The sequence below is a fragment of the Fundulus heteroclitus genome, chromosome 20 (assembly GCF_011125445.2).
Source record: "Fundulus heteroclitus isolate FHET01 chromosome 20, MU-UCD_Fhet_4.1, whole genome shotgun sequence".
NCBI lineage: Eukaryota > Metazoa > Chordata > Actinopteri > Cyprinodontiformes > Fundulidae > Fundulus > Fundulus heteroclitus.
In genome coordinates, this window is record NC_046380.1 from 5,225,291 (window position 1) to 5,369,469 (window position 144,179).

At 40.8% G+C, this 144,179-nt stretch overlaps 6 protein-coding genes across 12 annotated transcripts in view; 1 reads left to right on the forward strand and 5 right to left on the reverse strand.

The window, feature by feature from the left end:
* Positions 1 to 13,913: 13,913 nt before the first annotated feature.
* On the reverse strand, positions 13,914 to 15,953 carry LOC118567175 (tripartite motif-containing protein 35-like). Its single transcript, XM_036151632.1, has 2 exons — positions 15,864 to 15,953; positions 13,914 to 15,767 (listed from the first exon to the last, which is right to left on the reverse strand). The coding sequence occupies exon 2, from the start codon at positions 15,748 to 15,750 to the stop codon at positions 14,365 to 14,367; it is 1,386 nt and encodes a 461-aa protein (XP_036007525.1). The 5' UTR covers positions 15,751 to 15,767; positions 15,864 to 15,953; the 3' UTR covers positions 13,914 to 14,364.
* Positions 15,954 to 17,621: 1,668 nt separating this feature from the next.
* Positions 17,622 to 46,742, reverse strand: LOC105920804 (coiled-coil domain-containing protein 66). 2 transcript variants are annotated; one of them, XM_036151601.1, is made up of 21 exons: positions 46,570 to 46,742; positions 44,832 to 44,890; positions 44,256 to 44,281; positions 43,895 to 44,134; positions 42,010 to 42,259; positions 41,820 to 41,931; positions 39,832 to 39,926; positions 36,790 to 36,839; positions 34,627 to 34,707; positions 34,382 to 34,516; positions 34,076 to 34,296; positions 32,085 to 32,169; positions 31,812 to 31,970; positions 30,078 to 30,138; positions 28,398 to 28,475; positions 28,068 to 28,305; positions 24,375 to 24,579; positions 24,236 to 24,291; positions 21,645 to 21,811; positions 19,545 to 19,672; positions 17,622 to 18,127 (listed from the first exon to the last, which is right to left on the reverse strand). In XM_036151601.1, exons 1-21 carry the CDS (start codon positions 46,578 to 46,580, stop codon positions 18,026 to 18,028), a joined length of 2,559 nt encoding a protein of 852 aa, XP_036007494.1. In that variant the 5' UTR covers positions 46,581 to 46,742; the 3' UTR covers positions 17,622 to 18,025. The 2 variants fall into 2 exon arrangements, with proteins under 2 accessions (XP_036007494.1, XP_036007493.1); XM_036151600.1 differs by having other exon boundaries at positions 43,895 to 44,137.
* Positions 46,743 to 47,300: 558 nt separating this feature from the next.
* LOC105920805 (inositol hexakisphosphate kinase 1) lies at positions 47,301 to 80,469 on the forward strand. 2 transcript variants are annotated; one of them, XM_036151525.1, is made up of 9 exons: positions 47,301 to 47,690; positions 60,965 to 61,208; positions 61,388 to 61,533; positions 61,643 to 61,769; positions 70,005 to 70,245; positions 71,859 to 72,040; positions 73,105 to 73,280; positions 73,658 to 73,891; positions 77,870 to 80,469. In XM_036151525.1, the coding sequence occupies exons 3-9, from the start codon at positions 61,417 to 61,419 to the stop codon at positions 78,350 to 78,352; spliced, it is 1,560 nt and encodes a 519-aa protein (XP_036007418.1). In that variant the 5' UTR covers positions 47,301 to 47,690; positions 60,965 to 61,208; positions 61,388 to 61,416; the 3' UTR covers positions 78,353 to 80,469. The 2 variants fall into 2 exon arrangements, with proteins under 2 accessions (XP_036007418.1, XP_036007419.1); XM_036151526.1 differs by having other exon boundaries at positions 47,301 to 47,482.
* Positions 80,470 to 85,551: 5,082 nt separating this feature from the next.
* On the reverse strand, positions 85,552 to 105,076 carry osgn1 (oxidative stress induced growth inhibitor 1). 2 transcript variants are annotated; one of them, XM_021312852.2, is made up of 8 exons: positions 104,919 to 105,076; positions 95,169 to 95,228; positions 92,933 to 93,069; positions 92,669 to 92,860; positions 92,495 to 92,586; positions 88,956 to 89,155; positions 88,523 to 88,866; positions 85,552 to 86,318 (listed from the first exon to the last, which is right to left on the reverse strand). In XM_021312852.2, exons 2-8 carry the CDS (start codon positions 95,224 to 95,226, stop codon positions 85,788 to 85,790), a joined length of 1,554 nt encoding a protein of 517 aa, XP_021168527.2. In that variant the 5' UTR covers positions 95,227 to 95,228; positions 104,919 to 105,076; the 3' UTR covers positions 85,552 to 85,787. The 2 variants fall into 2 exon arrangements, with proteins under 2 accessions (XP_021168527.2, XP_012711893.2); XM_012856439.3 differs by having other exon boundaries at positions 95,169 to 95,231.
* Positions 105,077 to 132,776: 27,700 nt separating this feature from the next.
* On the reverse strand, positions 132,777 to 134,554 carry LOC105920806 (nuclear factor 7, ovary-like). The gene is made up of 3 exons (XM_036151927.1): positions 134,439 to 134,554; positions 133,783 to 134,344; positions 132,777 to 133,712 (listed from the first exon to the last, which is right to left on the reverse strand). The coding sequence occupies exons 1-3, from the start codon at positions 134,552 to 134,554 to the stop codon at positions 133,107 to 133,109; spliced, it is 1,284 nt and encodes a 427-aa protein (XP_036007820.1). The 3' UTR covers positions 132,777 to 133,106.
* A 5,358-nt stretch (positions 134,555 to 139,912) lies between these two features.
* The window catches only part of lmcd1 (LIM and cysteine-rich domains 1), a 19,145-nt gene continuing 14,878 nt past the window's right edge, over positions 139,913 to 144,179 (reverse strand). For all 4 annotated transcript variants that reach the window (XM_036152201.1, XM_036152204.1, XM_036152203.1 and 1 more), the window contains exons 5-7: positions 143,920 to 144,150; positions 141,853 to 142,071; positions 139,913 to 140,606 (exon numbers count right to left, since the gene is read on the reverse strand). In XM_036152201.1, coding sequence (XP_036008094.1) covers positions 140,496 to 140,606; positions 141,853 to 142,071; positions 143,920 to 144,150 — 561 coding nt within the window. In that variant the 3' untranslated portion in view covers positions 139,913 to 140,495. The remainder of the gene's footprint in view (positions 140,607 to 141,852; positions 142,072 to 143,919; positions 144,151 to 144,179) is intronic.

The following is a 144,179-nucleotide window of genomic DNA, read 5'->3' on the forward strand; positions in this document are numbered from 1 at the left end:
CCATGGAGTTTTATTGCTGAGGTGGTGGGTCAGAAAGAGAATTCCTTTGTTCAAAACAGATTTCCCCCTCCTCCTAAAAACATGGGATGTCTCACCCTTAAAAAAATTGTGTTCAGACTTTTCAAAGTTAGACAGACTTCTCCACCGCGCGGGAAAACATCTTGATTGGTAATGTAAGACTATGTCTCCATATTTAATTTCTATGAATAAATATGCATATTACCTGTTCTACTCTACTACTACCTCTTGATAAATTTCCTCATTTATAGCCAAATCCGAACTGGGAAAGATGGTTTTTTAATTAGACATGTAACAGCAGCCCGGTAAAACCCAATCTTATCACAACCCACCCATTACAGATGAACTCATGACCAGACTACTTCGGTCCCCATGCTTCTCATGTCGACTGAATTTAAAGCAAAATGTTCAAAGCGTGCCTGATTTAACAGAGCACTTCTGATTTAACAGAGCACTTCGCTCTTAGACTGCAGGTCTGCTGGTGGTTCCTAGAGTCTCTAAAAGTAGAATGGGAGGCAGATCCATTAGCTATCAGGCTCCTCTCCTGTGGAACCAACTCCCAGTTTTGGTCCGTGAGGCAGACACCCCGTCTACTTTTTAGACTAAGCTTACACTGCAAAAACTGACCTAAAAATAAGTAAAATGTTCTTAAAATGTGTTCTTGTCCTAGGTTTGAGAAGGTAAATAAGATTATCTGCCAATAGAATGAGTATTTTGACCCCTAAAATAAGACAGACATCCTGCACTTGAAGTAAGATGATGGAGATGGATTGTTCCTGTTTTAAGTGCAAAAATCTTATTCCATTGGCAGATAATCTTATTTACCCGCTCAAATCAAGGACAAATACACTCATAAGAAAATGTTACTTAGTTTTAGTTCCGTTTTTGCAGCGTAAAACTTTCCTTTTCGGCAAAGCTTCTAGTTAAAGTGGCTCATGTTACCCTGGGCTACATCTATAGTTATGCTGCTATAGGCTTAGGCTACTGGAGGACATCTGAGCTCCCTTTCAGCAAAAATCTACACTGTACACTGAGTAGAAAAGCTGCTACTCTGAGTAGTTCTACATCACTCTGTCATATTCAGCGTTTCTGGTTTCAGAACAGATGATATAAGTCAGTAACTAAAACAGCGTCTGATCAACCATGACTTGAACGTGAGCATGAAAAAACGCCCGATCACTGGAACGCAAATAACGTGATTCACCATGGCAACGACAGAAAAAAAGCTTGGAAGTGTGCATATCCTGCGAGTAAAATTAGAAATCTTTAAAGAGGCATATGGATGATATTAAACGATAAGAAACAACGCCGTTGGTGCTGAAAACCTCAAGAGAGAATTGTTGAAAAGTTAATGCATGCGCAATATGAACGTTATGTGATAGAGAATTAAAGCCGTTTTCTCACACTTCACTCGTTCAACACTAAAGGGGGAGTATGTGGGGGCGGGGGGGGGGGGGCATTGATTACTAAAAACATTGAAATGACATGGCAGCAAATCATGATGAAGTACAGCTTAACCAGGTAAGGTTAAGTTAAAAGTTTCCTTATGTTTAACGGTATTCAACTAAAGCATTAATTGGCTATATTCAACACATGCAATTAACGACGGGATGGTGTGTGTTATTTTAATAACTGATATGGTCATCTTTTTGCCATTGTTCACCAATCCTTCTAACAATGAGTTGACACTGATTATCTTGTAGGTGTTTAATTTGTGCCAACCTCACTTTATATTAACCACATAGACTATATAGAATGGAAAACTAGAGCTGGAAGGGCCAAAATGTGATACAGAATAAATTATTGCTTTCATTCTGGAACACCTTTAAACTATAACTGAGTAACATTTCTGACAGCGCAACATACAGTGGCCTCTGAAAAAATTTCTGCATCTCCTACGTTATTAAAAAGCTGCCGTTGGCATAAAAATGAAGAGCAGCACAAAGAAATTGTTCAGAACTGAGAGCGTTCCATCGTTTGTGTAGAAAAGCGATGTGCGGCTGAGAATATTGAAATAAATTATCTGACGACCCCAAATGAGCCCCAGCCAGGACCATCTTCACAAAAGCTGTCTGCCCCTACTTCAGGCATGTTATTGGACAGTTTGTTGTTTATAAATCATGTACTAAAATGACAATTTGTTCTTTTTACATAACATTTGGCAACATCTTAAACATCGAAGGTGGGCAGGCAGACCCAAAGTGCCACAGCTGATGCCATCCAGGAGGTGCATAGGATACTTAGCAGAGGTCCCAGGATCCTATGATAGACTGGAAAAACCAAAAGACAGTCTGTCCAACCTCTTCTGCTTTTCATACACAATTTCTCTGGCACTCCAGCGTCATCTGGTGTGAGCGCTGTTTTCTACAGCTGGAGAGTGATATCAAAAAAGCGTAACAGACTTGATATCAAAACTTTGAAACCACTTATTTTTTTAAATAAAAATTTGTAAAAAAAAAAAAAAATGCCAGTTCCACAAGCATCCTCATTCACAACATGTTTACTCAGAGGTTGTTTACGTTATGATACAGGTTCACATTATTTATTGACTGTATCTAAAAAAAAAATCAAAGATATTTTAAATTCAAATGAAACTATAAAATAAAACAATGCAACAATGACTTAAGTTGTATTATTCTGTATACTACGTCATCAAATCAGTGTCAGTTAACTGTCAACTAGGTTGCCTGTAGGGATTTTTAACGTCCAGCAGGTGTCAGTATTTAGTGACACAGTATCGATGCAGTTTGGCAACGTGTCGAAACGCTTCATAAAGCCTCATCGACCATCACTACTCCAGAGTTTTGGGATAAGCGTCCAGATAGTTCAGTTTGTTTATTTATTAGGGCTGGGCAAGTTAATGCGTTAATTTCGCGTTAACTCATTAGACTATTAACGGCGATATTTCTTTAACGCGCGTTAACGCATGTTGCTCACATGCTTTTATTTTGTGAAGGTCTGTTGCTGCGGTGTAGGGGTTTGAATCAGAACAGTAGGTGGCGATAATGCGCCAATAACCTCGCTGTCAGCCAAGCACTTTCTCAATCAGAGAGAGAAAAGTGCTGCCCGGAAAAAAACAAAGCCAACATGGGGAAGGCGGTGTTTCCCGCAGGAAATTTGCTTAGGCGAGGGCGGTGAGTTGGCGGCCGGAACAAGTTTTGTGTGGAGCGGGGGGGGTCTGCATAGACGCCGTCGGTGAAGTCGCTTCTCGTTTCAAAGTATCCATGTGTTTTTGCCTGTTTTCCCTGCCATTCACTATATGCACGCGAGAAAGCAACAACAAAAAAAACGCGTGTTAATGTCAAATAAACGCAAGCAACGCAAGCTATCTAGTTAGCAAGCATTTCAGTTTAAAGTTCTTCGAGCAACGAATATGACAGAAACAAGTTAGTTGTAACCACTGCCAAGTTAAACTTTGGTATTGAACATAAAATGGTAATGCTGCTCCCTGCTGTTACCCCTGCCAGTGTTACGATCAGAAATTGCCTGTTTTTGGTAGATTTTTTCCCCCTAAAGAGAATTCCCTGTCAGTGGCAATAAGCTTTGATTTATTATTATTGCTATTTTTTGTTTACATGTTAAGTTGAGCTTTACACTAAATATGTGTTACTGATAAGTGCTACAAATGTTACAACACTTTTGTTCATATGGCAGCAGAACATTAAAATAAAAGTGCTCTTACACTACTTTTGAATTCATTCTTGGAGTTTGTAAATACAATGCGATTAATCGCGATTAATCAGGGGCGATTAATCGCAATTAATATTTTAATCGTTGCCCAGCCCTATTATTTATATATAGATATGTGTGTGTGTGGTGTGTTAGTGAATATAAGGATCAATTTGTTAAATCTAAACATTGTGGTCTTCATCATTTCATAAAACCGTGTCACATGTGAAATTTTAGGAACAGACTTTTTGGGGGAGTATGAAAGGGGTAAAATTATTAATATGAGAAAAAAAGACCTAGGACAATAAAGTAAAAAAAACAACAACACGAAAGTGGTAATGTTATGAGAAAAACGTCATATTATGAGCATTAAGAGGGAACATTTCCAGAATAGTCACAGTCTGCAGAATTATTTCACTCCTGGAGTAATTATTTTTAATCTTTTACGAGAATAAATTCAGGAGAATGATACGAAAATAAACTTATAATATTACAAAAATAATAATATTACGAATACAAAGTATATTCTAAGATTTAACATGGCGGACGCTCTGACGCATTGCAGCATAGGCAGAACCCGCCCAATGACGCGTCTACTCTTATATTATGTCTATGGTTTTAATGGTTTTACCTAGTTAGGTTTGAACCCTTTAAACCCTTTGAGTTGTTCTGCTGCTAGGAAACTATTGCTGCTATGCCCACATGCACTTATGTTGCAATTTTTGCACTTGCACTTGCATTTTGGATTATTTTTGGAGAAAATAAAGGAAAAAGGAGATTGAGGACCTCATAGCTAACTGGGTTCAATCATTTTTTTTCGGTACACCATGTTATTCCTACCGCTCGTTGCCTACCTGTCCACATTTAAAAAAAAATTAAACACATTCCTTTGTAGCTGCAGGTAGACCCTGGACAACAGCTCCTCCTCCTAATGCTGAGATTCTTTTATGGAGCATTGAAGTAGGTCTGACTCTGGGTGGCATCTTTTGTGGGGCAACATTTCTCTTCAGTCTCTGCAGAACTGGTGAGAATGCAATGATTACATTTATTTCTTCACCAGTTTTTTTTATCTTATATCGTGCTATAATCACACCATTGTGGTTGAAAATATTTAAGGACTAATTAACTCATGACAACTTTCTAATGCAAGCAAGCTTGTTTAATGTTACTTCTGCTCTTCTTATTTTTTTTAAGGGAAAAGGCATTCTAGGTGGTAAGAAATTAGTTTTTTTTATTCAAAATGTGAAGATAGTGAAGATTTTCGGTCTGCTGTTTGCCTGCTTTACATTTACTTTATTAAAGATTATTTTCATCCTATTACTAAACATATTTTAAAAAGACATTCAGTATAGGCAGAACCCGCCTAACGACGCGTCTACATATATAATGTCTATGAACGGGCCAATCAGCGGCAGCCGCATCAATTTCTTCAACAGCAGCGTTAACGGAGCAAATGAAGAGATGTGACTGTAGTAATATTTTGCAAATATGTAATATTTGGTCATCGGCGTGACTAGAAACAAATTAATATTGTAAACAGACAAGATATAAACTTTATTATTTTCTGAATTAAGTTTCATATGGTAAATAACTCAATTTACTTTAAATGATAGGAGAAGGTGGACTTTTGGTTCTAATTAAGCTGAATAAAAACAGTAAAACTCTTCTTTTATGTGTGTGGGCCATTAGTTTGTTTAGTCTCAGTTGATTTGCAAAAAATGTCTTAAAGTCGGCCACGAAGGAGTTTCTGGATCACTCAAGGAAAACAAACCTGGTAGTTATTTTTATTTTTCTAACAGAATAAAGTTCAAATACTGAGGAAACAAATCTTAATGTTGAGGAAATGCATCAAAATAACAGAAGGCGATCCTGATGCATATCAAGTGTGCGTCCACAGGATGTTTAAATGCTAATAGATTTTCTTTGTTATTGATTATTATTCCAAAGTATAAAGCTACTTGCTCATTTACACGAGACATGGCTTTGCACCAGTCGTTCCATTTTAATAATAAAATTTATACATTTTTTCTTATTAATTTGACTTTTAGTATAAAAACTATTCAGCTTCACATCCAGCGTCCTGCAGAAGAGTTCATCCCCCTTTAACTTTTCCACGTTTTGCAGCATTAAAAACATAAATGTCAATAAATCTGCTGAGATTTTATTAAGTGGAGCAAAATAAAAATGTAAAAACAAATACCAGAAAAGTGTGGCATGCATTTACATTCAGGACTCTTCCCTCTAAATCCCCTAAATAAAATCCAGTGCATTTTATTAAACATTTCAATAATTATTAACCTACAATAAATCTGGTTAATAACCCAAAATATAAAGTATCCCAAGAACTAAATTTAAATTCAAAGTAATTCAGAATAAAAAAGCTCCAAGATTCTGTTTAAAATCACTGAGTTTCAATCAGATCATCAAGGTTTCATCTGGAATTTGTGTTCTTCATGCTGAGAACATCAGAGCTGCTGTTTGCTCACTGAGATCTTCAACGGTAGGATTTTTACTTTACCCACAATGTAGAAGTAGGGAAACATCTTGTCAGTGAAGGTGTGTGTGAAGGTGTGTATGTGTGAGTTAGTGTCCAGATCAGAGAAGGACAGCTTTCCTCTGTCCCAGTCCAGATTCACTCTGATCCTCTGGAGCTTCTTCTGGACTGAGAGAACCATGGGAGATGAAGGAGACACTGCTGAGTATTTACCTCTAGAGAACCCTAGAACCAACCATCCAGACTCTATGAATCTCTTCCTCTGGACAGACTCTGCTAACACACCAAGCATCCAGGCTTCACTGTCTCCAACATCAACATCCCGCTGTGGTTCCCTGAGTTGAAGCCCTCAGACACTCAGGACAGAACGCCAAAATAACCCAAACCTCTCTGGATTATCAGGAAGCTGCTTTATCTCTCCTTTAGTCAAACTGGTCAGATCTTCAGACAGGATGAGTCGTGGATTAGCAGTGTTTGGGGTCCAGGATGAGAGGAGTGTAGGAGACCATGTTCTCCATGTTGCTCCAGATGTTGAAGGCCAGGTTGCCCAGATGTTTGGCCTGGTCTATCAGAGCTCCTGAGGGCAGCTGTGGATCCTCCAGCAGGGGGCAGCGCTGGACTCTTTCCACTGCAGCCTTGTAGTTGTGCAGGAATGAGACGTCTTCAGCTCTCAGCTCCTCCTCTGTGGCTCTGACTGTGTCTGAAAGAGCTGCTATCTCTCTGCTCAGAGCCTCCATCTTCTCCTTCATCATTCCACTCTTCTGCTCCTCTTCCTCCCTCAGTGCAGCCAGCCTGGCCTCCTCTTCCTCTGCTAGAAACTGATGAAGCTTCTTAAACTGCTCCTTAATCAGCCTCTCTGTGTGTCGGGCCTGGACCTTCATGTGTTCTGCTGTCTGATCAAATTCCTCTAGAACTTTCTTCCTGAGTTTCAGGTTCTCCTTTAAAAGGTTCCAGAGTTTCCTGAAGGTTCTTCTTGTGATCTTCAGCAGCTTCATCGATGGGGTCGGAATCTGTGGTTGATGTGTTTTTAGAATCTTTGCAGACGAGACACACTGGCTGCTGATGGTCCAGACAGAAGAGTTTGAGTTTCTCAGAGTGCAGACTGCAGAGATCCTCTGAAGCTCTCTGGTCTCTCTGCTGTAGGAAGGTCTCACACAGGTTCTTCAGAACCAGGTTACAGGGTGGATCTTTGGTCAAGGATCTTCTCTTACAAACTGGACACTCTTGTGCTGCTTTCTCTCTCCACCAGGTCTTCAGACACTCCTTACAGAAGCTGTGGCTACATGACAGAATAACCGGATCCTTAAAGACGTCTTTACAGACCGGACAGCAGAGATCCTCCTCTAATCTGGAAGCCATTTAGTCTCTGAGTGAAGCTAAAAACACAGAAGGTCCAGTCAGTCATGGTTCCCCTCCCTCCTCTACTAACGTTCCTCAAAGTGACTCTGAGTGATGTTCTGGGTCCAACTCACCTTCAGGGTTGGAGGTCTCCTCTTTTCTCTCCTGGACTCAGACGAAGCTGCTGGTTTGTCTCTATGACAGAAATGAAAACTGGTTCCAGGCTGTTTCAGGTGTGTTAGGTGAGAGGCGGAGCTTAAACCTGTTTTTTTTCTACCAAGGTTTCATTTTAACTTTGCTTGCAGCTGAACAGGTTCTCCTTCATTTACAGACATCAGATAAAAACAACCTTTTTGGTATTTCTTTTTAAGGTTTTTGTCCAAGTGACAGCAGATATTTTCTTTTTATAAATCCTAAAAACTAAACCAGCCTGAGAATACTGAAGGAAAATACATTTTTAAAAGAAACTTAATAATGTTGCAAATGTAGATAATAGTGATATAGAATGGGAAGAAGCCGCCATAGCTCCTACAGATCTGCAAAAGGAGGCAAACCTCCAGAGGAGCGATGGGTGTTCAACCCTAGGAAGGGGAGCAAGCACTCCCAGAAGAACCTCCCCAACTGAGCTGCAGAAATGAAAATATAAACAGAAGATTTAGATGCAGCAGTTTAAAGATGTGTAACAATAGAGGTCCAAAGATCCGTCAGTCGAGCATGAAGCAACCATCAGCATCACAATGTGCAGCTTTACAACCTGAGAGGAGCTAGGCCTGGAGGAACCCACAGAACCTTTGGGTCCAGGAGTCTCTCCAGTCAACCAGTCAGAGAGAAGAATGATCTGGTGGCCTCAAGCTTTCAGAAGAGTGGAATGGCAGGAGTTTGATGTTATTGTTTTTCTTTAAGAAACAAACGCTTCTTAAAGTTTGTTAGAGTTATTTTTATTATTCTCTACATGTTTATTGCATGTAGGGGAGACCGGGTATGGTTGTAACATAGGGAGAGTTGTAACACCACCAGTTCCACCAATCAGGGATAAGATAGGAGTCACATGATCATTTCAGTGTTTACCCGCTTCCTCCCCAATCCCATATTGTGATTGTCAAGGCTGGAAACATGCACATGCAGATACTAAGGAGAAAAAACGGATTTTGAGGTAAGAAAGTAAATTTTTTGACCATGACTATATTTTGTTTAGTACTTATACTGTTGCAGATAAAAGCATGTTACTTACATTAGATGAAAATGTAATTTCTCAAGACAAAATGTGATGCATTTTCCCCGTGCTAATTTCAAACCGCTATGCTACTACAGCTAGCTAAACATGGCTGACAGGGTTGGGGTGGGTTGTAACACATCTTTAAAAAGTGTTACAACCATTCCCTTACATACAACTAAGAACATTTTGATTTGGATAATTTTACAGAATGCCTAGGCAGTGGATACGAAAGACTGATAGAGGTGTGCCTGCAGATGTTTTAAAAAAAAGGCATCTGATGAGGTCACAAAGAAGAGCAAGTCAGTCAGATCAGTTGCGAAGGCGCATGGGCTCTGCCATGTAACACTGAGCAGATACTGCAAATCACTGCAGAAGCTGAGAGAACAGGGGTCCAGTGATCTTCCCAGTGTAGGTTATTGGAGCAGCAACAAAATCTTCTCTGAGGTGCAGGAGGAAGTGTTGGCTGACTATTTGACTCAGACAGCAGACCTGTATTATGGACTGACTCCACGTGAGGTAAGCATATTACAGGTTAGTCACTGGAGACAAGAGAAGAATTGAATACCAGCGTAGGTGTTAGACAAATTGAAAAAACCTTTTGTGTCTATGTACTCTGATTTTCTATTTCTCTTTCTTTTAGGTCAGAAAGTTTGCATATCAACTGGCAGTAACATATAACATCAAACGCCCACAAACATGGGATGAGAAGCAGATGGCAGGGCCTGACTGGCTCACATGATTTATGAAGCGGAACCCTACCCTTTCAATAAGGAGTCCTGAGGCACCAGCCTTACACGGGCCACAAGTTTTAACCGGCAAAACGTGGAACGTTTCTTCAACAGCCTTGGACAGGTCATTGAGAGATACAACTTTGACGGGAGCGATATATGGAATGTAGATGAAACTGGTGTAACAACAGTCCAATCACCAGACCGTGTTGTTGCTCGTCGTGGGGTCAAGCAGGTGAGTGCGATGACATCAGGTGAGAGAGGTGTGCTCGTGTCAGTAGCATGCGCTGTGCAAGCGCCGGGAGATGCAGTTCCTCCCTTCTTTGTATTCTCCCGTAAACGTTACAAGGAACTCTTCATTCAGAGTGGGCCAACAGGGCGTGCAAGAAGTGGCAACGTCTCAGGATAGATGTTATTCCTTGCTCTTTATGCAAAACACACAAAGGTCAGCCCAGAGAAGAAGGTTTTACTTTTGCTGGATAATCACTGTTCACATATATATGTTAAAGCTATTGATTTCTGCTAAAAGGGAATAGTGCCACCCCCCCACTGTAGCCATAAACTTCAGCCACTGGATCGCAGTGTCTACGGCCCATTTAAGAAAATGGTGAACACTGCAAGTGATGCCCGGATGAAGATGAATCCTGCCAAGAGACCATGTCTATCTTTTTTTAAGAGGCAAAAAAATTATATCGGCATGGTATTTATTTACAAATTTTTTTACACATTGTGTAAACATCAGGGCGTCATGATTAGTCATTTAGCCATTATAGTCCAGAGTTTAACATTTGTCACTAGGATGTTTTCATTCCAATTCTCAAAAGTGCTTGAAAAATAACAAAATAAAAATATTTTTTGTACAAGCATTTATTTTATTAGTGTCATTTATTGCAAAATTGCATATTAAAATGCCCAAACAGGCTATTAAACTTTCATAAATAAAAGGATAAAACATACAATTAATTTGCAAATAATCTCAAGTTACATATCGACATTATGTGATTAATCGAGGAAATTATCCCCCCCTCTGTTTTTTTTTTTGCAAATCGCACACTGGCAAGACGATGACGATATATGATATTTCAGGTATTGTGAAGACTGCTCTGCCTGCAGCTACAACACCGAAAAACATTCAAGCCGGTTTCCAGTCCACAGGTATTTGGCCCTTCAATCCTGACATTTTTGAGGAGTGTGACTATGCACCCTCACAAGTCACTGACCGCCCCGACCCAGGTACATCACTGACATCTGGAGCTTTCCAAAAGCAGGGCCAAGGAAAACAACTGGCAGGATCAGGAAGAAAAGGAAATGTGAAATACTCACTGACACACCGGTGAAACAAGCACTGATGGAAGAAGAACAGAGAAGAGGAAGCAAAAATGTAAGGAAGAGTTTCTTTGCAAAGAATAAAGGCAAGCAAAAGAAGAAGAGAAAGCCTGCCAAGAAAATGTTAAAAGCCAATGCTGAGGATTCTGAGACCTCAGACAATGAATATTTTTGTGTTGTCTGTATGGAGCCATTTGGTAACTCAAAGCCACAAGAAGTGTGAGTAAAATGTGCCCTATGCAGTCTCTGGGCCCACCAAGCCTGCACTCCTGGGCTACCATCATTCATTTGTCACCACTGTGACTCTGATTAAGGATACACACACATAGACACAAACACAAGCACACACACACATTGACATTGGTTTTTGTTAGACCTACATGTTTGTTCAGTGTTCATTAGCATACATACATACATAAGCATACATTATACGTGTTAAGGAAGTTTGTTTTAGTAGAATAATTTACACACATGCACACACACAGAGTATATTTGAGTTATGGTCAGTCACAGAGAGAGAGAGACATTGTTCTTGTATTGTTCTTTTAATTCAGTAAACCTCTTTTTGAAGCATATCACATGGTGTGGCCTCTATTTTTGCTTCTTTTGTCTAATTGTTACAACTTACCCCAGCAGATGTTACAACCTACCCCCGGTAGTGGGGTAGGTTGTTGCCTTGAGATGACATGTTTCTTGAATTGGCGCTATATAAATAAAATTGAATTGGAAACTCCCCTTTAACAGGGAGGAGAACCTCCAGCAGAACCAGAACCAGGCTCAGTGTGAACGCTCATCTGCCTCCACCCACTGGGGCTTAGAGAAGACAGAGCAGAGACACAGAAAGCACAGAAGCTCACATTGACCCAGGAGTACTTTCTATGTTAGAGAAGACAGAGCAGAGACACAGAAAGCACAGAAGCTCACATTGACCCAGGAGTACTTTCTATGTTAGATGGTAATAGAGGATGATCTCATACTCAGCGTTTCTGATTTCAGAACAGATGATATAAGTCAGGTAACTAAACACAACAGCGTCCGATCAACCATGCCTTGAACGTGAGCATGAAAAAAACGCCCGATCACTGGAACGCAATTAACGTGATTCACCATGGCAACGACTGGAAATAAGCTTGGAAGTGTGCATGTCCTGCGAGTAGAATTAGAAATCTTTAAAGAAGGCATTTGGACGATATTAAACCATAAGAAACAACATTGTTGCTGCTGAAAACCGCAAGAGAAAATTGTTGAAAAAGTCAATGCATGCGCAATATGAAAGTTATGTGATGGAGAATTAAAGCTGTTTTCTCACACTTCACTCGTTCAACACTAAAGGGGGAGTATGTGTGTGTGTGTGTGGGGGGGGGCATTGATTACTAAAAGCATTGAAATGACATGGCAGCAAATCATGATGAAGTACAGCTTAACCAGGTAAGGTTAAGTTAAAAGTTTCCTTATGTTTAACGGTACTCAACTAAAGAATTAATTGACTATATTCAACACATGGAATTAATGATGGGATAGTGTGTGTTATTAAAATAACTCATATGCTCTTCTTTTTGCCATTGTTCACCAATCCTTCTAAAAATAAGTTGACATTGATTGTCTTGTAGGTGTTTAATTTGTGCCAACCTCACTTTATATTAACTACATAGGCTATATAGAATGGAAAATTAGAGCTGGAAGTGCCAAAATGTAATACAGAATAAATTATTGCTTTCATTCTGGAACACCTTTAAACTATAACTGAGTAACATTTCTGACATACAGTTGCCTCTGAAAGATTTTCTGCATTTCCTACGTTATTAAAAAGCTGCTGTTGGCATAAAAATGAAGAGCAGAAAGAAATTGTTCAGAACTGAGAGCGTTCCTTCGTTATTTTAGAAAAGCGATGTGTGGCTGAGAATATTGAAATAAATTATCTGACGACCCCAAATGAGCCCCAGCCAGCTGTCTGCCCCTACTTCAGGCATGTTATTGAGCAGTTTGTTGTTTATAAATCATGTACTAAAATGCTAATTTGTTCTTAGTCAGAGGTTATTACGTTATGATACAGGTTCACATTATTTATTGGCTGTATCTAAAAAAAATCTAAGATATTTCAAATTCAAATGAAAATATAAAATAATACAATGCAACAATGACTTAAGTTCTGTTATTGTGTATACTAGGTGATCAATCAGTGTCAGTTAAGTATGTCAACTAGGTTACCTGTAGGGATTTTTAACGTCCAGCAGGTGTCAGTATTTAGTGACACAGTATCAATACAGTTTGGCAACGTGTCTAAACGCTTCATGACGCCTCATCGACCATCACTACTCCTGAGTTTTGGGATAAGCGTCCAGATACTTCAGTTTGTTTAACGTCTCCATCGCGTCCAGCAGAAAATCCCCCCGAACACCGAAGAACCTGGTCGGACTAGTCCTCCACTCCACAAACGCATCGGTAACTTCACTTCCGGGTCACCTGATGCGTGGACGGGCCAATCTGTGGCAGCCGCATCAATTTCTTCTCCATATCTTTGAACCAAACTTTATTGAACAACAGCAGCGTTAACGGAGCAAATGAAGAGATGTGACTGTAGTAATATTTTGCAAATATATAATATTTGGTCCTCAGCGTGACTAGAAACAAATTAATATTGTAAACAGACAAGATATAAACGTTATTATTTTCTGAACAAAGTTTCATATGGTAAATAACTCAATTTACTTTAAATGATAGGAGAAGGTGGACTTTTTGGTTCTAAATAAGCTGAATAAAAAGAGTAAAACTCTTCTTTTATGTGTGTGGGCCATTAGTTTGTTTAGTTTCAGTTGATTTGCAAAAATTTTATTAAAATCGGCCACAAAGGAGTTTCTGGATCACTCAAGGAAAACAAACCTGGTAGTTATTTTTATTTTTCTAACAGAATAAAGTTCAAATACTAAGGAAAAAAATCTAAATGTTGAGGAAATGCATCAAAATAACAGAAGGCGATCCTGATGCATATCAAGTCTGCGTCAACAGGATGTTTAAATGCTAATAGATTTTCTTCGTTATTGATTATTATTCCAAAGTATAAAGCTACTTGCTCATTTACACGAGACATGGCGTTGCACCAGAGTCATTCCATTTTATTAATAAAATGTGTACATTTTTTCTCAATAATTTGACATTTACTATAAAAACTATTCAGCTTCACATCCAGCGTCCTGCAGAAGAGTTCATCCCCCTTTAACTTTTCCACATTGTGCAGCATTGAAAACATAAATGTCAATAAATCTGCTGAGATTTTATTAAGTGAAGCAAAATGAAAATGTAAAACAAATATCTGAAAAGTGTGGCATGCATTTACATTCAGGATTCTTCCCTTTAAATCCCCTAAATAAAATCCAGTACATTTTATTAAACATTTCAATAATAATTAACCTACAAATAAATCTGGTTAATAACCCAAAATATAACGTAACCCAAGAACTAACTTTAAATTCAAAGTAATTCAGAATAAAAAGCTCCAAGATTCTGTTTAAAATCACTGAGTTTCAATCAGATCATCAAGGTTTCATCTGGACTTTGTGATCTTCATGCTGAGAACATCAGAGCTGCTGTTTGCTCACTGAGATCTTCATCGGTAGGATCTTTACTTTATCCAGAGTCCTGAAGAATGGAAACATCTTGTCAGTGAAGGTGTGTGTGAAGGTGTGTATGTGTGAGTTAGTGTCCAGATCAGAGAAGGACAGCTTTCCTCTGTCCCAGTCCAGATTCACTCTGATCCTCTGGAGCTTCTTCTGGACTGAGAGATCCATGTCATCAGATGAAGGAGACTCTACTGAGTATTTACCTTCATAGAACTCTAGAATCAGCCTTCCAGAATCTATGTCTCCCTTCTTCTGGACAGACTCTGCTATCACACCGACCTCCCAGAATTCACTGTCTCCAACATCAACATCCCAGCTGTGGTTCCCTGAGTTGAAGCCCTCAGAACTCAGGACAGAAAACTCTGACCCAAACCTCTCTGGATTAACAGGACGCTGCTGTTTCTCTCCTAAAGTCAAACTGGTCAGATCTTCAGACAGGATGAGTACTGGATGAGCGGTGTTTGGGTCCAGGATGAGAGGAGTGTAGGAGACCATGTTCTCCATGTTGCTCCAGATGTTGAAGGCCAGGTTGCCCAGATGTTTGGCCTGGTCTATCAGAGCTCCTGAGGGCAGCTGTGGATCCTCCAGCAGGGGGCAGCGCTGGACTCTTTCCACTGCAGCCTTGTAGTTGTGCAGGAATGAGACGTCTTCAGCTCTCAGCTCCTCCTCTGTGGCTCTGACTGTGTCTGAAAGAGCTGCTATCTCTCTGCTCAGAGCCTCCATCTTCTCATTCATCATCCCACTCTTCTGCTCCTCTTCCTCCCTCAGTGCAGCCAGCCTGGCCTCCTCTTCCTCTGCTAGAAACTGACGAAGCTTCTTAAACTGCTCCTTAATCAGCCTCTCTGTGTGTCGGGCCTGGACCTTCATGTGTTCTGCTGTCTGATCAAACTTCTTTAGAACTTTCTTCCTGAGCTGCAGGTTCTTCTTTAAAGGTTTCAGAGTTTTCTGAAGGTTCTTCTTGTGATCCTCAGCAGCTTCATCGATGGGTCTGAATCTGTGCTTGGTGTGTTTTTTTGAATCTTTGCAGACGAGACACACTGGCTGCTGATGGTCCAGACAGAAGAGTTTGAGTTTCTCAGAGTGCAGACTGCAGAGATCCTCTGAAGCTCTCTGGTCTCTCTGCTGTAGGAAGGTCTCACACAGGTTCTTCAGAACCAGATTTAAAGGTGGTTCATTCCTTGAAGATCTTTTCCTACAAACTGGACACTCTTGTGCTGCTTTCTCTCTCCACCAGGTCTTCAGACACTCCTTACAGAAGCTGTGGCTACATGACAGAACAACCGGATCCTTAAAGACGTCTTTACAGACCGGACAGCAGAGATCCTCCTCTAATCTGGAAGCCATTTAGTCTCTCAGTGAAGCTAAAAACACAGAAGGTCCAGTCAGTCTTGGTTCTCCTCCTTCCTCTACTAACGTTCCTCAAAGTGACTCTGAATGATGTTCTGGATCCAACTCACCTTCAGGGTTGGAGGTTTCCTCTTTTTTCTCCTGGACTCAGACGAAGCTGCTGGTTTGTCTCTGTGACAGGAATGAAAACTGGTTCCAGGCGGTTTTAGGTGTGTTAGGTGAGAGGCGGAGCTTAAACCTGTTAGGTCTGTTGCTTTCTGGGGAGTTTTTTTTTTTTTTTTTTTTTTAACCAAGGTTTCATTTTAACTTTGCTTGCAACATGTTCTCCTTCATTTTCAGACATTAGATAAAAACAACCTTTTTGGTATTTCTTTTTGAGGTTTTTGTCCAGCCTGAGAATACTGAAGGAAAATACATTTTTAAAAGACACTGAATAAAATGTTGCAAATGTAGATTATAGTGATAGAAGGTACAGCTGGTCTGGCGTTCTGTTATTTGTGACATTATCAGGGGAGGCAGATTATTCACTATTACCATCTAACATAGAAAGTACTCCTGGGTCAATGTGAGCTTCTGTGCTTTCTGTGTCTCTGCTCTGTCTTCTCTAACATAGAAAGTACTCCTGGGTCAATGTGAGCTTCTGTGCTTTCTGTGTCTCTGCTCTGTCTTCTCTAAGCCCCAGTGGGTGGAGGCAGATGAGCGTTCACACTGAGCCTGGTTCTGGTTCTGCTGGAGGTTCTCCTCCCTGTTAAAGGGGAGTTTTCCTCTCCACTGTCGCTTCATGCATGCTCAGTATGAGGGATTGCTGCAAAGCCATCAACAATGCAGACGACTGTCCACTGTGGCTCTACGCTCTTTCAGGAGGAGTGAATGCTGCTTGGAGAGACTTGATGCAACCTGCTGGGTTTCCTTAGAGAGGAAACTTTCTCACCAACCTGGAGGATCTGATGGAGTCTGACTTTGGAAAGAGCCTTGAGATGACATGTTTCATGAATTGGAGCTATATAAATAAAATTTAATTAAAAACTCCCCTTTAACAAGGAGGAGAACCTCCAGCAGAACCAGAACCAGGCTCAGTGTGAACGCTCATCTGCCTCGACCCACTGGGGCTCAGAGAAGACAGAGCAGAGACACAGAAAGCACAGAAGCTCACATTGACCCAGGAGTACTTTCTATGTTAGATGGTAATAGTGGATTATCTGCCTCCCCTGATGATGTCACAGCTAACAGAACGCCAGACCAGGTGTACCTTCTATGAAGAGAAAAATGGCAGAGAACATAAAGTTAAAATAACAACAACCAATGCAGATTGGAGAGCAGTAGGAGAACTCAGCAGAGAGAGAGAAATAGACCCTGATGTCCTCCAGCAGCCTAAGCCTATAGCAGCATAACTATAGAGGTAGCTCAGGGTAACATGAGCCACTCTGACTAGAAGCTTTGTCACAAAGGAAAGTTTTAAGATTAGTCTTAAAAGTAGACGGGGTGTCTGCCTCACGGACCAAAACTTGAGTACGAACTTTAGCTACTCTACCCACCTCTGTTTAGGTCATGGTGGTTCCTGATCATCCTAAATCCATTTCCTGGCAAAGTAGTAAAGCTTTACGCTGAGCCACTCTGTCCTATTCAGGTAAAAATCACAGGACCTTTACCTTCAGAACCACCTGGCTCCTCCAGCAGAACCGGTGAACTTTTTTGGGTTGAGTTCAGAGGTTTCTTGTTTCCCAGATGATTTGTGTTCAGATTTTATTAACGCCTGAAAACGAGACAAACACCAAACTCTCTCTTTCATAATAATCACAGCTGGTCGGGTCCATTTACTAAAAGACCTACAAACTGTTACATAAAAAAAGAAATAAAATGATGTGAGAAAAAAAAGAAAAACAACTTTAATTTAATCAGGCATCAACAAACCACATAATTTATTACATTTCCAATAAATAAAATCTAAACTGCACATTTAGGAACTTGGCGCTGGTCGTTCAGCAGGAACCAAACCGGTCCAGCAGAAGTTCTGGTGCCGGCGGGTTAAGAGAAACATGAGCTGGAGCCGTTCTGGAGACGGGTCGGTGTCTGATGGAGGAAGCTCCCGAGTCTCGTCTACGCACCCATGATCCGAAAAGCGGTGAAGTTCTGATTCTGATTGTTAATTCAAAACGCTGCTTTGCTTTTACCTTCACGAAAGACTGCAAACAGGCAGGAAGCTGATTTAAAAACTGCATTCAGGTTCTGTTCGTTAGCGCCTCCACGCCTCCTGGGCGGGTCACCGGCGCCGTCATGTGCGGCGAGCCGCAGGGGCGCCGCGCTGCTCGTTGTCGTGGCGACTCCTGAGAGGATTCAGGTCCGTCTCCAGCTCCCTCTGCTTCCGTAACAGACCCTGGAAACAGACAGCGGCCGGTGTTTGAGCGGTTCTGATCCGGTTTTAATGATCCTGTTCACGCTCTGCTGCAGTCCAGACAGTAAAATCATCATTATAGCAGCTGTTTAGAGTCATTTACATAGAAATACGCTTCATTATTATTTATTTCTCCTTGGGGTGGGGGTTCAGATGAACCAGCAGAAAAGTTGAAGCAGATTCACACAAAAGGTGGAAATAAAATGAAAAGGACCAATTTACAACATAAGGAACAAAACTAGTTGTTAAAAATAGCGTACTCAGATTAAAGTGATTTAATTAAATATAAGGAACATTAAAGCATATTTATGCATTAAAACCTACAGGCTATTTAAAGTAATGGAAAATAAACATTTTGCTGGGAGCAGTGATGCTGGGGGGGAAGGATCTGTGATGGCGCTCCCTGGAGCACCTTGGATGCCGCAGCTTCCTGCTGATAGGGGATGATATTTATGTCCTCTAATGTTTTGCAGTAAAACAACAAACAATAATAAAGACAGAAAGATGAGAAGGTTAGGAGTTTATGTCACTAAATATCTCAGCAATAACATCACTTTTTTTACCGTATGACAGAGAAACGTGAGGAAATTAGCTGCTTTTAAAAATGTTCAAAACAGTATAACAAAAAAAACATATCAATAAAAATCTTATTGATCGATATCGATAATTTCAACAAATTAAAAATATATATTTGAAGCGCAGCCCAGGCCATTTTGTGCTGTTGCTTAGCAACCTATTTTTAGATAAAGACACAAACACTGAATCCAAACTGAACCCTTTATTCAACTAACTTTTTAACAAAAATGCAAATTTTTTTTTGGAGGTTTTTACGGCAATAGTGCCTCGTGTTTTTTACAGTGGGCTGACAGGAAAGGACCACAGTTTGGAGTCGAACCCGGGTCGGCCGCGTCGAGGACTGAGGCCTCCGTATGTGGGTCCTGCGCGCTAACCACTGCGCCACCGAAGCACGCCCTGAAGGGGGCGGAGCTTCCTGGGTCTGCGTTGTGATTGGTTGGGAGGATGTAATGATAGAAAAAAAACTGCATAATCTGATTGAATTTGACTTTAGAAAGAGCTTTGAGATGACGTTTCATGAATTGGCGCTATATAAATAAACTGAATTGAATTAATGATGATATTAACCTACATGGCTAGAATGCAAAAGGAAGGAAAACTGTTATTCTACTGAACGTTTTATTTACCCTTTTTTTTTTCTATCGATTGCTTTATATTGTTATTGTATTATCGTCCAGCCCCACCTTTAAACTCTAACTTGTGTTGTGAGTTGAGCGTTTCAGCCTCAATCAGATCCTGATGACACCGCGGCCCAACCACTAGCCACAGGGTTAGCGGTTAGCCAGATCGTTCCGTTTTAAAAGCGTAACCAGGTGTGTCTTACCTGCCGAAGCTGAGCCAGGCCCCTCAGGATGTCCTGCTGCCGCTGGGAGCTGCGCATCATCTCCGGGTGGAGGAGCGGGTCTCGGTGCGAGGGGACAGGAGGAGGCGCCGAACCGTCAGGAGGAGGACCTGGCCAGGAGAAAGGCAGCGTGACCTCTCTGAACCGGACCGGCTCTGACGGCACCACATTCGGTCTGAGTATAAAGTTTTTCCTGCATTAACGTCGTGAAAAAAGATGTTTCTGGCAAAATGCAACCAGTACCGTTTCTATCGGATATTAAATCGAGCCAAAAACAGAACCGGACTTCTGAACTGAGCTTATAGAACATTTCCTCCTCCTGACACAGCGCCTGTTGTCTAGAATAATTTAGGTTCTGTTGAGCCGGCTCACACTGAGGCGGCCCATCTTTGGTGAACGCGTCTCATGGGATGCAGATCTGGATTAAACATGCGTATTAATATAAGATGCATGTGTGTTAATATCCTAAAACTGTTTAAAGTCCTGAAAGTACGTTGACCGGTTCTGTTCATGTAGCTGAAAAGGTAATAAAATGTTAAAAATAACTTAACAGCAAGTGAGGTAGAAGTGGCCCGTCTGTTTTCATCCTGCAGGAATATTAGTCGCTGCACTGAGTGCATTCTAAAAGTAGAATGGGAGGCAGATCCTTTAGCTATCAGGCTCCTCTCCTGTGGAACCAACTCCCAGTTTTGGTCTGTGAGGCAGACACCCCGTCTACTTTTAAGACTAATCTTAAAACTTTCCTTTTTGACAAAGCTTATAGTTAGAGTGGCTCATGTTACCCTGAGCTACCTCTATAGTTATGCTGCTATAGGCTTAGGCTGCTGGAGGACATCAGGGTCTATTTCTCTCACTCTGCTGAGTTCTCCTACTGCTCTCCAATCTGCATTGTTTGTTGTTATTTCAACCTTTTAACTTTTAGTTCTCTGTCATTTTTCTCTTCATAGAAGGCAAGGCAAGGCAAGGCAAGGCAAATTTATTTATATAGCACAATTCAGTACAAGACAATACAAAGTGCTTTACATGATTAAGATATACCAAAATAATAAAATGTAGATAGAAAATAGAATAAAAGCAAGTAGGGATAGAATGTAGTAACAAAAAAGAACATTAAAAACAGTAAAACTGTTTAACTAGAACAGTCAAAGGCAATTTTAAACAGATGTGTTTTTAATCTTGATTTAAAAGAACTCAGGCTTTCAGCACTTTTACAGTTTTCTGGAAGTTTGTTCCAGATAAACGGAGCATAGGAACTAAATGCTGCTTCTCCATGTTTAGTTCTGGTTCTAGGTATGTGGAGTAGACTGGAGCCAGAAGACCTTAGTGGTCTGGAGGGTTGATACACTGATAACAAGTCTGTGATGTATTTAGGTGCTAAGCCATTTAAGGATTTATAGACTAACAGAAGTATTTTAAAGTCTATTCTCTGAGATACAGGGAGCCAGTGTAAGGACTTTAGAACTGGGGTTATGTGCTCTACTTTCTTAGTCTTAGTGCAGAAAGTAGAGCACATAAGTGTGCACCCAGAAGGTACACCTGGTCTGGCGTTCTGTTACCTGTGACATCAGGGGAGGCAGATCATCCTCTATTACCATCTAACATAGAAAGTACTCCTGGGTCAATGTGAGCTTCTGTGCTTTCTGTGTCTCTGCTCTGTCTTCTCTAAGCCCCAGTGGGTCGAGGCAGATGAGCGTTCACACTGAGCCTGGTTCTGGTTCTGCTGGAGGTTCTCCTCCCTGTTAAAGGGGAGTTTTCCTCTCCACTGTCGCTTCATGCTTGCTCAGTATGAGGGGTTGCTGCAAAGCCATCAACAATGCAGACGACTGTCCACTGTGGCTCTACGCTCTTTCAGGAGGAGTGAATGCTGCTTGGAGAGACTTGATGCAACCTGCTGGGTTTCCTTAGAGAGGAAACTTTCTCACCAACCTGGAGGATCTGATGGAAGCTGACTTTGGAAAGAACCTTGAGATGACATGATGTGGATCGGTGCTATATAAATAAAATTTAATAGAGCTGCTGTTACAGCCGATAAACCGAAAAGCGTCTTAAAAGAGGACCTTTTCTAATTTTCATCTGTCTAACCTGAGTGTGTCTTGGGTGGCGGCGTGGCGGCGGGCTCCAGGGGGTCCAGGCTGAAGACCTCGTCGGTCCGAAGGTAAGGAATGAACTCCAGCGCAGGAGGAGGGGAACTGGAAGCCTGCTGAGTTCGGACTGCAGGTCTGATGGCAGGGGCAGGAGGAGAGCGCCCCCTGGAGGATGAGACAACCTGAATTAAACCTCATTAGCATCTCATGAGATCTCTGCAGGATCGGGTTTTTGCTTTGATCTTTACAGGAGCTATCTCTGCTGTTTCAAAATGTCCAGCTTCGATAAAACTGCTTTATCTATGCCTTTTCTAACGTCTACGGTGGTGCAGGCCAGAGCTAGTCTAATTATTATGTGCGTTAAGCTCCAGGCGTCTTATTTAGAAAATGATGCACCGAAACTGTGATGACAGGATCAAATCAGGTGTTCATCAACGCCCAAAGAGAAAAGGTTAAAATTATTTAAAGGAGCTATAAGCAACACTGACACCTTGTGGCGCAAATGGGTACAACAGCTTGCCAGTCACAACAATGTAATAGGCCGTTTTTAAACAGCGTATTAGATTGTTGTGAGTCTTTATTTCCACAGAGGACAGGTCTATGAGGCTGTATTCTGTTCTGGTTCTGGTCCGCTTTCTTTTTACTCGATTCCATATTTGCAGGCTGCTGCTATTTCACCAAAATAAAATACCAAATGCTGCGCTCTGTGTTGTGAATACTGGGAATTCTCATCTGAATGGCTCAGGAACCAGGAAGTAAACACAGGCTACACTCTGAGTTCTGGACCGTACCTCTAGGTTTGAACGTAGAAAAAACGTGACTAAGACATTTATGTTGGAGAGGACCGATTGTTTCTCGAGAATGTTACTAACATCCTGGATGAAAAATTAAATTTAGGTTGATTTTACAGTAAATATCTGACTTTTAGCTCCTTCAAACTGCAGTTTGTAGAAGGAGGATCAGATCATTATAGTCTGAACTCCAGCACATTGCTAAGTTATGAAGAAATAAAGTAGTAATTTTAGTGATGCACGCTATAAAAATTTCAACCGATATCGATAACCGACCATTTTCTGCTTTTCATGGCCGATACCGATTCCGATAAGTTTATATTCAATATAGTTTTTTGCATAATCTGCAGCTTGTGCTGGATGCAGCTATGAAAAACAAATTATTTATTAGCTCTGGCTTATCTATAAGAGCAAACAAAAGGTTTTCGCTCTTTAAATGTTTATTTTTTTATGCCATCACACAAAAAAGTTGTAATTTGCTTTAAATAACAGAAGACACAAATCAATTCAGAATACAAAGAGCATCCTCAAACATGAAATTATATGTACTAACATATGCAGGTCACCTCCGTTCCAAAAATTCAATAAAAGCGCATCCACAAAAATGAGATGGCACAATGAAGATTTTTTAGGTGAGCTATTAGGTTTGTTGTGTTAAAACCCGAAGCCTTCTTTCCTCCTCTCGAAATTGTTGCTGAACAGGTTTAGCAAACTGCAATGCTGTTGTCATCTTCTAATACCGAGAAAAACGACAACATTGGGGAAGACATGCATGTTTATTTATAGTCCAGCAATAACGGAGCCAGGCCTGGGTCCTGATAGTAAGGAACGCAAAATCCACAGGTCTTGTCCCGCTTTGGGGCTACTCTGCCTGAATAACATTCAGGGTTCCCACAACTTGGTGAACATCAAATTCAAGAACCTTTCAAGGACTTTCCAGGACCAATTTCCTCAAATTCAAGGACCACACGTGGCGGCATTTACCTACTGTGACCACTAAATAGGTTATCATATTTTAATACAATGCAAATTCAATAAAAGACTAAACGGCATAGAAGTTGTTGGGTCAGAAGCAATGCAAGAAAGTGGACTTAATTTATAGCCTACATTGATATTGATCATATTCATAGCCTACATTTATATCCACAGTACATGGCTATGCCATACTACATTACATATAAGATGTACATTAGCCTACCGTTTCATGGAATTTTATGGAAAAAATGCAGCATTGAAATGTTCAGAATTATATCAATTTGTTTCACTTACTTTCATCTTTGATTAGTCTAGTTTTTGACTTTGACTCTGAAAAGTCGCTAAATATAGCAACAAAGTTGCTGAGTTGGCAACATTGCGTAAATGTAACCTATTGGACGCATGTAGGCCTAAACCGTAGCCTAGCAACTAACGAAGAAGAGCAAACGTACTTTTGCAAATTAAAAGTCTGCGGAATCAACATAATTTTAAAAGATTGTGTGGCAGTAAAATAATGACATCGTCATCCGTGTGAACTTTCAACCCCACAAAAAAATTCAAGGACTTTCATGGACCTTGAATTTATTTTTTCAGATTCACAAACTTTCAAGGATTTCAAGGACCCGTGGGAACCCTGAAAATTCCACATTTAATTAATTTATCGGTAAAATTTACTCATCGTGCTGATAAAAAATTCCACCAAATCGGACGACATTTTATCGGTCCGATAATTATCGTGCATCCCTAAGTAATTTGTGTTTAATTCATCTTTTCGCGTCTCAAACGCTCGGCGGAGAGAAGAACGTTGGTCAGAGCTGCTCACCGGTCGGCGCTGTTGGCCGTCTGGTGGTCGCTGCGTCCTCTGGACCCTGATTCCTCCTGAAACATCAGCGCTCATCAGCATCAGACAGACAGATAGCACCGACATTTCATTCAAATCTAGTCCCAGAGCAGTTCAATGCCTTCTTAACGGGGCTGGTGCTCCTCTGCTGGCCGTCGGGGCAGAGACGCGTCTCCTGGAGCTGCGGGGGAGGTTCTGTTCTGGGCAGACGGGTCCTCTCCTGCAGAGCCAGGAGCTCAGCCTGCCTCCTCAGCCGGCTCTCCTGTCGGTTCTTCTGCAGGGCGACCGGGTAGCGCTCCGAGGCGGGGACGAACCGCCGGCTGGGCCTGGAGACCACAGGAAATACAGAAAAAACAGTTTGGGCTTTTAACCAGCCAGTAAAGCTGACTTCATCCATTAACCCAAATATCAGAGACACGTCTAAAGGCCCATTCATTCCCTACGTTTGGCCTACACGTCCGTATTTCTGTCCGTACGTTCTATCCGTTGACTCCTTCATACCTCCGTCCGTTGAGGTGCGCAATAACCAATATGTCCTCTAGGTGGCAGTGCTGGGCGCCAATGATTCGTCACTGATCAAACACGGCGACGGTCCAAGACGTGATTTTGTTGTATTTGCTCCGTAGGTAAACTTTTTGTTTGTCCCTGTGCCCCGGACACGACACATCATATATATGTGTGGGTAGTTGCAGACAAGCTCCGAAAGTCGTTCCTCGAATCCCGCCATTGTTTAAAGCCCAGAATTCTAACCTTCTTCGTGATTTTGTTGACATTTTGTACCACAAACTCAATAGCGCCCCCACCTTTTCCGGTAGTATTGCTCCGTATTGATCCGTTTCGCCCGTAATCGTAAGCTCCCAATTTTCGTCTCAAAGTACGGACGAAATCGACGGTTAGAGCGTATGAAACACTCCACACGTATCCGTCTTTTACGTGAGGTATGAATGGGCCTTAAATGTGTGAATGACATAAACCGAGCTTGAATTAAACTTCCTCCATCCGAATGAAAACAAACTGAAGTCATCTCTTTTAGGTGCGTTCACACCGAAGACGATTCCTTTTGCCGGCTGTTTCTCGCCTGACATATCGGCAGCAATCCCCACAGCAATCCCCACAGCGGACCACAAGCCAGAGACACAGCAGTCCAATGGCGCCACCTAGTGACGCTAACTGCCACTGCAGTCTCCTCACTCTTGTCCAGGCTTGGTCCGTCCTGGATTTGTCTCGGTAGAAATAATTGATTCTGTCATAAAACTCTTTTCTTTCACGCTGAATGGACACAGCTTCGTCTCTGACATCACAGCCACATCCACTTCCTGTTTGGTTGTCGCAACAAGACACAAACGTTCAGCTTTAAAGAGCTTTTAAACTTTTCAAACTGTCGGTTTGCACGCGTCGCAGGTATCGTGCCACTGTGTTGCAGGGATAACCTGAAATCGGTCGGTCGGACCACCACATTCGCCTTCGGTGTGAACGCACCTTTAAGGAGGAAATACGGCGGGAGCGTAAAGTAAGCGGCGCGGTTTACGGGCACGTTTTTAAAAGTGTAAATTCACACCATACGCTCCACAGCTGCGTGTTTCTGCTCTGGAAAAAAACATCGGCATATGGAAAGTGCACCAAGTAGATGCCGTGGCTTGGCCTTCCTCTGGTCGACAAACTGTTGCGAGGGAAACGGCAGAGAGCTCAGCAAGGTGCGTCCCATCAATCAGCAGCGTCAACAAGGCGACTTCTACCAACTTTGACACAGGATGTTGTTTTTCCATTTATTCCCTGCCAAACAGGAGCGTATAGAGCAGGGGTGTCAAACTCGTTTTCCCGCATTCAGCTTACTCTGATCGCAGGAGGCCCACACGAGTAAACTCATTGCAAGATTAAATAGAACTAACAATGGACTTTTTGTTTATTTTTATATTAAATTATTTTCACTTTTACACAATATATTGTGAATAACCTCAGCGTTTTTTAAGAAAAGTATGTGCAATTTCAAAAATACTTTTACTCAGTTAAACATTTACTCCTGCATTATGCATAAGAACTGATCACAGTGATTATACAATGTTGAAAAACATTTATTCACATTTTTTGGAACTTAAAATCACTGTCCTGCCTGACAAAATACATCAAACAGATAAAAATTAAGAAATTATTTAAATTTTTCCACACCTGAAGCTTAATCTGCTAATTAAAACACAGCGCCCCTCGTGGACAATATAGGAACTGCATATTTTCAATTAAACGAAGTACATGTTTTTTTCAATAATTGTTTTATCATTCTCTTCCTTTTATCTCCTCTTTCTTTCACCTTTTGTTTTTTTTCTTCTTGTTCTTCCTTTCCTCTCCTACTTTCCCATTGTAGTGTCCATATGATTTGAGATATTCCCCGCATGAATCATAATAAAACTATTCACATTCATAAATCTGCGGAGCACTATGGCAAAAGCAGTTCTGCTCCACTTGTGAAAGTAAAATCTGATGAGCTCTTTTGCCACATTGCCACATTGCCAGACAGGACACTGGAGAAAAAAAAAATAAATATATATCTATATATCTATATATATATTTTTTTTAAATAATGATAATGCATTTAGCCACTTAGCTGACCTAATGTTTGACACCCCTGGTATAGACTCTGAAATTAGAACATCAATCTAATTTAGGCGTCGCGTAGCATAAATATGTGCCTATTCTGCTTCTAGTGTACATTTACTGACTGATTAAAATGAAAAGCACAGCTAAGCACGTACGTACGCTGCTTTGCGCGCCACAACACGTCCGCTGTGTTTCCTTCATTACTCTCTGTACCACGACTCAGTGATCCGCCCCTCTCCAGCTGTAACTGGCTAGCATGCTGCCTTCCGTTGTTGATTTGAATGGTTCAGTTGTAGAATTGACAAATAGAGATAGGACTCATAGAAAGTTGGCCACTCCGAGGTAAAAAAAAAAAAAAAACAACACCGCCGGGTCTGCGACCAAAGACGCTGATAGAGGATTCCTGCTTTCAGCGTCTCTCGTGTGGACTGTTGTAATTCCTCGTATGTGGGATCAGATCATCAGAAAGGGACATCGGGAGATCCCTATGCTAAAAAAGCTGTGATAACCATACCTGCTTCAAATCCAGCAGTAAAGTGGAAGCTTGCAGATCAATAGCCTACATGGGTAAAAATTATAAAAACGGAAAGAATTATATTGTTACAATATAATTATATTATATTGTTTTGTGAAAAATCCGACTTTTTTCCAATAAACAACCACTTCTTGTATTATTTTAAAGAGTAGCTGTAATAATCTCCAATTATTCTCACTGGGATTCTCTAAATCACGTGTCAAACTCACGGCCCATCAAGGCAATTTATCCGGCCCTCAAGAGCCATAAAAAGGCACATCATGTCATAAAGTAGAGGGATATCTCCTTTTAAATTGTATAAAATAGCTGAAACTGTGCCTCCTGTGGAGAATGTTGTTGTTTTTTAACTGTAGTAACAGCATCCTACCACTAGATGTCGGTTTTTCCACAACACATTAAATAACCCAGAAATGTCCAAAAAGGGGAAAAGTGATGCAGAATGGTGAATTTAAAGTTTAACTCACCCCAATAACTTTTTTTTTTGCAGATAAACTGTTCAAATGGGCCTAAGGGCGCTATTTTTATGTTACTATGATAGTTTCTACATTTTTATCTGAATTGAAATTATGAAATCAAAAGTATCATCCATACAGGAACAACCGGCCCTTTTAATGACTTCATGATGCCAAAGTGGCCAAACATAGAAATGAGTTTGACTCCCCTGCTCCAAATGTTGTGCATTTCTACCTTTGCGTGTTCCACTCGGGCCTCCTCTTGGTCTTCGTCCTGGCGAACGGCTCATATGGGTCCTCTCCCGTCGGCAGACAGATGTTCTCCTTGCCTGCTCTGGCCGCGCGTCTCCTGCCGTTAGGAGGCTCAGCAGATCCAGGGGGAGGCGGGTGGCTCTGCGCGGAGACGTCAGCGGTCTGAAGTCTCTCTGCTGTGGGTGGGCAGGCAGGAGGAGGAGGAGGAGGAGGGGTGTCCTCTGCTCAGGGAGAGAAGCAGAAACTGTAATCTGACCAATCTGGACCAGGAGGGGGCGCACATGAGCAGCGGCTGCGGCGTTTTAGCCGTTACCTGTCTGAACAAACGTGTCTTTATATAAGGAAGACAAGCTGCTGCCGTTCTCCAGACATCTGGTCCGCCTGGTAACTGCTGAGCGCACAAACACAAACGCAAAAACTAACGTTTAGAAAAAGGTTTCCCTTCTGGTTCAGTTTGGAAACACCTGGGAAAAAACACACATAAATCCATGGAGTTTTAACCCAATCCTGGCTGGTGACTACATCAGTTTTCTAATCTCTGTATCCTACACAGGCCTACTTCATGTAGCTCAGTTCACATCTCCTTAGGAAATCAGAATGTCTCAACCAAAACTTTGAACGTCTCTACTAATTTCACTTGTTTCTACAGTAAATACTAAAAACATCAACCCTAAAAGCATCTAAAAAGCTCCTTTTCCCCAACAAGCCCCAGGAATTAAAGGCCCAGACTTTGGTTTCCTGGGGTAAAACAAAGTCTGGAACTTTTAGGTCTGCTGTGTTTCCATTAGCTAGCGGCTATTTACGTAAAACAACTTGACGATGTTTGGGGGAAAGTTGTGAGGAAAAGCTGCAGTACCATTCCGGTCCAGCAGGTGGCGGCAAATAGACAAACATAGAGAAGCTTTAACCATGTCGTGCAGCTCATCCAGACTCTGGAGGGTGGACCAGGGTTTCCCTACATCAGGGACTCCCAAAGCGTGGTGCAATAACGACGTGTAAATAAATTAAAAATTAAAATCAAAAACTGTAAATTTAATAAATAATTAAAAATGTACTCACACGAAAATCTATTTATTTAGAAGAAATCTACGCTTAATTTTAAGATGAAATATATAAGATATGTTCTACGCATCGTGTCATATATGTACACCTAGCTTGTGGCCTCTCCTTCAATCATTCATCGCACATATGCTGAAATCAGGGAAACATGTGAGACATCTAAAGTCAAAGTTAGTGGTGAAAGCCCCAGGAAAGTAAAGCTCCAGGAAAGTGAAAATAGCCGGGTAAATGTGTATGGAAACTAGGGCTGTGCATAAAAATCGATACAAAGATCAATATCGATCTTCGATATCGATATTCTGGCTTTCAATATTGATATACCTCCCAACCACTAGGGGGCGTTATTACAGTGCAACCATTACTGTTCACAGCGAGGAAGAGGAAAAGGCCGACAGGATTTTAGAAGCTCCTTCATCCCTAAAATCAGACGTTTGGCACATTTTTGGTTTCTGTGAAACGATAAATGCATTGAACCAAATGCGCTTTATGTTCCTGTTTAATATATCAGTGTTCAATAAATTTAACATAAGTGTAATATTTGGGTGGCTTTGGTGATTGAATGACTTTGAGCATTAATTTGAAAGTAATAAATATCGATATTGGAGTCAAATCAAATAAAGCTGAGCTATGTATCGAGAATCGTATCGGCTCATCCTAGATGACACCCAGCCGTAATGGAAACGCTATCCGGGATTTGAAAAGCCCCGGGCTTTTGAGCGGTGATGGAAAAGGGGTTTTTATTTGCTCCCTTTTATCCCTACAGGGAAGATTTTCTGGCAAACAATAGAAGAGAAATTGTCTCCCACAAATGTAGATTTACTTTTTGACATAAAATTAAAACGGCATGAAATCAGACCATGACGGTAACTGAGAATCAGTTTAGTTTGGGTTGTTTGGGTCGGATGCGGCGATATTACTGCAGCGCTTTACTCACTTATGGACTCGGGTGTCTCCTCTGGCTCGCCGTCACCGATGCCTTCCTCTGGCGGCTCCACCTGAAGGGGACACAGTCAGATCTGTCAACAAAGACCCAAAGAGGAGGACACGCATGCTTTCCTGTGTGTTGGAATTGGGCGGATGCCCAGGGCGGCGTTAGGAAGGGGGGGCGTCCAAGCACTCTATAAGAAGATGAGACTTCTATATTGATGGGATTTTTGTCCAGTTTCGAAAAGCTTTGGTCCAAATTTAACCTTCAACCTTCTGACCTAGTTGGATATTTTCATCTCAGCATTCCCTGCCTCTCCTCTACCCTCTGGCATCGATCTTCTGCACCCACCTACAAAAAAAGTCACATTTTATTTTTATAAAAGTTTATTGGAACCGGGTTCTTCTCCTGGGGCTTAGAGCAGCTTGGGAGTTCCTCTAAGTGAAAACTGGTGGCGTGCTGCACTGGGAAGCATAACCTCCTGTTTATCTGGGGGAAAATTTCAGCTGATATTATTCAAAGTGGTTCACAGAGCATTAACTGTAGTAAAGCTAAGCTGGCAAAGATATATCCAAATACCCGGGATTGGTGCGACAGACGTGTCCACTGCCCTCTTATTGCTATATTTGGCGTACTCTGAAAATATCATCTAAACCAGGGACCTGCAACGTTTACGGTCTAAAGGGCCGTTTTTCCTACAGTCCACTTGAATTAAAGTCGTTCAGAGCTGCAAATGTTGCCTGGACTTCAAGTTATAACTTATGATAAAGATCTGCTGTAGGAAATATTGTGATCGTTAAAGAAACGCCCTTTTATGTCTATTTTGAGGTTTTAAAAAAAGAGGATGGACGGGATGTTGATATTTGTGGATAATGATGTAAAAAAAATAAATCACAGTTTCCAACATAATGAAAAAATATTGATTTAATATTAAATATTACTAGAATTTTTAGCATCATTCTGTTGTAAAAAATAAAAGCAATTATTCCAAGAAAAAAACTGCTAAAACCCAAATTTATTATCATTATTACATTTAGATACCATAATAAAAATATAATTTGTAGCCAAAGTTATTAAGAGCCACTGTGGAAGGTCCAAAGAGCCACAGGTTGCAGATGTTATTTTTATTTTTATAAAAATAACATCTGGTGTAGTCAAAGACATGTCCTTTCCATTACTTCGCAAGAAGTTTTACCAACAATGGAAACCCCTAAATGCAATATTTCAGAACTTTAACTTCCTTCTCTGCTGAGGAACAAATTGGTTAATTAAAAGTTTTGTCCTTTACTTTTTAATTTGTATGTATGTTTTGAATAATGTTTTCACTTTTGATATGTGTGTAGTGATACTTGATTGTATTTACTGTGCATTTCTGTTCTATATTTGTAAGTGAGACTCATATTGTGGCACATCTACGCACTCTATGGAGGGGGGGGGGGGGGGGGGGGGTGTTGTTTGATTGTAAATTTGTGAAATGTAAAAATGTGCTGACATAAAAAAAGAAGAAATAGGTTTGTTTATCTGCCAGCTGAACCCTAAAGGAGCTTAATATTGCTTTTAAGCATCAACTGGGAGTTTGGCGCCACCGTGTGTTGACAGAGGGGAAAGCAGGCTGTGTTTATCGCTGCGCTCTGAGTCAGGCTTTTTTCTGGGAAATTTGAATAAAAGATATTTAATACAAGCTGGTCTGTGTTGAGGGTTGTAGTTTGGGGGGGTAGAAGCTTGACATGCGTTGATCCTCACCTTCTCCTTCCTCTTCAGCAGCTCCAGCTCGTACTGCTGCTGCAGCTTCTCCCTCTCTTGTGCAACCCTCTTCTCTTCCTCTTCTTCCTCCCGTCTCCTTTTTGCCTCCTCCTCCTCCTTCTGCTTCTTGCGTTCCTCCATCTGGGCCTCAATGGCTCTCTAGCGAGACAACAAGGAGGTCCAAAAAAACTTTAAAAGAAGCAAAAGGAGTAGAAACTTAGGAGCATTCTCCCTCCGTCTTTGGGCTTCTAAGCCCTGCTGGCACCTCCTCACCTGCTGCTCCAGCTGTTTCAGCCTCCTCCTCTCTCTCTCCTCTATCTGTGCAGGGTCCAGCAGGGACGTCATGGTCCTCAGATAGCTGGAGGAATCAAAGAACAAGATGCCGAATTCACTTGAGCTCAGATTTAACAGTCTTCTCAGCGGAATTTTAAGCTTTTGAAATTTGTTTTTTATTAATGGGCAGTGCTGCCAGCTTTGGGGCGTAAAACCATCAGAAATGCACAGAAAATAAGATTTTTTTTAAAGGGAAAATAAAATAATGGTGTGAAACACTCGACATATCTTGCAGTTTGAGGCCAAAAACATCTAAAAGCTGAAGCAGCGCGCTGTAATAGACCACAGCCTCCGCCCTGGGCTCAGAAACCAGGAAGGTTCAGACATATTTCTGGAGTTTTCTGGCATTTTTAAAAAGGTTTCGGACATTAAGTACAACCAATTTACCAAGTTAGGCTTCAATTATTCACCAAACACCACTTCTGACTCCGCCGTGAGATTTAGGCTTACTTAACTTTCTTTGGCAAGCCGACAAACTTTGATCCTCGTTAAAACTTGACTCTGAACTCTGGGCTGGATTGTTTTACATTGGATACAGATTCTTTAGATCACAGTTTATGATCATTTTGTTTGTAGAAGCTCAGAAAACAGACAGACCGAGGCTTTGTGTGACATCCAAACCCGACCCCCATTAAGAACCACAGGTCCAGTTTGAAAAACCCGACGAGCGACGGTTTACAGGCCACAGAAGCAGTGAAATTGTGCAATTTTTTTGTGCATTCTGGCGGTAAGACAAAACACAAATCCATGAACAAGTTTGGACAAAAACCCAAGTTTTGATCTGGCCATAAGTATAAAAAATCCATATGAAAGCATTTTTTTCTCACTTATTTATGATTTTATGTTTCAGATAAAACATATCGGCTCTTTTTGGTCATGAATGCGAGAACAATTAGGGCTGGACGATATTGATCGATATCGATAATAATCAACAAATTCAAAACATATATTTTAAGGGCAGCCCTGATCATTTTATGCAATTACATCACAGATATTATATTTATTACCAAAACTACAAGTTTTTAAAAAAGAAAAAAGAAGGCGTGCTCTCCGAACTCTTTGAAGGGGGCGGAGCTTAGTTCATGGGTCTGCGTTGTGATTGGTTGGGAGGATGTAATGAATGGAATATTAACCTACATGGCTAGAATGCATAAGGAAGGAAAAAATCTTTTTAGAAATTATTATTGACCTTTTTTTTCTATCATGGATATACGTCTATCAATCGATAAATATTGTTATTTAATTATCGTCCAGCCCTAAGACCAATCAAGGAATAATTGTTACATTAGGTATAATGGTGGTTAGGTGTGCATAGAAAACAAAGACAAAAAAAAACCCATAAAGATCCAAAAGTATATAAAAATAACATCAGTAAACTGAAACCTATTTCATGTTACACTTTTTATTTTATTTTATTCTTTTATTTCCTGCTAGAGTCGTCCAGAATCTCAGCGAATCAGAAAGACGACTTTAAGGATCGATGATGCTCCTTATCAGGTCAGACAGTGTTTATCTGATGAAGTCTCTTTCTTTTTAACCAAAAAAGGTTAAAAGAAAATCATCAGAATCAAAATCAGACATATTTTAATACTCCCAGAGGAAAATTGTTGAATCATGTGTGCAGATTCAACTTTTCAACATGAAGAAAAACCCAAGCTTCCTGCTGGCTGGGAACTTCTTGACAGGGCTTAGACATCCATGCATGTCAAACAGCTTCATCTTTAGCATTTTTCTGTATTATATATTTATATATTATACATATTTTTACATTTGAGCAGGCAGTTTCTCATCTAATTTTCTAAAGATGAACTGAAGTAGTTTGGTTTGTGGTTGAGATACTCTACGTTTGCTCATTTGGAACCAAAAGAGTTTTGTTGTTTCAGTAAGTCGGGGCAGAACGCCGCCGCTGCCTCCCAGGTTTTCGTTGCTACCTGGTTCTGGCGGTATGTCCTCTCGTGGAGTCCACGCTGGCTCCGAGGACACTCTCCGCTCCGCAGCTGCTGGCCGCCTCCCAGGCCAGCGACAGGCTGGACGACGGCTCCCAGTCCTCTCGCTCCGAGCCGCTGAGCCGACCCGGAGGCGGCGCTGATGGAGCCGGAGCCCTGCGCTGGAGCGAGTCGAAGTGCGCCGCCCAGAGCTCGTGGTCCTCCGTCTGCAGAGAGGAGGCGACATGTTACCCTGAGAGGAGCGAACCGGGCCCGTGGCAGCGTGGCGCTCCCTCTGCGTCTCTACGGCACCTGTCGCCGCAGCGCTTTCTCCCGTTTCCGTCGCTCGGCCGTCTCTTCCCTCTGACGGTCCAGCTCCTCCAGCCAGCGCCTCCTCTGCTGCTCTTTCCTCTCGGCGCCCAACGCCTCCTCCATCGGTGCGACCTCCTACAGGGGGGGGAGGAGGGGGACACGACCCACCAGTTCTGTGTGAAACACTTCAGGCTTTTACCGCGACTCCTCTTGCTGCGGCGGAAACGTGCAGAGCTCAGATTTACCCCGAGTCTGAGGCTGGAGCGGATGGCGGCGGGCGGCTCTCTGTGGCCGACGGATGAGGTGCTCTCTGCGTATTCCTCACCCTGAAACACAGAAGAGCATGACGTTCAGGCGCATTTGCTGCAGGATCAGACTTAGACAACTTTATTTGTCATTTTGTATGCACAGAGTGCGTACAGAACGAAATTTCGTTGCACACAGCTTGTAAATTGCAGTAAAATTTAATTACAGTATAAGGTGCACAAGTGATTTAAAAGTAAATTATTTAAATTTAGAAAATGCAGGTCACAGTGTACAGGTGAGTATTTTTAAAAAACATTTGTATGTACAGAATTTGTACAATCAGCGTGTTTTTATTCAAATGCAACCTTTTCTGCTCTTTAAGATAAGATAAGATAAGATAAGATAGTCTTTATTGATCTCACAATGGAGAAATTCCCTTGTCACATCAGCTCATACAAGAAGGTGCAGAGTAGGGAAGGTGCATTCAGTTATATATATTCAGTTATATTAAAAAATACAAAAAAAAAATACAAAAAGAAATAGGAATGGGCATATGATGTCTTATTTACATTCATAGTGGTCTATATATATATGTATATATATATATATATATATATATATATATATATATATATATATATATATATATACACACATATATATACTTATATATATACATATACCTATACGCCTACATACATACGTACCTACACGTATATATGTGCATATATGCACATATATGTAATAAATGCCAAGAAAATCTGTTTGTTTGTTTGGGTTTTTGGGCTTGAGATTTGTAAGACTGACATGTCTGTCTGTTGACGGCGTTCTGCTGCCACAAGTTACCCAACTCTAACATCTAAGAGCTTTAGGCTTAAAGTAATCTTAATTTTAACGTTTCTTTTAACCTGCAGTGATCTGAACGTTTAGGAGCAGCTTTATCTTCTGTGAAGAGGTTTTTTTTCAATCAAATTAAGGAGCTGCTCAGTCAAACAGGAGGAATATTCTCAAATTAAAAGTTTTTTTATATTTCTTTGAGCAACAATACAAGCAAGATTTACATTGAGATGTTAAGACATGTTAGTAGCACGCAAAAGGAGTAGGTAGAAGTTCAAGAACTTATAAGAACCTCCCCCCAAATACAATATTCACGTCACGTTTAACATATAAGGTCTTTTGATAAAAGGAGGCGTTACAAATCAAAGCACATTTACACGAATACAGTGTCTTATTTTGAAGGCAACTGTACAGAAAGAAGAAGATATCTAGTACTACCTATCGAAAATGTAAGTTATCATGTTTAAATGTTTGGATTATGTTGTGGAAAATATCATCAGTTGTTATATTAATTAGGCATTTTTAAGGAAAATAATAAGAGGTACTTTTCTGGTCTCTAAACTGTGTCTCCCCTCTGAGGCAGAAAACACACAGCTCACAGCATGTTTGCTTTAAGGTCTGAAAGCTATGTAATGGTTCTTGAGGTCATCTGGCATGACCCCTGATAGGACATTTTGGGTACTAAATCAGCCGTACTGCATGAAAACCTTGAGAGAATATACTCCTTGTTTTGAGAACAGATAGAACCTGGAGACACAGTATCTGGGCCCAAAACCCCCAAACTAATCTGGAGGGGCTAGTTACTATGATGAAACGATGGGTGTGCGAATAAGACGTTAGACAAAGAAGCTGCAATGCTTTGAGAGAAGGACATACTGAATTAAGCATGTAAGTTCTCTTTGTCTCTTGGAATTCCATATGAAATAAATATGCATATTTTAAATGTTTGCCCCTGATAATCTGTTTCTCCTTTACTGTCAAATCTTAAACCGGGGTATTAAGACATATTAATTTCAACGGTTACCTGCATATTTTTTTAAAGACAACATATTTATACATGCTTTAAATTGTCTCAGTGTGGTACTCCTTTTTATTTCTATATCTAACCCATTCCACTACATGACTCCTGCTTGGCTGAGCCCCGGACGTTTAAGTGTGGTGCGAACGCCACATCTTCTCGACACAAATTTCCTTCTTTAGGGGCAAGAAGACAGACTGACAGCTCACTCTGGCTTTTCTTGTGAAATAACTCCTGCAAAGCCCGGATGACTCCTGTAACTCTTATTCGGGGAAAGACGATTAATAAATAAATGAAAGTGAAATACCTGCAGTCTGCTGGGGGCTGAATGCTGCTGCTTCAGGGCAACTTGCTCATCTAAAAATAAAACAAACGGGTTTATTTCAAGTGTCTTGAACGAAATGCCCACTGCACAATTTACTGAAGGTTTCCCGTTTTTTTTTTTTTAATGCTTAATCTGTTAATAGAAGTGGGTCGAGCGACTTGCGTCACTGTCTTGTAGACAGAAAGTACTCCTGGACCAGCGCTTCTGTCTTTTCAAAGCCCGGTCCGTCCTGGCTGGGTCTGGTTCTGCTGCACTGCAAAGAGAGAACTAAAGGTAGGTAAAATTTTCTTGAAATTAGTGTATTTGCACTTGATTTGAGCAGGTAAAATAAGACGATCTGCCAATGGAATAAGATTTTTGCACTTAAAATAGGAACAACTCATCTCCATCATCTTATTTCAAGTGAATATATCTAATGATCTTAAAAATAAAATAGTAAATTCCATTGGCAGATAATCTTGTTTAATTGCTCAAATCAAGGACAAAACACTAATTTCAAGAGAATTTAACTTACTTTTAGTTGCCTTTTTGCAGTGTGGAGGCGTCTTCCTGTTTCAAGGAGTTTTTCCTTTCCACTGTCGCCACATGCATTATCAGCGTGAGGGATTGCTGCAAAGTTAGAGGCTCTTTACGAAGGTCAGCTGTGTGTTTTTTTTTTTTTACTTTTTATCTTCTGTAGACAAATTTGAGTGATTCTTATCATTCAACGAGTAGCTGTGACTAATTAATGCTTTTATGTTTATTTTGCAGTTTCATCATCAATGATTATGACATGTTTTCAAATGAATGCCCTGCTTCGTATAATGATTATGAATTTTAAGATGAAAATGTCAAGTTTTCATATTCAACATATTTTAAAGCTTGTTTTGATGCTACAGGGACTTTAGAGCAGGGTTTCCCAAAGTAGGGGTCGTTAGATGAGATGTTATTGAATATAGTTTTAATATAGCAAACGTTTAATCAGCGGAAATTACAATTTTCTTTCTCTAATATTTATGACTTTTTGACATTGGAGAATATCCAAGTTCTAATTTCACACACAAAAGTGTTTTTGGTGGAAATTTGCTCCTCCGTGGCCAACAATTAATTTATTTTTAACCTACGTTGACCCTATCACCATTTTTATTTCTGTGGAGAAATTATGAGAATAAAGTCATAATATTAGGTGTACAGGAATGAACAACATTGCAAAAGTAAAGTCAGAATATTAGGAGAATAAAGTCACACAATTGTTTGCACAATCGTTTTAAAGTCTGATACTGATAATAATTTGAAGCTGATGTGCTGAAATTATTTAGTATTTTTTTCATTTGTAAAACCAATAACAAAACAGAACTTTCCAAGATGCTCAGAAATTCCCTAATTTAACTCAGGAGGACGACTGAGCTTAGTTGGAAAAATTAAAATTATTCCAAACTGTTATTTGGCTGAAAAGTGTGGGAACCCTGCCTCAGAGGACCGTCTCAGGCCCTTAATGAGGATCACCTCATTGTTAAAGTGAAGGTCGTCACTCCGGGGGTTAATTTGACTTTTGCCAAAACTTCTCCTCCACGAACAGGAAGATCCGGCAGCGAGGGGTTTTCAAAGCTGGCCGCCGCCACGTCATGTGAGAGGAGCAGTCGAAGCTTCGCTCTCATCGTGACATTTTGTGTTGGTGGCTTGAACTCCAGGCCCTTCTTGGACCAGACGGCGATCAGATTAGGTAGAGACCTAAACACGGATTCATGAACGTCCGATGAAGTCCACCGCCTGCATCGGGGTGTTTGTAGGGAACACATCTGCAGAGTTGGGTAAGTTACTTTAAAAATGTAATCCGTTACAGTTACAAGTTACTTTGTTTAAAATGTAATTGTAGTGTAACTTTTTCGATTACTTTTAAAAAGTAATGTAACTAATTACTTTTGATTACTTTTCGATTACTTTAAGGTTTTAATGAGTATTGACCCATGTTCAACATTTAATTTGTGAGAACTGAATGTGAACTTTAAAAAAGCGGAATTGACACTTGTATGACTCTATTCCTGTATATCCATCAGTAGTTAAAGGACAAGAGTCAGCAAATGCAAATTCTGCCCTGTAAAACAATGACAGCACAATTGTTGCTGTATGATCTGAAGCCCCATTTGGAGCTTTTAAACAGGCTTTGAAAAACTTTGATAATCTGCTGCTGTAATATTATAGATTTTTGTTTTATAAAAAGCTAGCAGATGTGCATAATCAAAAAAAACAGAAATACAATTATAGAGCATTCAGTATTGTAAGAAAGCCCACACTGTTTCTGGATAAATACATTATTGTATGAGTTAAGTTCTGTTCCGTTTTCTGCCTTTTTCATTGTAAAACTGAAATGTCCCATGCTCCTGAATGCACCATAGCTTTCCTACGCTCACGAACGCAACACTGTGAACGCTGAGCTGTGTAGACGCGCGTTTAATTTTCCGCTTAAGACAAAGTTTTGCAGTTTCACAACACACGTCGGCTCTCACGGTTTATTGATGTGTGTGAATAACAAGAGGTGGCTGTCAACAAGCTTGAAGGCTGTCATTTTTGATGCGCTGCTTGAGCTGAAATAAAACCGTGAAAGGTCCGCTCGCTTGCTGTTCTTTCAGAAGGCTCCACCAGCACAGGATGGATCATCAGAGTGATAGAGACAAGGAGCCGTAGCGGGAAACGGCGATACGGGGCGCGAAGCAATAAAAATATCATTACATATTTCGCAAAGGTTTTTCTTTATATTTTAAAAAAAATTAACTAAATTTTGTAATTCTTAATATTTTCGGAAGTAACTGTAACTGAATTACATATTTTCTCATTGTAACTGTAACAAATTACAGTTACTCCTTTTTTGTAATAAAATTACGTAACGTCGTTACATGTAATCCATTACTCCCCAACACTGCACATCCGGCAATGCAGGGTTAAGGAAAGCTAGTTTCCACACACACACAAAAATAAAATAAAAAGGAAAATAGCAACCCTGAAAATAAAAGGGTGAAGACTGTGGTTGAACCTCTTGGTTCGTACCAAGTTCTCGTTTCCACTGAGCCTTCTTAGCGTTGAGGGCGGCTCTGCTGTCTGACTGAAGCTCCTGGAGCCACGTGAACGAAGATCGAGGGAATCTGGAAACAAACAAACGTCAGAACATTCAGGGCGGAGCTCGGTGAGCACAAGGATGACCGTTACGATCCACGCCTCCGTGGGACACTTCAGTCACACTTTCAACCTGTTATCTAGAGCTGGCGATATGGCTTAAAAATAAAATATTTTACTATACCGAATCCGATTAATCGATTTATTTTCCTCGTTTTTGTTTCGCAAAAAGAAATTATTCTAAAAACTTGCATTTATGTCAAGCATTTTGTCTGAGAGTTGACCTGCACTGCAACAATAGAACTAAAAATAAGATTTTTTTTCTTGAAATTTGTGTATTTTTCCTTGATTTGAGCAGCTAAATAACATATTTGCACTTAAAATAGGAACAATTCATCTCTATCATCTTATTTCAAGTGCAGGATATCTAATTATCTTATTTTAGGGGTAATAATACTCATTCCATTGGCAAATAATCTTATTTACCTGCTCAGATCAAGGACAAATACATTCATTTCAAGTAAGTTTTACTTATTTTTACTTCTCTTTTTGCAGTGTGAAGTCAAAATGCAACTAATTACAAGCTGTGAAACATGCTGGTAAAACAAGATGGCCGCCCTGCCGTTATAAACATTTAGTTTATAAACAACTAAATGCTGGTGGTTTTACACAATGAGCTGACAACAGGCTTTCCTTCACTGTAGTAACTTAAAACTAACATAAAAAGTAAATGAATTAAAGTGCCTCGTATTATGGTGAAAAAAAAAAGTTTCCTCTTTACAATATATTGACAATATATTTTAATAAACATATGTGCAGCATTGCTGCTGTTCTCTTCATGGAAGCCCAATGAGAGCATTAGCAAAATAAAATCCAGATTTTCCAAAAAGTAAATCTTAATAAATTGTTAAATTTAATTAAATTGATTAAAGTGATTTACCGTGCAGCCCTACTGCAATCTAGTCAGTATTGTTTTTATTTTGTGATTTGCTGCTGATCTAATGCATCTTAAAATTAAAATCTTAAAATAAAAATATAATTTTCACCACACATGGATTTTACAGCCATTAGGGGGATTTTAACTCTTTCTGCAATTCCTCTATTAAATTCCCCAGAATTTGCTTATTTAAAAAACACATTTCTGAGTTATTTTATGAAATAAATATAACTTTTTGCTTGAAAATAGGTTGGAGCGTTGATGAGTCCTACTGTTTTTTTTTTGCCATCATTGTTAGTTTTGATTTATCACTTGTGCTCTTTAAAATTAAAAAAATTAAAAATCACGTCTGTCTTAATGTTAATAAAGTCCTGATTGGTCGGCCGTCATCCGCAGGTTTCCCAGAATAGTTTTAAGTTTATCAGAGGAGGCGACCCAAAGAAATTAGTTTGAAATAGGGCTGGACGATAATTCAATAACTATATATATCGATGACAGAAAAAAGGCTCAATAAAAAGTTCAATAGAATAAAAGTTTTCCTTCCTTATGCATTCTATCATGTAGGTTAATATTGCAGTCATTACATCCTCCCAGCCAATCACAACGCAGACCCAGGAACCAAGCTCCGCCCCCTTTCAAAGAGTTCAGAGAGCAAAATTTATTTAATTTTTAAAAACTTGCAGTTCTGGTAAAAAGTTGGTTGAATTAAGAGTTTAGTTTGAATTCAGTGTTTGTGTCAGTTTGAATTCAGTGTTTGTGTCTGTATCTAAAAATAGTTGCTAAGCTACAGCGTAAAATGGCCGGGGCTGCACTAAAAAGATATGTTTTGAATTAGTCGATAATTATCTATAATCGATCAATATGATTTCTATTTTATCGATGATTATTTTCCATATGGTCCAGCCCTAGTTTGACCTGAGTCTAAACATTGTGTTTTAGTTTTTGGTAGGAACTGCGCTGTTACAGCAGAAGGATGGGAGCTTACCTGCCACATGCATCATCAGCTCTTCCTTCCGCTTCCCCTTTATCATCCTCCTTTACTTTTCTTTCTTCTCCTCCGTTCACAGAGGAGACCGGGTTGGTGTCGGGTTGGCCTCCTAACGGATGAACCGAGTCAGTTGGTGACACGCAGCAGGATGCATTCAGCAGACCGGGACTTGTTTTAACAACACCACCTTGTGCCGCCTGCTCCTCTGGACCCGGCTGGCCGTGTCCGGCCGTCTGGATCGAGCTGAGGATCTGTCGCAGCTGTTCCCTCGTTAGGCACACCACGCCGTCCTTCAGGCCTGCATCCACACCGGTCAGCACAAGCTTCTGCCCTGCCCTCCTCCCTCCTCCATCCTCAGGGTTTGGAGGCGGTCCTGCTCTCCCAGAGCCGCCCTGAGGTCCGACGCCGGTGCTGAGCTTGTGTTTGTTTGTCTTCACCTTGAAAGGAAACACACAACGGCACACAGAGAGTTGCAAAAGATAAATTATTTTACTGCTCCAGAAAGCACAAACCTCTGACATTTGTTACCTTCCTAATTCAATTAAATTTTATTTATATAGCTCTAATTCAAAACACATCATCTCAAGGCTCTTTTCAAAGTCAGACTCCATCAGATCCTCCAGGTTGGTGAGAAAGTTTCCTCTCTAAGGAAACCCAGCAGGTTGCATCAAGTCTCTCCAAGCAGCATTCACTCCTCCTGAAAGAGCGTAGAGCCACAGTGGACAGTCGTCTGCATTGTTGATGGCTTTGCAGCAATCCCTCATACTGAGCATGCATGAAGCGACAGTGGAGAGGAAAACTCCCCTTTAACAGGGAGGAGAACCTCCAGCAGAACCAGAACCAGGCTCAGTGTGAACGCTCATCTGCCTCCACCCACTGGGGCTTAGAGAAGACAGAGCAGAGACACAGAAAGCACAGAAGCTCACATTGACCCAGGAGTACTTTCTATGTTAGAAAAGACAGAGCAGAGACACAGAAAGCACAGAAGCTCACATTGACCCAGGAGTACTTTCTATGTTAGATGGTAATAGAGGATGATCTGCCTCTCCTGATGATGTCACAGCTAACAGAACACCAGACCAGGTGTACCTTCTATGAAGAGAAAAATGACAGAGAACAAAAAGTTAAAAGCTGAAATAACAACAAACAATGCAGAATGGAGAGCAGTAGGAGAACTCAGCAGAGTGAGAGAAATAGACCCTGATGTCCTCCAGCAGCCTAAGCCTATAGCAGCATAACTATAGAGGTAGCTCAGGGTAACATTAACCACTCTCACTAGAAGCTTTTTCACAACAGACCAGCGGCCTAAAGTTAGAAATGAACCTGGGTTTGAAGTTCTGACGATTTGGATCACTTCATATCCTGGTTTTACAGCAACACATTTACCAACTCGTTCCTTCCTTCCTTCACTGCAAAAACGGATCTAAAACATGTAAAATGTTCTTAAAGTTAGTCTATTCGTCGTTGATTTGAGGCAGTAAATAAGATTATTTGCCAATGGAATGAGTATCTTTGTCCCTAAAATAAGATAATTAGACATCCTGCACTTGAAATAAGATGATGGAGATGAATTGTTCCTATTTTAAGTGGAAAAATCTTATTCCATTGGCAGATCATCTTATTTACCTGCTTAAATCAAGGACAGATACACTCATTTAAAGAAAGTTTTACTTATTTTTAGTTCCGTTTTTGCAGTGAACTATTGGCCTTCGGCTTCATTTTTGTTACAGTGAAGACCGTTTCTTATAAATCCTTCAGTCTCAATAGCTACTTAAATTCTGTATTTAGCTTTGCATTTAACTCTATGTCTATTAATTTTGGTTCTGATCCGACTGACTTGAGCTGCTGGTAAACAATATTTACTGGAGTTCATTTAACAGCATCTGACTACAGCTGACCGTGAGTAGATTATCCAAAAAATAACTTTAGTTTTGTCGTCAACAAGAGATCCTGTGGTAGATGGAACCCGTTTGTATCTGAAACAGTCGTTTACCAAACGACCAGCCCTAAAAATGTAGAACATGGCATCAACACTTATCCAAACATGACTGTCAGGGCTACTCCCGGCTAACCTTAGCCGCGGCTCTGCTGCCTCGCTCTGTGTGATGGCCCTGAGCCTTGGATGAGGGCAGGACGGTGGCTCTGCCATCACTGGTGGTGACGCTGGAGCTGCAGGACAGAGCTGCCCGTCCTGCTTTGAGCCGGGCCTCCCTCTGACTGCGCTGAGGCGGACGCTCCTTCCGCTGCACCTCCTCCACGCAGGACGGCTGCTTGGCGCTGAGGATGTTAGCGGCTCTGTGCTTGCTGGGCAGCTTCTGGGAACACGACACAAGCCGTTCACTTCAACTAAAACCTTTAAGGTTAACACCGGATTCCATTTAACCAGAGCTGCACGCCAATATGTGGACACCATATTTTAATGGCGATTCCTACCTTTGATGGATTTTTCCCAACACCGGCTGTGGGGAAAAAAAAGAAGAAGGCAAAACCGTGAATGTTACGCCATAAAAACAGGCAACAAAAATAAATTAAAAATAAACTAATTAATCCCATCAAATTTAGACACATTGCCTAGGCTAAAACTTTAATCACTGATTTGTACATGAAAATGTCTTTAAGGTTAAATGTAGAAAAGATTTAAAACCTTTTTCGGCAAAAAAAAACATTGCTGTCCTCTGAGATAGCAATATTGATCAAAATTGTCTGAAAACAAATTCATTTATTTTAAAATTATCTGTGAAAATAATAATAGTAATAATAAAATGAAGGTTGAAAGTGATAGAATAAAATCAAACTGAATTATTTGCTATTGTTTCACACAATAATATATATATATATATATATATATATATATATATATATGTATATATGTACATACATATATATATGTACATACATATATATATATATATATATATATATATATATATGTGTGTATATATATATATGTGTGTCTGTGTATGGATAGATAGATAGACAGATAGAAATGAATAATCAGGAAGGCCTTACCATGCGCCAGTAAGATCAATCTGGGTTTTCCATTTTCAAGTTCAAACAGCAAACCATCTCTGTTCAGGAATAAGAGACATCAGAGCCGAAAGGCGAGAAAAATAAATCAACATTCTAAAAAATATCAGGAATAAAGAAATCAGACAGAAATTCAACAATCTGTTTAGGCAACCTGCAAGTAAAAAGTATTGAAAAGAAAGTTAAAATATGTTCTCCATTTACTTTTATCTGATTAAAATTAGAATAACTACAAAGAATCTCAGCATTTTTCTGAAGCCGATTCAGAAACAGTTCAGACTAGTTTTATTTGTTCGACCTTCACTCTTTATACTGCAGCCTGATGCTGAAATAATTACGTTTTCGTCAGCTGACTGCACCCAGGATCCCGTAGAGACAAAGTGAATATTTTATATGGATCTAATAATTCATTTTATTTAAATATTGCATTTAAATTAGTACTGAGACCCTTTAATTACTGATTAGTTGAAATATCTCTGGTAAAACAACATTTTACTACTTTGAGTCTTTTTGAGTCTGATACAACAAGACTTTTTCAAAGATATTCATCCTTCATTTATGCATTTAAAAATGACAAACACAAACCACCCAACTGACCAAATACATTATGGATACACAGAGTCTGAATTAATGCATATATTAAACCAAAAACATTTTTGTAAACACAGATACTACAATTAGGATTACGATTCAACATTTCTCCAGAGCCGGTTCAATGTAAAGCGAACTAAGCCGCTGCTTAGGGTCCCTCGAAATCATCGGGGGCCTTCCAGAAATGCTTGAATTTAAACACAGACTTTACGTCTGACGTTTTTATACTTGCTTAGTGAGTAGGAGAATACTGCTAGGTTTCGTTTGACAGCTATAGCATCGATAAAAGCCTTTCAATTTTTTATAAGAATTGGCAAGTTCACTTTGTAGATTCTGAATCTGATGCTGCGGGTTTAAGCTTTTCTTTGTGTTTGAGCTCGGCTTGTTCACAAATACATGTCAGCATAAATAATAATCTATGATTAATTCCCACCAGATTCCACCAAATCAGTATTGAAACCCAGTTAGTGGTGGTGACGGTCTTTACAGGAAGACGGGGGGGGGGGCAAATCTAATCTGCTCAAGGCCCCAGATTGCCTTGGGCCAGCCCTGTGTTACTGTCAGTCAGGATGTTTTTCATAGAGCCACCTCTCCTTATGAGCTGCCTAAATTCTAAAACATTATGTGTTATTGATATTTTTATTTTTAATATTTTTTCTAGCAAATGAATTTTAGATGCATTTTGAATCGGGCTGAAACATCATAGACGAACACACAGTGTGAATACAGTGAAATATTCTTACAGATAAATAAGAATACACCTAAACTTTGTATAAAGAGCAGCTAATGTATACTACTGGACACTCATTAAAAATATTATCCTTTACATTTTGTCGAAATGGGCTACTCCACAATATATTTCAAGCAAAAAACGGTGAATAGTTGTGAGTGTGACTTGAAATCAGATTAATATTTCTAGTTTTATAACATTTTCGCTACATCTCTCGTCGAGACGAAATTAAAATCGGGCCAACTCTGATTGAGCTACTGATGCTTATAGTTTCTGTAGGAAATTTTTTACTGTAAATTGGTTTGGTTGCAAATAAAAGCTTTAATTTCTGTTATTTTTCTCTGCGACGGCTAAGCTCCCCGTGTTTTAGCTTAGCTAGCTGTTAGCCTGCAGACTCACCCAAGGTTCATGTCGAGGACAAATATACACCGAGAGAGCAGTAGAGTTACGGACAAACTTTAAATAATATAAAACCAGCAACCAACAGATGAGTTTTCATTGTTAATGGAGCAGACACAGCTAGCGAGCTAATTTCTGGGGGAAACGGTTCGTTGCTACCCCTTGGACAACAACCGTGTTGCTGATTGGCTAATCGTTGTTGTGTTTAAAATTACTGACCAATCAAACGTCTTCGTTTATGGACGTTTAAATTTGATCACGTTGCGTTGGCGGACACTCGGACTTTATCCTGAAGCTGAATCTAAATGTGTTATAATGATTACATAGACTACGTAGGATTATCATATGGAGGTGCGTTTAAAAGACAAAAAAAAAAAAAAAAAAAAAAAAAAAAAAGTTACATGCAATGCAATATGTACGAGAAACAAATTTATTAAATCGAAACTTTCAAATTAAAAATGCTTCAGTCATTATTTAAGAGCTAAAGTAATAATTTTACTTTTGAAAATCGTGGTTATGGCCTTGAAAGTCAAATATATTGCTGTGAAAATAAAGAGTTTGATTCATATATATTTTTTTAGGACATACCACGTATCGATATCTATCTTTCAAGTGGTGGATATTGGAGGGTCTCGTATGAAGTTGCATAAATTCCTTAATTTCAGTGAAGGGACGGAATATTTGGGTTTTGGTGTGCTGCAGCACCTCCCACAAACTGTAGGTGGCGCCAAAACGCCAGAGTCGCCTTAATGAACTGTAAAATCTAAACAGTCTCCGTTAACCCTAACTGTAAATGACGGTCGTTAAGGGGTTTGAGCACCGAGGATCAAGATCGATGCGCTTCCCCGGCCCGCCTCGCCCGTCCTCGGTGACTTTCCCGGGAACGTCCAGCGTGCTCTCGGTGATCCCGAAGGTGTGTTGTTATTGTGACAGCTTGGTGCAATCTAACCGGAGAGGCTGCGTAACGTCAAGCCGTGATGCTAGCCGAGCCCCGCTAGCATGCGATGCTACTTAACGGCAAGCAGCGTCTGTGCAGCGGCAGTGTTTTTCCGGGCGAGCCAGAGGATCAGAGCTGCGCTTAACGGGAGGTGGAGATACGAGCGACGACGGTTTAAAACGAGGTGATGTTTTATTTTGAACCTGCGCTCTTTGTAAAGTAGTCGACTTGTTTCCCTCGCTGGCTGTCAGGCTAAGGTCAAGAAGCTGGCCAGTTCGGCAGCTAACGGCTAACGGATACCTGTCTCTATAAACGTGTAATGTGACAGCAAGCTTAGCGGTGTAATGGCCGAGCGTCTCGGTCACGTTGATCCACATTCAGGATGTTATTGTTGTTGTTTTTGTAAAAGTGGGTTTCTGAAAGTTTAGCTGGGAGCTAGCTCTGTAAATAGGATTTTTTTAACGATAGGACCAGAGGCGTTGGCAGAACGTTTTATCACCCGGGAGGGGGGGCTCTGCCCAGAGATGTTTATTTGATATTTCATAGATTGCAGTAATAGATTTATCAGTATTTTATTTGATATCTTCGTTTTTGGTCTGATATTTGAACTTTTTTTAATCAGTTAATTTTAGTAATCAATAGCTGTCCCTAATATGTAAACACAATGTGCAGATAGCTTAAATAGGCTGTCTCTGATCCTCTAATTGAATTTTGTTCTTTTATTCTCCTTTTAAGTTTAGTTTACAGCTGTCTATCCTACATAACTATAAATATTTCTGAAAGTTTGGGTGTTCAGCTACGTAAATTGCTTTTTAAAGTATTTTTTTCCAGCTGTAATTTTGCTAAATGAAACAAACAAGTTAACAGAAAAATTAGCTATCTGGTGTACAGGAGCTCAGAAGCAAAAAGACTGTCCATGTTAGGAATTTAGAGACAGTTCTACCAGCATAAAATCCAAAACTGTTTTATGTTTTATTTGTATTTAATTTCAGGTTATTTAGTTTTGAACTGGTACCTGGAAATCGATACCGGTACTCAACTGTACATATTTTTGTTACTGTGTTTATATGGTCGGAAATGTTCATTAGTTGAAATGAAATCTCAAGATTCTTCAATTTAACTGATTTATTTCTCGATTTATAAACTTGTTTGGATCGACAAATGAACTTTATGAAATCATTTATGAATTTTAATACATTGCTTTAATCCACACACCATATAAGATACATGTTTACCAAAAAGACAGTGACTGAAGCTGTGTGTTACTCACGATAATTCAGGGAATTATTTTAGTGCAACAGTTTCAGAGAGGAGAAAAAGGCTACATCATAATTTTATCCTGCTTTGTCATTCAGGGCAGGATACATATTCAGTGTGGAAACGGAGAGGCTCTCCTCTCTGCTCTGATTGCAGGCAGGTTTCAGGACAAGGCTGCTCACAGCAGCACTATTTGCTGCCTCAAGACAATAGCTGCAGAACGATTGGTGCTTTCACAAATAACACAGAAGAAAGGCCGCTACAGGGGTCTGAAAAGTCGCTAAATATGGCGAGAAATTCAGCAAATTGGCAGCAGTGACCAGATGTTTCCTCAGAATACAAGTATTCCCACCGCTTTTGTTCTTGAATTTGATTTTACGTGAATTGGCACTCGGAGGTACCGACGGGATTCGGTCGGTGCCTATAAAATTACCGAATTCGGTACCCATCCCTGATTTAGTGTGTTTATATGTTGTATGACAAGAAGTTCCCCAGAATTTATTGTTGCTAGCACTCTGACAGATTTTTTTTCTTGTGTATTTGGATTACTTCAGATTTTCAGCATAATTTAGTTCTTTTTACTTTCTGACATGTCATGAAGGTTTGCATTTTATTCATGTTTTATTTGTTAGATATCCTGCTGTTGTTTTTATTTGCAGTCACATATTTAATGCAGTGCTGCCTTATCTTTACAAAACATCTGATTTGAACAGACTCTGACAGTCATCAGGTAGAAATCTGCCACACAGGGAGTGTCTGGAAGCTTTAGACAGGATGCAGTGGTTTTTGTGGCTCCAGCACTCTGCCAGATAATCTATTTAAATAAACTCCTCCCTTTCAAAGGGCTTGTTTTGATTATTTAAGACTGGATTACAGCGTGAGCAGGAGAGGAAAATGACTGTTTGCTTACCCCAAGGATTTCACTGTGGAAGTACAGAGAAAACATCAAAGTCACATTTTTGTATTTTGGAAAATTAATTTTGTGCAAGAAAGATTTTTTTGTGGTAGCAACAGAGTTAATATTTTATCTATCTATCTATCTATCTATCTATCTATCTATCTATCTATCTATCTATCTATCTATCTATCTATCTATCAGTTATTTGGTTTCGGCCATTTAGTTATATTTTAACACATCTGTATCAGTTTTATACGTAAAACTGGCCTGATATTAATATTCAATAACTTTGTTTACATGCACAAAATTCATTACTCAGATTAAAATGTGTTCAGTTTGAAAAAGAAAATCTGAATACAATGTTTATATGGGCACAAAATGAATTAATCCAACTGTAACACAGGTTTACATACAGCAGGCTTTATTCATAATAAAAGCACTCTGACATGTGGAGAGTCACCACAGAAGGACTTGTGCTTTCATTTGGGCTGAAAAAAAAAGTGTGTTATTTTGTTCAGCTTTTATTGAACCATCATATACAGATGGTGAAAGTTTACAATAAATACAGATACAAACAAACGTGGAAGTGTGTCAGTGCGCTCAGAAAGGACCCGCGGCCGGTTCTAAGAGACGACGACTAACTCCTACAGGCTCAGCGACGCTGCTGTTGGTCAAGATGAGACTCACGGGCAGTCAGAGCAGGTTGCCCCAATCCCCACGGCATGAAAGGAGTGAGTGTTTAGATGGATAGGCATAAACTACCCGCCTCATTCAGAATACCATTTCATTCCCATTGAGCTTAATCTGATCACAAAATTCTGATTGTTGTGTTTATGTGGTATAGTTTTATTTATTATCTTTATTCCAGTTGTTTTGTTTCCGTTTTGCTGTAATTTGTGTTTTTGGAGGGAGAGTTAAGGGGGTTAGCTATGAGGTATTCATTTGGTCATGTGATGCAGCAAAGGATTGTGGGGTGTTTTAAAAGGAGCAATAAGCGATTTTCACCACTAGATGGAGCTTGAGCACTGTCTGTAGACCAAAAGAAGATGTGTAGAAAATGTTTTTTTTATATATATCTATATCAGTTATTGGCCGTAACAGCAATACTTGTATCAGGTATCGATATTGGTGGAAATATTCATACCGATGAATTCCGATAGTAAACAATGGCAGTCTGGGCAAATTGATTAAACAAACAAGAGTTGGACAGACGTTCCGAAACATTATCTCCTCACCGCTGATTTGTGTCCCAAAAAAGGAAAATCAAGGAAATTATCATAAGAAAACCAACATTTTTTAATTTTGTTAAAATTGTTACTGAAGGATTTAAAGCATAACAGCGTTGACATGAGTTATAATAGCTTCAGATGTGTAGTTGCTTTTTATTATAATAAAGTATACTGTATTAATATAATATTATAATAAAATATAACAATATATTATAATAAAATATAGATGCTCAGATTTGAGCCAAATTGTTTCTGCTCAGAACATTTTTTATTTGCCGTTGCCCATTGATGAGCATCTCAGAGGCAACACAGGTTTGCTCTTACTGGAGGGTAGACGTGTTGTCAGTATTTGTCCCTTTTAAAGAGGAACGTTATTGTCTGAAACTCTGGTTGCATTCGAGCCGCTAAAGTGGAAAATGTAGGAAATAATGACTCAAACTCCTGTACGGGTGGTTTCCATGTGTCCTTTTAGTTTTTTATACACTCACCACAAACGTCCTCTTGCTGTACGTTTGGTTTGTATTTGTTACATTATCTTAAAATGTTTATTTCAGCGTTTAAAGTGCTGGTTGGAGTCTGCAGCAGTGGCGGTCCGTCTGTGCTATGGTTTCAAAACAAACACGCCGGACGATGCGTCTGATCACTGCCAAGTGATCCGCACTGCAACCTTTCTCTAGAGGATGAAGTAGTTCATGGGAAACGGGAGAATTTACATTTGGGGGGCGATAAACTGAAGTTTGGATGATTTGTGAGGATTCTTCAGAAGCTTAATGCTTGCGGCTGAGGAGACGACACCCAGAGGCATCTGATGACGCAGAAACACAGAAGCTGCTGGAAGTTTGTTTTATTCAAATCCCCTGAAGGCGCTGCATCCGTCTGCTTCCTGATCCGCGTGTTTGATCGGTTCAAGCTGTGCCCGCGTGTTGACGTGCAGACTTCATTGTGGTTTTAATTAAATGTAACTGTGTAGATAACGCTAATTTCTAAAGGATGTGGATTAAAACCAAACCTCCATCCATCTATAGATATGGTGGCTGTCTGCAGCAGTCTGTGGGTGAGAGGCGGTGTCCACCCTGGACACACAGGGCAACGCAGAGACACACAGGACAAACAACCACACCTAACAGGGTCCTCACCGGGTTTTTATTTCAGCGTAACGGTGGAAAGCCGGCCGGCGGGGATGTGGGCGCCGCTGGTGTGTCGTTTCGCTGCTTCTCTGGATGCATTCCCTCTAGGGCTGTGCATAAAAACTATACAAAGATTAATATCGATGTTTTTAAAAACGATTTATTATCGATATTCTGGCTTTCAATATGGGTATACCTCCCACCCCTAGGGGGCGTTATCACAGCGCGTCATTACTGTTCACAGCGAGACGAATTTGCTGAACGACTGACAGGATTTTAGAAGCTCCTTCGTCCCTAAAATCAGACGTTTGGAAACATTTTTGGTTTCTGTGAAACGTTAAATGCATTGAACCAAATACTCTTTATTCTCCTGTTAATATATTAGTGTTCAATAAATTGAACATAAATATAATATTTGGCAGGTATTGTTGATTGAATGACTTTGAGCATTAATTTGAAAGTAATAAATATCGATATTGGGGTCAAATCAAATCGAGCTGAGCTACGTATCGAGAATCGTATCGAATCGGCTCCTCCTAGATGACACCCAGCCCTAATTGCTGCAGCGGAGCGTTTGCGCAGTGCAGCTCGAAGAAGGCTGTTTGTCCAGTTAATAAAAGCTTAATAATAACTTATGTTGTCCTGGAGGTTTATAGCTGCACTGACGTGCGTTCAAGAGCTTTACTGACTCTTCTGTGTTGCTCTCAAACACGTTACGCTAATTTCAGCGTAACGGTCCTTTGCCGTTACGCTGAAAGTAATTTGGAGCAGCAGCGCATGTTTTTGGACCGGGGCGAGGAAGCCGGAGTACCGGGAAAGAACACCACGTGCACAGGGAGAACATGCAAGCTCCACGCAGAAAGACCTCGAACCCAGGACCTTCTTTAAACCAAGCGTTTTATAAATACAGGTAATTTTAAAGTTAAAAACTTCATTATTACTTTTTAAAGTCATTAGCAGCAGCTGTAATTACGATATCAGTTCCAGTAAATCCACATTTTCTGTTTCTCATCTGTGTTTCTGGGGCTCCCCGACCTCTCTGTGACCTTCAGCATCCTGGACCAACCTTCAAAGAGGTGTTTTTTTAATTTTTTTTATTTTTGCAGCCAGAAGAAGATTGAGATGCTCAGAGAGAGACTGGAGCGAACCAGCAGGCCGTGTATACCAAAGCCATGAGATCCGATACGTGATGCGAATGTTTGTGACTTAAAAGGAGAGAGGCGGAGCTGCGGGGCGCTGTGGCCGCTGGCTCAGAGGAGGCCGGCCACATGGTAGCCGCGTGTTTTTAGCCCATGTGGGCCGCCTCCCCTGCCAGGCGAAGGTTGACGGGACACATTGTTCTCCTGGGTCTCTGTGTATGTGTCACTCAGCAGCTGCTGGGGCGTCGGGGGACACGGCAGCAGCTGTGTTTGTCGTATACTTATTTATTTATTTATTTTTTTTTAGGACTTGGGTTGCATGACACCTACAAAAAACATTTTTTTTATTCTTAAACTGTTTTGCAAAACCTCTATTTATTATTTAGATTCTCGTTTTTTTTTCTGCCCGTTTCTTTCTTCCCCTCGTTGTCTTTAGATTATTTATTTATTTTTTGGTTCCCATTCATTCTGTGGACAGATGTTTGGGAAGATCACTGCCTGACTGAGCATCCGTCACATTTAACCTGGGATCTCCGATCTGTGCAATTCCCAGGGTGGTCGTCTGTGACCCTAATTTTGCTCCTTTTAGCCACATAATGTCGCTCTACACAAGCACAGCTGCTCAGCAGGAAAAAGTCATAACTGAGGAGGTTAGAGACTTTGATGAGGGGCTTTAAGCCTTCAGCCTTTTCTGAAACATATTTGTTAGTGGAGGATATTATAAAAGCAAAACTTTATTTGTTCTTAGTTGTCATCTCATACATATGTTTGACGTCATACTGTGAAATTAAAAGTTTAAACTTCGCAACAATCCAAGTACAAATCACAAATTTAGGAGTACGAATCTACAACCGCCGATGAAACCGTTGTACTCCTAATGAGACGTTTCATCTGTAAGCATAAGTTCTGTTTTCTGTCTTCTTCTCATTTAATGGTGGTTGGTGAACAACTTTCAGGTGCATTACTGCCACCAGCTGGAAGGTGTGTAAAAGTAAAAATTTGTGATTTTTACTTGTATGTGTAGTTGCAAATTTGTAACTTCTAAGCTTGAATTCTCACAGATGAAACATCTGGTGAAACATCTGGTGTCACATGTATGATTGGACAAGCAACAGATTCAAATTTTAAATGTATTCACGTTCATTTACTTGTATTTAAAAATTAAGACATACCCGTATACGTTTATATTGACAGCTAACTTACCCCATATAGTCACTTCTTAAATAAAAGAAAGTATAGATATTTATCTCTATATAGATATAGAGATAGGAGGTAGGAAAATTGATGTGTGTATATATATATATATATATATATATATATATATATATATATATATATATATATATATATATATATATATATATATATATATATATATAATTAATTGGTTTGGTGCGTAAAGGCAGCACATTTATCTTGGAACGTGCGCGTTACCTTTTATTTATTTATTTATTTATATATATATATATATATATATATATATATATATATATATATAATGTTTGCTTTTGTTTTTATGCCAGTAATCGATAAAATCCTAAATCCACTCCACCCACCCCTTAGTGAACCAATATGTCCAATAAATCCTGGGCTTTCTAGAAGTGGAAGTAGAAACGTTCCTTTTGCCAAAGCAACATTTCGTGCAGCTCTGCTGATGAAGCGTCTCTCAGCACTGATGCTGTGTCTAAAGGAAACTTGCATTGTTATGTGCGGGCAGTTGACCTCGTACAGATTATAATCTGATCCCCTCAGTGGATTCTAATGCAGGCATAACAAGTGCCTCTGTTGATTAACTCATCACAATCTTAATCGGGTCACTTCTCTCCTATTTCTCGTTCTTTGCAGGCTGCGGTTCTCTAGGAGCGACGTAAAGAAGAAACGTTTAGTTGGACTCCAGACAGAAACCTTCTGTCCTGAGTGATAACGCTGCTCCCTACGCTATTCCTGCTCTTTGTCATTTACTGAACACTGACGTACAAACCTGTCCTCCTTTTAACCCAAGAATGAGTTCAAGGAGGGGGAAAGTTTTTATTTTATTTTTATTTTTTTGTTGGATGTGCTGTACGTCCGACTAGCAGCAGAACACCTGCAACTCCTCACTGAACCACTTCACTGAGTCAGTCTGACTAAAATAGAAAACGTCCTCTGCAGCAGTTTCTCTACTCCTGGGGAAAGTGGATGAAACCGTACAGGAGATAATTCACTCACTTCATGGTGATCCTGATACAAAACAACATATTTGAGTAGATACACATTAATAGCTTCTTATGTCAGCTTCAGAAACACACAGACGCTCAATTTACCCTCAGTCTGCACAGACGATCACTCAATAGTGGAAACTTTATTGTAAAAATTGAGGGATAAATGTGCTGCAACCATTCAATTTAACAAACCTGATAAAATTGTTTACTTCCAGCCTTGGTTATTCCTGGAAGTCCCCCCCCCCCCCCCCAACACACACACCCATCTGTGGTGAGTCAGGTTGAAATAGCTGCTTAATCAGTCCGTCAGCGTAGTGGCTGAGCTGAAATGGGCCCGCGGCTTTGTCCCCATGATTGCTGATGATGTAACGTATGCTCACACAGCTCCTCTGAGCTGATTGGCTGTCTGCTCAGGTTGATCAGCGCACCAGGAAGGACATGAGGGCAGATTGGATATGCCGTTGTTTTGTCCGAATGTTGTGCAGAGTACTGAGGGTTGTCCTTCAAGATGACGTTATTAAGCTAACCGGGTTTTGTTAAGCCTAAAAGTCTTTTTTTTTGTTCCTACCACAGTTGAACCACTGGTCCCATTTTTTTAATTTAGCTGAAATAAACAAACATTCGTGTTTAATGATACCTCGGTGAATGCGTACAAAATATTGTAAATTATTGGTAAGATATGGTAGAAATTGATGCGTCATGGGGCTGCAGTTTGTGAAAACGAAACAAAGCGGTAATATTTTTCCAGGGGAGTGAAGTGAAAAGTTTTTCCTATCAAACTACATTTTTATTTCAATTAATAAACAGTTAATAATAAACAGTTTTTATTATTTAACCAACAGTATTTTTATATTTAGGTTTAATGCATTTTCTTCAATTGGACATTTGATTTTTGTAGCAAATAGCATCAAAATGATGAAAAAGCGACGTATTGACAAAAAGATACTTCATTTATCTATAGTAAAATATTCTATACACCATTAGTTTTTTTTCTGGAAATGTTATTCATATATTGCAGAACTAAATGCATACTAAAGCTAGCAATTTGAAATTACCTTTACATTTAGAAACAATGAACCAGACCAGGAAATTTAAATTACTCTGGTAAAAATTTATTAAAACACACAGAGAGCTTTCAAAATCTTTGTTAATGGCAGAAAGTCGCCACAGTGGACAAGAGGCTTCCCATATATTTCAACAAAGTTCTTCATGTTACTCTGAGAAAGGGGGGAGGGGGGGTGCAATATAGTTGCCATTGTTACCGATAGTTCCGCCCAAGGAACAATTTGTGATATAAAACGGCAATAATTGCTTTTTCTTTTTCCACCCTCCATCTAGTGTGAAATGTCGCTTGTCCCTAAATATCTGGATGGGAATCTTTGAATATTCTCTTAGCTGTGAACAGAAACTTTGGTGGAGGAGAGAATAAAATATTTTTTTGTGGAAAATATTAGAATGAAGTTTACAGAAGTTGGATAAATCTGTATTTCATCACACTTGGCTCCTGACATGTTCAAGTGCAGTTGGATTTCTGAAACAGTCCAGCGTGTTCTGGGTTAACGGACGTCTCTCCAGCGGGCCTGTACTCGGTTCTCCGCCTGTTGGACTCACACCTGCTGTCTCCATCAATTCACTGGAGAGGCATAAGTCCATAAACGCCGAGGGGCTCAGCACACAGATACACACAGATAATAAATTAGCCCTGCCTGCTGAATCAGGCGGTACATTCTTCCTTTAAGCAGTCAGGACACAGAGCAGCCACACGATTCATCACGTCTTCTTATTTTTACCGGCGGTCATGACTCTGTTTATACTTCATATGCCAAGTTCAGTTTGGAAAAACCATAAAACCCATAAATGTCAATTTGGCAGATAATGTGAACGAGGACACTTTACCTGGTAGTCTTGCCTCTCACTGTCTTTGGCTCAGTGCATCAGCCAGTTGGTCACATTCACCATCATACAGGATTAATTGTCTGGTTAATTGATTGTGGTTAATTATGGTTATATGCCAAAAAAAGTTAAAAAGAATAAACCGTGGTGTTCCTTGGCGGCATAAATCAAAAATAGATCTATGTTTTGCACTGGAACCAATTCGCCAGTTTCCGCCTATTATTACTGTAATATCACTGTGTGCAATTATTACTGTTATGCTATAAGAATAACGTCTTTACCCAGACGGGCAGGTTTCTTTTAAAGGCGCAGGGACGATTATTTCTGGGTTACAAAATGACAAAGCTAGCTTTAATTTTCTTGGTTAGGGCAAAACCAACAAGTTCAATCAATTAAGAATCTTTATTGTCGTTATGAGACCATGATAAAGTTTTGTTGATAATTCGACCCTCGTTTACAGAAATATATATTTGCCACTTCCTTGTTTAGTAAAACAGTAGACAGGCTAACAGTGATAATATAATTTTATTGAAAGGAAGCACCTTTGATTCAGTCGTGCAGTTATTTTATTATGATTGCTTAGTGTGCCACTGTTTGCTGCAATAAAGATTTATTGCAGTGGGACAAATAAAGAATCCTTCTAGACTAAAACAATGTTTTTCTGAACAAACATGGATCTGGCGAATGTTTCCACGAAACATATTCCGCCCCGTTAAATTTCTGCCTTTCTTTTTATGCTGCTTTAAACAGCCGGTGCCACCAGATACGGTCCTCTGATAGTCAGCTAACATTTACTGCAGTCTGGGTAGTTCTTTGTGATATGATATATTACTATAAATTGGCACTATATTGTGCACTGCAAAAACTAATCTAAAAATAAATAAAATGTTCTTAGAGTTAGTGTATTTGTCCTTGATTAGAGCAGGTAAATAAGATTATCTGCCAATGGAAGAAGTATTTTTTTAACCCTAAAATAAGATAATTAGATAAACTGCAGTTGAAATAAAATTATGGAGATGAATTGTTCCTGTTTTAAGTGCAAAAATCTTATTCCATTGGCAAATCATCTTATTTACCTGCTCAAATCAAGGACAAATACACTAATTTAAGAACATTTTACTTATTTTTAGTTCCGTTTCTGCAGTGTGCAGACCTGCTCCTGATGTTCTGCTGTTTATTTTTATATGAAACCTAAGAATTTGAGGAGACTTTGCTTTTTAACGTGAATCAAAAGTTAAGCATCTTTTTCATTAAGGTATTAGTAATTATAAACTAGTCCCGGTTTGTCCAGCTATCGCATTCCTTATACACTGCAAAAACAGACCTAAAAATAAGTAAAATGTTCTTAAAATTAGTGTTTTTGACCTAGATTTGAGTAGTTAAATAAGACTATCTGCCAATGGAATGAGTATTTTTACCCCTAAAATAAGATAATTAGACATCCTGCACTTGAAATAAGATGATGGAGATGAGTTGTTCCTATTTTAGGTGCAAAAATCTTATTCCATTGGCAAATCATCTTGTTTACCTGCTCAAATCAAGGACAGATACACTAATTTTAAGAAAATATTACTTATTTTTAGTTCTGTTTTTGCAGTGTAGATGAATAAACGCGGGTTCCTTGAAGGACACGCGTGCTGGAACAGCGTCTGTGAATCGTCTTGGAGGTTCGGCTCATCCCAGAGCAGATGTGACCCGATGTTTACAGCTTGTGAGCTGAAATCCATTACTCATGGGAAAACTGCGTGCGTGCGTCTGGACACACCGCCTGCGTCTGAGGTTCGGTCAAGGTTAGATTGTGGCTTGAGATCTGGCAGAAGTTTGTTTTTTTCCGCTGCGGTTCCATTTCTGAGCCGTGCGTCGCGTTGCAGCATTTCTTACCATGACGGCGTCCCATCTTCCACAGGGCGGAGGTTCTGATGGGTTTTACCTCCTGACCGCACAACACGTCGAATAGAGCTGAGAGTTGAGATCAGTATCTGTTTATGGTTGTACAGACCTGCACAATAAATCAGAATACTATTAAAAATGTCCTCTAAGTGAAGCACAATATAGATTAATTACACACAGACTGGTATTTCTGTTAATTATGGGGATTTTCTGGTAACTGCTGATGAAAAATATAACATTTAAAGTTTGAAAATCACATTAGATCAATAAAAAAAAAATCAATGTTTAATACTTTTATTCTGATAGGCGAGTCTCATTGGAAGCATAATCTAGTTTTATTGAATGTTTTGGGTCAAAACTGCAGCTACGTTTAAGAGCGAAGTCCGCTGTTGAAAACAAGCAGGTTTAAGGTTTGTTTGCTGATAAAGTAGAAGTAGAATCACACACAGAGACGTTGGGAGCAGCTGCTAGGAGGAAGGATCTGCGCTGATGCTGCTTTGTGCACCAAGGATGCAGCAGCTCCTCCAGTGACGGAGGATGCCGGTCCTGTATGGAGTGAATTTTGTTCCATTATCGTTGCAAATAAACAACACGCTTTGTAAATTGACAGAATTTACAGAAATTAAACTTGGAAAGCCTTCTTATTCCAAAAAGGCTTTGACAGTAACTGCTGTTTTTTTTGTTTCATATTTTCACATTTTATTAAAAAAAACATACTTTCTGTGTGCTGTGATCTGTAAAACGCAATATGAAAAGAATGCAATTCATGAAATTCAGTCTGAAAAAGAGAAATTTGAGGAAATGAAATATAAGAAAGCAGCAAAATTTCTCTCAAACCTTTTTTTTTTTTTTTTTTTTTTTTTGGATTATAAAGTTTTTCAACGTTTAATTTCTGTATTGCATTCCTTTCTGATTTCCATTTACAAACGTGTTGTTTGCTTTCAAGTATAATGATCACTTCCCTGGCTGCCCAGCCGTGTGGGCGCCTGAGGAAACCCACATCCAGCCTCTTGCACTGCAAAAACAGAACTAAAAGTAAGTAAAATGTTCTTAAAATTTGTGTATTTGTCCTTGATTTGAGCAGGTAAATAATATTATCTGCCAATGGAATGAGAGTTTTGCACCTAAAATAGAAACAACTGATCACCAACATCTTATTTCAAGAGCAGTATATCTAATTATCTTATTTTAGGGGTCAAAATACTCATTCCATTGGCAGATAATCTTATTTACCTGCTCAAATCAAGGACAAAACCACTAGTTTTTAAGAACATTTTAGCTATTTTTAGACCGGGTTTTTGCAGTGTGGCTTTTTTCACTGCGTTGATCAAGGGAGGAAGCTGTGTGCAGTCTACCTCTTTGATATGCTAATTCCTCTAAAATCTGCATTTTCATTCACCTGTGTTGCTATTTTGTCTGAACGTACTAATAGATTTGCACCGAGGTTTTAGGACTGAAATGTTACCCGGCAACAGAGACGTCTATTCTGCTGCTAATTGGTGAAAACATCGTCCCTGATTCTCTGAGGAGGCGTAATCAGTCCAGCCGCCGCGTCGGCACACACAACGAAACCCGGGAAATGTTGGCGAAGCGTCCGAGTCGCCTGAGCTCTCCTGGAGGTTTCTATTCTGAAGCAGGTGACCTCTGCCTGCAGGCGGCGGTTTAAAGCTGGGTTCTGTGTGCAGACGCCAATGTTTCACACTCTGTGTTTAATTAGAGCTTAATTGGTTCTGCGGCTCCTCCTGCTCCGACGGGACGTCACTTAAACCTTAGGCGACAAAAATCACTGAAACTCTGCTCTCTGTCCTTTCCTCCCCCCCGCAGTGAGCCGTGACCCGACTGACCGACACCCTGCGTCTCCTGCCGCTCCCCCGCTTCCGCTGCCCCACCCCCCGACCTCACCACGTCCCGGTTCTGTCGGCGGTGGATTGGACTCTCGTTGGACGCTTTGTTAGGTGGTTGTTCGGTCTGGCGCCGCCTCCCCCTGGGGCCGGCGTGCGCTCCCAGCAGCCCGTGGTGCCCTGCGCCCCCCCCTCCCCGTCACTCCACACCAGAGCCCATGTCCAGGGTAAGACCGGGACCTCGCCGGCCCGTTTACAGGACTTCCTCATTGTTTTTAATCCTGCTTTAAAACGCAAGGCGGCACAAAATAGGGCCGAAAACCAACCAGTAGTTTCAATACTTCTTCTTCATCATCAAAAACGGTCTTCGTCACCACCTCTTGGATGAATCTTGTTCTCCTGGCAGGAGGAAGTGCGGTGCGTCCGCCAGGAGCCATGTGCCTCCCTCAAACCAACAACATGGACAGCAAGCAACAGGCGGCGGGGACCGGGGGAGGGGCTGTACCTAAACCACGAGATGGAGGCGTTTCTCTGGAGCCCTTCATACACCAGGTGGGCGCCGGCAGAGCGACTCTGTGTTGATTTCAAAGAGCCGGGCGGCGTTTCATGTTGACCTGTGTGTGTGTGTGTGTGTGTGTGTGTGTGTGTGTGGGCTTTGCAGGTGGGGGGTCACACCAGCATGATGCGCTACGATGACCACACCGTGTGCAAACCTCTGATCAGCAGGGAGCAGCGCTTCTACGAGTCTCTGCCCCCCGAGATGAAGGAGTTCACTCCCGAGTATAAAGGTCAGTGGCAGCGCTCTGATGTTCCGGATCAGAACCGGATCCCGGTTGGGCTTTACACGGTCCCACAGCACAGCATCACAAGACCTCACACAATTCAAAACAAGTCTCATTATCGGTAAATTTTTACTTCGTCTTGAATCGGATGCTCATAGCTGGGTTTGTTATTGTCAAACTTTACTGTGATAATTATTCAATTCAATTCAATTTTATTTATATAGCACCAATTCATTAACATGTCATCATCAAGTCTCTTTCTAAAGTCAGACTCCATCAGATCCTCCAGGTTGGTCAGAAAGTTAAAGGAGCAATAAGCAAAATGTCATTATTTTAAATAGAAACAACTAAAGGTAATATTTCAGATGACCTATGGTCTGGCGCCACACCGCAGCTCTCTGCGTCGTTCTGCAGCCGGGCCGGACCGTACGTGTACGCGAACAGCTGCCACACAGGGCTTAGCCCCTCCCCGCCTTAAAATACCGGCGTCAGAGCAACATGGCGGCGAGCACTGACACGTCCATCTGGACTCGCTGCTACTGGGAGGGATTTCAACACCACATAAATTAGACAAGCCAATCAATTCAATTAAATTTTATTTATATAACACCAATTCACAACATATCGTCTCAAGTCTCTTTCCAAAGTCAGACTCCATCAGGTCCTCCAGGTTGGTGAGAAAGTTTCCTCTCTAAGGAAACCCAGCAGGTTGCATCAAGTCTCTCCAAGCAGCATTCACTCCTCCTGAAAGAGCGTAGAGCCACAGTGGACAGTCGTCTGCATTGTTGATGGCTTTGCAGCAATCCCTCATACTGAGCATGCATGGAGCGACAGTGGAGAGGAAAACTCCCCTTTAACAGGGAGGAGAACCTCCAGCAGAACCAGAACCAGGCTCAGTGTGAACGCTCATCTGCCTCCACCCACTGGGGCTTAGAGAAGACAGAGCAGAGACACAGAAAGCTCAGAAGCTCACATTGACCCAGGAGTACTTTCTATGGTAGATGGTAATAGTGGATGATCTGTCTTCCCTGATGATGTCACAGCTAACAGAACGCCAGACCAGGTGTACCTTCTATGAAGAGAAAAAAGACAGAGAACAAAAAGTTAAAAGCATCAAAAAAACTGGAGAGCAGTAGGAGAACTCAGCAGAGTGAGAGAAATAGACACTGATGTCCTCCAGCAGCCTAAGCCTATAGCAGCATAACTACAGAGGTAGCACAGGGTAACTTAAGACACTATAATTATGTCTGCTTCCTGTGCCGACTGTTAGTGACGGTAAATTAATGGCTGACCTCACCTGCTGTTTTCCTCTTTATAGTGAAACACCCATAAAACTAATTCATCCACACCTCCGATTCTGGGTTTCTTCATGGATTTGGTCAATTTATTAGATTTTTATTTCAAATAAATTTGAAATAAAATTTCAAATTTAGGGAGGAAGATGTGGCTTTATCTGATATTTAACTAGCAAATTTCATCACAATATGACTTCCTCACTGCAAAGACGGATCTAAAAATAAGTAAAATGTTCTTAAAATATGTGTCTTTGTCCTAGATTTGAGCAGGTGAATAATCTTATCTGCCAATGGAATGAGCATTTTGACCCCTGAAATAAGACAATTAGACATTCTGCACTTGAAATGAAACGATGGAGATGAGTTGTTCCGATTTTAAGCACAAAACTCTTATTCCATTGGCAGATGATCTTATTTACCTGCTCAAATCAAGGACAGATACACTCATTTTAAGAAAATATTACTTATTTTTAGTTACGTATTTGCAGTGCTAATATCGTCCAAAGAGTCTGCAGCTCAAAGTTTTTTTAAGTATTTTTACCCCTAAAATAAGATAATCAGATATCAGGCACTTGGAATAAGATGATGGAGATGAAATATTCTTATTTCAAGTGCAAAACTCTTATTCCATCAGCCAATAGTCTTATTTAGGTGCTAAGATTAATCAAAAATACACAAATTTAAAGAAAAATTTTACCTACGTTTAGTTCCATTTTTGCAGTCTGGTCTTTTGTTGCAGAAACGAGGCGAGAATATAAAACATTTTGAGTCACTCTGGTAAATATATACACATGAATTAATCCGGCGTGAAGGCAGCATCATTAAACTGCTGGATATGTTTGGGGGAACCTTCACAAAACGGCAGAATTTAATCAACTTTCATGGATTTTGAAACAACGCTGGTGTCCTGGAAGGAGGTTCGTCCCTCTGTGGTCCAGTAACCTGAGCCCAGAACGATTCCCCATTAAGTGGATGGTGTGGCGGCTGGATGGGGAAAAGAAAGGAAGCGCGGATGTTTAATGGTAGAGGAGCGATGCGGCAGCTCTGCTCTCCATCAGCAGCCGCTGCTGGATGTGTCTGACAGCCTGATGATGTCACAGCGATGATGTCACAGCGGAGCCAAACAAACGCTGACAGCCGCTTCAACACGTCTGTCCACCACTTGTCCTTTCCGGCATGTTCAGAAATAAACACTTCACAGTTGATGGAGCAGGTGTCTGCTTAAAGAGTAAATGCTCTTTTTTTACTTTTCCCTTTGGTAATTTGAAGACTGCAGTTTTTTTTTTACTCATATATGCTTTTTATTCCGTCTCTACAGGAAAACCGCAGAGACAAAATAAAACAGAATCAACAAGAAAACACATTTAGAAGATTATATCAGGACTGCAGGCAGCAGAATTGATCTAGACCAGCAACCTGTGGCTCTTAATAACTTTGACTACAAATTATATTTTTATTATGGTATTTAAATGTAATAATGATAATAAATGGAATCATTGCTTTTAAGTTTCACAACAGAATGATGCTAAAAGTGCCAGTAATATTTAATTTTAAATCAATATTTTTCATTATGTTGGAAACTGATTTTTTTTTTACATCATTATCCATAACTATCAAAATCCCATCCATCCTCTTTTTTTTTTTTTTTTAAACCTCAAAATAGACGTAAAAGGGCGTTTCTTTAACGATGACCACATATTTCCTACAGCAGATCTTTATCAAAAATTATAACTTGTCTTTTTTCGCTCAAAAATGTTCTAAACTCTGGCAGATACAGATTTAAAGAGATTTTCATTCAGTGAAGAAGTAGGAAGGAAGAGAGGCGGGTAGCCTTCAACATGTAACCATGTATAAATTTACACGATGGAGACAGAAAAAATAACATAAATAAATAAACGTAAATAACATAAACATAAGAGATCAGCTCTAAGACAGACAGAAGGAGATCCTTGATGTGAGTATAGTTTAGGCGGGCTGCCTTGCATGAATGCATTTCTAGTTTAGACATTACAGTCAGGCAGTCTGGTAGAAAGCTCAGGGGTCCTATCAGGTAGTGACACAGTGTACCGTAATGCTCCTAGTATCCATTGAGAGGAGTCGTATTTAAACATTTTAACAAATTTTTCAGCGCATTGTACCACATATTCCTCTTTTTTTTTGAGAAGATTTGAGGATTTTAAGTGCTCCTTATAGTCTTAAATATATGGTAGCTTTACATCCCAGAATGGTGCCTGGTTCCTTAAACCCGCTGACGATCTCTACCACTTCACCATTAATGATTGTGGTTTCAATCATAGGCTGAGTTATTCAAAAATGAATCGGCATCTCGTTTGTTTTTGAGGCATTTAGCTGCAACCATGAGTTGTTGCAGCATTGAATGAATTGGTCTAAAAGTTAACGACAATCCCCCTTTTTTGTCCTCCAGTAGGCTAACGATTACAGAGTCGTCTGCGAAGGTAAAGATAAACATTGACTGAGGCTCATTAGTGTGGAGCACAAACAGCGGGGGCGATAGCACACACCCCTGAGGAGCGCATCAGTGGCTTATTTAAAGGCTTGTTGCTCGCTGTGACGTCTCTGTCAAGAATCCAGCAGCCAACAAATGATGTCAAAGTCAAAGATGGAGAGACCAGTGAGGATGTGGGGCTGCAGATAAGTCCACAGAAAACAGACATTCACGTGTTTTCATGCCGTCCACATGTCCAACAGCATCTGGACGGCATTTCTTCAGGTGAGAAAAGCGGTTCTCACCTGAAGCAAATTAAAAGGCGTCATTTTTGCTCCGCACCATCTGCAATAGTTTCCTCCTCTCTGTCCGACTTCATCGCTAAGGATGTGATCTGATAATTATTCAGGCCTTTAGGTGGATTTAATGTGGGCTGCTTGTGTGAAAACACATTCCAACCATAAGGCAAGGCAAATTTATCTGTGCAGCACTTTTCAGTACAAAGACCATGCAAGGTGCTTTACATGATTAAAATATAGGAAAATAAAACAGTAAAAGCAAGTTGGAATAAAATGTAGAGACAAAATAAAACCTGGGAGAATAGAAACTAAAAGCAAATATTAAAAACAGTTGAATTAATTATGTTTCAGTAAAACAGTTTAACTTGAACAGTCGAAGGCAATCCTAAACAAATGTGTTTTTAATGTTGATTTAAAGAAACTCATAATACGGGGACTTTTTTTCAGCTACAATTAATTTAAAGGTGCCACACAACAAAGAACACATTGTTTAAAATTACCGGATCCACGACTTTTCCTGATATTTAACTGTGTTGAAAAGGCAAAAATAGAAGTAACCTGCAAGGGGGGCAAATAATGAGCTTGTTTTTGGCTGAGGCCATTAAAATGAGCAGTGCAGCGTTTGACTTTTTACTGATAAACAAGTAAAAATGCCAACCTGCCAGCATGTTGTGACAGCGAGCCAGAAGCCGAAGAGCCCAGACTGTCAGCCGCACACGTCGGCCCGCAGGTCCACAGCTGTACATCAGCCCTCAACCTGACAGGAATTACTGATTTCTCTGTGATTAGTGATATTTTCAGCTTTAATACGCAGTTTAAACAAACATTGATGTAAAGGATTTAAGTGGCAGGATGGCGTCTTTTAGCAGGAACATGTGCAGCTTAAAGGAAAAACAGCCTTTGGTTTGTTGTTAATGCGGTGATCTTCACACGTGTTGGAAGCGAGGGGCATTTGTTGTATCGTCTAACGTTATCTCGAGAAATTTCTCATAACAATTCAGATTTATGGTGACAATGAATTCCAATTAATGATCTCTGAAAATGAAAAGTATTGTCCTGATTGTTACATTTACTATTTCCTCCACTGTTAGGAAGCATCAGTAAATATTTGATTAAATGCAGTTTCTTTGTGCAATTCAGTGACAAAAAAATTCCTTTTATTTGTGTAACCTTAAAGAAATACTTTAGTGCCTTGAAGTAAGTCTGTTTCAGCATGGGATCTTTTTTTTTTTTTTTTTTTTTAGTCGTTATCACAAAAAATACGACAAAATATTCTGATGAAATTTTAAATCCATTTTGTCTATCCCTGCATTTTAGTCCAGATCACCCATTATAGGAATCTCTTCACCTCCTCACCTGAAAAAGAGAGAAAAATATAATTAACATAAACATTATTTATATGAATGCTCAATATTTTTCTGATTGTCTATTCTAAATAAATAAGCAATAAAGTAAAAACCATCTCTATCAGCTGTAATAAACTAAAATGTCAAAATAAAACTAAATGTTGAACCATTTTTTTTAAGTCATGGAAAGAATTCAAATAATTTATAAAACTCAACATTTTGTAATGTTTATTGTTAATATTATAGTTTTACTGTTTTTGTTTTACATTCTTCATCACCCGATCACAACATGCTGTCTTTTAATGTGGAAATAAGTTCAGGTTGCAGCTTCAGCTCCAGTGCAAACAATACTAGCATAGCATGAATGCCCTCCGCCATGTTGGAGCAGGACAACTCCAGGATGATGTTTAAAGCGTGAATCACTTTTCCTAAATTTGTAAGTTTTTAGATATAACAGACATGCAAAAATCCAAACGACAGAAAATGCCTTGAATAATGTTTTAAAAACTGTTTGTAAAACAAAAATTAAACATTGCGCTGATCTCTAATTTTACAATTTCATAGACATTTTACGCAGCACGAATTGCTTCCTGTTGTTATTATAACAAAGTAAAGTATCTACTTTACTTCTAACGTCTTATTCTTTATATGTTGGGAGAGTATAGAAAAATAAAATGGGAGTATGGAGGAGGGGTGGGGCGGGGGGGCTATACATGCATACAAAAAAGGGCAAAACCCAGACTGCCGCTTTCTGCACACGTGTATTGGGCTGAAAAAGGGACTTCAGGCGAACGCTAAAAGGTGCTCTCTGCTGCTCTGCTGTCAGCTGACGGCTGCAGGGGAGCTGGATATTTGTTGGCCTTTCCCCGGTGGGTCTGCATTCCCACCGGTCCGCCCCGCTGTTGACGACGCCACAGCCGGTCTATATTTAGCCCTGGATCTGTGCCTGCTGCCATTGTCCTGCTGATTAAATAACAGCAGACAGACAGCTGCCCAGGAAGAACTTTTCAAAGGCCTCAAGGTTGTTTTGCCCGCATATTTTCTGACACCGTCTGATAAAGTCTCTCCTTGTTTCGGTGGGTTTCAGAGATGGTGGCGCTTCTGCTGATGGGGAAATTTGATTAATTGGCTGGAAGAGAAGCTGAGCTAACGTTGTTGTGACCAGATAAATAAAATTATATGCAGCTGCACATTACAGCTCGGCTTTTTATCCTGAGTTTCTTCCCTTTGTCTCTGAAAATTTAAAGTGGAAAATCTGATTCTAAACAAACAGAATGAGACTTGGATGTCTTTATTTTGTAGGAGACAAATGTGTAATTGGTTTAATTTATTTATCCTTGGTTCTGTGTTCATGGAAGACAGAGGTTAAAAGCCATAGTGGGCTTTGGTTTTAAACACACAGCATTTATCACTGAAACCTGGTCGGTGCGTCGTTATGGTTTAATTCCTGGGAAACAATCAAAATATTCTCCTCAGCTCATTAAATGCGGAGCATAAATACGTTTTGTTGTGTATTTCTCGAGTTAACACATATTTTTTTTAAGCTATAATGATATTAAACATGAGATGGTTGATAGAAGTGGACATAATTTGTGCCAACAGCCTGATTTGTACCCAGCGGTTAAAACTATAATAAGGGGATCAAAGGCTGGAGGTGGTTAACTTTTTGGAAACCAATAAAACTTTCCCGCAGACGGGATCTGTTTGTCGCGGCTGAAACGTGAATATAAAGCGTTTACTACGTCTGCGGGGAACATCTGCACATACCAGATATCACACGTGAAAATTTTTAAATTAATTATAAACATTTAAGCCGCAGTTCTGTAATTAGACGGATATTTTAGTACTAATGATCAAACGGAGCCTTTTCATTTTTCCCCGGACACAGAAAACACATTTCCCTAAGACTTTTAATCTAAACCAAAGTTGGTGGACTGTGAACTATTTAACTATTTCCAAGCCATGAAAATCAATAAATAAAAAATAAAAGACACTCCAGATTTCTAGACGCAGACGGACAGAATGTGTTTAATTCAGATCCACAGATTCAGGAAGACTTTCTCTCATTTTACGCGCTCTGAAAGTTTTTTTCTGCACAGCGCGTATTTACTAGGAAAAAAAACATGCAGATAAAATATAAATCATATTGATCGATATCGATAATTATCAACAAATTCAAAACATATATTTTAGGTGCAGCCCTGGACATTTTATGATGTTGACTAGCAAACTATTTTTAGATAAAGACACAAACACTGAATTCAAACTCAACCCTTTATTCAACAAACTTTTTACCAAAACTACAAGTTTTTAAAAAAGAAAAAAGAACGTGTGAATCCACTTTATACATTTTACTAACATTTTTTTAAAAAGAAAAAAGAATGCGCGCTCTGTGAACTCTTTGAAGGGGGCGGAGCTTGGTTCCTGGGTCTGCGTTGTGATTGGTTGGCAGGATGTAATGACTGTAACATTAACCTCCATGGCTAGAATGCAAAAGGAAGGAAAACTTTAATTTAACTTTTTATTGACCCTCGCTATACGTCTATTGATCGATATATATTGTTATTGAACAAAAGTCTGCGATACACTTAAAAATCCTCATCCTCGCCGTGGCTGAGGCATAAATTTACCCATAAAGCTCTAAATTTAAACTCCACGAGGCAAACTTTGGAGCAGACAGGTCCCGGTCTCCCCTCTCCGCTTCTCTTTGGTAACATCCAGTCCTCTGATGGCCTTTTAATTTCTTTCACACTCATTAATAATATAAAGGTGTGCTGCTTTTATACTATTACTGATTATTATTATTATTATTATATTAATATATACTGAATATTGGTTTCTGATCGTCCCATCAGGCGTGGTTCTGGTGTGCTTCGAAGGCGACTCGGACGGCTACATCAACCTGGTGGCGTACCCCTATGTGGACAACATGGAGGCCGTGACGGGGGAGCACGAGGAGCGGGACCCCCAGGAGAGGGAGCAGCCCAGGCGGAAGCACTCCCGCCGCAGCCTGCATCGCTCCTCGTCCTCCGCCACCGAAAACAAGGAGGAGCGAGTGGACAGGAGGGAGGCGCACGACACCGACTCTTCTGACAAGTGAGAAAAACGGAAGGGTGCAGCTGTAGACATGATTGTTTTCTCTGTCCAGGTGTTGGTTGGGCCAGGTGGGGACGCTCAGAAATATTAAGGAAAAGTTCACAAGAGTAAAAGTTTCTCCTGCTTTTGCTTTAGATCTTTCTGTGAAAATGTTTATTCTGCATAAAATCTACTTGATACGTTCTTTTAGAAAACCTTAAAGGAGCAATAAGCAAAATGTCATTATTTTAAATAGAAACAACTAAAGGTAATATTTCAGATGACCTATGGTCTGACACCACACCGCAGCTCTCTGCGTCGTTCTGCAGCTGGGCCGGACCGTACGTGTACGTGGACAGCTGCCACTCAGGGCTCCGCCCCTCCCTGCTCTAAAACACTGCCGTCAGAGCAACATAGCGGCGAGCGCTGACACGACTCTCACCAGATGGGTGTTGCTCCGCTGAGCTCCACACGTCCATCTGGACTCGCTGCCATTGGGGGGGATTTCAACACCACATAAATTACACAAGCCAATCAATTCAATTCAATGTTAGTTATATAGCGCAAATTTATGGAACGTGTCATCTCAACGTGAGACTCCATCAGACCCTCCAGGTTGGTGAGAAAGTTTCCTCTCTAAGGAAACCCAGCAGGTTGCATCAAGTCTCTCCAAGCAGCATTCACTCCTCCTGAAAGAGCGTAGAGCCACAGTGGACAGTCGTCTGCATTGTTGATGGCTTTGCAGCAATCCCTCATACTGAGCATGCATGAAGCGACAGTGGAGAGGAAAACTCCCCTTTAACAGGGAGGAGAACCTCCAGCAGAACCAGAACCAGGCTCAGTGTGAACGCTCATCTGCCTCCACCCACTGGGGCTTAGAGAAGACAGAGCAGAGACACAGAAAGCACAGAAGCTCACATTGACCCAGGAGTACTTTCTATGTTAGATGGTAATATCAGGATCAGTCATGATCCCAGATGTGTTGTATCAGAGAAGCCACAACAATGGCGGCTCGTAGCGAGGAAGCAGTTATTGCCATTTCATCAGTTTTGTCTAATCTACCGAATATTAATTCTCTTAAAGGACACCAGAGAACGGCTTTGAAGGCTTTCGTTGGTAGAAACGATGTTTTCTGTTTCGACGTGAGTGGGTGAAGTAGCGCGTTAGTAAAGATGACCGACAGGTGGTTTATCCAATCATATGCGAGGATTTTTGATGAGGCCCCGCCTCCTGAAACACATCTCCATCGGAGCGATCCAAAAGTTTAGGAGATAAAAATGTTCTCCTGCTAACAGCTTTATAAAGTTATGAGTTACTTCTTCACAGGACATGTTCCTCTGAGAGGCCATGCTGTATTTCTGTGTTTCTGTCCTTTACAAATGTCAGGTGAGACGGGGAAGGGGGGGCCGGGTTTTTGTTGTGGTCTACAGACGGCGCTCAAGCTCCACCTAGTGGTGAAATGACGCTTATTGCTCCTTTAAATTAGAAATTAGAAGTGTTTTACGCTGCTACAGGTTTTGTAGGCGATCCATCACAGCATGGGGTCAGAAACAGGCGTAGCGGGTCGTCCGGCAGGGAAACGGGAATAACTTCAGCACTTCCTGCACTCACAGTAACAATCTGCTCTCCTGTAGTGTCACAGAGCTGAAAAGTCCCAGGCTCGACCCAAAGATCCTCTCCGACGTTCCCTTCCAGATGCTGGACTGGAACAGCGGTCTGGCCTCGGAGAAGATCAGCCAGAACCCCTGGGGCCTGGTGTGCCACAAGCAGCACCTCAGCCGCATGAGATCCGAATCCAAGGACCGCAAACTCTTCAGTATCCTTCCTCAGTACCTCTGTTTCCTGAGCCCACTTTATTAGAGACGCCTGGTTAACTTAGAGCAGGGGTGTCAAACATACGGCCCGCGGGCCGGATCCGGCCCGCCGAACAATTTAGTCCAGCCCGCTGGCTAAATGCATTATCATTATAAAAAAAAAAAAAAAAAAAAAAAAAAAAAAAATTTTCCCAGTGTCCTTTCTGGCAATGTGGCAATAACAGTTGTTGTCTTAATGCCAAAAAGAGCTAATCAGATTTTACTTTCACAAGTGGAGCAGTACTGCTTTTGCCATAGTGCTTAATTTATGAATGTGAATAGTTTTATTATGATTCATGCGGGGAATATCTCAAATGATATGGACACTACAATGGGAAAGTAGGAGAGGAAAGGAAGAACAATAAGAAAGAAGAGAAGGTGAAAGAAAGAGGAGATAAAAAGAAGAGAATGATAAAACAATTATATATAAAAAAACATGTACTTCGTTTAATTAAAAATATGCAGTTCCTATATTGTCCACGAGGGGCGCTGTGTTTTAATTAGCAGATTAAGCATCAGGTGTGGAAAAATTTAAATCATTTCTTAATTTTTATCTGTTTGATGTATTTTGTCATGCAGGACAGTGTTTTTAAGTTCCAAAATATGTGAATAAATGTTTTTCAACATTGTATAATCACTGTGATCAGTTCTTATGCATAATGCACAAGTAAATGTTTAACTGAGTAAAAGTATTGTTGAAATTGTACATACTTTTTTTTTTAAAAACGCTGAGGTTATTCATAATATATTGTGTAAAAGTGAAATGAATTTAATATAAAAATCAACAACAAGTCCACTTTTATTAGTTCTATTTAATCTTGCAATGAGTTAACTCGTGTGGCCCTCTTGAGATCAGATTAAGCTGTAAACCAAAATGAGTTTGACACCCCTGCCTTAGAGGTTCAGAACCAGGTAGAAAGGCGGTTCAGGTGATTTCACATGTGACGCGTCGGCTTCTTCTGTGTTTGGTGAGACTCTCCCGATCCGGGGAAACGTTTTTGGTCCATAACTGCTGCGTCTCCACCAGAGTTCCTGTTGCTGGAGAACGTCGTCCACCACTTCTCCTATCCCTGCATCCTGGACCTGAAGATGGGCACCAGGCAGCACGGCGACGACGCCTCGGAGGAGAAGGCGGCCCGGCAGATGAAGAAGTGCGAACAGAGCACGTCGGCCACGCTGGGAGTCAGAGTGTGTGGCATGCAGGTAAAGTCCGCGCCGCACCTGAACGCATCGTGACGCTCAGGCGGGCTTTCATCGGCTCGGTGCTGCGCTCCTCTGGGCTGCAGAGGAGCTTTAAGAGCAGGCTTCCTCCTGCTCACCTCAGACGTTACATTGAATCTTTATTCATTTTGTAAAGATTTTTCAGCCTTCGCAGGCGTAATGCATCACATCACTCCTGCGTAAACGGCCGACCTTTGTCCAATCTGCTCTGCTTAACTTCATTTCCTCCGGCTTTAAAACGACTCAGAGCAATACACGTGTGAATAAGCTGCAAACTTTGCAGACGCTAAATGATCTGGTGATGCGTTATTTCAGCGTGAACAGAAACAGCCACCTCTCCTCGCCTCTCCTCTCTGCAGGTGTACCAGCTGAGCACCGGTCACTACCTCTGCAGGAACAAGTACTACGGCCGCGGCCTGTCCAGCGACGGCTTCCGCCAGGCCCTCCACCAGTACCTGCACAACGGGAAGGGCCTGAGGCGGGACCTCTTCGAGCCCATCCTGAACAAGCTGCGCAGCCTGAAGGTGGTCCTGGAGCGTCAGGCGTCCTACCGCTTCTACTCCTCCTCGCTGCTCATCATCTACGAGGGAAAGGTGAGGCCGGCCCTGACAGCTCCCATGACGGCTCAGGTAACGGGCGGGAAGAGATAAAAAAAACACGTTTCCTGTGAAACGGCTTTACCTCCTGAAGCCCGAGGGTCTGATGCATACTCACGCTTTATTGGGCCTTTTTCTCAACTTGTACTACGCCTACACTGCAAAAACTGAACTAAAAATAAGTAACATTTTCTTAAAATGAGTGTATCTGTCCTTGATTAGAGCAGGTAAATAAGATCATCTGCCAATGGAATAAGATTTCTGCACTTAAAATAGGAACAATTCATCTCCATCATCTTATTTCAAGTACAGGATGTCTAATTATCTTATTTTAGGGGTCAAAATACTCATTCTATTGGCAGATAATCTTATTTACCTGCCAAAATCTAGGCCAGAAACACAAATGTTAAATCTTTTGTTTAGATCCGTTTTTGCAGTGTAAACCCATAATGTTGTTATTAAGTAGCTTAAAGGTCCTGGAGGACGATGTTGATGTGAACATTTGAGAGTAAATTATTCTGGGCCTGAGTAAATGAGATTTAAATGGCCAAAAAATAAATTTTCCATACAAACTGCTTTAATAAATAAAATGCAACCACAACATGTTGGTTACATCTTTAGTAAGTTTGGTGTCCACACAACAAACAATTGAGAAGGTAAATATGTTTAGATTGGAAAAAATAAATAATAATCCAGGTGGATCCCTTTTGTTTTTGTGCCACTTTGGCTCAATTATTTGAAATTTGAAATGTATTCTTGAAATAGAAAACGTGGGATGATTTTATATATTTGGTCTCAGATGAAGATCTGGTCGTATGATAAGTGCCTGTCGGTCTCAGTTAGTCTGCTACATGCGCGTTATTGTTGCTAAAGAGCTCAGGCCCCGTTGAAATGGAGTTTAAGGGGTTAAAGGAGCAATAAGTAAGATATTTACTGTAAAATCATCCTAAATCATTCTTATTTCTGATCTGGGAGGGAAGTAACATTCCCTATAAACAATCGGTCCTCTCCATCAACAACATCTTTATCTTGTTTTTCTGCTTTCAAACCTAGAGGTACGGTCTGGAAATACTTCAGAGCAGAGTGTAGCCCGTATTTACTTCCTGGTTCCTGAGCCAATCACATGAGAGCTCCCAAAACAGAGCGCAGAATTTGGTATTTTATTTTGGTAAAAGAGCAGCAGCCTGCAAACATGGAAGCCAGTAAGAGAAGAGAGAATAAAACAGAATAAAACATCATAAACCTGTCCTGGGTTAGTAAAAGTTAGCGGGGTGTACGTGTAGTTCCCATTTTAAACACTAGGTGTCATTATTACCTATTGCTCCTTTAACTTCACTTTGACTTTATTCAGATTCTAAAAACTTTGCTGAACATTTCTCAAAAAAGAAAAACTTTAAAATGGAAAAACAGTAAAGATTTCTGCAGCATTTCTACTAAAATTATTAACAATTGTCTTTTTTATCAAACATACAGTGATGAATTTCACTGAAGCATTAAATCCCAGTTTTTTTTTCGTCATGCAGAATTTTTTTTTTTCAGTTTTGGAGAAGGTAAAAAACTCACTCAGATGCTCTGTAACGTCGTCCCGGTCCCAAATCTGGACCTGATTGATTATTCAGATGTGAGTCCCAGATTAATGTCTAAATGTAAAACTACGGGTTTAGTGTTTTCTATTTTTGGTCCGTAACTCCTGAGGGAAACGAGCTTCAGGCTTTAAACGAGACGTCGAGATTTGCGAGGCAGAACCCTAACCGTCTAAATTAGGAAACTCAGCAGAACTGAACAGAACCGCAGCTCAGATGGTTCCCTGTAGATTTACTGCTGAGCAATAAGCCACTTATATTCTTTTACATAGAAGTCTAGCTCACGTAACGGGAGAGCGTCTCTCCAAAGCTTCGACACGATTCATGGAAAGCAGCAATAAATCAAATGTTCAGAGGTTTAAAATGTGTCTGAGGGGTAAATTTATCTTTGTCCAGGAGCCTAAATTACGAACATCATGAAAAGAAAGAGGAAAATGTTCTGAAAACCTGTTTATTGTCAAAGTGGCTGATAATGTTTCATCTAGAATCAACAATTAAACTAATAGTAATCACACTAATATCATGTTTCATTCATTCTTTGACACGACATGCGGCCGCAAGATAATTACACTGATTTATTTTTTCTGCCCCGATCTTCCTCCAATCGTACGGACGCCCCGATTATCAATGAGATGTTCCTGCTGTGAGTTCAGAGCGATCCGGTCGGGACAGGGCTGGACGATGTAGAGAAAAAAACATGTCGATAAAATAGAAATCACATCCATCGATATCGATAATTATCAACTAATTGAAAACATATATTCTAAGTGCAGCCCTGGCCATTTTATGCTGTTGCCTAGCAACCTATTTTTAAATAAAGAGACACAAACACTGAATTCAAACTCAACCCTTTATTCAACCAACTGCAAGTTTTTATAGAAGAATAAACAAAGGTGTGCTCTGTGAACTCATTGAAGGGGGCGGGGCTTGATTCCTGGGTCTGCGTTGTGATTGGTTGGGAGGATGTAACGTAATATTAATCTACATGATAGGCTAGAATGCAAAAGGAAGGAAAACTGTTATTTTATTGAACTGTTATTGACTTGAATCGATTGATTTATATTGTTATTGAATTATCGTCCAGCTGTACGTCGGGAACGCTCCAACCTCAAATCGGCACATTCAGCACGGCGGATCGTCTCGTCCAGATATCCTAGCGTGTTCCACGAGGACAAACGCAGCACGCCGCCTGCTGGATGTGACGTGTAGCCAATCAGAACGCACGGCGGGAGAAAACCCCGCCTCCACATCACGGTGCAGCGAACGTGGAGCTTCGTCTCCACTCCTTTAACCAACACCTTTTCTTTTCGTGACGTTCTTCTCTGTTAAAATTAGTCGACAAACACAAACGTTCCTTCTGTTGTCGAAGCGGCCGCGGCGCTGTAGGACCAAGGGCTGAACGATTTTGGAAAATAATCTAATTGCGATTTTTTTTTCTTAATATTGCGATTTAATGCGATTTTTTTATTTTTTTTTTCCCCCCCTGTTTAATTTATCATGTCTTTTTAAACATACAAACAACAAATCAAATTGTTTCCTCACCGTGCAGATTAGTTGCTAAAAGACCCGCAGCATCTAAACTCAGAGCAGAAATAATTGCGTTCTGCCTACAATATATTTCAACCAAAATTGCAATTTTGACTTTTCTCTGCATTAACCACAAGCAACAAAAATGGCCTCTAAATAAAGATGTTTGTAAACAAGGACTATTTAAAACAAGAACTTTTAATGTTTCTATTAATCAGAATATTATTCAAGAGAACAGCTTTTAATTGATTTGGACATAAATCCTTGTTGGACATAAAGTCCAACCAACAAACAAGTCTATGTATTAAACTGATTGACCTGTACTTAATGCTATGTATGATTATATAAACTCTAAAACAAGTAATAAAATTAGATTTTCTCACTGCTGCAACTGTCTCTCCTTCCATGTGGAGGCAAACCCACTTTAAACATTTTACCAACACCTAATGGACGTGTCTAATTCCCTAATTGTTACATAGCCAAAAATTGCAGACTCTGTGATTTGGAAATTGTGTTTTTTTAAATCGCGATTATATTGAAAATGCGATTAATTGTTCAGCCCTAGTGGGACCAAACCCGTTAAGACGCGGCCCTCAGCAACACGGAGCCGTGTGGATCCGCATCAGAGCTTTGTTGGTTTGGAGGAGTTCGTTAAAAAATGTATTTCTTTGAATTACTTTTTTTTAATAGTAATTAAATTATGTTTTAATCATATCTATGAGCGGTTCTCACATTCTGGTCTGTGGTGTCGCCACTGGACCCGTTTTAAATATTTATTCTGGTTAATTTCTGTTAATCACTCAGAATCTGGAGCCTTTTCGGCTCGTGTGGTCAAACCTGACGGTTCTGCTCGTTTGTTCTGCAGGAGCCTGAAGGCCCTTCGGCCCCCGGCCCTGGGCAGAGTGCAGCCAGGCCACAGAAGACCGCCGGGGCCCCCGCAGACCTCCACCCTCCTCCTCCTCCTCCTCCCCCCGATGCTTCCAGCCAGAGCCCGGTTCTGGGCTCGCTGTCCTCTCAGGGACCTGAACGCACGGCCCCGGCTCCCCCCGCTCCTCAGACGCCGCCCACCAAGTCAGACTGCCGCTCCTCGGCCCCCCGTCCTCCGTCGCCTCGCAGGCGTCCAGAATGTCCCCCCCCGGCCCCCGCTTTGAGCGCGCTCCCCGCGGCCCCGCCGGCGCCGCGGCGGCCCCCCCTGGTGGACGTGCGCATGATTGACTTTGCCCACTCCACCTTCAAGGGCTTCCGTGGCGACACGGCGGTGCACGACGGCCCCGACCGGGGCTACGTGTTCGGACTGGAGAGCCTGATCCAGATTCTGGAGAGTCTTCGAGACGAGAACCTGTCCTAGCTCCGGGGAGCGCGCACGCACCCGGGGTCCCGGGAGATTCTGCGGCCCCAAACCGGACCCGGTTCTGTTTTAAAAAAAAGAAAAACTGCTCCCACTCTGAAAACCGGTCGGTCTTTACACACACACACCTCTTACTGTGAGTCAGTTCAGGTCTCCAGAACCGAGGCGGTATCCGCAGCTCGGGTCTCTGCCGTCACGAGGACCTCGGTGGTTATGAAGCATTCCCTAAACGCCACCGTCACTCATCGATGCCTAACCACGGAGCGCCTCCCCTTCCAGGAGGCGTTTTACCCACTGTGACGTCAGCGCCGGCTTCACTCAACACAGAGCAGCTTCTTTCCTTCAGTCTGAGCAGAAACCGAGGAGTCCTGTTTCTGAGAACCTATAAAAGAGTCTAAAAAGTGTTAGAAATGCCATTTTGCTGTCATTACTAGGAGCCCGGGCTGTGAGGGGAACCACGAGGCTAAAGAAGGGAACCTAGTCCAGTAAGGGGGGGGCTTTTCTACGTTAAAGAAACTCACAGAAACTTTCCAGCTTCTACAGATAAAAACGCCCGTCCTGCACCTCCTGCAGCGTGAAGCTCAAAGAGCAGAGAAACTACACGGGACGAGCTTCAGAAGACGACCACGCGGCCGTGGGCGGGGCCTCTCCGACCCGGCCAATCAGCTCGATCCTCTCCTTCGCCTCCTCACAGCAGCCGGTGGTTCTTACTTTAGGAGATGTGCAGCGGAGACGGGAGTTGAATCATTTTTGTTTTAAAGGTTTGGGGGTTAATCAGAAGAACGTACCTGTGGCCTGTTGTCCTGTGAAGGTCATTTGTAACTTTTAGACGCATAAATGTCACTTTAAAGTCTGGTTCAGTGGTGTCCAGATGATGGTTCTGTTGTTAGCGGATCTCACGAGAGGAGCCCGACGCGTTTTAGCCCCTGATGCACTAAACCAGCTCGGTGTAGATTTGCTCAGATATAAAATAAATAAATAAAAATAGGGAGGTTTTCAGTCTTTGTCTGAACTCCACACAGGAGAGGTTTCCATCTCTGCTCTCTGAGCTGAGGATCCGTCAGCAGCACCAGAACCAGGAGCGTTACAGGAACTCTGGTTGTTTCTTGGCTCATATGTTGCCTTTTTATGGGATTTGTTAACAGCGCCGATTTAAAAACAACAGTAACACCACCCTCAGCTTTCAGGGCAGACAGAATAACTTTAGAGTCATATTTTTCTGATAGATATTATAAATATAGTGATTAAAAAAATCACAATAATGGGAAATGAGACCAAAAAAGAAAGAATGAAATTCCTTTTGACTACGTTTTGCTGGTGTTGAATTATCACCTAGCCCTGCCTCAAAATGTATAAAAAAAGTATATATTTATATAGAAATCCTGTACTTGTCAGCAGTAGTGGCAATAAGGTGTCTGTGTCGTTAGCCAATCAGATTGGTCCATCCGAGCTTCCTGTCCCTGAGGCTGAGGCGGTGCTGCCCCCTGCTGGACGGCACCAGCAACTCAGCCCCAGGGCCGGGAACCAAACAGAGCAAATATTCTATTTTATTTTTGGTTTATCAAGGTGATAATTTATTTTTTTATTGTACCTTTGCCCACAGAGACGGGTCAGCGTTTGATCTTTGATCTTTAACAACCCCCCAGCCGCCGTTAAAACGTGTAAAAAATGTAAAGATGTTGGCAGAAGCAGTGTTGTTGGCCCTAACTCAGGTGTGTTGGTTCTGCTGCCTCAGCTCCAGATTCCAGACGTCAGTCAGCTCACAGAGCTCTGGTCCTGGAGGGAAAACTGTTCTACGTTTCTCCGTCTGTCTGTGTGTGCGTGTGTGTGTGTGTTAGAAAAAGACACCGACGCCATCTCTGATTGTTGGTTTGTTTCACTCTGACATCAACTAAAACAACAACCTGCATGCTCATGGAGAGTTTCTCCTGTTTAAGACCGATTTCCTCGCCACCTCTAAACGCCCTCGTTACAGATCCTCATGGTTGTTGGCTTCAGAGATTGATGGGACTTTATTTTATTTTATTTTTTTTGTTTGTTTTTTTTTGCATCTGATATCATCCTGGCTGTTTGTTAGAACAGTGAAAATAAATGAAATTAAATCTTTCCAGAAGTTATTTTATTTTGTTTTTGTAATTCCTGACTGGATTTGACGCTTCCAGGGTTCATTAATAACTGATGGCAAGGCAAATTTATTTGTATAGCACAATTCAGTACAAAGACAATGCAAAGTGCTTTACATGATTAAAATATAGCAAAATAAAACAGAATAAAAGTAGGAATAAAATGTAGATAGAAAAAAAAGAACAAAAAAGTGGTGATTCAGTTAACTAGAACAGTTGAAGGCAATCTTAAACAAATGTGTTTTTAATCTTGATTTAAAGGAACTCCTAGGCAAACTGATAAGCATTTTGTTTTTGTTTCATCGTTCAAACGCAGAATAACTTCAAAAGCTTTGCAGGAAAAAAACGAAGATAAAAAATAAACAGTAAATACCAGTTAAACACAAACTATCGTAAAAGCATTGAAACCATGGAGCATAATTAAAATAAGTGATAAAACTACACATTTAAGCAAATAAAAATATGTGTAATCCATTCTTTGGCTTCTTTAGCTAAGCTGCAGTTAAACACGTTTTCAGTCCATTTAAAGGAGCCAACAGTTTGTGCACATCTCAGGTTTTCAGGCGGTTAGTTTAGGAGCTGCGGAGGATGAAGGCTTTGGTTCTGGTCCCGGGAACTCATGGAGCAGCGGGTGTTTGAGTCCACCAGGAACTTTAAATGACCATAAACCCACCAACCTCTGCAGGGATTGAAGGACTCCTGTATGTGATCCATGGTTCTGGTGACGGTCAGGTTTCCAGATGTGGAAAAACTGTCAAATTTCTCTCCAGGGGTGCAACAATATAAATAAGAATACTGTTTTTTTAATTCTTTTTACATTTTATGAAAAACTTTGATGCATAAAAAGAAACAATCAACTGAAAAAGCTTTATAGGCCTAACCCTGGAGCAGCTTTTTTGGATCTTTCCTCCTGAGCTCCAGGCCTCCTTACCATCACCCTAATCTTTAGCTCCCTCTGCAGGTTTTCCATCAAAGTCAGGACAAGTTGGGTCAAGTTACTGCCCTGTGATTGGCTGATTCACAGTTTGGGGGCGATGGACCAAGATCTGTCCATCAGTCTTTTTTTTATAACACTTTAGAAAGTAATCAGAAACCAGCTTTCTTTGCAAAGACTGAACACACGAACAAGGAAATTCACCTCGGTAGCTTCAAGTTATCACAGCATATATGTGTAAAGTTTAGAAAAAAACATGTAAATATTAATATAGGTTCAAGGTTACTTTGTTTTTGCCAGTGTTTAAGACGCATACATGCCCGCGCACACTATGCAAAAACATGTAAAGCCATTTGCATCAAGGCTTGCTCAACATATAGCAGGACACATAAAAGGGTCTATAAAACTAAATAAAAGGCAAGGCAAGTTTATTAGCACAGCATATTTTAGTACAAAGACAACACAAAGTGCTTTACACGAATAAAATAAAAACAGAATAAAAGCAAGTTGGAATAAAATGTAGAAACAAAATAAAACCTGGGAGAATAGAAACAAAGCAAATATTCAAAACAGATGGACTACAAAGTTGAACTAATGATGTTTCAGTAAAACAGTTTAACTAGAACAATCAAAGATAATCCTAAACAAATGTGTTTTTAATCTTGATTTAAAGGAACTCAGGCTTTCAGCACTTTTACAGTTTTCTGGGACTTTGTTCCAGATCAGTGGAGCATAGGAACTAAATGCTGCTTCTCCATGTCTGGTTCTGGTTCTGGTTCTGCAGAGCAGGCTGGAGCCAGAAGACCTGAGTGGTCAAATGAAAACATCCTATTAACATACTGGGCTGTGATCAATGATAGTCTAATAAAATCTATAATAATATGTATGTGTGTGTAGAAGTACAGGTTATAGGCAGGTTAGAATAGTACAAGTATATTTATTTTGTTTCATAATAAATTAGCTGACTGTGATCATCAGAGACAGCCCTGGGGAAGAATCTTCATTTTGATTCTCACCACCCACTGGAGCACAAACTTTCTGTCATGAGAACCGTGGAGCCGGACATGTCCCCACCAGGACAGAAGGGAAGAACGAGGAACAGAAACATGTCCAAGATGCTCTCCAAACCTGCGGGTACCATAACTTACAACACAGCAGTAGGTTTAATTCCTGCCAAGTTTCCCCCTGAATTCACACACTGCACAAAAGGGAACTAAAAGTAAGCATAATTTTCTTAAAATATGTATATTTTTACTTGATTTGAGCAGCTACATAAGAATATCTGCCAATGGAATGAGAATTTCTACCTTTTTAAAATAAGATAACTAGACATACAGCACTTGAAATAAGATGGAGATGAATTGTTCTTATTTTAAGTGCAAAAATCTTATTCAACTGGCAAATAGCCGTATTTACCTGCTCTAATCAATGAAAAAGACACTAATTTCAAGAGGATTTTACCTACTTTTAGTTCCCTTTTTGCAGTGCACCTCCATGCATGTGACCACAGCATTCCTCCTGGGAGCCAGGCTAACGAGGAGCCTAACGACCCTCCATTGTTGGGGAGATCAGTTCCAGGTGAATCAGATCTAAGCTCTAACGAGGCAGGTCTATAACACTGGAACTCCTCACTACTCCAGACATTTTGAACTGAGAAAACTTCCTGAATGGGAAGTGAAATGACTTAAACTCCAGAATAAAAGTCCAGTTCATTTGTTTTTATTTTTTTTATTTTTTTTGTATCAGTTTAAAGGAGCATAGTCCAACTTCCAGAGTCTTTGCTCAAGGCTGCCCCCTCTGGCGACACGTTGAAATGACACCAATGTTGTGCACCTGCATGTATGAAGAGGAAACGCGTCTGCCGCTGCGACTATACAGGTCTTTTGTGAGGCGTGATGTCGTCTGAGGTAAGAAAAATATAAATATTGAAGTTAGCCCGAGTTCTCTCGCTAATGCACCGATTACAGCAGAGACTCAACAAATTAGCTAATTTGTTGCCTCCATAGACTAATCCAGCCTATGGAGGCAATAACTCGTTTTAAACGTCGGGTAATTTTAAGGGCACGTATGGGAAAGAAAATAAATATTGAACTTCAAAACCTTCTCAGCCATGAAGACCGGTACTATGAGGTTCTCTAGGTTCTGTTCTGAAGTTGGAGGTCTTTAGCGATGGCAGTGTTGTAGTACTCGAGTCCGAGACTCGAACCCGAGTCCGAGTCATTAGCTAAATTTAGACTCGTGACTTGACTTGGACTCCTACATTCAGATCATTCTGACTCAGAAATTGAGAAAAAGACTCAACTTTTTTTTATATCATTAGACTATAATTTTAATATGTTATTAGAATATTATTTGGTGTATGATTTTAATATCTAAATTATTAGTGCAATGTGGTGGAGTGTGGATTTTTTTTTTTGTTTAAAAACATGTAGGCTATGCTTACTTTAGTGCGGAACTTGGACTCGACTCGGATGAGTAGTGGACTCGACTCGGACTTGACTCTGATTTTTTTTTTAATGACTCGGACTTGAACACTGGAGACTCAAACCTGGACTCGGACTCGAGGCATAGTGACTTGACTACAACACTGAGCGATGGACTCTGCAGAAAGGCGGCGACTTCTGGGCGCCTCAGCAGCAGCTCCATCAGTTTATAAACCGACCAGAACCTGACGGAGCTGCTGCCGTTCCCGGTTCTCTTCCACTTTGTTCTAAAACCACCGACAGCAGACGGGGGGGAACATTTAGGAGCGACGGGAACTTTCCATCTGGACCTGCTGCCCAGGTGGCATCCTGTCACAGAACCAGGCTGGAGTTCTGCTCCTGAGAGCGACCCGTTCTTTCACAGATGTCTGTGGAACCTGCTGCTGGATTTTAGACGCCTGTAGCCGTGGAGGCGATCGGAGCGCCTGGTTTCCACTATTTAGACGGGCGAGCGAATACTTCTTTATTATAATGCATTTTAATGATTATAAACTCTTAAAAAAATTGTACTTTAAAGCAAACTAAAAAGAAATCTGCAGTCTGATGAACAACTACCATATTTAGATTATTTTTGCATGACGTGGAAAAAAAGTGTTAAAAGTAAAAAATAGGGTTCTTTAAAAAAAAAAAAATGTGCTTGTATATTATGTCCCAGGTAGCAGAAACCAGAATAAAGATCCCAGATGGAAATAATATCTACATTTTAAATGATTAAAATTACAGTATTTGATCAGCAGAAAAACATTTTAATGGGTTCAGATGTAAATATATGTGCAGAAGGACCTTATAATTAGCATACAGAGGTGTAAACATCACTGATTTATATGTTAAAGATGTGAAAATAATCTGTATGAAATTAAAGATTCAGTTTAAAAATGTTTGCTGTGAGGATCTTAATGGTTGTAGTTTATGAAAAGTAACAGTTTTTATCTCACAACCTTGGAGGCACTTAAAGAAAAAGAAACAGAGAAATTAGAGATGTCTTTTTTTTTTTTTTTTTTACTCGCTTTAGTTTAGTAAATCAATAAATAGAAACCAGCTTTATGAAGATGTAAAATAAGGACAGTAAAATACAAAGATGAAAAAAATTATATACAAACAGATTAGTGGTTTAAAAAGGTCAAAATAAACAAACTGGGAACCCGGAGCCGGTCCAGTCGGGCCGGCTGGTCGAAACAGTGCAGCAATAGAAACTGATGAGGTTCCAGCAACCGATCCGATACTTTAAATAATCTGCTAACAGTAAAAACTGGTGATTCTCATTTAAAAGCTCAAGATCCGTTGAGAAATGTGGAACATTTACGTAGTACAGGAAAATGTTCCGATATTTGTTCAAGTGCTGTCAGGCCCAAACGGAGACCTTTGGAGGGTGGGGGGAGTGCACTGCAAAAACGGATCTAAAAATAAGTAAAATGTTCTTAAAATGAGTATTTGTCCTTGATTTGAGCAGGTAAATAAGATTATTTGCCAATGGAATGAGTATGTCGACCCCTAAAATAAGATAATTAGACATTCTGCACTTGAAAAGAGGCGATGGAGATCAATTGTTCTTATTTTAAGTGCAAAAATCTTGTTCCATTGGCAAATCATCTTATTTTCCTGCTCAAATCAAGGACAAATACACTAATTTTAAGAACATTTTAATTATTTTAAGTCCCGTTTTTGCAGGGTGGGGGGTTCTGTTTGGGCCCCATCATTCCTCCACAGCTGATCAGGACCCTCAGACGTGCTCCTATCTGGGGGGCGCCATCGTACCGGACCGCTCAAAGTCCGTTTTAAGATCTCGTGTCGCTGCTTTGATTCCCCAGAAGCGCTTCGGCAGGGACTCAGATCGCCCGTTTGAGCTCGGAGATCCCCGATAAGGTCCGTTTCCCCTTAAACCTCCGGGCTTCTGGCTACGAGTCCAGAACTTCCGCAGGAACGACGTCCTCTCCGCTCCCCCAGCGCCGTCGCTTGGAGAGGTCACCGGCGATGGCCAGCGCGCCTCCTTTGAGGAACCGGACAAAGTTCTCGCCCACCAGCGGGCCCATGGCGTACATTCCCGGCCCGTCCGCCGCCAGCACCCTGTTGGTGAAGGGGTCCACGTCTATCGGGTTTCTCCGGCAGGAGATGGGCTCGCCCGGGCTGACTCCCAACGGGCGGCCGTTATTGTGGAGGAAGGAGAGATTAGGGTGGGCGCCGATCAGCACCAGCGCCTTGGAGACCTGGACCACCGCCTGCTCGCCGGAGTCTGACTCCAGGACGCACTTCCGGTCGGGGTGGAAAGCGGCGACCCGGTGGCACGGAAAGCTCAGGTAGCCGGGGTAGGAGGAAGAGGAGGACGGAGGGGGGTGCGAAGAGGAGGAAGGCGTGGAGTGAAGGTTCTGGGCCTGTTCTGGTGGGGACAGGGTGGACTGATGCTGCTGCTGGGTCATCATCTGATGAACCTGGGGGGGGGGGGGGGGGCCACAGAGATTAGATCTATGTTAGGATACAATCAAGAAAAAATCCACATTTCTTTATTCACTGCAAAAACAAAACTAAAAATAAGGGAAAAATTTTTTACTTATACATTTTTTTACTAATTAATTTCTTGAAATTAGTGTATTTGTCCTTAATTTGAGCAGGTAAATAACGCGATTTGCCTATGGAATGAGATTTTTACACTTAAAATAGGAACAATTCATCTCCATCATCTCATTTAGAGTGCAATATATCTAATTATCTTATTTTAAAGGTCAAAATACTCATTCCATTGGCAGATCATCTTATTTATGTGCTCAAATCAAGGACAAATGCACTAATTTCAAGATGATTTTACTTATTTTTAGTTTCCGTTTTTGCAGTGTTGTCAAGTTGGAGTACTCGCTGCAAAAAGGGAACTAAATGTGAGTACAATTTTCTTGAAATTAGGGTATTTTCCCTTGATTTGAGAAAATAAATAAGATTATTTGCCAATGGTATGAGTATTTTTACCCCTAGAATAAGATCATTAGATATCCTGCACTTGAAATATGATGGAGATGAATGCTCAAATTAAGCAAAAATACACCCATTTCAAGAACATTTTACTCACTCTTAGTTCCCTTATTGCAGTGCTCCATACTTGGACCTCTTTTTATTTTCATTATCAATGATTTACCGAATGTCTGCAAAGACCTTAATATGATGTTATATGCAGATGATGTTGTAATTTTTACAAATGCTCAGTCTGACATTGAAGTCTCAAAAAATACTAACATCAGCAGTCACATGTAGCGATGAGCGGCTTTTCAAATCACGTCTTTGACTAAATCCTCAAACAAAAGTCTGTGTGTTATTTATTTGAACCAGTTGATTGCATCATATAGGAAATTTTTTACCAATCTGTATAATATGATTGAATTTGACTTTGGAAAGTGCCTTGAGATGACATGTTTCATGAATTGCCGCTATATAAATAAAATGGAATTGAATTGAATTTTCAAAACGTCCATCTGCAAAAGTCTTGTCTGCATCCTTGTTGAACAGAGAGGAGCTCCAGTTTGTACATACATATAAATATCTTGGAAATTACTTTGGACTCCACTTTATCTTTTAAAAAAGCAACATGTAAAATATATAATTTTCTAGAATTGTTAATTTTAATATTCATAATTTCAGACAAATCAGGTTATCATTGCCAGAAAATGCTGCTAAAATGTTTTTTCAACCTTAAAAATGATAGCATCACTATTCAAAAAGGCTTTAAAAATATTCTATAGAATTCTCTTATATAGAACCTATGTCCTTTCGTCATTGTCCAATTCTCCAAAAATACAGGATTGTTAGTTTTGAAAATTTTAAAACTGCCTGTTCAAAGTTTAAGGTTTTAAATGGACTTGCTCCAAAACCTCTGGGAGAGTTTATGTAGCTATAAAATCCAGCCCTAGTGGAAAGGTAACAGGAGCGTCTGCTAGAAGTGACTGTCTTACCTCACAGACGCTCATTTAGTCAACAGATGTTTTCAAAAATTTGGAACAGCATCCCAGCTGTTAGAAGAGAATCTACTACATTCAGTTAATTTAAAACCAAAAAATGGCTCAAAGGAAGCAGATCTGTGATCACTAACGTCAGATTATTCTAATCATGGTCAGCGTTGTTATTGTTCCCCTATCTTTTATCCTATTGATTGACTGGTGTCTAGTGTTTTTTCTTATTGACTTGCCAGGAACTACAGATGTAAAGTAGCCTTCAGGCTAATTTTGGCATATTTTAATTTAAATGTCCCTTCTTAAAGATAAGGACACTGCAAAAACGGAACTAAAAATAAGTAAAATATTCTTAAAATTTGTGTATTTTTCCTTGATTTGAGCAGGTAAATAAGATCATCTGCCAATTGAATAAGATTTTTGCACATAAAATAGGAATAATTCATCTACATCATCTTATTTCAAGTGCAGTATATCTAATTATCTTATTTTAGGGGCCAAAATACTCATTCCATTGGCAGATCATCTTATTTACCTGCTCAAATCTAGGACAAAAACACAAATTTTAAGAACATTTTACTTATTTTTAGATCCGTTTTTGCAGTGGAGAAAAAAAAGCACAAAGCTGCAAACACCCCGCTGCAGCATCAGATCGAGGCTACCCCACATGCGCCTCGGCTCTGGAGTCGGCGCCTCCTCACCTTGTGGTACTCGGGGTAGAGCAGCTTGGGCAGCTGGTTGAAGATGAGCCCGGGGTCGGTGACCGGGCGCCTGAAGACGTGGTACACCGACGTGTTGAGATGGTGAGCGGCGAGCACCGCGTCGGCCGCCGTAAGCCCCGCCCCCACCACCAGCACGGGGTCCGAGGACCGGTCGAGCTCGCCGCGAGAGATGGCCGCCTCCAGCTCCCAGAAGGAGTGGCAGACGAAGGGCAGCGACTCTCCCTCCACGCCGAGCCGAGCCGGGACGTCGTGTGTTCCCGTCGCCAGCACCACGTTGTGGGCCAGCAGGGAGAAAGGCACCTCCTCTGCGACCGAGCAACCATCTGTGGGCAGGAGAAACCCACCGTCAACACTCCTTCCATCTTATAGCCAGTAACGGTGAAAATGTGTTTTTTTTTTTCCCTAACTGTACCTCCTAGAATTTCGCCCTCTCGCCGCTGCAGTCCCGACACTCTCCAGCAGGGGGGAGACCCGTCCTGCTCACCAGGCTCCCGGGACACCGAGGTGACGGTGGTGCCGCAGGCAAAGTTCTCCTCCAGGGACATCTGGGAGATGTAGTGCTGGTAGTAGGAGGCGATTTCTGCAGGCGTGGCGCGGTCATTCCTCACATTCCTGCAACAGGAACGACGTAAAATGAGCGTTTAACTAGGGCTGGGCGATATGGATTAAAAAAATAAATCTCCGATTTTATCATACCAAATCCGATTAATCAATTTTTTTCCTCCTTTTTGTTTCATAAAAAGAAATTAAAGAAATTATTTTAAAACCTTGCTTTTTATGTCAAGCATTTCGTCAGGGAGTTGACCTGAATTCAAAGTGCAACTAAAAACAAGCTGTGAAACATGCTTGTAAAACAAGATGGCAGCCGTGCCATTATAAACAATGAAAATATAACAAAACATTTGCTGCTAGTGGTATTACACATTGAGCTAAGAACAGGCTTCACTGCACTTGTGAACTTCAAACTGAGTTAAAAAAAAAGTAAATAAGTAAATTAAGTACCTCATATTATGGTACAAAAAAAAGTTTCTACTTAACAATATTTTGACAATACATTTGCCTAAACATTTATTCAGCATCACATGCTGTTTGTTCTCTTCATGGAAACCCAATGAGTGTATTGGCAAAATAAAATCCAGATTCTCCAAAAATTAAATCTTAAAGAATTGTAAATTCGAATTAATCGATTAAATCGATTTATCGCCCTGCCCTACGTTTAACGCGACACAGGGACAGATGGAGGCGAGGAGGCGACTAAAGCCTACACCTAAAGCAAGTTTTATACTTCATTATGGCATAACTCACTTTAATATACATGTGGTGAAGCGTTGAAACGTCAGACTATTTTACATTATCTCAATGTACTGCAGTTGTTCACAAATGTTTTCTGCTGTACCCCCACTTTGAAGAACCAAACATTTTTTTAGAGACGCCCAATCCAAACAAAATGGGTCAAAATGTAACTTATATTACCCAGAATCCCTTTTAAAAATATATAACATATATATGGGTTAGTTTCTAACATATAACAACCTTTTCTACCAACTGGAGCGTCTCTACATTGCTACACCTTTTTAATTATATAATATTAACAACAATATAAACGGCTTTTAGCCCAACTCTGTCACATTTAACTCGCTACGAATGGCAAAAATAATATCAAGCCATTAATATTGAAGATAAACTTCAGCTACATGAAGTTTTGCACTTTTTAGGGAGTTTATTAATAGTAATCGTCATACTACTGACTGCAGGCACAGACCAAACAGCAGGGGGCGCTGTGCCCCATGCAGTACCTCAACGCCGCCCCTAGGGGGCGCGTCCCACTATTTGAGTCGCACTGATGTACGATTTCATCTATTATCCACAACACACTCATAATTAAGCCAATTTAGGTTATCCACAAAAATAAAACTGATTTATAGGATAATCGCTTTAAATAAAACACCTTTTAGTTGAAAAGGGTTTAGTAATCGTAATATAACTTTGAACTTTTGGGCATTTGAAACGGTTTGATCCAGTAGGAGAGTGAGGGATATTTGGATTAATAAAGGTGGTTTATGACAAACTAATGCACTTTTTAGAATCGAAAGCCAAATATTAGAAGTAATAATAATAATAATATGGGCAGAAAGCCCATAGATCCAGTTTTAAGCTTAAATCAATAAAATAGACGGGTTCAGGTTGATAAAAGTGTGATGAACTCATTTCTACATGTTCTGGAGGCATAGGGTGAGTTATGGGAAGAGGTTTTATTGACTAAAATAAATAAGCAGCTTGAGAAGTCGCAAGATTTTAAAGTGTGCTACACAAATAAAACGTATTATTAGGTGGGTATCCAATTACAGATGGATGACAAATTTACTAACGCAAAGAAGAACAAGTGCCAAAATAGGGAGACTGTGAAGCTCCCCTTATCAAATAGAATATGGAGCTCCTCAGGGCAGAGTACTTGGTAAAATGTCATTTACGATCACGATCAATAATGTTTTTAGCAATATAAGCAAATCTATGGGTGTCTTAACATCTGAAGAGGATCGGGTTATTTGAAAAAGAAATACAGTTCACCATGCCAGAGTGAAATATCTCAAATTAAAGCGTAACAGGTAACTTATGACGCATCATCAATAACTGTTGGTGTAGAATGGAAACGGAAACTCCAACATCCTGGTTTTGTGTTGTAAAAATTTCCTTCGACTCTGACGGTATTTGCATGTTTACAGGATAACAGCAGATCTATTATTATGCTTCTAACTAGGGCTCAACAAATTTGGAAAATAATCTAATTGCGATTTAATGCAATAATTTTTTTCCAGTTTAATTTATCATGTCTTTTTAAACATATACAAACAACAAATCAATCTGTTTCATCACTGTGCAGACTAGGTGCTAAAAGAGCCGTTGCGTCTCAACTCGGAGCAGAAATATATATATTTCAACCAAAAATTTAGATTTGATTTTGACTTTTCTCTGCGTTAACCACAAGCAACAAAAATGGCCTCTAGACAAAGATGTTTGTAAACAAGGACTATTTAAAACAAGAACTTTTAATGTTTTTATTAATCAGAATATTATTCAAGAGAACAGCTTTTAATTGATTTGGACATCAATCCTTGTTGAACATAAAGTGCAACCAACAAACCAGTCTACGTATTAAACTGATTGACCAGAACTTAATTCTATGGTGAGATTCCTCCAAGGTTCTGGAAAAACAGTTTGATTATATAAACTCTAAAACAAGTAATAAAATTAGATTATCACACTGCTGCAGCTTTTTTCCCATCAATGTGGAGCAAACCCAATTTAAACATTAACTACACACACTGCAAAAACAGACTAAACTAAACATAAGTTAAAAATGTCTTGAAATGAGTGTATTTGTGCTTTTTTGAGTAGGGAAATAAGATAATCTGCCAATGGAATAACATTTTTGCACTTAAAATATCTCCATCAATTTATTTTAAGTACAGTATATCTAATAATCTTATTCTAGGGGTAAAATTACTTTTTCCATTGGCAGATAATCTTATTTTCCTGCTCAAATCAAGGGCAAATACACTCATTTCAAGAAACGTTTACTTATTTTTAGTTCTGTTTTTTCAGTGCACTTAAAGGACGCATCTGATCCATTAATTCTTATATAGCCAAAAATTGCAGACCTCTGCCATTTGGAAATTGTGTTTTCTGTATTGCAAATGCGATTAATTGTGCAGCCTCTACTTCTAACCACATAATTTAGTGATTTTTCTTTTGTTTTAAGTCAGAATTAGGCCAACCGTTCTTCATGATACAACTAAAAAGGCAAATAAACCATTTAGCTGCTTCCGTTTCGGCTTCCCAACAACCGTTTTAAAATGTGTAGTTATGTATAAAAGGGGAAACGTTTGGACTTCACATGGAGGGATCTGCGTTTGTTATCAACAGAAGGTGAGTGTTTGACGGGGATCAGACCTGCGTTTGTCTCTCATCCAGTCCTTCAGCTTGAGCCCAGGAAGCTCCATCCAGTTAGCCAGACTGAGAGTCAGCATGGAGCCCTCCATGGCCTGGAGGGGGACACATGAAAACGACCATCAGAGACGGCGAAGCACGGCCGGCGTCGCACCCTCAGCTGCCTGACACACTTACGTGCCACGCTCCTCCGGGCGGGCCCTTTCCCAGAACCAGGTGAGGAACGGCGCGCTGCGGCTCGTATCGCCACTCCAGCGGGGAGGTGTGGTCCAGACCGAAGTCGCTGTCCGGCAGCAGCAGCGAATCGAACAGCACCGCCACGGGATTGGACGACCGACCCTCCAGTCCCTCGCAGAGGTACTGCAGGTCCTGCGGAGAGGCTCGGTTCAGATTCGGCTCGGAGCAAACGGGGGCGCCTCATGCCGAGACCGCCTGGGTTACCTGCTCCAGCAGCGACAGGTGAGGCCGCTCCGCCAGCTTACTCTGCAGCAGGGCGTTGGGGTGCCATCCCTCAGGCGACAGGTAGGGGGTGTAACCCGACAGCAGGTAGGACAGGCAAATGCCGGAGGGGCCATTACCTGAGAAGCAGAGCGAGGTGGATGAGGAGGGGAGATCCGCAGGAAGTGTCTAGCTTCACTGACAGGGAGGTTCTGGTGCTAATGTCAGCCATAACGAGCCATAATGAGCTAAAAACAGTCATAATGAGCTAAAAAGAGGCACAACGAGCCATAACGAGCTATAACGAGCTAAAAGAGGCACAACGAGCTAAAAACAGTCATAACTAGCCACAACGGGCTAAAAGAGGCACAACGAGCCATAACGAGTCATAACGAGCTAAAAAGAGCCATAACAAGCTAAAAAGAGCCATAATGAGCTAAAATAGCCATAACGAGCTAAAAAAGCCATAACGAGCTAAAAAGAGCCACAACAAGCTAAAAAGAGCCATAACAAGCCACAAACCGGTAAAAAGAGCCATAACGAGCTAAAAAGAGCCATAACGAACTAAAATAGCCATAACGAACTAAAATAGCCATAACGAGCTAAAAAGAGCCACAACAAGCTAAAAAGAGCCATAACGAGCCACAAACCGGTAAAAAGAGCCATAACGAGCTAAAATAGCCATAACGAGCTAAAAAGAGCCACAACAAGCTAAAAAGAGCCATAACGAACTAAAATAGCCATAACGAACTAAAATAGCCATAACGAGCTAAAAAGAGCCACAACAAGCTAAAAAGAGCCATAACGAGCCACAAACGGTAAAAAGAGCCATAACGAGCTAAAAAGAGCCACAACGAGCTAAAGAACCATAACGAGCTAAAAAGAGCCATAACGTACTAAAATAGCCATAACAAACTAAAATAGCCATAACAAACTAAAATAGCCATAACGAGCTAAAAAGAGCCACAACAAGCTAAAAAGAGCCATAACGAGCCACAAACTGGTAAAAAGAGCCATAACGAGCTAAAAAGAGCCACAACGAGCTAAAAGAGCCACAACGAGCTAAAAGAGCCATAACGAGCTAAAAAGAGCCATAACGAGCTAAAAAGAGCCACAACGAGCTAAAGAACCATAACGAGCTAAAAAGAGCCATAACGTACTAAAATAGCCATAACAAACTAAAATAGCCATAACAAACTAAAATAGCCATAACGAGCTAAAAAGAGCCACAACAAGCTAAAAAGAGCCATAACGAGCTAAAATAGCCATAACGAGCTAAAAAGAGCCACAACAAGCTAAAAAGAGCCATAACGAACTAAAATAGCCATAACGAACTAAAATAGCCATAACGAGCTAAAAAGAGCCACAACAAGCTAAAAAGAGCCATAACGAGCCACAAACGGTAAAAAGAGCCATAACGAGCTAAAAAGAGCCACAACGAGCTAAAGAACCATAACGAGCTAAAAAGAGCCATAACGTACTAAAATAGCCATAACAAACTAAAATAGCCATAACAAACTAAAATAGCCATAACGAGCTAAAAAGAGCCACAACAAGCTAAAAAGAGCCATAACGAGCCACAAACTGGTAAAAAGAGCCATAACGAGCTAAAAAGAGCCACAACGAGCTAAAAGAGCCACAACGAGCTAAAAGAGCCATAACGAGCTAAAAAGAGCCATAACGAGCTAAAAAGAGCCACAACGAGCTAAAAGAGCCACAACGAGCTAAAAGAGCCACAACGAGCTAAAAAGAGCCATAACGAGCTAAAAGAGCCACAACGAGCTAAAAGAGCCATAATGAGCCATAGCGATCGATAAAACAAGAGTGATAACGAGCCGGACCACATACAGCATGACGCAGCAGGTCTGAGCGCCTCTCGTACTAAACCTGATGACGCAGCACGTGCAAAAAGCAAAAAAAAGGGCAAATAAATCAGGATTTTCTTTTGTTACTTTCGCTTCCTCGTTTTTGCACAGAATTAGCAGCAATCCCTCCTCTTCCCCTGTGGATTTATTTCCCCTCGTTCTCCAAAAAGCCTGTTGCATTACAGTCTGAAGGCTTAGACCCAACCCTGTAATTAACTGTTTAGTTATTAATCTTGAATAAAAAAAAAGACGAAAAAAAAAAAAACAGCACATGTGCCGCGACCATAAAGGTTATTTCCTCGTTTCGGGTAAAACTGCATGAACTGTTATGGCGACACGAAGCCCTCCTCTGGGGTTTCCCCCTCAGTCCTTACCGACGATCACAACGGGGATGATCTCTCCAGACGTGGTTTCTTTATCCTGCAGATCCATTTCTTCTGAAAGAGAGGGAAACAAACGGCCGTTAAGGACACAAACATGACGTCTCTTCGCTCCGGGTCGCTGCCGTTTCTCTGTGGTCGGAGCGGTTCGTCCGCCTGACCTCGAGGTTTAATGCGAAAGGTGCGAGCTCCAGTAAACAGAGACGCTCAGAGACCACAGCGCAGCAGGAAGGAAGTGAGCGCGAGATGATATGTCGACTTTTTCACCTCGTTCTGAACTCGGTTTCTTAGATTACAGACATTTGAATCCAAGTCGAAGGCCTTTTAAATCGCATCGATGCAAGAGGCAGCACAGACACAAAGAATCCTGGATTTAAACCAAAAATCTTGTTTATCTTGAACATTTTGTCTTTAATTTCACCTTTGCAGCCATAAAGCAACGCAAAATGTTGCTGATTTTCCACTAAAACTCGACTCAAATAGTCATTTCAGAAGATCAGCAGACAACTCCGAAAGACGTCACCACAATTTGCTGGAAAGTGCATCAGTATTCACACTCTTCAAACTTTCTCACAGTTCTGTCCCATAAAAAAAAGGGTTTATATGACAGAACAAAACTCTAACTTTAAAGTTTAAAGTGAACTTTAAAGTGAACAGAAAGTTGCCCTTTGTTTTTAAAGTAATACAGCAGGTGGTTTAGGGTATAATTTTAGCAGTTTTTCAGATCTAGAGCGGACGAACAGCTGCAGTGAACAAAATGCTCTCCCTTTTTGAGCATTGGTTATTTAGCAGTATAAATATCCTAACATTCAGCATCAGTGTTAACAGTCAGAAGCACAAAATTACCCCAAAGAAAGAGAAAACTAAATGTTTAAGACCCAATTAACTAACTCATATCCTATGATCTTCATCATATCATCATTAGGTGCATAGATGTTTAGAAGGGATATCCTCACCCCTCTGATGGGCCGCACCATACAGCCACAACTTATAATTACAACGCATTTCTTAATTTCTGTCGATACAATATTGATACACTGCAAAAACGGATCTAAAAATAAGTAAAATGTTCTTAAAATTTGTGTTTTTGTCCTAGATTTGAGCAGGTAAATAAGATTATCTGCCAATGGAATGAGTATTTTGGCCCCTAAAATAAGATAATTAGATATACTGCACTTGAAATAAGATGATGGAGATGAATTATTCCTATTTTATGTGCAAAAATCTTATTCTATTGGCAGATTATCTTATTTACCTGTTCAAGTAGGAAAAATACATGAATTTTAAGAATATTTTACTTATTTTTAGTTCCGTTTTTGCAGTGTATAAACAAAACAAAAGCCTCAGAAAGGCTGCCAAGAATGGCCACAACAGATGCCGGCCATTCCAAGTATTTTTGCCATGTTTATAAAACTCCTCAAATATAACGTTTCAGAAATATTTGCGTTAAAAAAAAAAAAACATAAAATGACATAAAACCAAGACGGTCATTGTAATCATAGACTGTGATGTATATTTAAATATTGGAAAGGTCAAATCACCTTTTTTTAATAAAGATTCTCTCTCTCTCTCTCTATCTATCTATCTATCTATATATAGTATTGTGGGTGGAGGCCTGCAGATGTAAACAAACTGCGGTGGAGTGGAGCTTTTAAGTTGGGAGGATTCGTTGCAAAAAAAAAAAAACTTCAAGCAACCTGAAGCTCGTTTGTTTTTGTTTTTTGCTGCAAAGTGAAGAAGCAACAAACTAAAACTCAACTTCTCTACTGACTCATTTGTCTAGCTGGGTTAAAAAAAAAAGAAAAAAGCCAAAACGAGTGGAACCAGGTTCTCCGTTTCCCCTTCAACGTTTCGGATCGTCTTCTTACTGAAAAGTGTTTCATAAATTAACTTTCTGCCGCTCCTCCACAGTAAAACTCCTTTAGAGGATTGTGGGTGGGCGGAGGGTTTGCTCGCCGACGGCCATGAGGTCAGCCATGATCTCACTCATGCACCCCCCCCCCCCACCCCTCCTCCAGAGGGCCGGGCCCGCCGAGGGCAGCGGTGTCGGTTGACTTCCACAAACTGCCGAGTCACGCTTACACAGGCGAACGCCGACACGTGAGGAAGAGGACACATGAGAGGAGGAGGAAGAAAGGTTTGAGTAAGAGCAAACTGTAAGAGAAGCAATAACAAAAAAAGGGAAAGAAAAGAACCAGAATGAGAGGAGGAGGAACGGTTGGGAAAGATTTAAAAAAAAAAAAAAAAAAGGAGGGGTGTTGTATAAGTGCAAAGGCAAATTTATCTGTACAGCACATTTCAGTACAGAGACAATGCAAAGTGCTTTAAATGATTAAAACATAGGAAAATAAGTAAAAGCAAGTTGGAATAAAATGTAGAAACAAAATAGAACCTGGTAAAATAGAGACTAACAAATATAAAAAACAGCTGGACTACAAAGCGTTTCCGTCATGTCATGCTTTTAGGCCGATACGTTTCCTCATGAAATCAAACTTTCCACCCTGGGTCAAACTTTGCCTTTAACCCATTATATGGACTTTTCTGCTTCCAGACCCTCTTCTGTTTTTAATTTTTATAAATTTTTTTTAAGGTCCTGGCTTGAAACCCCAGACATGAGTGGGTCACTGCGCTCCGTGGAGCCGCCGGGGCTTTTAGTTTATTCCCTCTGTGGAACAAAAAACGCTGAAGTTCTGCCCGGTCAGAAACAGCGACGAATGATTCCTGCGTCAGACCTCTTTCAGTATTTGTCCCCCAACAAAGAGGAATTTCAGGCCTTTTTAAGTTTCACTTTGACGGCAGACGGGACGTGAACAGATACACAAGCGGGTCCCGGCCTGCACACTGCAAAAACAGACCTAAAAATAAGTAAAATGTTCTTAAAATTACTGTTTTTTGACCTAGATTTGAGTAGTTAAATAAGATGATCTGCCAATGGAATGAGTATTTTGACCCCTAAAATAAGATAATTAGACATCCTGCACTTGAAGTAAGATGATGGAGATGAGTTGTTCCTATTTTAAGTGCAAAAATCTTATTCCATTGGCAAATCATCTTATTTACCTGGTGAAATCAATGACAGATACACTAATTTTAAGAAAATATTACTTATTTTTAGTTCTGTTTTTGCAGTGCAGAGACCAAACCGATGCCATCAAACTCTAATCTAATAAAGGAGCCGGTCGTTTACGTTTCCAACTCTAAGCTGCAGCCTTTACAGCGAGGGTCACCAACATGGGGCCCGAGGGCTCCAGGTAGCCCCCCCCAGCACCACATGTAGGGCCCTCAAGCCTGTTCAGAAAGTAGCACAGTCCTCCAGTGAGCTGCATCTAAAGTGTTATTTTATTCAGCTGCTCTTCCTTTTTTTTTTTTTAATCATACTTGCATCTACATAGATTTTTTAAAAATTACAAAAGCATTAAAGACATGTTCGTATTAGGCAAAGTTAAGGTGAGCGTGGCCTCCTGTTGTTCAAAGGTCAGCGCAGGTACGCTGCAAAAAAGGGAACTAAAAGTAAGTAAAATGTTCTTGAAATTAGAGTATTTGTCACCGATAGATACAAAGCAATCTGAAATCCCCCAAAAATCATTCAGACAGGCCGACCGCTTTACTATTGGCTTTTCGTCTTAATACTTAGATTTTTATTGTATTTGCACCGAATGGTTTCGACTTTACCAAAAATGCTAACCTTAAATATATATGTTTATTTTTCCAGGCAGAACAGGTGGAGGTAATGTTGCACTTCTGAAAATCTGATAAATTTTGAAAACAATTTTAGTTTAGATTTAGTTTGCTTTATTTATTTATTTTTTTGGTTTTGGAAAACTGAAATCCAAATATACCTAAAAGTTACCTAAAAAAACTCACCTGGCTATAAATAAGCACTTAGTCGACTAAAATTAAAGAGAATACAGATGATTGAAAGACATGTTCGTATTATGTAAAGTTAAGGTGAGCGTGGCCTCCTGTAGTTCGGCGCAGGTACGCTGCAAAAAAGGAACTAAAAGTAAGTAAAATGTTCTTGAAATTAGAGTATTTGTCCTTGATTTGAGCAGCTAAATAAGATGATTTTATTATGTTAACCCTTAAAATAAGATAATTAGATATGCTGCACTCGAGATAAGATGATGGAGATGAGTTGTTTCTATTTTAAGTGCAAAAATCTCATTCCATTGGCAGATTATTTCAACACGTCTGCTAGAATCAAGGACTATTAAACTCATTTTTTAAGAAAATTTTGCTTTCTTTTAGTTCCTTTTTTTGGGAGTTCCCGTACGTCTCCTGTGACGCTCGGCCCCGTTCTCCAGTGGCGTTGCAGAACCAAAGCGCAGCAGATGCCCAAACAGGAAGCTCCTGTCATTGTGAGCCGCTCAGCCGATGTTTATTTGACTCGACGCCACGTAGGAAGTCGTCCTTCCACCAGATTTCCTTTCATCGCCTGCCTCCAGCGGACGCAACACAAATAATCCTTTAATCGGTGCAATTAACACCACTATACAGTAACACGAACTTAAATCCCTTAAATGCTCCTTCTTAAAAAATATATATACATCTTATTCAGCAATTTTTGATCGGTGTTTATTTTTCTTCTTCGTCTCTAATCTAAAAAAATAAACATCCAAATTTGTAGATTTACATTATATAAAAGAGAAAGCGACAACATCTGTATATGATAAAAAGGCAGTGAATAAACAATAAATAAATCAGAGAATTGATTTGCAATGGTTCAGTTTAAATTAGCCAAACTTATGCAAATTTAATATAAAATAAACAAATGAATGGAATAAGGACCCAGGAGGAAGAACAACAAACGGCTGATGCGATGCGTTCAGGGACCGTAGGTTCTTTTCCTGACTGTGGCAACAGACAGGAGAACTATATTTCTGTAACTTTAGACAACATCAGATAAACGGAAAGCCTTCCCACCGCGGAGCGGACACGTCGGCGGACCTGCGGCCCGCCTTCGGTCGAGTCCAAGGCCGTTCCTCTGCAGGCGCCTGGGTTATGTCACCACGGTAACCCGACACCGCTCAGTGCAGGAAGTAGGCGTGTAACGTCAGCGAGGGCACAATGAAACAAAGTCACCGCCGTGTTATGTAACCTGCAATCATGACCAAAGGCTCCCGTGCAACGACTCCCAGATCAGAGGGGTGAAAGTTTGCTGCTGCTGTAAAACCACAAATTTTCTCTTGAGTTGTTTCCAGGTCCGCATCACCTTGGTTTGTTTAATACTTTTTTTTTTTTTATTTCTTGAACAAAACCTTTGCTTGAGAAACAAAAAGTTAAAACTTGTGCATCTGAAACCAAGGTTTGGATTGCATCACAATAATAAAAGTTAAAACTGTAGGAAATCCAGCCAAACAGATTAATGTTCTACTCATTCTTGGCCGTTTTTATACGGTTTACAATCTAACTTAACAATTTAAGCTGAAAAAGGGCAAGACTTTCAGCAGCTAACAGGAAGGCTGAATAGGGCTGGACGATTTTATATATATATATATATATATATATATATATATATATATATATATATATATATATATATATATATATATAGTGCTGCGGGAAACACACACAGTGTTTCCCGCTCACACTGTCTTTACTCACGATACCGCCTCGCCAACATTCCACAAAAAAAAAAACTAACTTGATATGCTTGCATGTTTATTTGACGTTAACACTTGTCTTTTTGTTGTTGATTTCTCGCGTGCATATAGTGAATGGCAGGGAAAAAACAGGCAAAAATACATGGATCTCAAGTGTACGATATTTTTAAATTATGTGAGGGAGATTTTGTTTTTATGAAGTTTACAGGGCTTAAAATGCATCTAAGCATGGAGACTCCTGCTTCAGTCATGCTGGCTGCCTCTGACATAAGATGCTAACGACAGCCTAAAACGTGCAGCATTTCTTAGCAAGTCTCCTAAGATGTTTTAGGAACGCAGGAAGCTGACACATAGGAGCATTTTCAAAGCGCACAAACGAGGAATAAAAAGCAAAGAAACGTCAGGAACAAGGCCATCCTTGCTCTGCAAAGCTACGCTATGCTTCCGTCCCGCAAACTTAAAAACTACTTCCCCGTCGTCGTAACGCTATTAAAGACGCGGCTGGAAGCCATCAGAGCCGATCTGCGATAACGCCTCCCAGGATGCTCTGCAGACGCTTCTAGATCCAAAGTGTTTTAACCGCGGCTAGTTTTGTCTGGGAACCCCGCATTAAGAACCCTTTAGGTATCCCACAATCCTTTGTGTGACGTGACGTATCAGCATAGCCACGGAAATTAAGGAAAATGTCCAGTGAGAAGAGAACACACACTCATTTTCAGAAGGCTGTAGACCCGGATGTGAGTAGAATCATCCGTGAGTGTTTCCGTCTTTCAATTCAATAAAATTGTATTTATTTAGCGCCAATTCACAACATTTCATTTCAAGGCTCTTTCTAAAGTCAGACTCCATCAGATCCTCCAGGTTGGTCAGAAAGTTTCCTCTCTAAGGAAACCCAGCAGGTTGCATCAAGTCTCTCCAAGCAGCATTCACTCCTCCTGAAAGAGCGTAGAGCCACAGTGGACAGTCGTCTGCATTGTTGATGGCTTTGCAGCAATCCCTCATACTGAGCATGCATGAAGCGACAGTGGAGAGGAAAATTCCCCTTTAACAGGGAGGAGAACCTCCAGCATCTTACCCAGATAAATCCCCCCCACCCCACCATGTCTGATCAGAAGCTTGTTGGTAGCAATCAGCTCCATAAAGCCTTCAGGTAGCCTCACAGTTGTGTCACAGCGACGTGACTTAAAGTTAAAAGAACGAGGGGAAAGTGAGACTACGTCCACCGTCCTTCCAGCAAACAACAAAACGGACCGGCGTCACCGATAGATACGAAGCAATCTGAAATCCCCCAAAAATAATTCAGACAGGCCGACCGCTTTACTATTGGCTTTTCGTCTTAATACTTAGATTTTTCTAGCCTCGTGAGACCATCCTGATCTCGCGAGCTTTCAAGGTTTCACTCGCAGATCAGTCTGGCTACTCTCCGTTAAAGAAAATTTGGAGCCGTTCACCAAACGAACGTCCAATCAGCGTTGGCTTTGAGGCGGGTTGAGGTGTGACGCAACAAGAAGCGCGACAGTTCAGTCTAAAGAACATGGCGGCTTCAGCCGATGAAACTAGCGTTAGCGTGGCTATCGAGCAAGTTTTATCGGAATTACAGAGTATTTCTTTGCTGAGCTAACGAGCCTTTACCTGCAGCAGCAAGAGTAGCTTGGCTTGTGGTTGTGTTTTCGGCTTGTGGTTGTGAAGCATGTTGACGAGTACGTCATATGCTTCGTTGATCTGATTGGTTTATTTGGCCCGTCTATCACCAACATAGGCCAATCAGCTATCCAGTATTTTCGCCCCTTCCCAAAATTACTTCAACGGAAGGTTTCCAGATGGATATGCGGAGCAAATCTATCTGGCGGAGTCAGGTTAAGATTTTTATTGTATTTGCACAGAATGGTTTCGACTTTATCAAAAATGCTAACATTAAATATATACGTTTATTTTTCCAGGCAGAACAGGTGGAGGTAATGTTGCACTTCTGAAAATCTGACACATTTTGAAAACGATTTTAGTTTAGATTTTGTTTGCTTTATTTTTTTTTTTTCGTTTTGGAAAACTGAAATCCAAATATACCTAAAAGTTAATCTGTGCATCAGTATATAAAAAAAAAAAAAAAAACTCACCTGGCTATAAATAAAACTATTTCACTTTTTTTTTTTAAAAAAGGACCTGAAATAAGCATTTAATGGACAAAATTAAAGAGAATACAGATGATTGAAAGACAAGCCAAATTTTCTGTTAAAATAAACCCTGGAGACGTCGTCTCTGCTCCTAAAGTAAATAATTATTGACGCCTGACAGCAGGAGACGTCGTGTTAGTTTTGCTGCTACTTTCCTGACAATTTTTCATTTCGTTTCTGTTTCTTTTATACTTTTAATTCTTTTTTATTGCTCACACTTATATTTTTTTAATGTGTCCCTTTTTTTCTTCTGTTTTTTACTTGCAGCAAAACTTCACTGAAACGTACGTTTTAAATGCGCGGCTGAATGATAATACAGTCCAAGTCTAAGGAAGGCTTGAAATAATTTTTAAGAGCTGATCGAGCATCTTTTCTGCAGCATTAAAAAAATAAAAAAAATTATAATAAATAAACTAATAATAAATAAATAAAAAAAAAAAAAATATAGATATATATATATATATAGATAGATAGAGAGTATATATCTATATATATATATATATATATATATATATATATATAGATATATATATATATATATATATATATATATAATAAATAAAACATAAATAATAATAATATAACATAACCAGTGGTTTCCACACCACGCTGCCCTGCGTGTTTCAGATGCTTTATTCAACAGGGAAACATCCAAAACACGCAGGGCAGCGCAGAACCACCATCCAGTCACGCAGAGACTGTTTTCTGCTTGAAAACTGCTTTCTTTTAATCAAAACTAGATGATAATCACACTTCCCCATTCCTGAGATGCTTGTGAACTTTGATCTCGCTCCAGCGTCTTCGCCATCATCACGTAACTCATCCAGAAAACAAAAACAATGGGGAGGGGGAAAGAAAAAGAAAAAAACGCTATATTTATGGGAATCTGAGATGGTGAAGATTATCAGTCGATCCAGATCATGATCAGTCCAACAACAACAAAAAAAAGTAAAAAAAACCAAAACTGGACTTTTTTTTTTTTCGAGGTTTAAAGACGTTTCGCTTCCCATCCAGAAAGCTTTCTCAATTTAAAGGGGTGGACCAGTTTTGGTTTAATTTGCATGTCATCTATGCCATAACAAAGCCTTTTTTGGGCCATATTATAAAGCTTGGACCTCCACACTAATCCAGACGTTTTGAATTGAGAAAGCTTTCTGGATGGTAATAATAATAACAATATAGTAATAATATGGGAAAAAAGTCCAGTTGTTTTTGTTGTTTAACGTTTTTTGTTTGGAATTTGAGTTAAAACCAAGGACGAAAATGAATGGAAACGTACAGCGTCCTGCACACGGCGTTCCTGGTGTGGCCTCCATAAGCGACGACAAGGACGGACAGAGATAATAGAGAACAATATCAGTCCTGTTGTTGCATTATATATTTGGCTCCACAGACATGCATGAGCTGCTGGAGTATGGAAATGAGCCGGTTATCAGAGAAGCAAACAAATACCTCAGTTCTCTCTCTCTCTCTCTCTACATAAATAGGAACTAAAATCGTATACATCAGCAGGAATTCATCAGAAAGAAGCCCCAACTTGTGTTATTTACTATTAATATTCAATCTAGTCCCTTAGCTCTAAACTGTCAATACTTGCATGATATAATTTATAAAAAGAGAACAAAAACTTTAAATCTGAGCTTCTTATAATAATAATAAAGACTGGTTTATATAACAGGGCATTTAAAACTAGTCAACAGAGTAAGAAAAGAAAATAAATCTGTAAAATAACTGTTAGAATTATTTATATACGCTTATTTAATAGAGCGTAACGCCCCTGGCAGTGGTCCAGCGGTCTCCTTGGATATGTAACCCTGCGTGCGGACCACCCTCCTGCCGACACGCCCACCCACTCAGCCGGCCGGTGAGCTGCACCCTCCGCCCGATAATCCATCCGAACAACGGCAGCTCCATAACCCCGCTCCCCGCTATGCGTTAGCCGCTCACAGCAGCAGACCGCTGCCACTTACCTTATCCTCCCTGTGGTCGAGCTCCTTTGCCGGACTTTCAGACGCGTCTCGTCTCCTTCTGTCGGTTCTCGTCGCGTCCGTTGCTCGGTGTGTCACGTCGCAGCCCCACGCCAGCCTTTCATTCAGTCGCCCCCTCGTTAACTCCGCCCGTCTGCTGCTCTGAGCCCAACAGCCAATCAGCGGCGGCCAGCCTGCACCCACAGCCAATCAGAAACAGCGCAGGCGAACTCTCACGGAAAACCGCGGTGTCACGAGGAAATAAAGATCGTTTATGTATGCGAGATGCTTCTAGCGCGACAATCATTAAGATTAAGATAGTAGCGATAAAAACAGATATTTATAAAGGTTTTATTGCTGAATGATTATTTTAAGATATGATTTTTCGTGATGGGCTGTACAGTTTTTCATACTTTTTTGCACTTGTCTTATTTTCTCTCTTTTTTGTTGCCTTTTTTTTTCAAAAGTCAGCAGCACCACCGCACAGCATGAACCTGCTAGCGGTTAGCATCTTTGAGGAAGCCAAGCCCACCTCTCTCATGAAACGTGGTGTTTGCACATGTGGGTCAAGTGCGGTTTAACCTGTCACTGACTCTGCTACTAACACTCGTTTAATAACCTACATTTACAAATAAACAAACAAACATGAAAGCACACCCTAGATAGATATTATATATGATGAATATCTTCAGATCTACAACAATGAAATATTAATTATAATCTTTATTTATCATTGCAACTTGCATTCCAATAAAATTTGTCTTCTGCATTTAACTCATTCATTAGGGAGCAGTGGGGTGTTCAGGGACCCCGAGTGGCAGTGTGTAAAAGTACCACTAAAAGCAGATCATTCCTGATTAAACAAATAGATGACAAACAGTCCAACATGGCCACATTATAGGGAAACACTTGTCAAGTTTAGTTAGAGCAAATGTAAAGGACAGATAAGACAATGTTTGCAACAAGAACAGAGCTGAAAGTTGCAGAGCGATGACATTATGTCTGGAACGCCTGGCTTGGAAATCGTTATTCACCCAAAACAAAAGAAGTGAGAGCTAATTTTATAGCTCAAAATTGAGTTAACTTTTTTTTCTTTTTTTAATTTGCGATTTATCGTGCAAAGAGGCAAAACCCAGGAGAAAAGTCTGCGACTTGACAAATGGACACTCTGCCCAGGAGTTTAAAAGCCTTCCAGTCTGCTTGTAATTCACCATATTGTAGAAAAACGACTTTTGACAGAGACTGTAATTTGAAACACTAAGATTCTATTAGCACTATTGTTCTGACGTGCACAGACATTAGCCAGCACATTCCTCGTCCCAGCTGTGTTACCACAGTAGTTTATTTTATTGAGGCGTGCAGGTATCGAGCAAGTGTCATATTTCAGTGGCTGTTTTACTCTCCCATGGATGATGCAGCTCCTTCCTCTTTCATAAAGGTTTTAGCCTTCTGGTTGATACAGTTAAATTAAATTCCATTTTATTTATATAGCTGCAATTCACAACAGGTCATCTCAAGTTTCCTCTCTAAGGAAACCCAGCAGGTTGCATCAAGTCTCTCCAAGCAGCATTCACTCCTCCTGAAAGAGCGTAGAGCCACAGTGGACAGTCGTCTGCATTGTTGATGGCTTTGCAGCAATCCCTCATACTGAGCATGCATGAAGCGACAGTGGAGAGGAAAACTCCCCTTTAACGGGGAGGAGAACCTCCAGCAGAACCAGAACCAGGCTCAGTGTGAACGCTCATCTGCCTCCACCCACTGGGGCTTAGAGAAGACAGAGCAGAGACACAGAAAGCACAGAAGCTCACATTGACCCAGGAGTACTTTCTATGTTAGATGGTAATAGAGGATGATCTGCCTCCCCTGATGATGTCACAGCTAACAGAACACCAGACCAGGTATACCTTCTATGAAGAGAAAAATGACAGATAACAAAAAGTTAAAAGATTAAATAACAAACAATGCAGATTGGAGAGCAGTAGGAGAACTCAGCAGAGTGAGAGAAATAGATCCTGATGTCCTCCAGCAGCCTAAGCCTATAGCAGCATAACTATAGAGATAGCTCAGGGTAACATGAGCCACTCTAACTAGAAGCTTTGTCACAAAGGAAAGTTTTAAGATTAGTCTTAAAAGTAGACGGGGTGTCTGCCTCACGGACCAAAACTGGGAGTTGGTTCCACAGGAGAGGAGCCTGATAGCTAAAGGATCTGCCTCCCATTCTACTTTTAGAGACTCTAGGAACCACCAGCAGACCTGCAGTCTGAGAGCGAAGTGCTCTGTTAGGAACATACGGGGTAATCAGAGCTCTGATATATGATGGAGCTTGATTATTAAGGGTTTTTATACGTTAGAAGGAGAATTTTAAATTCTATTCTTGATTTAACAAGAAGCCAATGAAGGGAAACTAAAATAGAAGAAATATGATTTAAATGACATGTCTTGGTCAAGAATAACACCAAGATTTTATACTTTATTACCAGAGGCCAAGTTAATTGCCATCCAGATTAAGTGATTGATTAAGAAGTTTATGCTTTAATGATCTTAGATAACCTTTTTCTGTTTCCTCATACATCGCCTGTAGAGATAAAGACAGATAATTTCCTTTCATCAAAGACCAAAGAAAGACGAGTTACACTCATATTTTTCGATTAAAGAAACTCAGGTTAAAGCATCGATAAGTTTACTGATGCAGACGTGAAATTACAGAAAGGTCATCCTGTTTGCAGCAGTCAGCATTTATAGAGACAAGGTCTATTGCATCACGCTTTACAACACGGCCAACGTGCTATAATGGGTATGTGTTATGCAAACTGTCATTACACCCTTGTTCTGTTTATTTTGACCACTTATCGTCTGCAGTCCTTCTCACAGTTGCTTGTTGGCACAACAGATCAAATCAAAAGTTCAAGAAATCAGAAATCACGGCCGCTCACTGGTGCAAACACAAACGTCGACACAAATCCCAGAATAAGTTGTGGTTGTTTTGTAATTTCCGTCTGATTCAACAGATTTAACTGGAACTAATCTGTCAGTAGGCTGTCAGCGCCTCTGCTGCTCTGCTGGGACCGAGCTGAGTTCAGTCAGGCTCCCTTCTTCCCAGAGGACGACTCTATTCCCCTTTCCTTCAGTCATGAGGACGTGCATCTCATGAATCCTGCTCAGTTCAGCTTTTCTTCTGTTTCTAGGTTCACAACATGCCGTGTGATCGGGGTGGATATCAAGTCGGCCGGGAACAATTTGTCCCTGAGAACTATTTAAATACACGCCTGCACTGAAACGGTGATTTGTAAAGAGACTAAAAGATGAAAGTTGAAATCCAGACAGACCTGCTTGACAGATCAGGAACCTTTCCAAATGACAATCACATATAAAGATGGCGTTTTAATAAAAACGGTTCATCAAAACTTCTATCTTTTTTATTTTATTCTGTCCAATGTGTAATATGTTTTAATAAAAAAAATATAAAAACAATTTTAGTTATTTTTTTTTAGACAAAAGAATTGGGTGCCCAAGATAATGAAAGGATTAGATATTTTTCTTTAAATCCAACACATACATGCACCTTCACTGATATAAGGCTAAATGTACCACAGCTGGTTGTTCTTCAACTAAACGCCTGGACCCTCCTCTTGGTAGAACTGGTACAGATGGTTTCCTGGCCCAGATGAAAATGTAGACTTTCATTAACCTTAAAGCTATAGTTGGTAATCCTGCTCAGAAACACTTTTTGTTACACTGGCTGAAATTGTCCTTCCACCCTGACAATATTAAATACATTATGTATTCAGAAAAAGGAGGTTAAAAATGACCAATCACTGCCGTTCGGTCCAATGCGTTTAAATCACTTTCTGATACAGAGAGAAATAGGAAAATATAACATTAGGCTTCAATATTTGAATATTCTTATACAATACTTTAGGCTGTATGTGTGTCTTTGTCCCTGTTTGCATTACAGAACATCAAGCTAAACTTGTCAAACCAATTCTTATTTGTAAAAATCACTGAAGTTGAATGTTTCATAAACCAACCAAGGAAATCAAATGGTTCACATGAAGCTTCAGGAACCCACAGAGCAACAGGAGGCTCATACTGACGGTAAGTTGATGGGTGGTTACAGCAGCGGCTTATACGACATGCAGGTTTGTGGTTGTTGGCGGTCCGGCCTGTCCCTGACATAATGCAAGTAATGCACAGATTGAGTTCAGTGATAATTGATCTGTTATCATCCTTAAACGCGTAAGAGGAGACAATCACCCTCGGATTGTATCATCGGTGAAGCTGTTCAGACATCCTGGATCATCTGATCACGACTGAAACAATCTCAGGAATTTAGGATGTGTCCACCTGACGATGGCACAGGATGCATTTATCTGCTTTAGGCTGGTTGTTTGACTCTGAATGTGTCCTCATCTTTCACCCACACCACATTCTTTAGTATCCTGGAACTAAATCATCGTTTTTCTCTCTATCTCTGTAAAAGTGCTCCATAGAGACCTGTCGATGTTGATGGGATGCTGTAATGAAGACCCGGCTCGTTACTGGACAAGTAGACGCATGCACCTTACCAGAAGCACTGGGAACATGCACATGGCACTTTTTACTGCACACTGCACCTTTAAGTTATTGGATAATTGGCACAACTAAAATTAAAGAACTGAACACAATTATTTTAATGGGTATTTATTGAATATTTTGGGTTTTTCCCATGCAGGTCCGGTAATGGCACAAACGACAATTATAAATGTGTGATCATTTGTGCAATATGTGATTTTAGTAATATCTTTTAAGTGTTAGTGTGTAGTGTGTGTGATATGTTTTAAAAGGTTTTGTTGTTGTGGGAAGGTGTAGTTTATGGTTTTAGATTGTTTGGGGAATTATTTATAGTAGTGGTGTTTGGTTTTAGGACTTTTCTATTAAATTGGTGGGTTATTTTTACATGGTTTGTTGGTGGGCCTTAATGGAGGAGTTTTATATTGGTTTTAATAGAGCTAATGTTGCTGTACATCCCTAGTGGGTTTACTGGTTTTACCTAGTTAGGTTTGAACCCTTTAAAAGGCGTCCAGTTCATTCATTGAGATGTTCTGCTGCTGCTAAGAAACTATTGCTGCTATGCCTACATGCACTTTATGCCTTGGGCTTGCACTTTAAATAATATTTGGATAAAATAAGAGAAAAAAGTAGATTGAGGACCTCAAAGCTGCCTGGCTTCCATCATTTTCGCTCGTGCCAACATCCACAGATGCACACGGAGCTCCTTCTGCGCCACATAAACCTCATCGACAGGAGTGGAGCCAGACTTTTTGATATTTGTCACATTTTGATATTAAGTCACATTTGCTGCACAACAAAAGAGGAAAACATAACTTAGCAATCTTATATAAAAGGGTCCCTGTTTAAACAGTGGTGAGCCAACATGCACAACTTTGCACTCATTCAGGTTTTACAACACGGCCAACGTGCTATAATGGGTATGTGTTATGCAAACTGTCATTACACCCTTGTTTTATTTATTTTGACCACTTATCATCTGTAGTCCTTCTCACAGTTGCTTGTTGGCACAGCAGATCAAATCAAAAGTTCAAGAAACCAGAAATCACGGCCGCTCACTGGTGCAAACACAATAGTCGACACAAATCCCAGAATAAGTCGTGGTTGTCTTGTAATTTCCGTCTGATTCAACAGATTTAACTGGAACTAATCTGTCAGTAGGCTGTCAGCGCCTCTGCTGCTCTGCTGGGACCGAGCTGAGTTCAGTCAGGCTCCCTTCTTCCCAGAGGACGACTCTGTTACTCTATAAATCTACTGGGTTTCCTTATTTTTTGACCAATCTGTATAATGTGATTGAATTTGACTTTGGGAAGAGCCTTGAGATGACATGTTTCATGAATTGGCGCTATATAAATAAAATTTAATTTAATATTTCCCTTTCCTTCAGCCATGAGGCGGCTGTGTGACGTGCATCTCATGAATCCTGCTCAGTTCAGCTTTTCTTCCGTTTCCAGGTTCACAACATGCCGTGTGATCGGGGTGGATATCAAGTCGGCAAGGAACAATTTGTCCCTGAAAACTATTTAAATACACGCCTGCACTGAAACGATGATATGTAAAGAGACAAAAAGATGAAAGTTGAAATCCAGACAGACCTGCTTGACAGATCAGGAACCTTTCCAAATGACAATCACATATAAAGATGCCGTTTTAATAAAAACGGTTCATCACGAGTTGTATCTTTTTTATTTTGTCCAATGTGTAATATATTTTAATAAAAAAAATATTAAAACAATTTAGTTATTTTTTTAGATAAAAGAATTGGGTGCCCAAGATAATGAAAGGATTAGATATTTTTCTTTAAATCCAACACATATATGCACCTTCACTGATAAAAGGCTAAATGTACCACAGCTGGTTGTTCTTCAACTAAACACTTGGACCCTCCTCTTGGTAGAACTGGTACAGATGGTTTCCAAGAGGAAAACCTTAGCAGCCTGAACTCAAATGGAGGAGATTATTAAAGACATTCGGGAAGTTTTTAGCAGCCTGAGCTCAGACTGTCCTCTGCAGCTGTAAAGAACTTGACCTGTCGTCCTCCTTTTGCCTCGTCTCTCTTACATAATCAGGCTCATCATTGTTCTTATGAACAACTCTGTGAGGAATGAGACTGAAGCGGATCTGCAGCAGATTAACGGTGTGATTCAGGTGGCTCCATGTGGGGCTTTACTGGGGCTACGCAGTTTATTTACATGTAGATCCAGTAATTGGGATTTCAGCCTCTTATTGGATCAAGGCTCGTCTGAAGTGGACCAATGGTGGCGGCTGTTGTTGTCTCTCTCCATGGACTTCACTGTTAGGTTGCTGACAGCAGGAATGACTATAAGCAGCTATTAACATTTCATTGTTTTGTTTTTTTGTTGTTGTTTGATTGTTTTGGGGGGGGGGGTCTAATCTAAGATGGACGGAAGGCCAGTGTATTGAAAACAAATTGGACGTAAAGCCGGGCGTACATGGTACGATTTTTTGCCCTTTTTGGGCCGATTCTTCAGTCGTGCGAGAATTTTTTGGATCGGGCCGAGTTTCAGCTGCATCGTCCTGCGTTGTGTCGTATCCAGGGGGTAACGAAGGGCGATTAGCCTCTCACCTCCACCTCCCCATCAGGAATCGTACGGCTGGATGAAGATCAAACATGTCTGAAATTCAGTCGGCCCTCCTGAGGAGATTGTGAGCGCCTCCTGCTGGTGAAGCAGAGCTACGAGCCAATTTCCCCCAACCTCGCGCACTGAGCATGTGCAAACAGGGGAATTCTTCTTCTTCTTCTCAAGCATGACGGTGGTACGTGTGACATGGAGTCAAAGTACCGAGGAGAAACTCGTAGAATTACCAAGGCAGCGTTTCCTTCCTGTGAGCCTCATATTTAACAGAGAGCTTTGACACTTCCGCCTTTTTCTTCTTCTACTGTTTAGGTTTGGCTTCTGGATAGACGAGTCCCAGTAGCGCCATCTACTACGGAGATGAGTCCTACGTGGTTTTTAGACGTACAGTGTGAGCAGTCAGATCCTCAGAGCATCGAGTCGTACAGTAAGAACAGAGATGAAGAGCCGTGAACTTTTAAACCCTGAGGTTCTATCGTACAGTTTGAGCTGCATCTGAGTACAACGATTGAAAATATCGTACAGTGTACGTCCGGCTTGTCTGGGAGTGTGAGTTAAACTGAACAAGTTGGAGGCAACAACAGGACGACTCAGGGACACCGACCACTGCAACGATCGATCCTGGAACTGATACAAACATGAAGAGCCTTCTGTTGGTCACTATGGCTTAAAAACAAGCTCGACTTTAGTTAGAAGGTCGAGATTTCTAACTAAAGTTCATCATCTAGCAAAAACAGCTCCGCACACGGCACGTTTCGCCCAAAGACTTTGATTGAAGTAAAGTTCTGTTCCTACCGTTCGTTGTAAATCTATAGATGGCAAAGATGTAAGTACTTAATGATGTGTGTTTTGTATTGCTGTTCGCACATGATTTGTCATTTAGCACAACAGTGGTGTCCGCTCAGGAACTGATGCAGCATCTTTGCTGGTTCTGCAGGAGGCTTCACTTTCTCTGCTTCTGGGTCTGACTCGGGGTCAAAGATGTGCTGTCGGACAATCAAGAGTCTGCTTGTAGCCATTTTGATGTGTATAAAGTGTGAGTGTAAACCTTGAGTTGGAGGGGGCGTGGCCATCTACAGCTTATTTGCATAAAAGTGACAGAGCCCTAAAAACGGCTCATTCTGAAAGGAGCTCAAAACAGGTGCAACTGAGGAGGCGAGATCTCATTATCTGAGGATGATTTTGTGAAAAACAATTTATGAACATGTTCTGTGTAGCCTGTAAACCAGCGGTGTCCAAACTTTTCGGGCATTGGCCAAATTCTTCAATCGAAAGCGCTCAATGGCCAAAAAATAAAGAAAAAATAGATGACATAAAAAATACCAACCCTGCCCAACAAAATATAATCATTTCAAGTAAAGATATTAAACTGTATTTAGCCTATTTTATTAAATGAATTCAATCAGATTTTGATGCACCAATGTCTGCATTTGAGTAAAAGTCGCCCTATTTACTATGAAATTAAAGCAAATGTTAAAAAAAGTGCGCTTATTAAAAAATACATTCAATTAAACATTCTATTGTAAGATTTCAATTTGTCTATAATCAATTTAACTTAATTAAAAATAAAAAGTTTCCATCTGCAAAAAGCCACCAGCGCCGGTCGACCAAATCTTTTTTTGAAATTCAGTTGGAGGGCCGCACAAAATCAACACACGGGCCACAAATGGCCCCCGGGCCACATATTGAACACCCCTGCCATAGAGCTATTCCAACTAGTTTAAAAAGGAAGAACAACAGGTCAGCTTTGTTGCCCAATAAAAACTATTCTGGCTTAGCCGCCGTTTGGTGCCAGAGGTTTTCAGTCAGAGCTTCTGCTCTCTCAGGTCTTCCTCTAGATAAAAGGCAAGCATTTTGGCGGTTCATGAAAGAACAGCTAGAAAATAAATGATAAGAATGTCTCATTAGGACAGCCGTAGGAGGAAACATATCAGGGCATACAAGCTGCTGAGCACGGCGGTGGAGGGCTGATGACCTGGGCTCGTTTTCGGCGCCTCTCGGTCAGTAGGTGGACCAAAGTCTCCACAAAGATCTACAGCAGGAAAATAACTACAATGTTGCAACGGTCTAGTCAAAGCCCGGCGCTTCCTTCAATCAGCAGTTGACCTCGGACCGAACTGAAAACCGTGACTGTTGCAGAATGGAAATTAACGAAGGGGCTTTTGGGAAACTCGGTGGCGGCCCCTGAGTGACTCCGTCGCCATCGTCTGTCCCTGGACCTCTGAGCTGAAACGTCAGCGGGATCTGCAGAGATCACAAGCAGACGGCGAGCGGATCAGAGCCAGACAATAGGGCTTCGGACCGGATTAAAAGCACACAAAGCATTCCTCCTCAGCCGTTTTTCCTTTCTTTTTTTTTTTTCTTTTTTTTTTCCAGGAATGGACGGAACATTTGAACAAGACGCGTTTGAACTGAGCACGGCTCAAAGAAAACACTGACGCAGGAGATGTGCTGCGTTTTTTTTTTACGCACTTTACGTCAATTAAAGCGAGTGCAGACCGGCTGTAGAGCGAAGGCAGACGTCAAAGACAAGTTCTGCTAAAAAAACAACAACTGTAAAGTCGTTGTTTTGCTGTTTTACTTTACTTGAGCTTAGAGAGTTATCTCTTTGAAACAACCGCCTCTGCTCAGATGTATCACAGCAGCGAATGTGGCTAATAATAAAACAAGTTAAACAAAAAAAACAAAAAAGAATAATGTTGGAAACATTTGGGAATCAGAGCAGAACCTTGTCACAACCTGCTCCGCTGACTCTAGTTCAATTCAATTCAATTAAATTTTATATATATAGCGCCAATTCATGAAACGTCATCTCAAGGCACTTTCCAAAGTCAAAACTCAATCAGATTATATAAATTGGGTCATATCCTCCAGGTTGGTGAGAAAGTTTCCTCTCTAAGGAAACCCAGCAGGTTGCATCAAGTCTCTCCAAGCAGCATTCACTCCTCCTGAAAGAGCGTAGAGCCACAGTGGACAGTCGTCTGCATTGTTGATGGCTTTGCAGCAATCCCTCATACTGAGCATGCATGAAGCGACAGTGGAGAGGAAAACTCCCCTTTAACAGGGAGGAGAACCTCCAGCAGAACCAGAACCAGGCTCAGTGTTCCTCAGACTCTCAGCCAGATTACGTTCTGGACTTTGACTAGGCCATTACAACACATGAACCTGCTTTGATCTAAGCTTGCTAACCTCTGCTCTGCTCTCAGGTCTTTTAAACTAAGATCAAATCACAGAGAGAGTTTTTTCTTTTGACTAGTGTTTCTGAAACATTTTTGCTTATGCTTTGAAGCAAAGCTCTACTTTTTGTCCGTTCGTGGCGTAAAATAAACACAGTGGAGTTTAAAGTTGGAAAAGTGACAAAACGAGAGGAAGTTAAAGGGGTAAAAAAATGTGTTTCTAAGGCGATGTCCGTCCTAAAAACCACACTTCCACACAGAAATCCTACCAAACGTTGCCCCCCCCCCCGCCCCCACTTAAGTAGATGAACGTTTTGCAATATTCAGCTAAACTGTTTGCATGTTCAGGTTTTAGTGACATGTTAACGAACCTGAAGCTGCTTGGATTAACACCACAGGAAAAGGGTTTAGATTAATGGGATTACACTCAGTGACCTCACTATGCTGTTGACTGTGCTGCTAATCAGAAGTGTGGGAATAGAACCCCCACCTCCTGGGTCTCATTCTGGCTCTTGTGCTCCGCGGAGCTTGCTGGCAAGTAGATTAAAATATTACATAAAAAAGATTACGCAATGCTGATTGGCGATGATGTAACTCTCTGCTGCGAGGCCGAAAACGGAGACCACCAGGTATGGTCTATCTGTGCCTTGCTCAGAAGAACTTCACCCGCTGGACTGAAATTCTCTTGATGTTTTTTTTCTTTAATTATTATTATTAATCTAAAGCATGTTTCATAATAAGAATCTGTCCTTTTAGGACATTTTGTGACGCGTGCAGCTTTAGTCTTATTTCTCAGAGACCGTATGAGCTTAATTTTGCACCGTTAGTACGAAAGCGTATCGCTGAAAACTATCATGTTATAACACGATAATTATGTCGTACAAACGTGATAATTATATTGTATAACCGTGATAACTTTATCCAGATGGTGGCTGCAGTATGCTTTTAGTTGGACTCATTTAAGAAGAAAAAGAAGAGGAAGAAGAGGAGGAATAATAAGCAGAGGAAGAAGTTGGCGTTCCAAGTAAGGAAGAAGAAGAACGCAGTTGTGTATTTTCCCATAGACATTATATACGTAGACGCCTCTTTCGGCGGGTTCTGCCTCTGCTGTGATGCGTCAGAGCGTCCGCCATGTTGGATGTGGCAAATCTACTGTTAGACTCAGTCACTTAAACAGTATCAGAGGGACTTTAATCTCAGAATATACTTTATAATAGTAATATTTTTAATTTTGTAATATTACGGGTTTATTTTCATATCCCTTTGGCTTCCTTCTCCTGACTTTATTCTCGTAAAGAATAAAAATAATTAATAGAATCTGACCTGGCCCTATTACTCCAGGACTAAAATAATTCTGCAAACTGTGACTATTCTGGAAATGTCCCCCTTTTAATACTCATAATAGGACGTTTTTCTCATAATATTACCACTTTTGTCTTTTTTTTTTACTTTATCTCTTTAATACTCCTCAAAACATTCTGTTGCTAATCTGTGTCTATACCAGATCTTAAAAGGTTCACATGGTTTTATGAAATAATGAAAACCACAATGTTTGGATTTAACCAAATGATTTTCATATTCACCCTAACACCTCTCTCTCTCTCTCTCTATATATATATATATATATATATATATATATATACATGAATACATCTATAATGTGGACATATAGTTATATATAAACACACACCTATTTATTTATAATACTTCAAAATCTATATATGCATATCTATATCTAAAAACATTGATCAATAGCTCTCTGTTCTGCCAATCTCTATCAATTAATCTATATAAATTTCTTTACAAGTGTATATAAACTCCATCTATATCTTTCTATCTATATACAGGGAACATAGACATTCACGACTTTCTGCCACACACAATATGGCGGTGCTGGGGATCCAACCAGGTACTTGCATCCTTCTCTGAGTGCAAGCACACTGCTCTAACCACTCAGCTACATCTCCCCCAATGTGTTTTAGGAAAACGCTGACTGCTTGTTGCAAACAGAGCTGGTCTTTGACATGAATACATACTTAAGAAGTAGTTTTATTGCAACATACTTTTTATTTCCTCACTTTAAATCTCTATCAAATCCAAATTTCTATGGACGTGCTTTAAGCACAGGTTGACATAAACATCAGTCCTTGTTGTTTTAGCCATTTTAATTGCCTTATTGGTGTGTTTAGTTCTCTTATTTTTATTTCTATTTATTTCTATTTATATTTAGCTGCAAAGCACTTTGTGCTGCATGAGTTGTCGGAAATATGTTGTAAAAATAAACAGCTCGACCTTTACCACGAGCTAACATGAGCTTACTGGAGTAAAATACGTGGCTACTCCCACTCACACTGACTTACACTAAATTAAGAATTAATTAAAAATGCAACAGAGACAGAAACACACCAAAGTGAAACATCTTGTTTGCACATGAGCTTTGTTTTTATTTTCTCTTTGCTTAACCTGCTGGGCCATTTGGATTTTAAATGAAGCTGCACACAGTGGTGCTGCTGGCAACACTGTCGCCTTAAAGCAAAAAGGTCTTGGGTTCAAATCTGGTGTCATTCTGCATGGAGTTTGCATGTTCTCCCTGTGCAAGCATGTGTTCACCCTAGGTACTCCACCTTCCTCCCACAGCCCAAAAACCAGACTGGTGGGTTAACTGGTTGCCCTTTGTTATAGATATGTTGCCCTGTTATGGACCGATAGGCCCCACCCCCATGAGCCTCCAGGTATGCACTTATCAGACACTTTATTAGGTACACCTGTCTAGCAGCTCGTTAATGCAGATTTTTAATCAGCCAATCACATGGCAGCAGCATTTAGGCATGTAGACGTGGTCGGGACGATCTCCTGGAGTTCAAACCGAGCATCAGAACAGGGAGGAAAGGTAATTTAAGTGACTTTAAACCTGCCATGGTTGTTAGTGCCAGGCGGGCTGGTCTGAGTATTTCAGAAACTGCTGATCTACCGGGATTTTCACCCTCAACCATCTCTAGGGTTTACAGAGAATGGTCCGAAAAAGAGAGAACATCCAGTGAGCGGCGGTTCTGTGGGAGCAAACGCCTTGTTGAGGTCAGAGGTCAGAGGAGAACGGCCAGACTGGTTCTGATAGGAAGGCAACAGTAACTAAAATAACCGCTCGTTACAACCGAGGTCTGCAGACGAGCGTCTCTGAGCGTACAACACGTCAAACGGCCTCCGCAGTCACCAGATCTCTCCAACAGAGAACCTTTGGAATGTGGTGGAACAGGAGATTCACTTCATGGACATGCAACTGACACATCTGCAGCATCTGCGTGACGCTGTCATGTCAATATGGACCAAACTGTCTCTGAGGAATGTTTCCAGCACCTTGTTGAATCTACGAAGGCAAAAGGAGGTCCAACCCGGGACTAGCAGGGTGTACCTAATAAAGTGGCCGGTGAGTGTAGATGATGCAGGAATTTTATTCTTTTATTTTTTGCTTGTACGTGAGTAAAAATATATCTGAGTAGTGATACTCGTACTTGAGCACAATCTTTGGCAACTCTGTCCACCTTTGAAAAATGTATACAGCTTTTTTTTTTGTCTTTGTAAATGCATGAGCAATACTTCATTTACAAGAGGACAATCTTCAATAACTCAATTTATTGAACTAAATTTAAACAGGATGACATTATGTTACCTTGAATTTTAAGTTTTTAATTTGAAAGTGTCGGAGCCCAGCATGTCTACTTAGAATATTATACCCATTTCAGTTTATGTATATAGTGTCAATTCATAGCACAAGTCATCTAAATACACTTTATGAAGTCAGATTCCGTCAGATCATCCAGACAAGTTGGTTCAAAAGTTTTCTCTCTAAGGAAACCCAGGAGGTTGCATCCAGTCACTGACTTTGCAGCAATCCCTCATACTGAGCATGCATGAAGCGACAGTGGAGAGGAAAACTCCCCTTTAACAGGGAGGAGAACCTCCAGCAGAACCAGAACCAGGCTCAGTGTGAACGCTCATCTGCCTCCACCCACTGGGGCTTAGAGAAGACAGAGCAGAGACACAGAAAGCACAGAAGCTCACATTGACCCAGGAGTACTTTCTAAGTTAGAGAAGACAGAGCAGAGACACAGAAAGCACAGAAGCTCACGTTGACCCAGGAGTACTTTCTAGGCGAGAGGAAAGTAAAAGGACGACAGCAGCAGAATCTCCTTTAGTGGCTTTTCTAGGAACTCAAAATCGTTGCTTTACTCAGTAACGTTTCAACCGTAATCAGAACATTGAGCAAGTCCAGGCTGGGCGCTCGGAAGACAGACAAACTCGTGTAAAACTGGTTTGTTTGCTATTTTTTGTTGCTCAGCAGAGACGGAAGTACTTCTTCTTCGGTGGTTTTCTTTATGGGGATTTGATAACTTTCGCATGTCAGAGTGGTTCTATTCTGAAGAAAGCCAGGTGCATAAAAACGCACATTATGATCGGATTAATTGATTGTGTGCCAATTTAAACGGTACAATCTGATTATTTAATTTAACAGGCACAGGTGTTTCATGAAAACATATCTAATGGTTGTTTTTGGGGTGCTGTTGGCACGTCTGGCCCGTTTTCTCTGCCCTTCTCCCTGTAAAGGTCGTCATGAAGGCAACCATAGTGGCAGAAGATATTTTTTTCTCAAGTTATTTATTTGAGTTATTCATATGGATGAAAACAAATCAGTGCTGAAGTTTTCTCAGATACAAAATAAGAAAAAAACCTTGATGCTGTTTTTCAGAATAAAACATTCACTTCGTTGACCAGAACCTACAGAAACCTCAACGCTGAGGGTTGAAGACTGGGAAGGAAAAAAACAAAACAAAGTTGCAGGAACGGTTATATAACCATTACACAGCTTTCTTTTGTTTTTTTTTAAACTGCTTATTCATTTTGTTTTTTTAGTCCCTCCTTGGGCAGGAGGAGTTTTAGAGTTTCGACTTTATTCCCCGCTCAAAAACAGTTTTATGTGCAAAAAGTTCTTTGTTTTTCCCTTAATAATCAGAAGTCTGAAGTCTGATCAGAAGTCTCATTATTCAGACTTAGTCAGCTAAGTCTGATTAATGAAATCTTGTCATGGGAGGGATTGGCCTCAGCAGGCCTACCAGGCCCTAATAATGAGTTTTATCAGCTGCACCTTTTGTTTGCTTAGCGATTTGCAACGTTTGAATAGAGGGAGCAGAATCTGCAAGTCAGAGCATAATCACTGTCAAAGGGAAGGTGATTTACCTCTAGCTTTAGTGACACTTTAAGGGAAGGAATTAAAAGAAAAATAAATATGATGTACTGGTTTACAGCTGCGTACGTGACATTAGCATGACTCGAAATGTTCAAAATTAGCTCCGGAAACCCGTGTTTGCTCACGGGTCAAGATTCCTAACCGGGTTTAGTCATTGCTACAGAGAAACCTAATAAAAAAAAAATTTACTGGGTCAGAAAGGGGGTCAGATTGATTCTGCAGGGGATTAGGGTTTAACTGAGCGCCAACAAGTTCATTAGGAGCTATTTTAAACCCCCCTGAGCTGTTCATTAGCATATTGTGAGCACAGCACATGTTTTTACATTTTAAACACCACTCGAAAGCAGCGATCCTTAAAATTGTTCGCCACATATTCCCCACTTTGCTATTAATAACAACCAACAGCCTATAAAACGGCCTGTTTCATACCGAACTACGGTTTAAGCTATTAAAACGCTTCCAGGTGTCAGTAACTGGTAGATTTAGAGATTTAGATGTACTTATTTAGTTTGGGGTTTGTATTTGGATTAAGATTCTTATAAAACGAGATCATTTATGTCGGGCATCAAGAATTTACCTGTTTAATCTGTGGATCAAAAATCACAAACCGATTTGGATTAATTCAAATATGGAAATACTTTATAAGATCAGGAATTAACATCCATCCATCCGTCTGTCATAAACATTAAAAATACTTTTTGATGTTTGACATGAAATCTCCTCCTTAATAAAAGTATCAAAAAGAGAGAAAAAAAAAAGTATCAAAAAGAGAACAAAACTCCTCGCTGGACTAGATTAGAGCCTTTTTGTTCATATAAGCACGAATATGACGACCGTGCGTTTTAGTCCTGGTAAACATTTTGGTTTGGATTTTTATTTTTTTCCAGACAAAACATTAAACGGCCTTCAGATGCCTGGTCGTCTGGGCTGCACACTGAAAGGAAAACCTCTCCTGCACAAACATATTCCACCTGTTAGCAATAACTACCCTGAGGGGTGTTTATGAAACTTTATGCACATATTTTCCTCCGTTAATAATAAAAAAATGACCACATTTCACAGCATGTTCTGATAACCTTGAACTGAGAACCTTGAAGGCTTTCACTCATGTGGAAAGCAAGGAAGATAGATTATTTTCTCTGGTTAATCTGGGAGGAAACCGAAGAGGAGCTCCTCTGTGAAGGAGAATTTAAAGCATCCCACAGCTTACAGTATAATGACAGACCAATTCAAAGAGATCAACGTGATGAATGCTCAGCTGTTGACGTTTCTTTAGAGACGATCTACATGCTGATCCCACCAATCCAACCTGCCAGTCAGCTGCATTGTCTCATCTTATTTACGCCTCCGTCCGCCTCCCACCATGCAGTCGAAGGAGCCGGCAGCTCGGTTGCTGAGAAACATTCAGAAACACGCATGTTGCCATGCATGTTGTCATGCATGGTCGTTCTGCCGGCGTCCACGACATCCATACCGGTCTGGACAGGGCAGATGGTGCTGTTGTCCACTACGTTGGTTGTTAACTTGCAGATTAACAGTCAATTAGTTCGGTTAACTGCAGTTAATAGACTTGGACATTAGGATTTAAAAAGAAAATAATCTCAACGCAGGCTCAGAAGACGCCTGCAGACTACGGTAGAGCTCCTTGGATTAAAAAAAAAGGATTGGATTTATTTGTACAAAAGCTTATTGTTTAATGACTTAAAGGGGACATATCATGTAAAATCCACTTTTTTTTTTACCACTTAAACACATTTTGTTGTGCACTTGGAGCCTCTAGGAAATCAAAAATTATTAATGTGTTCTCTTTGGGTCATATTTTTCAAGCCATTCAGTGTTTTCGAACTATGATGCTACGGTATTTGCTCCGGAGCTGCAAAACAGGGTCATTGACTTCTTACCAACTTTGTGAATCTGCCATTTTTAGTTTTTCCGCCGCGATTTTTGTAGTCCAAGCTGAATTCTGTCAAACCTACAAGTGGATGAGTGAAAATGTTCCATTGTTGAGTGTATTAAGCTTCGTAACTCATTACATCGTCCCCCCCAGCAGGCTACAAAAATGGCCAAACAGGATGAAGTGGAACGCTCTGCGACCTTGAGCAAGCAGCTGGGTTTTGGTTTTCTTTTGGGTTTGTTTTCTGATAGTTTTTTAGTTTTTTTTTTTTTTTAATTCAACATTAAGTACCATAACGACAAGGCAGGACTCAGGCAGACAAGGTCGAGAGACGGTTTAGGGTTCGGTGTCCAGAAACAGAAGCCAACTGGAGAGTTCTACCACCAGACACTCTTCGGCCCTATCAAGTAGGACTGTGCTGAAAATCGATTTTCCAATTACGAAGTGATTCTCATATTAATTCCTAAAAATCGATTCATATAACGAAAGATCGATTAAAAAAATAAAATAAAAAATTCACACTGTGAGCTGGCATTATTTGCGCGGACATGAGTATGCGCCGGAAACTTTAGCTTTACAACATGTTAGTCTGTTAGTGCTTCTTCTGCTCTGAGAAACAAAACATAGTGCCTAGCTCCACCTAGTGGTCGGAGGCATGGACGCAATAAACGTCACAGGAGCCTTCACACCCCAGTCCAGGAGGTGAATTTTTAATGTCATATTTTTAATAATACACCAGGTTACTGTCCAAATTTATTTTCCCTTTTGGTTCAATAAAGTATTTTTGAATTGAGTTGAATAGCAATAGCAGCTGTAGATGGTGTCTCTGTTTTCCACCCTGGATCTTTTGGGGTTTTCTGCCCCTCAGCATGTTTGTGTCATGGTGCAGCTTTGCCTGCTGCACCATGGACATTTTTATGTCACCTTCCTCCTTTCAGGGAGATGGTTTGGTCCTTACGGCCACCATTAGCTGCCATTACTTTATTAAATTGCTGTTGAATGTTAATATGATATGTTGTATAACCACACAGCCAGGAAACTTACTGATTTTAAATGAGCGAGACCAACTCTACAGAGAAGAGTTGTTGAATATCCAGCCAGAATAATGTCAGATTTAATAGGGATTAACTAATTCCAGGTATTAGGAGGGAATGCGTCTATTTGAGACAAATCCAGCATTTAAGACTCCAAAGATTATATAAAATGTAAAATAATGACGATGTTTTGTTTTGTAAAACATATCAGCATAATTGCAACTTTGCCTGCAGCTCTCACAGTCTTTCCAGTTCAAAATCAAGCTCCTGAACATTTGGACCCTGCTCAGTTCATACAAACATCATGACTTGCAGAAAACATTCAGCAAAGGTAGCAGCAGACCAGTTTTATTGGCTGATAAAACATTTAACCTGGGTAGATTAGAGGTCTGCATAAAACTGTGACACTTGCACACCGTTTACATGAGTCAGGATAATTAAGAGCTCGTTCTTATCTGACCAAGCGGTAGTTGTATCCTGCAACAAAATCAGAGATTTCCTGAGTCATTCAGTGAGGTTGAAGTTTAATCTGGCCACAAACACGCCGGTGACCAGATTACAGCCACACAGTGGCGGCAGAAATGTACACAATTTATTCCCCCTAATTCTTCCAATTAATGTTTTTTTTATTTTTTTAATTCAGTTGCACATTTCCTTAATCTGAGTATGCCTTTGTTGATAACTGTACAGTATTTTTTCATTGTTAAGCTTTCCTTAATATAGTCTCTTATATCTTATTTTCTGTTAGCATATTTTACCTTTTTGTGTACCTGATGCTTCCGTATGCCTTTCACTTTGCTGCTGATACACAATAACGGATATTTATTTTCTTTTGTTGTATTCTTTTCTAAAAATGACCTCATCTTCTTTGCTTACAGCCAGAATTTTCCACAGTTTTATTGTTGACTTATTATGATTCCCAAAGCGATTGACATCAAGGTGCAGCTTTATCCTCTGAAGCTGTAAAGCTTTTACTCATGTTGTTGTTGTTGGTGTCATAAAACCTGAATGAACTTGTGTAATCGTTGTGTAATATTATGAGATAAAAATGTGACTTTTTATCTATTTATGATGATTTTTTTTTGTAGTAAGCTCAGAGTCAGTGCAGGTCAGGGCAATAAAAGCACATCACAACTCAACCACATCTGCACCTGCAGGTGTCTCACCTGTTCAGGAGGGAAGAACAACAACGGAAGTTACGCTGTATGGTTCCGTGAATTTCTGGATGACTGCAAGTGGCAGTACATAATATATGGATGTGTCTTCTGGCGCTACGTGCAAGTCGAGGTTTAATGTAAATAAAGTCACGCACCTGACGTGTTACATCCATAAATAACACGTTCGGCCTCCTGGGATCCTCACGCTGCGAGGTTCTGAGTGACCAGTGTGTCTGGCAGCCATGCAGGAATTCACGGAACCACGGTTACAGCCTAACCTCCGTCCTGTTCCTTCCTGACTGGCAGTAAACAAAGTGGATGACCTTCGCCAGCAATGTCACAAGGAACAGGGACGCCCACCTGCTGCCCAGGAAGCAGAAGCCGGAGACAGGACCGCCGTTGCCAACATTGACACGCCTTTCATCGCCACCCAGGACGCGGTCACACTCCTGATGGAATGGCATGCAACGCATCCACAGATGTATGACCCAACGCGACAGTCTGTGCTTCGAAAGAGCGCGCCCTCTGTTCTGTCCACCATGGCAGACGAACGGCTGGTCTGGTTTGCCACCCTCTGCTCTTCAAACAGGGATGAGGGAGCTGCACGCTTGGTGGCAGCATTTACATAACCTGGGGGCAGCACCTTAAGGAGAAAGGCGATGTCAGAACACAATGTCACCCAGAACCAGTCTGGCTTCCACTGCAGACAGGATGCAGCAAGAGCATGAAGCTAGTCCAGAACTCTGCTGCCCGCATCCTCACTAAGACTAAGAAAGTAGAGCACATCACCCCAGTTCTAAAGTCCTTCCACTGGCTCCCTGGATCTCAGAGAATAGACTTTAAAATACTTCTGTTAGTCTATAAATCCCTGAATGGCTTAGCACCTAAATCCATCACAGACTTGTTATCAGGGCATCAACCCTCCAGACCACTCAGGTCTTCTGGCTCCAGCCTGCTCTGCAGAACCAGAACCAGAACCAGACATGGAGAAGCAGCATTTAGTTCCTATGCTCCACTGATCTGGAACAAACTCCCAGAAAACTGTAAAAGTGCTGAAAGCCTGAGTTCCTTTAAATCAAGATTAAAAACACATTTGTTTAGGACTGCCTTCGACTGTTCTAGTTAAACTGTTTTACTGAAACATCACTAGTTCAACTTTTTTAGTCCAACTGTTTTTAATGTTCTATTTTTGTTTCTACATTTTATCAAGTGAGAATGCTATAAAGCATTCTCACTTATTAAGTTCCTTCAGGTCTTCAGCTTTTTGACAGCTTACTGCTTCAGCCTACTTTCAGCTAGAAACGCCATTCAACTTTTAAAATGTTCGAATAACCTTCAGCTATCTTCAGCTACTTCAGCTTTTTCATATCTTCTACCATCTTCATACAGTACCTCCTTAAAATAATTTTGCATTTTCATTAAATTCAGAAAAATGAATGCGTTGCTATGGTTGCTAGGGAGTTCACTTAGAGTGGCCACTGTAGATCTTCCAATACATTTTTCTTCTTCCAACAACTTCTTCTCGCTCACTGTATTTTCACTCTATGCACATAAATTATACATCAAAACGTAGGAATTTTTGTCTGGATTCAGAAAATGTAACCATCATTGGTGTGGGATTTATAGATTTTTCGCAAATCACCCCAGAGCGGCAAAAATCCCAAAATCTCCATTGATTTTCTATGGAGGAGCGGTGAAAAATCACACCTGACATTCCCAAGCGACACATGTTTTCGCATTGTCGCTACTCCCAAACCGTTTGATGTACAGGCATGACACTTTCACACATGAATGTCCAGACCCTTCTGGCACTCACAAAAAGGAATTTTGTCGATAACTGTTACGGTTTTGTCGCAGGAACAATTTGTTCGGGAGTAGCGAATTTGCAAAATTCTAAAAACGCTTTGGAACCGCATCCTTCTAAATGATGCACTTTTTTACATCGTTGCCATGCCTACACTGATTTTTGTACAAATATAAAAATGAGCACAACAGTCCTCAAAAGCCTGCTGATACTCACGCTGAAAGAATTATTTTGATATCTCTTATACTTTTTCAGCTAGAGCGATTTGTTCGGGACCGATTTTAGAGGATTTTTGAATTTTCGTCAATATTCCCCTTTATTTCATGATTTTTTTCGCCTACATTAAAATATTTCAAGAAAAAAAACGATAGTTTGTCTTGTTCCCCTATCCGTTCCGAAATAAACGCAGAAAAAATTACGTCTCTACCATTTACGGTTCTGGAGAAATCGAGTGTTGTTCGAGGCAATGTTCTCCATTCTATTTCAATGGGACATATACTGAGCAAAGTGTCTGTACTTCAGTAGACTGGCCCGCTGCAGGCGTGAGTGAGTTTCCATGACGACGGAACTCTCCTGGCCAGAGGGAGAGGCTCCATTGGGATAGAATGGCAACTTTCGACGATCACTGCAGTGGCTGTGATTAATGTAGGAATCTGAAATTTGCACAGTCACTTCCTTTTAACATTTTAAAAATTTCAGCCATGTGTCACTTTTCTGTCCCATTTTGGATTTCACATGCTTTCCTAATGGGCCTTGGACTCCAACAGGACCTGGCATGAGGCCCAGAGACGACCCAATTGGCCAATACAGCACCACCCACCTGTGGGAAATGGCGCTACACACCATTTTGGTCAAATGTTGAGTTCTGGGCCCAGATTTGGTGAGGCTGAGTTGCTAAAGGAGGCCGATCTGAGCCATGGCCTTTGGTGAGCTTTGGTGACATTAAGTATTGGCACCCCTTTTTGAGGCACTTCCCAGTACAGGATTTGGACCAAACTGACAGAGTACAATCACCCGGTGATACTGAACACAACCATGTTGGCGGCTAACTGTTAGCATGTTGCTAACCGGAAGTAGCTCTAGGAAGCTCGTACAAACTTCTGCTTTACAGAGTCTGTACTTCCTTTAGAGAGAAAGCTCCACAAGAAATTTGGGCTACGTCGCATAAAGCATTTCCAAGCTATGAGGTGTCAAACATCCAATGCTTTTCAATGGGGGACCAAAGCAGTTATGTTCCCAGAAATGCATGCCCATATATGGCTACAGTATAGCTCAGATGGAAAGTGCAGGCTTTGCATGCAAGAGGTGATGGGATCAAATCCCAGTGTGGGAGACTTAGAGTTTTAGATTACAATCCCCACAGTGTGTATAACAAAACATGTGTGATGATCCCATGAAGTATTTTTTTGTACCACCCGCCATTTTGAGTTACCATGGCAACGTTATAAACAACGTATTTTCTCCCTATTTGAGGCACATCCCAGGGCGATTGTACTCTGTACTGACAGAGTACAATCACCCGGGGATACTGAACACAACCATGCTAGCGGCTAACGGTTAGCATGCTGCTAACTGGAAGTAGCTTTAGGAAGGTCCTACCACCTTCTGCTTAGCCAGGGTTCTTCTGCCTTTACAGACAGAGAGAGGGCTAGAGTTGTGAGGGAGTTTCCAAGACAACACTGCTAGCCAGAGGCTCCTAAGAGGTCCATTGACTTAACATGGCACTTTTCAACGGCTGCTGCGGGGATGTTAAGACCGTAGGAAGCTGAAATTTGCAGTGTTACTTCCTGTTGCTATTTTAGACGGTACGGTATGCACCACGATGCAGGCGCCTTGCTAAATTTCCTCAGAAATTTTCTAGTTGCTCTTAATCTTCAAATTCTTCAAATTCTTCAAATTTTTCAAATTCCTTGAAATTTTTTCAAATGTTTCAAATTCTTTCAATTTTTTTTAACATTTTCAAATTTTTCAAATTTCTTCAAATTCTTCAAATTTTTCAAATTCCTTCAAATTTTTTCAAATTCTCCAATTTTTTTTTTTTAAATTCTTCAAATTTCTTCAAATATTTCAAATTCTTCAAATTTCTTCAAATTCTTTAAATTTTTCAAATTCCTTTTTTTTTCAAATTCTTCAAATCTGATTTAAATGTTTTCTGCATCTTCTGCTCAATCATTCTGCAGATTAGCATTCTCACTTGCTGTTACGCAGGAACAGCTTTTTCTAGTTCCTACTTGCTTTTATTCTCTTTTATTTTACTATATTTTAATAATGTAAAGCACTTTGCGTTGTCTCTGTACTGAATTGTGCTATACAAATAAATTTGCCTTGCCTTGCCTTGCCTTGCCTTGAAGCTTACTCACCTGCTTAGCTTGAAGCCACTGCCAACAGGAAAGCTGTTTTCAGCAGTTTCAGTGGGGCTGCATACATCCGTTCAAAGGGTGGCCAGCTCAGGGTCCTCAACACCAATGGGAGGTCCCATGTAGCCAGGAGAACGCAGTCTCCCATCGCCGCCCGGAAACTGTGTCGCCTAGTGGTGTGCGTCCACCTGTCGGCCATCATTCTGACAATGAGGCACCAAGATTGCAGCCAGGTAAAACCTTCAAGGTTGATGCTGACCGTCCAGCATCCAAAAGGCCTTGGGGGTACCTCAGAATGTCTTGCAGGGGACTACTGGGTCCAGACCCCTGTTCATGCACCACAATGTCTGACAAACTGAAGGCTCCAGGCCCAACAACACTGCCTGCCCCTTCAGTGACCAAAGATGAAGACGGCCCGGGGATGGATGCCACACTTTCCCATCCAGTTGGGGCAACAGATCCCTCCTGACCGGAAGCTGCCATGGCTCTCCGTTCAACATGTGATGCCTTACCCCCATCCCAGGGGTGGTCACTACCTCTCATTGTACGGGAAACACACCGAAGGGAACCCCGCGTAGCAAGTACGCATCGTCTCTCCATCACCTCAGCGTGACCTTCACCTTGACCCGCCTGAGCAGTCAGGGGTCCATGTAGAGGGCATTGAACCATCTTTGCAGGAGGTGGAGACTAACCAGACTCAAGAACGTCTAGATTGCGGCTGCCACCAGCATCCCCACTAATCTTAGCCACAACTGGACCAGGGGTGCTGCTCTCAGATGGAATGATTGGAGCGGGGACTGAACCCGCTACACCCACTCCCCCCTGGGCTGTTTCCCTGGTGAGAAACCAACCTGGGATCTGTCCAACAGCTCTTAAGCTCCTCTAAGAAGGCCAGTGACCGTGTCACCTCAAACGGAGGGTCAAAAAAAGGGTAGCCCGTGGGACGGGCTGCCGGTGCGTCATGTAGCCCCAGTCTAGTGAAAGCCCCCTTCCTATTCGCCTGCAATGGGCATGGCTCCTCCCTGAGTCAGAACTCACTGAACTCCTGTGGGATGACTCTTAGCTATCGTGGACCTCCATAAGTGGGGGTTTTACCTCCCATGGCTGGTGACCTGGAGGGGGGTTCCACGCCTCCTCGAGGTACTGAAACTCTGAGTTTCCAACACCTGACCAACATCATGTGCTGAAACTATCCCACTGACTCCCAGGCTGGTTCCTGGGAGGCAGACCAAGGGGCAGAAGTGCCCACACTGCAAAAGTGAACTAAAAGTAAGTACAACGTTCTTGAAATCAGTGTGTTTCTCCTTGATTTGAGCAGATAAATAAGATTATTTGCTAATGGAATAAGATTTTTGCACTTAAAATAAGAACAATTCATCTCCATCATCTTATTTCAAGTGCAGGATATCTATTTATCTTATTTTAGGGGTAGAAATACTCATTCCATTGGCAAATAGTCTTATTTAGCTGCTCAAATAAAGGAAAATACACTCATTTCAAGACCTTTACTTACTTTTAGTTCCCTTTTTGCAGTGCAACAGGAGCTTAAGCTGCTCCAGTAACTGTACATAAAAATGTCCATTTAATATGATATATATTTGTCATTGAAAATCCATCCATCCATCTTCTAACACGCTTATCCTTATTGGGGGTCATGATATCTCCAGCTATCAATGGGTGAGAGGCGGGGTACACCCTGGACAGGTCGGCAGTCCATCGCAGTGTCATTGAAAATAAAAATCCTAAAAAAACAGGTTGAATTGTCCTTCAGGGCCAAATTCAAACCATGTTTAAACTCTACCTATGTGTTGGGGGCCATGCAAAAGTAGTCCTAGGACCAAAAATGATCCTCTGGCATCACTTTGGACATCCCTGCTATAGAAATAACTTAAACAACACGGTTTAGTTTCTTGACCATCGCTTTTAGATGTGTTTGTGTTGTTGGTGGTTTCAGATCACAGCATTAAAGCTGCATAAAGAGCCAACAACTGCTGTGGATGAGCTGCACGAAGGCAGAAAGCGCAGTTTTGAAAATACACAAATATATTTTTATCTTCACTTTTTGTCTAACTTTAACTGCTCAAAGTGGTTTAATTACTGATTTTCTCAGTGGCACTAAATGTTTGTTTCCTTGAATAAAAACAAAGGAGTTTCTGTTTTACATTGAGGTGAAAGAATGGAAGAGATAAAGAGGCACAAAATTAGACCAAACTGCTGCAGAATGTTCTGGCAGAAAGGGACTTCACTGCGAAAACTTCTCCAGCAGCTCCCCCTGCTGGTTGGTGCTGGAACTGAGCAGACAACATGTCCAGGCTGCGAGAGAATGACATTAAAACGCCACAAGGTCAGAAAGCCTGGCTTGAAACTAGAAACTTGGTTTATAATTGTATAAAATGGAGAGGAATAAAGAAGATTAGGATTTGTTTGTTAAGAAGAGCTCATTGATGCATCGATTGTTCAGTCATGATTGAAATCCGACTCTTTTCTGACTAGTTACCGGCAGCTCAAACAATAAAATATGAGATACTTGTTTATTTTTCACTAAATACTTTCAAACTAAAAATTCTCACCCTTTTTTGGTCTATGAAAACATCACAAAAACAGCCACTTTTACTTATGTGGATAAATTAGACCATAATAAATATTTTCTGAGCTTTGACCCTCCCTCCCCCCTTTAATTTGCTCTACACTATGTCTGATTCAACTGCAAAACAAATGTACCAGATGGAAAATGTAAAAACTAACACAGAAAGTCGTAATAACCTGGTTACATAAGTATGAACACCCTGAACTTGTGGCTTATTGATCTGGGCTTTGATCATATTTCAGCATTCAGTCTTCTTGGGTACAAACTTCCTATAAATGAAAGTGAAAGCAATGAACTGTAATTTTATTTAATCTTTATTCAACCAGACAGGACAGATAAAGAAGATTATGTTATTTACATCTGCAGGATGGCCAAAGGCAGGCAGGGCTTGTTCAAGGAAAGGGAAATAATGTAAGATCAATGTTCACAACAAACAACAAAACAGTACACTGAGTAATCGTATTACCAACCAAGACAAGAAAAAAATAGAAATGCAAAAATTAAAATTAAATATCAAAAAAGTCTGATTTAAAGTATTTTTTTCTTTACCATGTTTTACAAAAATGCCCTAAATTTCAGAAGAAACATGGCCGACAGGACCGGCCCAAGATTGTACAGGGTCTTGAGCAGAATTAGATTTGGGGCCCCCACCCACCACCACTAACGGTATTTTAATACAGATTTGGTGGAATCATGTGTGTGTGTGTGTGTGTGTGTGGGGGGGGGGGGGCTTAAAGGTATACTATGCAACCGGGGTTGATTTTCCAGTGAGGCTCCCCCCAGAGGGCGAAAGTAAAAGTGCGCTGTCGTAAAGATGCTCAGCTGTTCTGGTTTCTCCGTCAATCCAGGCGCGGTTGTTTTGAGCTTAGCAGACAGGCGAACGCAACGAAAAGTGGAAAAAACGGCAGTACAAACAATGACTAACACAGTGAAGGTATGAACATCAAGCTTCCCGCAGCTTGAACCAGCTTGAACCAGCGTGGCCGCGGAAGCAGTGGCAGCGGCCACGGCCGCGGCGGCGGCGGCGGCGGCTCGCCAAGCCGCGGCCGTCGCCTCGCCAGTTTTATTATTATTATTATTATTATTTTTTTTTTTTTTTTTATGTTGGCGAGACGCTACCGCCACCGCCTCGCCAAGCCGCGGCCGCCTCGCCGCCGCCGCCGCCGCGGTAGCGTCTCACCAACATAAAAAAAAAAAAAAAAAAAAAAAAAAAATGTTGCTTTCGTGCGTGCATATAGTGAATGGCAGGGCAAAAACACATGGAGTTCTCGCCGTAAAGCGAGACTTCTGTGAGTGCGGGCCGTGAGCTCTTGCAATTGCAAGTGCGGTATTTCCCCCACAGACCCCCAGGGCGGCCGAGAAAACCTTTGTTCGACCTGAAATGACTCATTTCATCATCCAAAACGGTATGGAACACATTAATTAACTGAAAAATGTTGCATAGTATGCCTTTAATTGGCTTGGCTTAAAAGCAGTCAGAGATAATTGGTTATTATTTGCTGAAATGTATTTGCGGAAAAAACAAACAAAAGAAACATAAAAAAACAACAACCTTAAACCCAAAGAAAAGATTAAATGCGTCACATCAGATTATAACTGTAGTAACACAATAATTAAACACACTTTTACAAAGTAAATTTGCTAATTCTTTTAAACTGTTAAAAAACTTTAATCAATGCTGAAGGAGTTAAATGAGACTTGACAGTTTTCTCATTCTCACAAAGCAAATATAAAAAATGTTAGATGTATCGTCCCAATTAGTTCACTTCTGCTTAGGGCCGGCTCTGATGGCAGACTAAATTAGCGTCAGAATTGAAACCAAAGTCATCATCATCACTATAAAACCGATAATTATTAGCGGTGGTATCTTAGTCGAGCTATTTGCTGGTAAAATCCTCACGGGGGACCTCTTTCCGTTGCTGAAATACGGATAAAGACGCGAGTCTGCAATCTGTGTGAAGGAGTGAATGTGAGCTCCAGTTTCAGGGTCATAAAACGACAGTTTTCTTCTGTCGCACCGCAGATGGACTCTGATCCTCTTAAACGTCTTTACGTGGCGGAGCCTCACCTCATCCTGCGGAGACATCGCTGAATATTCGTTACGCTGAAACTTGATGATCCACAATCCAGACTTTAAGTCTTTCTTCCTGTAGGCTAACCAGGCCGCCACACCCAGTCCCCAGTGACCGCTGTCTCCGACTTCTACGTCCCAGGTGTGAGATCCCGAGTTAAAGCTCTCAGATCCCAGGACGCAGCGGTAGTAGTCGATCGTTTCTTGTATTTTAAGAACTTTTTTTCTCCTTCTATACCTCAAACTTGTCAGGTCTTCTGAGACGGCGAGGTGAGGATGAGCCGTGCTGGGGTCCAGGAACACAGGGGTGCAGGAGATGGTGTCCTCCATCTTGGTCCAGATCAACCTGGTCAGGTTGCCCAGATGTTCAGCAACATTAATCAGAGATCCATAGGGATGCTGGAGGGTCCTTCAGCTGGATGCACCGCTGGATGTTTTCCTCTGCAGTATTTAGGTGCTGCAGAAAAGTGAGACTTTCAGCTTGCAGCTCCTTTTTCGTGACTCTGATGGTTTCTGAAAGCAAAGCTACGTTTTTGCTCAGGTCATCAAAGTCAAGTCTGAACCATTTCCTGTTGTTCTTTCCTTCGTACCTTAAAGCAGCGATCCTCTTCTTCTCTTCCTTTTGCAGAAACCGGTAAAGTTTCTTGAAGTGCTCTTTAATCTGGGCCTCTGTGTGCTCAGCCTGGGTCTTCATGTACTTCTCTTTTTCTTCAAATTGTTCCTTGGCTTCTTCAAAGAGCTTCAGCTTCTTCTTCAGGGGCAGCACCGACACCTGGAGCCTCTTTTTTCCTTCTTGTGCAGCCTCGTCGATTGGCCTGAATCTGTGCTGGCTGTGTGCGTGGGAATCTCGACAGACGACACACACAGGCTCCTGATGATCCAGGCAGAACAGTTTGAACCTTTCAGAGTGAACGCTGCACACTCCTTCCAGAGTCCTCGTTTCCTTTCCTCTGTACTGCGGCCTCACACAGGTTTCTCAGTGCCAGGTTGCGAGGCGGTTGTCTCGTCTGGGAGACGCTCTTGCAGACCGGACACTCACACTCCTGCTTATCCCACCACACGGACTTCACGCAGTTATTGCAGAAGCTGTGGCTGCATGTCAGCACAACTGGATCTTTGAAAACGTCTCGACAGATGGAGCAGGTCAGATCTGCTTCTGGCCTGAAAGCCATGTTCGTCGGCACAAAAAAAAAAAAGAGTTTACTCACTCACTTTAGTTGGAAAAAAAAGTTACTTCAGTGTTTATAAACTCAAAGTTTGTGTAGGAGTTCTAGCTTCTTGTTTAGGTGAAACGAGCTGCAGGCAGGTTTCATTTGTGTGATGATCAATAGTCACGGGGCTGAAAGTGGTGCATAAAGGGGCGGGGCGTCATCACCTGACATCCCGCCTGTTGCACAACAAACAGGTGGACCGTGGTCCAGTTTTAGACCAATTTATACGTGCAGCTAAACGAAAGAGAAGATTTTTTTTTCTTCATTGAAGGTAAACCTGAAGTATAGAAAGTACTCCTGGGTCAATGTGAGCTTCTGAGCTTTCTGTGTCTCTGCTCTGTCTTCTCTAACATAGAAAGTACTCCTGGGTCAATGTGAGCTTCTGTGCTTTCTGTGTCTCTGCTCTGTCTTCTCTAACATAGAAAGTACTCCTGGGTCAATGTGAGCTTCTGTGCTTTCTGTGTCTCTGCTCTGTCTTCTCTAAGCCCCAGTGGGTGGAGGCAGATGAGCGTTCACACTGAGCCTGGTTCTGGTTCTGCTGGAGGTTCTCCTCCCTGTTAAAGGGGAGTTTTCCTCTCCACTGTCGCTTCATGCATGCTCAGTATGAGGGATTGCTGCAAAGCCATCAACAATGCAGACGACTGTCCACTGTGGCTCTACGCTCTTTCAGGAGGAGTGAATGCTGCTTGGAGAGACTTGATGCAACCTGCTGGGTTTCCTTAGAGAGGAAACTTTCTCACCAACCTGGAGGATTTGATCTAATCTGTATAATCTGATTGAATTTAACTTTGGAAAGTGCCTTGAGATGACATGTTTCATGAAATGGCGCTATATAAATAAAATTGAATTAAATTGAATTGATTTTCAAAAAAAAAAAAAAAAAATCATTCTATGACTGTAGAAACTCTCATTAAAGGTATGTTCACTACAAAAAGGGAACTAAAGGTAAGTGAAATTTTCTTGAAATCCATGTTGTCTAATTATATTATTTTAGGGGTAAAAATACTCATTCCACTGGCAAACAGTCTTATTTAGCTCCTCAAATCAAGGAAAAATACACAAATTTCAAGAAAAGTTTACTTACTTCTAGTTCCCTTTTTGCAGTGTTGGAGAAAAAACTGAATGGTTTTGATGTTGATCAGTTTTTTTGTTTAAATATTGTTTTATTTTTCTTTTATTGAACACGTTTAAACTCTTTTCACGGTGCGCTATAAACTCTGCAAATAAAAAGAAGCAAACGAGTGAAGTTAAGGTCTGTAGATTGCCGATTTGGATATTCTTGTCTGCGCAACAGGTACATAATGTAAAAGAGACTTGAAAAGCAGATGATTACGTAGCACTTAAGATCAATACTTGCTTTGTCTTTGTGTTTGTGACGCAGGAGGAACTTCTTGCCCCAGGGGTCAAAGCTCGGGTCCAGGGCCGACCTCAGTTTTATTCTAACAGCGTTCCAGTGTCACCTTTGCCCCACCTAACTTATCTTATTTATCTGTATTTAATTCCCAGCAGTGGCGTGGCTCACAGAAACCTCATTTGAAAAACATGAGCCTGAACCGAACCTGTAGGATGACTTTCTGATTATTGTGAACACAGAGCTCCACAACGACATCTGGTGGAGGCCTGGCCAAAAACAGAGAGACGCCACAGCAGATAAATACTTTAATTCAATTCAATTTTATTTATATGGCGCCAATGTAGGGCTGGATGATATAGAAGAAAAAAGACGATATCGATAATTATCAATAACTTCAAAACATGTTTTGAGAACAGCCCTGGCCATTTTATGCTGTTGCTTAGTGACCTATTTTTAAATAAGTGGATGCAAACAGAACTCTTTATTCAACCAACATTTTACCAAAACTGTAAGTCTTAAAAAAATAAAATAAAACGTGCTCGATATATATCGTTACTGAAATATCGCTATTGAATTATTGTCCAGCCCTGGGAAAAGTGTTCCATCACTTTTATAACAGAACTTGTGATTTGCATTTGAGCTCATATTGTAGTCACTTGACATATAATTAGTTAACTGTGGGTTGTTGCAAATATTATTTAGGTATTATATGTTTTATTTATATATATATATATATATATATATATATATATATATATATATATATATATATATATATATATATATATATATATATATATATATATAGCTGGGCTGGAACAGCTCTGTTCCAGCCCAGCTGTGCTGACCGTTTCCACTGAGAGGCCTGAAGAGCCTGAAGAGGAGCTCCGGCTTCCTCCAGCACTGGACCCTCTGAGTGTGACGTTATTTCCTGGCAAGTTTTTTAAAATTGTTTTCCACTTCATCAACGTCAAATAGTTTAGAAATTACCTTTGAACCCCTCTCCGACTGATGGGCCGCCATCGATCGCCTCCTGGAGCTCCTTGCTGCTGTCTTGCCTGCTTGGCGTTGGGTTAAAACACATGAATGATCCAGAGACGCAAACTGCTTGAACTCCTTGGTATCAAATTCTCCAACAGCAGTAACTATGGATGTTTATAGTTCATTCACTAACTTTAGGCACATCAAATGAAAGCCGAGACTGCAAAGACGTATGACGACAGCCAACAACAACGTGTGTTTTATTTGTGCAATAATGTAGCTGCAGACCTTGGATGTCACATTTTACCCATATTAGTCCAAACCTTGGCGTATAATCTGCGTTTCGGAACCGAAGGAAGTGATGATTAATGCATGCAGCTCCTCCATAGACCCTCCCCGATTACACAACACTCTATTAAAAGCCACAAAACTCAGCAGATAACATTGAAGCGTCTCATTTTGGGGCTAAATATAAACCCAACCTGGGTTTTTTTTTTTCTTCCACCATCAGCCCGGTGACGCCACTTTCCGGGAACGTCGGCCCCAGAGACCACGGGAATGCCTCACATTCCTGCAGGGAGTAGGTCAGATGAGCGCGCTCGTGCAGCAGGGAAGGTATGTAATCCCACCTGATTCCTTTCCGCAGGGCTGTTAGATAATATCTGTCTTTTTTTTTTTTTTTTAAGAAATTGCTAAAAAAAAAACTCAAATTCACATATTTTTTAGATGATGGCAGAGATTCTTTTTTGTGAATGCAAGTTACTTCTAATAACTTCTTTTGTTCTAAATGAAAACCATTTATTTTAGCTCCATTTTCCCAACCGGAGATGTTGGAAAAGTGCCTGATGTCTGTTTTTTTTTTTTGTTTTTCTGTCCATTTCATGTGTGGTTTGTGGATCTGGAGAACGGTTTCATCCGTTTTCCTGGCGCCGCTCTGTGAGGGATGCTGTGGGAATATTGGGACGTCTTGGTGACGTTTTACTGACTATGTGGGTTTCAAACAGACCCTCCATCCAGGTCTGGGCTTCACGTGTGGATAGACATATTTACCCCCAATCCTACTAAATAAAATTTGTCTTTGGCTGCAAAGTCTGCCTGGCCTTTTGGAAAAAAAGAGAGTTTATCGTTTTTTACTAAATACCTACCATAGATAAATCTGGTTCACTTTTTAAGTAAAGCCAGTTTCTTTTTGTGTTTTTAGGTTTTAGAGCAGAGAAAATGTAATTTGCAAAACAAAGAAAAAATCTTTAGTGAAACTTTGCGTATTTATGAAAAATCACAGCAAAAAAAAAGCACATAATGACCAAAACAACTGCGTGGAGCTTCAGCGTCATTCAGTTGTGTTAATTCACTGCAGATATTCCATAAAAGTCCTTTTGGCTGAAGTTATTGAGAGACCCGCAGGTTGGAGACCCTGGAAGAGGATGTCCTGTGCCGAGATGAGGAAGATGACCTGAAAGGTGGCAGATCCGTCCATGTTTCAACTTCTACCACAAACGAACAAGATACAGGATACAAGCCAACAGGTTCTGCTTTGGAGATCAGCGAAGGAGCTCCAACATCCATCATCAGTTCAGATGATGAAGGCATCTCAGGAGTTCTTTTTTTAAAGCGTTTACACACACAGACCTCAGAACAGAACCAGAACTCAGAGGAACTACACCTTTAGGCCGCATTATAACGCGTATCACGGTTGTACTGGGTTGCTGCCCCCCCCCCTTTTTACCTTTCAGAACATCCTTAATTCTTCAGAGCATCATAAACACGCCTGAGATTTTGATCCACGCCGACTCGACAGTACAGTATAGTTGATGTAGATTTGCCGTGTTGCAAGTCCACATGAGAAGCTCCTGCTGCAGCACATCCTGAAGGTCTCCAGGTGATTCTGGAGCTAACTGGACTCCAACAAACTCAAACGCCTCCTACAAGAAAGCTCTTCTGCTGTTGCACAGGGATATACTCTACATAATCGACCTGCTGCTGCTTTTCCTTCACCTCCAACCAGTCTGCACGTTCTCCCCGGCCGCCAACAAGGTGTTTTCATCCACACAGCTCCTCTGGACTTTATATTCTCTCTTTTTCAGACCAGAGGGATGGTTTTGTGTCAAAGTCCTCGTCCCAAATGAGCAATTTCTGAAATATGGCAGACCAGCCTGCATCAGCACTACCAGTAATGTCCCGTTCAAAGTAAATTAGATCGCTTTTTCCTCTCGTTGCGATGCAATTTGAACTTCAGCAAGCTGCTAACATGCTATTGGCTGAGGTATTTGTATTAAAAGGCAATCAAAATGTGCCTAATAATGTGGCTGGTGCTGCGACAGACTGGCGACCTGTCCAGGGTGTACCCCGCCTCTTGCCCAGTGAACGCTGGAGATAGGCACCAGCAACCCCTGCGACCCCATGAGGGATTAAGCGGTTTGGAAAATGGATGGATGGATGAATGTGGCTGGTGAAGAAGTGTGTATATATATGCACAGGGTCCGAAATTAACACTCACCAGACGCAAATGCAGAGTACATTTTTCCAATTGCCGAATAAATTTCTGAGAGCTAGCCGCCACATAGCGAGTAAATATTTGCACCAAATAAGTCGTGTTTTTCAGTTGTCATCTGGGTAGATGCTTCTTTATGTCCTTCTGCTTTCAGTTTGTGTGACAACAAACGTACACAAACACTCGCACACGTAACGCAAGAATGACAGCAACTACGTTACGTCCGTTGGCTAACAGCTAGCGTTTAGCTCAGGCTAATTACGTAACGGGATTATGTGGAGATATTCAGCAGGGGGTCAGTCAGAATGAATATTTTGGCTGGTAAAAAAATATAAATGCTCACATCTACTGGCCAGCTTGGCCGGTGAATCAGGAAGTTAATTTCGGACACTGTATATACATGTATAAGAAAACATGCAGGACTTGGGACTCCTTCAGGGGGATTTCCGTCCTGGACCCGGCCTGAACAAAAACCTGACTCATCAGCCTTCAAAAGGTTTCACACTTCAACTGAACATTTAATGTTGACGTCAATGAGACAATAACTTCTGCAGGCTCGAGATCTTTCTCCCTCGTTAGAGTCATTTTGCAAGACTTTATTCTTCTTCTACAGTTTAAACACAAAAACACTTCCAGAAGCAGGCATTAAAAAGTCGCTATATTCATCAGTGCATTCACTTTGAATTCACTTTGTTGATCATCCACATGGTTTATTTGTGTTTATGTTTTCCTGAAATGTCCCCTCTGAGCCTCCGTATGCTGCTGCAGGCTGAATGAGCCTCTGCACAAGGAGAACGCGTTAAGAGGAGAACGTTTCTTCGGCCACTTTAAACACATTTCTGCTACAGAAACATTCCTGGATGAGTCTTTAAACGCTTTGAAGACAGTTTAATGTCCTGTCAAATGTTTCATACACTAATTAATCAATCTTACATATCTGCTAAAACATAATTCAGCTCTTTGTAACTCCTTAGCAAGTAAAAAGAGCCATGTTGGATTTGATATGTACTAATATTCTGTTTTCTTAATCACTTTTTATCTCGGTTCATGACGTTTTAAACCTAAAATTAGTTTCATCAGTGCTGACAAGGCGAATCCAGGCTTTGGCCGCACTTCCAGCAGCAGTGGTGTTGACGATGCCACGTCCGTCCGTCTTTCGCCGTGATGAACGACTTGCAGAAGATGAGCTGAGGATGGAGACGCATCAGGGGAGATAGTTACTGATCCAAAAGACTGGAGCTGAGGGTGCAATCTATGAATTTAACCCTCTACGGTATAATGTTGCCATTTGGTAAAAAAAACTATTGAGTTGAGAGACGGGATCCTAGGAGAACCAATAGCAGTCTTTAAATTTGTCACATGACTTTCTGGAGGGAATTTTGACGCCCTTTTCTGCAGACCTCAGCATTCAAATCCTCAGAAATCGTTAAAAAATACGTTTTTTATGACATTTATTTTGTGGTTTGTTTATTTGTTGCCACATGGTAACACTGTACCGTTACGATTATTCATGTTGATGCTATGCACTGACTACAGTCCGCTATAATAAAGCATTTTGTCCTTTCCATATTACATATGACTATATTTGACATTTTTATTCCATTTACAGAAGGAATGCAACAATGTTTGGTGGTTTCTTACAGAAGAAAACCAAACTAGCTCTTCCTGTAGATAGCAGTAAGCGCTGATCACTGGCCTGCTGTCATGGCTCGAAAGGTTGCCGGTGCAAATACCCGAGGCTGTACAGGTATTATCAGTGAGACCCACCTGTGCCTCACACCTGAGAGGAACTGCTTCAGTTTCCACAAGCAGTGAGACAAAGACGGCACTCAAATCAAATGAAAACAAAATAAAATTAAAAATTCCAATGAAATGTTGAAAAATGTCTTTTAAATAGTTTTTTAACTAGTGAATGATTTGCATTGTTAACTCTTAATGATGCTGGGACCTTTTTTAGACTGTAACCTGAGTTGGTAAATAAAAGGTTTTTACAATAATAAACCGAACTCTGCTCCGCTGTCGTACAGTGTTACCGAAGGGCAACGTCAACATTTTTTTTAGGGGAAATTTCTCTTGATTATGTCTATATAATATCTGGTCCTGGGTTCGAGTCCTACCCTTGACCTGGGTCTTTCTGCATGGAGTTTGCATGTTCTCCCTGTGCATGTGTGGGTTCTCTCCGGGTACTCCGGCTTCCTCCCACCGTCCAAAACCATGACTGTTAGATTAATTGGTCTCTCCAAATTCTCCTTAGGAGTGACTGTGTGTGTGAATGGTTGTATTTTTTTGGGAAATTTGTCTTGATTATGTCAATTTAATGTCTAAAAAAAAAACAAAAGTTTTCTCCCCAACTGGCATCATTATGCTTACTGTAGAGGGTTAAAGGGATAAAATGAAGAATCAGATGAAGAGATAATCATGTAACCGTCTCACCTCGTCGCAGCCGGAGCATCGCGGCCACACCGACTCGCAGTAATGCCGTCCGCAGAGCAGCTTCTGATTGGACCAGAAGTAGACCAGGTCCACCAGCCCATGGCTGCACTCTGAGCAAACAAAGCAGGTGGGATGCCACAAGGCGTCGTGGTAGCCGGCACGCTCCGCATAAACAACCGGGACGTCCTTCACCACTTCTCCGTGGCAGCCCGTACACCGCTGGAGGACAAGAGAAGAAGAGGGGGAGTTTATCAACAAAAACCTGCGAAGACCTCGGCTTTTAATGTCAACCTTTTGTTTTAACGCTCTAAGAATCTCTGGGGGAGGGTTTAGGACAGAAAAAGGCCTACTGGTTCAGCTGTTGTACCGTCCACCTCTTCAGCCATAACTCTGGTTTGCTGCGTCTGGTTTTCCTTTTTCCATTCATCGTTTTCTACTTAGACTTATCTGCAACATCCTTCAGCTCAATTCTAGGGAGGTCCCAGAGCGATTCCAGGCAAAGACGGGGCATACAGTCCCTTCAGCAAGTTCTGGGACCGCCCTGGGGTCTCATCCAGGGAAGTAGGCGCCCATCCTGATCAGACGTCTGATAAAAGCCCGGCTCACCTTTGAGCTTCCCCCCACATAACAGAGCTCCTCTTCCTCTCTCCAAGGCTGAGCCGGCCACCTTCCAAAATAAGCTCGGTTGAGGTGTTTGTATCCAGAATCTGGTTCTTTTAGTGCTGATCCAGACCCCCGTGACCATAGGTGAGGGCTTTGATGGACAGATCAGTCAAGAACTTTGCTTTTTTGGCTCAGCTCTTCACCAAAACTAGACCAAGACCAGAGCAGCGTGCTCATTACTGCAGAAGAAGTCTCCAATCTTATAATTCAGTGGTAAATTATTGTCTGACAAAAATGGAATAAATACAATTCTAAAAGTTTAACACCGATTAGGCAGACATTGTGATAATTGCTCCAGTTCTGACCGGCATCATTACTCTGCACCAGAACTCTGATACTTTCAATCAGCGAGTCGTGCTGCGGTTTCAGAAAACAAAAGTAGAGATAATCTGAATTTTTCTGGGAATAGCCAGAGTAAACCTCCTGTCATTCAAATCAAACCGTCACAATGACATGCCTGAACCTGAAGAGTCACTTCGAGCCATTGCTACACGTGCGCTGGTTGAAAACATCCATCCTTCATTTGGCTCAGACACAGGGGAAGGAAACCAGAGTTTATTCAGAGTAAAATGATTCAAACAGGAACATTTGGAGAGAGTGGCTATCATTTTAATTTAATAAAGCGACCTGTAAAGTGTTGGTGGAGGAAATTGTCGTGTGTCCTTCTGAGAAACTAGCTAGAGTTACCCATCGTGGCAGGAACTGAACTTCTCCCTCATCGCTGGGTTGATCTTTGTCTTCAAACCAAGATTCAGATTATTTCATAATATTGGGCCACACACATTAGTTTATGGTGGGAGATGAGAAATCCATTTTCTTCTACATAATCCATTAATTAATGCATCTCAATGATTCAGGTAGAAAAAAAAAAATACTAAAGAAAATACCGTCCAGAGGACCTACACGATTTCCTTTGTTTTTCGGATCCGCTTCTATATTTTCTCTTTATCAAAGCTCACTTACGTTTCTATAGAGAGAATATTTGTGGAAAGTAAGACTGCTGTCTCCATCCTTTACTGTATTCCTGATAACATTCCTATTCTACATATTTAAATAAGAAAAAACTCATGTTTCAAGTCAAGAAAACTACGGCTTATTGTCTTGACAGCACGAGATGGCTGTACTCTGCCGACACGCCATCATCCAAACAAAAAAAAAAGGTGCTTGGTATAATTTTAATTAGTATTGAACCGATACTGATACCAGTATCGGACGGGGACCAGATCCATCACTAAAATGGTGGTATCGGTAAAGGTTTATGGGCTCTAAAATATAACAAAATTTGCCCTTCATTTCTTTCTTTTTTGGAGTAGTGTTTTAGAAATTTTTGACCAATGTTTCAGCTGGGCTCTTTGCTTCCCTGCTTTCTCTTTACATTTACAAATCTTGGTCTTTTTGACTCACATATTCAGTTTTGCCGTCGGTTCCGTTCACAGCAGAGGAGCCGGCGCTGCTGCTCGCCGTCTGGTCCTGGTGGCACTCGGCGTTCGTCTTGTCGCTGCGATCTTTGACCTCCTTCGCCATCCTCTGAGCAGCTGCGTCCTTCAGAGCGCCGCCCTCCCCAGGTAGGGCCACCTCGCCCACGCCCAGAACCTCCTGTTTGAAGTGCTTCACAAACAGAATCATGGTGGAAACCTGTGGATAAACGGGGCGGGAGTTAACTT

Excerpts from the sequence above, each read along its gene's own strand:
- LOC118567175 (XM_036151632.1), bottom strand. The coding sequence starts at position 15,750 with ATGGCTTCCAGATTAGAGGAGGATCTCTGCTGTCCGGTCTGTAAAGAC.
- LOC105920804 (XM_036151600.1), bottom strand. Across the intron at positions 34,708-36,789 it reads CAGCCCCCAGCAGACTGCAG|GGTGAGGAATACGCAGAGAG; the intron begins GTATTTCACTTT and ends TCTGTGTTTCAG. Across the intron at positions 21,812-24,235 it reads ACGGCCAACAGCGCCGACCG|GGGGCGCTCTCCTCCTGCCC; the intron begins GTGAGCAGCTCT and ends CTCATCCTCCAG.
- LOC105920805 (XM_036151525.1), top strand. The coding sequence starts at position 61,417 with ATGTGCCTCCCTCAAACCAACAACATGGACAGCAAGCAACAGGCGGCG. Across the intron at positions 70,246-71,858 it reads GACACCGACTCTTCTGACAA|TGTCACAGAGCTGAAAAGTC; the intron begins GTGAGAAAAACG and ends GCTCTCCTGTAG. Across the intron at positions 73,281-73,657 it reads TCAGAGTGTGTGGCATGCAG|GTGTACCAGCTGAGCACCGG; the intron begins GTAAAGTCCGCG and ends TCCTCTCTGCAG.
- osgn1 (XM_021312852.2), bottom strand. The coding sequence starts at position 95,226 with ATGGATCTGCAGGATAAAGAAACCACGTCTGGAGAGATCATCCCCGTT. Across the intron at positions 89,156-92,494 it reads TGGATGAGAGACAAACGCAG|GAATGTGAGGAATGACCGCG; the intron begins GTCTGATCCCCG and ends TTCCTGTTGCAG. Across the intron at positions 88,867-88,955 it reads AGAGGGCGAAATTCTAGGAG|ATGGTTGCTCGGTCGCAGAG; the intron begins GTACAGTTAGGG and ends TCCTGCCCACAG.
- LOC105920806 (XM_036151927.1), bottom strand. The coding sequence starts at position 134,554 with ATGGCTTTCAGGCCAGAAGCAGATCTGACCTGCTCCATCTGTCGAGAC. Across the intron at positions 134,345-134,438 it reads AACTGCGTGAAGTCCGTGTG|GCCGCAGTACAGAGGAAAGG; the intron begins GTGGGATAAGCA and ends AACCTGTGTGAG. Across the intron at positions 133,713-133,782 it reads TCCAGCTGAAGGACCCTCCA|ATGGAGGACACCATCTCCTG; the intron begins GCATCCCTATGG and ends ATCTGGACCAAG.